The 144,179-nt window shown below is 41.2% G+C and overlaps 2 protein-coding genes across 5 annotated transcripts in view; both read right to left on the bottom strand.

The window, feature by feature from the left end:
- Positions 1-31,863: 31,863 nt before the first annotated feature.
- adamts18 (ADAM metallopeptidase with thrombospondin type 1 motif 18) lies at positions 31,864-102,002 on the bottom strand. The gene is made up of 24 exons (XM_022741977.1): positions 101,892-102,002; positions 93,146-93,227; positions 89,957-90,270; positions 76,129-76,396; positions 74,716-74,930; positions 73,864-73,947; positions 73,597-73,756; positions 72,214-72,319; positions 71,246-71,383; positions 70,994-71,147; positions 69,505-69,600; positions 67,431-67,579; positions 61,055-61,227; positions 59,289-59,419; positions 57,117-57,240; positions 56,592-56,836; positions 47,499-47,619; positions 45,872-45,998; positions 39,430-39,634; positions 37,296-37,490; positions 35,455-35,525; positions 35,104-35,269; positions 33,275-33,437; positions 31,864-31,979 (listed from the first exon to the last, which is right to left on the bottom strand). The coding sequence occupies exons 1-24, from the start codon at positions 102,000-102,002 to the stop codon at positions 31,864-31,866; spliced, it is 3,714 nt and encodes a 1,237-aa protein (XP_022597698.1).
- A 37,327-nt stretch (positions 102,003-139,329) lies between these two features.
- The window catches only part of phkb (phosphorylase kinase regulatory subunit beta), a 106,361-nt gene continuing 101,511 nt past the window's right edge, over positions 139,330-144,179 (bottom strand). For all 4 annotated transcript variants that reach the window (XM_022745578.1, XM_022745562.1, XM_022745570.1 and 1 more), the window contains exons 29-32: positions 144,159-144,179; positions 142,062-142,169; positions 141,657-141,797; positions 139,330-141,244 (exon numbers count right to left, since the gene is read on the bottom strand). The exon at positions 144,159-144,179 is cut by the window's right edge and continues 109 nt beyond it. In XM_022745578.1, the coding sequence (XP_022601299.1) occupies positions 141,107-141,244; positions 141,657-141,797; positions 142,062-142,169; positions 144,159-144,179 (408 nt within the window). In that variant the 3' untranslated portion in view covers positions 139,330-141,106. The remainder of the gene's footprint in view (positions 141,245-141,656; positions 141,798-142,061; positions 142,170-144,158) is intronic.

Genomic DNA, 144,179 nt, shown 5'->3' with positions numbered 1-144,179 from the left:
AAAAACACAGTTACAATAATGACAAAATGATAACAGAAGTCACAGAATAAAATAAGTCTTATAAATAATGTCACAGGTAGATGACATACACAAAGCAAAATAATAGACCTATAACCCGTATACCTGTATGAATGTATACGTGTATAACACCCTGGTTAAAATATTTGGCTGACACTCAGATTCTGCTGTATTCAAAATATGCATGCTTGCAGTAGTTTATTTCAGTATGATTTCATTGCTTTTGCTTTGCACACAGGCTGTTTGGTGGGAGTGTGTCTAAGTGCTATCAGCAGCGGTGAGGAAGTGAATACCATGTGTCCTACCTCTGGGCTCAGGTGTGACAGCTGTAGCCATGTGGATGGCAGGAGAAAGGTCATTCTAAAGTGACAAACAAACTGTAAAAGGTCTCAAAGTGTGATGGAAGTGCAGGTTAGAAAGAGACCAACATTACTTTGTGTGTCATTGCACAGTTTGTGGGTCTGTGTATGTGTGTGTGTGTGTGTGTGTGTGTGGATTGTGTGTTGTGTGTGTGTGTGTGTGTGTGTGTGCATTGGGGTCACAGATTGTCTCATATCAAAAAATGAAAACCACAGAAATAATTCAGTACAATAATTTAGTACCTAGAGAGTTTGCTTTACTTTGTGGATTAGCACAGTCCAACACACTCAAGTGTAGTTATTAGTCTGTGATACATCACAGAGAAAGTCTGATTTCATCTCTCCCACCCTTTGGAGGTTGAGAAAAAACAGCAAAGAGGCCTTTTACTCTTAATCAGAGGCTTGTAGAGATCTGGGATTTAGTTCAGCAAACATCATCTGTTGTAAGGAGGTTAGTGTCTATTATTTATTTATGTGAAAATTACACTACTGTAAGTCAAAGAAAGATAAAGGATGTGTAAGATGCAAAAAAGTCAGGGCAGTAGGGTATTAAGTATCTCCACTGCCTGAAATGAAAAAACAATGTAAAGTAAAAAAAAATGTAATAATGGAATTTTGGTGCAGCCTATATGAGAAAAATGTACAGACACCTAGTCCTTTCAACGAATCTAAACGCAATAGATCATAAAAGTGTGTATGGAAATGAATAATAGCTTCAGCTACATCCTTCTCATATATGCCTTTGGTCTGCACTTATTCTGCTTTCTATCAATAGCATAAATATTCCAAGATAGGATTATATTGGGAGATTATTTTTGTGTTACTGTAACTGTGTTGGATTCACTCATCTACATGGGTTTGAGGTCTGATATAAGTCATATCTTGCAAAACTACTTTTAAATTTTCTCTTCTGAATGAATGAAGCCCACTCTGGTGATCCCCTCACTTTTCCTCTAGCGCCACCATGTGGTTGATAGTTTTGGTCCCCATGTATAATGAAATGTCAAATGTCAAAAACTATTGGATCCAACGCATTGCAGTGACATTTGGTACAGACTGATAAATATATATATATTTTACTTTGGTTTATGACAAATGACATTTGTGGTCTGTGCTAATTAGCAAATCTCTAGCATGCTAACACGCAAATCTAAGATGGCACACGTTGTAACATATGTCAGCATAGTGTGCATTCTAGCATGCTAAATGCGTCTAAACATCCTCACAGAGTCGCCAGCATGGCTGCAGACTCTAGTCGTGTTAAAACTAACAACTTTATGTCCTCTGTTTGCTGTCATGGTCCAATATCTGCTTAAGGAACATGGAATTAAATAGCCAACCAATATGAATGTGTTAGATGATGAGGAAAACGACAGTGAGCACAGATGGTGTTCCGTCCACCTTGTTCTCTATCTTGAAATCCGGTCGGCAAGCTGTTTTCCTCCCGGAGACGGAAAGTCTATGAGTGCAGCTCATGTTAGAGGACAACACGGCTCCAGGCCATGTGGAGTTGTACTCTACATTGTAGCAGCAGATGTTGGCCAACAAAGGAGACACTTTAGTTGTCATGGCCTGTCAAGAATGAACAGCCAGCAGTGATGAATGATGAGAGCTCTGTGCTCATAATGTTATATACTGCAACATGGTTGTGGTTGTTTCAGTTAAAGCCAAATGTGATTTGTTGTCAATCATACATATATTTCTTTTGGTAGTGACTTTCACTTACATTAATATGAAAAAATCTAGATGTGAAGTTACTGAAATTGAAGTTTGACATGTCAACATCTGAAATATTACATAAAAATGCACATTCAAAGTTATAGTAGCCACAGCTCTTTTACACATACAGTATATTGATAAAATCAGTTTCAACACATGATGGCTGAGCTGTTTTACCCTTGTAATGTGGATATGTAAATAGCTGTATATGAGAGAAGCTTTTCTTGACATGATTTAATTAAACCTAATAATAATTTGATCATTGGTGATCATTTGTTTCATGAGAAGAAAAAGCAGACTGAATTCATTTATGGATTAGTCATGCGTATTTGTCTTCCTGACACTGATTTAATACACAAATTGATACAAAGTCAATGTGTGTATGTGTCTGAGATAAATGACAACCAGACAGTGTTGGAATATTATTTGGTTCAGTCGTGTATTGATGTGATACTATTTTTTACAATACAGTAAGACATGGCAATTCAGACCTATAAACAGTGAGTTATTATCTATGTGAAAGGGAATGAAAAATAAATCTTAACATGGTCCAAGATTTGTATTTATCAAATGGGTAAAAGATCATTTTGGATAAAGGTTTTACCTAAGAATAAAAGCTATTCATTATCAAGTACAATATAAAATTGGTCTAAAAATTTATGAAGGCTCCAGAGGTCTGTTAAGTAACACCTCAGGTGCTGTAAAACACAGTCTTCTGTTGTTTTTTGGCAGTTTGCAACCATACCACTTTAATACGAACATCTGTACACCTGTTTATTCATGCAATTATCCAATCAGCCAATCATGCAGCAGCAGTGCTATGCATGAAATCCTGGAGATGCATGTCAGGAGCTTCAGTTAATGTTCACATTAAAACATCAGGATGAGGAAAAAGTGTGATTTCTTTTACTGTAGCGTGATTGATGGTGCCAGATGTGCTGGTTTGAGTATTTCTGAAACTGCTGATCTCCTAGGAAATTACTCAGAATGATGTGAAAAACAAACAACCAAAAAAAAAACGCAGTTAGAGGAGAATGACCACAATGGTTGGAGCTCACAGAAAGGCCACAATAACCACTCATTACTACTGTGGTGAGCAGAAAGTGGGGACTGTTTTCACTTTGGGCCCCTTGATACTAATCAATCATTGTTTCAATGCCACAGCCTGTCTGAGTATTGTTGCTGACCATATGCATCCCTTTATGGTCACAGTTTCCCATCTTCTAATGGCTGCTCTCAGATAAAGAAACATGTCCCAAAGCCAAAACCGCCTCGGACTTATTTAATGAATCTAGTAGAACACCTTTGGGATGTGGTAGAACTGCATGAATGTGCAGCTGACAAATCTGCAGAGATTATGTGATGCAACATGTCAATATGGAGCGGGAGGATTTAGTTTACAACATCTTGTGGAATCCATGACATGAACATCTGAGGCTGTTTTTGGAGCAAAGGGAGGAACTACCCAGTGTTGGTATGAGTATAGTATTCCTAATAAAGACTCAATGAGAGTAGATCTGAGATGACTGCAGTACAGAGACAGAGGTGAGCACAAACCTTCAGAGACATGTTGAGTGATTGTACAAAATATGATTGATCATGACAAATAATGTTAGAAGAAATGTGTACCCTACCACTGTATTTGCATGTGACTGGAGAATTAAATGTATTTTTTCCATATAACACATGCACACAACAAGAATAAAGCTGACATTGATTTGACATACTGATTTGTTTGCAACCTTCCATTGTCCATCTTTATTGTTTGTACATGTAGGTGCGGTTAAATTTCTCTCCTGCTGCAGTTTGTTTCCATTTCAGCCAACTTCCTATTGTTTCATCCCTATTTGTTTTTCTGCTAGCAATGGATCATCATTATTGTCATATTTTTACATTAACATTCTTACATACATGTTTTACTTCGTATGTGAAAGGCAACATATCTGAAATGTATGCTTTTTTATTTCGCACATCTGTCAACCTATGCGTAACTCTTAGGAGTGTGTATAACAATAATCAGTGGGCTGACAACACAGGCAGAAATGACCCACCTGTCATTTTTGTAACAAGCCTGCAAACAGCTGCAATCCTGTCCCAGCTCTAGCCAGATTCAGGCTGTTTGAATCGATGCAGCTGCATAGGAGAAGTTAAGCTCACAATATTGATTTAAATCAGTGAATCATTACACCACTAAAAGGTGCCAACTATGATAAAAAGCTACTTGACTGAAGGTTTAACCTGTGGTTTCTCCTCTAAGTGAATACAATTTGAGCTGTCAAACAAAGAGGTTATGAAACACTATAATAATGATATTGAAAGGTGTTCATAATTTCTTCTCAAATGTAAAGTTTTATTTTAAAGGTCCCATATTTTACACTTTTCCTGTGTTTTATTTTAAGCTTTGATATCCATAAGAAGGTATATCTGTGGTTTTATGAACCAAAAACCATCTCAATGTAGTTTTTCATCTCCTCTCTCAGGTTTCTCTCTGGAGCTCCAGAAACAACAGGTCAGTGAGCGAATCAGAAGAGAGGAGGCTCTGAGCCTCTCTTCTGATTGGCTTTTGTGAGTGATCCAATAAAAATATAGCAGATTTCAGATAATCACTCAGAGAAACCAAATCCTGCAAGGTTGGATGGTGGTTCCAGGTTGGCTGGACTTGGGGCATGGATGAAAGCGGTGACTGCTTTGTTTTGACATCACAAGAGTCCTGACGGCTGGTTTTAAGGCTCAGTTTCTGAATAAAGGCTGTGTGCATTTCTCTGTGGACTGAGCACTTTGATAATTCACAGTATTAATACAGAACCTAGAGCTACTTTATAATAATAATATAATAATAAAAAAAAATCTCACTTTATAAAATATGGGACCTTTAATGTTGTGTAACACTGTCCCACCATTTACTATATTCCTAAAAATTAGAGTTGAGTAAACACCTGACACAGTTGGGGAAAAAATGAACATTGCACTGTTGGTCTTGCTTGCAGGCTGTTTTTTATTTTATTTGTTAATGGATTTAATTTAACTGCTAACTGGAAAAAGTAACCACATACTGTTCAAAACTCAGACATCATCCCATAAGCATGATGATGTTTGCTCCAAATGAAAAGATAAGGGTTCTCTTTCATCTCATTTCACATCCAGTTTGATGTGATACGACACCCATTAAATCCCATTTAGTGAAGAAAGACGACTTTATTTTTTACCACCTGCAAACATCAACCCTCCAACTTCAGCCAAGCTTTATTTGTATATTATGGCAATCTTTCCACTTCAAGCAGCCTGTCTCTAGAAGACTATTTTTCTCCATCTAAAATCATTACACTTGACATTTGTTTACATACGAACCATGCAGCTCTCCGTGCTGTGAGAAAAATGATCCTACACATCTAAAATAGTGACTTAAACTTTGTTGCCCTTCAGCATATAACATGTTTTATGAGCCGAGTCTTTTGAAATAAGCCTTCTTCTGAGCGGCGCTGCATTTATCTGGCATTAAAACTGAGCAATTTACAAGCACAACAATGTTGTTAACACTTGACATTTGGTGGGTTGCTCTTCTGGATAAAAATGCTATGCTGTCAGAAACATTAAGATGTACACATACAACAAGCCCCTCCAACGGCAATCATGAATTACTTTTGGCAAGGATACAGAAAAGCAAGCAGAGTGGGAATGGCAGGGCTCGCTGGTGTATTTTGATGCTTGTGTGTGTGTGTGTGTGTGTGTGTGTGTGAGAGAGAGAGAGACACACACTATAATATCAGACCTCCAAATTAAGAATCCCTTTAAGTCAGTAAGCAGCTGTGCACTTTCTTTTCTGCCCTTCACATGGGGAGATTCTAGTTCAGTTCATGAATAGAAAACAGCTCATTTTTGAGGTGGCTCTTTCTTCTAAATGGCCCTCAAATCCTTGATCAACACTTCACTTTTCTCCCCAGTGAATAAGAAATCTATTTCTCTTCCTCTCTGTCTTTATCTTTCTTTCTGCGTCTTCATCCCCCTCTCCCACACTCTGATCTAACAGTTGAAATGGAGTGTGTGTGTGTGTGTGTGTGTTTTTACGCATGCGTGTGTTACAACCGCTGTCCCGCTGTGACAGAGTGGTGTGACAGGCCGTGTCACATGGTGGACAAGTGGTGGATGGGAGCTCGCCAACACACGATAGAACCTGTCAATCTCCGAGGTTTCCAACGTTTCTAGCCATCTGTCGCCTGATGTGTGGCCTGCTAACACGCACAAACAAGGCAGCGGTCAGAGACACACACACACACACACAAAAACCTGCCTTAACCACTTATCACCCCCACTTGTTTTTCATAGCCTGCAGGCCTCTCTTCATGCAAGACTTGGAGGTTTGAGAAAGTTGTCTCCCCAAACACACACAACTGACACTTTCTCTGGAACATGTCCTTTTCACCCTCTTTCTTTCACTTAAATGATCACTCTAACCCTGCAACAAGCTACAAACAAGCCCTCTGGATAGCAATGTCTACAGGCTGGGAGGCCCACAGTATGAGACTGGGAAACAGAATAAGGCAAAGCAGGAAACATCCAAAATATTCAGTGTTGGTGTTTACTAGTCAGTTGAGTTTGTTTGTGCGCTTGGAGGTTTGTTATGTGAAAACAAATCTGGCCATTTAAATTTTTTTTTTTTTATTAAATTTTATCAGAATAATAACCAGGGTATTTAACAGTGGAATCAGATCTAACCGTCGATTTATTAAAGTGAAATATGTAACTATTCCACATTAAAATGTCTAAATATGACTATGTTATATATGTTTCTGAGTTGTGTACTTACATTATCCAAAATGTCTCCAGCAATTTTCAATCATGCTAACAGTACATTTCAATTTTTCGCCTGTCAATGGCATCATATCCCCTATGCGGATGCACTGGTATTGTGGTTGCCTGCAGGCAGCTCAAAATGGACTTTTATCCAGTTTTGAGCCACATTTTTCAGATACACTTTTTACATCTTGGTCATTTTCAACTATGTATTTTAACTAGATATAGGATTTTAGTCATTGGACGGCAAGCCAGGCAAATTTTAGGCAGCTCAGCTCCCAGCCGCTGGAGACGTCCTGTCCTGTGTCAACCGAGGAGCGCCGGTGAATCACTGATTTTTAACATGAACCTGTTTTATTCTGTGTTTTTACCAGTTTTAATCCCCTGGTCCATTTATTATGGAGATGAGGACACCTCTGTGGATAATTTGGCTCCCGGTAAAAAGCCCCTGCACGACTGACACTGAAGGAATCCAAATTGTTTTGATTGAGAGACCCCTAGCTGCAGAAGTTACATTCAAATCAGCTTGCAACCAGTAAGTGTCATACACTACGGTTACATGCACAAATTATTAGGTTTTTATCTTTATTCCGAAAAAAGACAATATTCCTGATAAACTGTTCACATGGAATATTAAAATTAATATTCCACTGATATTCCTGTTTACATGCAGCCATGCATACTCATACAATGAAAATTACTTGTGATATCTATTCAAAAACATACCAAAAAGTCTTAAATTAGATGAGTTTCTTCTTTCATCCAGAAATGTGGGATTAATTTTGTGCATGAATCTTAACCTCCGCCTGGCAAACTGATGTCTAGCTGGTTTGTGTATAACGCACACAGCTGACCTCAAACAGGCGAGAGGCTGTGTCTCGCAAACTGCCATGAAAACCCCAACTGAGATGTATATTCTGAATGTGTCTCAGTTGTTTAGGGTCTAACCTAACCAAAGAAACAGCTTGAAGTTAACACACTGTAAACACTGAGGCTGCTGAGGAGATAGTGTAGGTTTATTTAAATGAGCCCAACTGCAGTCGTTTAATGAAAAACACAGTGTAACAGAGTGACAGTGGCCTGTGAGCAGTCACTACACACTGTGCAGTTACTTCAATAATTCACTGCTGCACAGACACAGCAAGTATGCTGGCTCTGTGGCAATGCATGACACAGCAAAACATAAACGGAATGGAAATAAAAATGGCTTCATTTTCCTTTCTCTCGACTTGCAGTGTGACGGCCAGACCTGAAAGTTGTCTTGAGTAAGTGATGTTCTGACTCTATGTATGAAATGTCCTTTCCACTGGTCACTGTTTTCTTTCACATCTTTCATGTTTTTACTGCTGCTTGTGTACAGTCTCTTTCCCTAATGTTTTCCATCTGTCTGAAATGTTTGCCACTTCTGAATCCCTCCTGAATCCTATGTAGAAAACTTCAGCTAAGTTTGTTCCCTCTAAGCCACTAGTAGAATTGGCCAACTTGCCATTATACCTAAATATGACAAGTTTATTTCCTACATCATATATATTGAAGTACACAGAGTGCATTATAATGTAATTATCAATGAAAGTGAGTCCACCATACATGGCTGCCATGAAATGTTCAATGTTTTAGCAAGTTTAGCACATTTTCTTACATAATATACAAATATTACACACAATATACAAATATTACACACTTAAAACCTTGTGCCTTCAAAGTGAGAGTTTAACTTTTGATAGTTATAAGCACATTCTTCAACTTACAATGGACAAACATATTTCACAGTAGCACAAAAGCTAACAATGTAATTGCCCAGTCGGGGTTTTCGTGCTTAGCTTTATTTGGTTATGGTGGCTAATGCTAGCATAATATTTCTGATTCAGTTTGCTGATTTTACAGCTTTTCTCCTACTATTTTACCATTGTACTGTAACAGTCACTGACCATTTAGCAAAAGTTACATGGGTCCACTTTAATGTTGTTTGATGTTGCTGAAAGTGAAGTTGAAGGTGAGGCCTGTGTGACCGTTCAGGCTCAGTTTGATAGCTTAAATTTTTAGAATTTTACTTGCAGGCCTGTGACCTGAGAGTGAGTTTCTTCGAATCTCCTGTCATGGTGAGTAATTTTGAATTTGGGGGAAGTGAACAAATGAATGCACTTCTTTCCCTCTACAACTACCACTGAAATGCCTTAAGGCAGTGGGGCTGCCGGCAGAAGTGGACTCGGGGGCAGCTCCCAGGTCTAAATATGTGAGTGGGTGTGAAATCGAAGGTTGCTGAAATCAAGTGGGCTCCCTCAATCCGCCTTCTCTGCATAAATATAGGTTAAAAACCGTGAGCCGTCTCTTTTCTCTTTTCCTCTCTTCGCCCTTTCTCTGCTCTTGCACTTTTATGCCTTCCTCCTTTCTGCGCTTAAAGGCAGCAGTACGCCCATTAACATTTAACTATACATGGTTAATGATGCTGTCCTTCTGTAAGTTTAATCCTCTGCTTGTTTCATGGGCGTATCATCCAGCAACTGATCTGCAACGCAACAGACTGTAAGCAGGGAACACACACACACACACACACAAAGCCACACAGTTTTGACAAGAGACTTATTAAACAGGCTTGTAAAATTATCTCTGAACCCTCCCTGTCCTGCTTTCAAACTGCCTCCATCAGGTACAAACTGCTTCCATTCAGTGAATCTTTACAACTGAGGAAACGAGGAGGGCGGTAAGTGAGAGCACACTTTATGTCTACACTTAGTCTTAATTCATTAAGTCTGTGAATTCACTGTGAATGTCGGTCAGTGCACTATAAGTGTCTATGTAATTGGGACAAATAACGTCTTGAATAGTGAACCGCACACACACAAACACACACACACACACGTGGATGCACAAACAGACATGAGTGTGGGCTCCCTGCTGACAGACACACAAGGCCATTTAGTATTCACAGAAGAAAACAGACAACAAGGACAATATGAGGTACAAGACAGACAGAAAGAAAGTGGGAGACAAAGACAAGAGGGAGGCGGAAACAGAAACAAAAGCTCTGTAGGGAGCAGACGCATATAAGAGTGAGTTTTCGTGTCCTGGCTTCTCACTCTGACAGTTGACTTTAGAAGAATTTGCACAAGACTGAAAGTCTTTCTTGGCTGTGAGGGAACCTAGTGACACCAGGTACTTGCCCCTCCAGGGAGTCTGCCATTATGCAGTAAGACCTTCACCAATTAAGACACCCCTCCTACTTACCAATTTACACACACACACACACACACACACACACACACACACATAAAGCTATCCTGTCCTTTCTCCCTTCCTCAACCTAGCCCCCACCCCCAACTCCCCACAGGCCTTTTCCAGCTCTCATCCAGAGTCAATCACAGAGGACATGTTCTCCCAAACTGTCATATTGCACCCATTGTCAAGTGGGAAATGCTGCATAAGTGGCTGAAAATTATTTAGCAGCTTCATCTGGTTCAAATTGGGATAGGTAATTATGTGTCTTATCAGTGAGAATATTTATCTTTGCAGTGGCAGAGGAAGATCTCTGATCTCTGTAACTGATAATATGCTGAAAACACAGTATTATCAGTGCAATATACCTACATTTACTTCAAGTCTGTTAAAGGTGGACATCATTTTATGTACTTAACATTCTGCTAGATAGTTTCACCTATAATAATGTATCACATTATCTTAGTTAATCATATTTTTTGCACCTAAAATCTGAAATCTACAAAGTAACCGGAATTACATTGATTCACTGTGAAATTGTAGGGACTGAATGCCTCCGTCTGGAAGTGGAGAAGTATACAGCTACATAAACTATAAGTAAAGTACCTCAAACTGCAGTTGAGCAAGTAAATGTACTTAGTAACTCTCCATGACTGGCATTAATTAGATTGCTAATTGTCTTGGATACCATCATTCACCTTATATATCCTCTGCCTCTCTCGCTCCATCATCCAGTGTAAAGTAACTAAATTCATTTATTCATGAGACACACTTTTACTTAACTTGAGTATTTTCATTTTATGCAACTTTATATTTCTACTCCACTACATTTTGTAGATTCAAATTTCAGAAACGTATTACATTAGTGAGAATGCAGATTTAACTATTCAGCAGTACAGAAAACAGTTCAAATTCTTCCTTCCTCAACAAACTACAACATTAAAATGCTGTTATTTTATTTATAAAGGGCCGATTCAAAACAGAAGCTATCACAAGTTATCATATAGAGCAGGTCTAGACAAGTCTTCATAATATTAAATATGGTATCTGTATTGCTACAGTATATAACAATATAATACTCTGAAAGTTGACAACATATATGAGTACCTCTACTTTTAATATCTAAATACATTTTATTAGAGATACTAATGGCACTTTAACTTGAGGCTGTAATCTTTAAATTTTCGGTCCTTTCAGTTCATTGTTTTTGTTGATTTGGTGGCACGCATGGTTATTAATATATTGTATATGTAATATGTATACACATTCTTGATGAATGATCGTGGTCAGTGCTGACTGTGGTAACAGACCGTTTCCAGTTAGATTAGTGGGTCGTGGGAGAAGGCTGGTATCAAGATAAAACCAATACATAATTCACTGTGAATCCCTCATGAATGAAAACTGATTTTCAGGTGTTCAATTGGCGAAACAGGGGGTTGCTCGTATTGTGAAGCACTGACAGGAAAGGCAATGTATTTACCTTGAACGTTCAGCTAAAATGCGTCTTGGCCGCAGACAGGGACTACCTTACCTGATAGTAAAGTCAGCCCCGACCAGAATCTGAGGCTTTTTGCATTCTACTCTGTTTTTCTATCTATTTATTTCCTGGTGTGAACCTTTGCCTGTTTAAATAAGCAGACGTCTTGTGAAACAACTTTCGAAACTTTCTCCTCACCTCCCATCCTGAGTAAATTAGGGGAGGGAGAAGCTATTTCTGTCTGCGCTCCAGGGTCTTTAATAGCAGCTGATATCTGCAGTCTTGTCAGCCTTTTGTCATACTATTGTTTTCTTTGTCGCTCCCAGTAATCCACATCAAAAAAGAAAGCCCTCCAAGCATCGTGTCATTACTCTGCTTGTCACGCACTGCTTCAGAATCCGTTTCATTCTGCAGTGTCGCTCATTTGTACCATCCGTCGCTTTGCAGAATTGGACACTTCAATCCATTAGGCTGTTTACAAGTATGAAGTTTTTTGTTTGCTTTAGTCAAAGTGGTGCCATAAATTGAATATATTTGCCTCCTTCAAACGGAGGAAGGTGTTAACAAAATTGTCAACAAAATCTTTGTGAGAAGAGACTTCATAAACTTACCAACCAATGCTCCTTATTGACTCTTCAAAGAGGAGGGGGCAGTGTTTGATGGGGCTGGAGACAGTGAGTTTTGGCAGCAAAGGAGATTTGATGGGATAACTATGACTTGGGTCATATTCATTTAGTCATAATAAGGCACTGTAGATATATCATTTGTATGGATAAATGTTCTGTAATGTGAGTGTGTGCATATATTCATTTGATATTGCTGTAGCCTGAATATGTGTGTGTGTGTGTGTGTTTGTGTTTCTGCTTGATTCTGAGCGTGCGTGCCTGCTGCCTCGTGTTTTGACAGCGTGTGCTCTTCGCAGTCACAGTCAACAGCGTAGTTCAATCAAACAACAGCGTCCAATTCCCCCGCCTGCAGGTTCAGGATGGCTCTTACACCGTTTCTCCCCGTAATATTCGCCTCCCTTTTATTCTCTGTCTCTCCCCTCATCTCCTAATCTCCTCCACCCCGTGTTTCTCTCCAGAGGGCTTGTGACAGCTGTAAAACCTTGTATCAAGGCGCTGACCTACGGTATGCAGCCTCATCATCCCGCTTCTCCTCCACCTCATCCCTCCCACCCTGATTCTCCCCTTCGACACTTTGCTGAAGTGTAACCCCCCCACCTCCCCTCCCTCTCCTCAGCCCCATTGGCCCGCTCTGCCACTGCAACGTAGCTATCTGCAGCTGATGCTGTGGAGCTGATAACAGTCTCTTTTATCTGTCGCTTAGCAGCACAAAGGGACCTGGGCATTGATCAAATGCCAGCAGACTGATGGCTGCTCAACAGGCTGCTTTTTACGCCCGCGACACTGCCTAGGGGACGGAGGGAGGAAGGGAGGAGGATTCAACTCCAGCTGAAAATACAAGGCCTAAACTGACAGCCCGGTTCTACAGTAATAGAGAGAAAATCTTGCTGGTTTTGTGAGCTCTCTGCAGTATAAGCAGAGCATGACATGAGATTGGCTGGCTTAGGCTGATGGTAACAACTGCTGCCAGTAGCTCCAGCGCCGGTAGCAAGGTGGAAGCTGTTGTTTCACCCTGGGAGTATGGCTTTAAGACAAGCTAAAAACACACGCTACACAGATGTTTTGTAACAACCACAGAGCAACATGTAACCCTGTTTTCATCCCTAACGTATTTTTTATATTCCCTTTTTAGCCCTGTGTGTGGTTCTAAATATGGCGATGTCCATCCATAACGATTCATGGATGTATCCTACTGACCTCTGACATCCCCTAACTTTGCCTCCTTTTGCTTTTCAGTTAAATGAATTGACAACTTCTTGATGGATTGCCATGAAATTTGCTACAGATATTCACAGTGCCCAGAGGATAAATCCTGGTAAGTTTACTTTTTATTTAGCACCACCAACACATCAGAATTGTATTTATTTTCAAAACTTTAGTTTATAACCAAATACCTGCAAAACTAATGACATCACGTCAGTGGCAAGCATAAAACCTGCTAAACCTTAGCATGTTAGCATACCACAACCCTAGCCTGGGTAAGAAAATAAATACTGTCAATTATGAAATTTAATGTAAAAGTTAATTCTTCACCTTGAACTCAATGATCTGAACACATGGTCCAGAGCCTTCAACCGCATCTTATAGTCTTCATCATATGTCAGTTGCCATAGAGATCTCCATGACTGTGATGAAGCTTGTGAGGTACAGTTGAAAGACTTTGTGTTAAGATGATTTGGTTAAAAAGGAAAAGAATGTTTTAGATAGTTCATTTGCATAACTTGTGATATACAAGGACTAAAATCAAAACACATGTGAAACAATTAGTTTCACATGTGAAACTAATTGTAATTTTTACATCATTTTTTTTTTTTTTCAAAAACATAATGTTCCTAAAATTAAAGGGAAAGGCCAATCAAGATTTTTCTGTCATCCAGTGAAGAAACAAACAAAACCTCTCATGGCACAACAGCTGAGTGCTGCACCATCTGCCCCCAACCAACCTTTGAAAGAAATTGTAATTGCATGACATTTAAAAAAATGTTTTCATTAGTGATTGACCTACAAAACCATTACTAATTATGCTAAGTGCCTACTTTGAGAAATACACACATCACTATGAAAACACATATAGGGTTTATATTCAATAGAAGTTTATTCACCTTTACACCCTGCAATAATTTTCCTTTCATTCCCTTTGAATACATTTTGAAGTGTGTGATTTGAACTGACTCACAATGAATAGAAACGATAACCAACAAAGGTGCATTACAGAAATACCAAAATGTTCCTGACTTGAAAGACATGTTGTTTTGTTCAAGCTGCCGATACTTGATTGTTTGCACTGCATGGGGCCAAACATTTTGTTCAATAACTGATTAATGCATGTATGGACCTAAAAACTCATGAGAAAAACATGAACATTTCCATTTCGACGTGACATTTATAAAATCTTTCCATCTCCAGTCACCGGAACATCGCAAGAGTTCAACAAAAATAATCACTTTTACATTATTAAACCCGACTCTGACATCTTGATACCTCAATGTTATCTTGTCTAGATAATTCTTTTCAAAGCTCTAGCTGTTATTAGAGGGAGTTGCCTGTGCGTTTGTGTGTATTATACACTGTGAACACAATATTCAAATCCTGCTGGAAGTGATGTCATGTTACAATGGCACACAAGTCCCTTTTGGGATTTACATGCAATTGTGAACTTTTATGAAACCACACGCCACTTCTCTGAACAAAGCCGGAGATGTGGGAGATCCCTGCAGCAGTCTCAGCTAAGAATAGAGATACATAATGACATTTTAATTTTGTGCTGCTAACAGACCCGCTGCTTTGCTTCCCCTCATTTTTGTGTGAACTGCCAAACCCTCAACATCGCTACTTTCACAGTTAAACGGCGGGTAACAAACAGGCAAAACCGAGAGTGGCATTACTCCCTCTTGACACCACAGTGACAACAGCCACCTTTGGTTTGTTTTGAGGCTGACACTCAAATATGACTCATGTCAGCATTTAATTATGGTTGAACAATAGTACTTCATTTGCCTGTGTATCTTTCTGTCAATGAGGCGGGCATCAGCCTCGATTATTTTCTAACGTTTTTCTGACATTTTTGTCTTTAAAAGTTTACTTTACCCAGACCCCTATAGTGATGAAGATAGTTTTGGGCGATACAAGATGGGTGAAATGGAATCAAATGAGTTTTTTTTTTTTTTTTTTTTTTTTTTTTTTTTGCTTTAAGAAGCACAAAGAAAATCCCCTTCACAAGGGGTCTCAGTGAATATCTATCTATACATAACACCAAAGTTGATGTGTAAGTGTATTTTATTTGATTCAATGTTTAGTAATCTGGGTGACAAGGGTCTTTAAAGTTGCTATTATCAAAATTTTTATGATAATCGTGGATGAAATGATGACATGTAATGTGAAAGGGGTCAAATCTTCAAAGACTATCTTTAGCTCAGTCTTTTGGTTTTACAACCTGCAGCTTTATGGTTTTGCTTGACTCACTATTCTCAGAGTGTCACTTTAAGCCACAGCAGACAGCTGCTTCAGCAAAAACAAAAAAGACCACTGTACACTACCAGCAACACACAGACAAGTTAGTAAGTAGTTAGTGGTAAATGCGGCCTGAGGGTGTTTTTATGTTCCAAATTTATTTTCCTGTTCTTTATGTATGTAAACACAGTGATTGTGTGTTGGACTCAGAGAGTAAACTAAACACGCCTCCTATGTAGACAAACATGGAGCACCGGAGCTACTGCTACAACACGCTGCTCATGCAACACTCTCTGTGTGGAACTGGTCTTGGATTCAACATGCACATGGAGATATGACTCAAAATAAGCAACAGTTTGCTAACAAATTCCTCAAATCTATTTATAGCATTATAAGATCATAAAATGTCGATTTTGTGTTCGTAGCCTGTTGCGCTGCCTCCAAGTGGCCAAAAAATGTAATAATGGAGGTTAAAGAGTTTATTTGTTGCCGGTAACTCTGGGTTTAGATGAGCTCACTCATTCTGACTATCTCAGTTGACTTTAGCCTTCTGTGAAGGTAGGCACATCACCAACACAGAAGGTCAAAAAGAAAAAAACAGGGTCAAAAAAGTGGGACCTTTCACCACGACACAATGTGACATCATCTTGGAAGACTTTTACTTTGTGATGTGAACACCCCTGAGTATTATAAACAGCTGTACACTCACTGTTTTGTTGTCTGATTAACTTTCAGATTTATGGATCTGTTTCTCCAACTGCACTTCCTGTATGTTGCTGTCTCACCGGAACCTGAAGCATCACGCCCTCACCATCACCACAGCCGCCTGCATGGTTTTAACACAGAGCCGTTTTCAGTCTGGAGTGCGAGCTCAGTCTACACTGTCCGTGCTGTTCATGTGTTGATGTTGTCACCTTCTGCCGCTGTGTTACTGTAGTGCTCTACTCTGATATCACTTGTCAGTCAAACAAGGGCCTATGGCCTCTGTATGCCCTCAGACTCTGATATACTGATGAAGTATGAGTTGCTGTTGAACGGTTCTCTGTTCAGCTACTGAGGGGAAAAAAAACAAATAAAGTGTGTCCTTCATTTTATTTGGAGAGTCCAACCACAGGTTACAAAGTATTTGTAACATTTTACCTATCTTTGTTGAACATTTCTATGTTCAATTAATGTTAAACCACATTCATACAAATATTCAACCAATTAGTACACCATGTAATGGTTAGGGTTAGAGTGAGCACAACAGCAACAGCTGAATTGTTGAACCTCAACTAACAAGCTCTTGAAATGTAAACTCTCTGTAGGTGGACTCTCCAAAGAGAAAGATTTCCACATAAAAGAGAAACAAATTGTTAAATTCAATAAATTTAGGAGCTTCCATGAACTGGTCACTGGCTGTATAATTGGAAAAAATACTTACATTTTAGCATCACTGGTTGAAAATATAAGAAAACCTAAAAAATTGTATTGTTTTGATTTTACGCAAGACAGATCAGAGCAGCAAGATCTCTTATTTTCTTGAACTATTATGTTCTGGTAGGTCTGGGCAAAGGGTGGTGTCATTATCTCCTCACATCTCCATTTAATATTCTCATCCTCATTAAATGCCATATTTTATTTTCCATTCAAATTCCCCTTGAATTATTTCCTGACTGAGAATATGCTGCACACATACACACAATTAGTCATTGCCTTTATTTCTACCTTTGATGTATTGCTGTGCTTACAGTCACACAACAGCTGTTGTTTTTCTTGCTTTTTTCCTCTCCATCGCTCATCTGTGATTGTGATGATTATTCACACATGTTATGCAGACATACATGCACTGTCACACACTTTACATGTATACGCACAACAAACCGACATTATTTTCTCTGACATGAATCAAAATGCCAGTATACGTTTAAGCAGGGGTCAGCAGTTTGAAGGAAGCTTAAAAAAAAAAAAAAAGAAAGCTCCAATTGATCTAGTATTGTTTCGACACCTCCCCCTCCTCCTCCTTTTCAACATATATCCATCTATCTTTGGATTTCCCCTTTTTTTCTTCAAAAGTGACAATGGTACTCATTTGTCATGCCGCTGACACCACTGTAAATCTAAGCCCGCAGAAGATTGGGAAAAACTTGTCTCGGCTGATTTATGAAACCTTCCTAACTATTGATACAAGTGCAAAATCCAATGTGAAGGGTGGCCTGGTGACATTTGTCAGAGCCAAGCAGTGGATACAGTCTGCATGTGGTTTCCCAGGGAAAGAGAAATAGGCCATCTTTGTTGCTTGTGAGCTTCTCCTTTGAAATAGTTAAGTTAATTCACCAAAGGCTATTCTATTCAAGGGGGATATGTGCTCAGAATACAAATCTCTAATGCTGAAGTTGCCATGTGCTCCATGAAGACAACACAAACGAGGTTAGTCGATATCTAGTCTTAATGTCTTGCTCAACTTTTCAGACTGGGTGTAAGGTAACAGTAGCCTACCAGCAAAATTCAAATGATCCATTTCCTGGATGCCTCCCACTCACTCTTCTCCCTCTGACTTTTCAAAATGAAATGTAAAAATAACATAAGGATATGTGTACCCACTTGCCTCCCTGAGTATTCAGCTATCATTTCTAATTCCAGAATATTGCAGCCACTTCAGCCCGCTGCTGCTCCCCACTCACAAGTGGCTCTTACGAGGCTTTTTCATAGAAATTCAAGGAGGGTTTTCTGGGGTTTTTGGTATCACACAGGTGCAGAGACAAAGAGCAATTATTCCAACCTTTTCACAAAAAGCCACACTGAGACGTGGGTTGTGGAAACAGGCTGTGTAATTTTGTGCCCTCCCAAATAAAGAATGCATATCAAACCGTCACAAGCTCGAGGCCCCCGAGGACACAAGTGTAGGTTCAGTAGATGTCTTATGTCTGGATGCAACGCTCTCGAGTATCCATTTGTGGCAGCAAAGTCAATGAAATATACAAAATAACAGTGTTATTGGAATGAATGAAATTTTGTTTTTTATATTTATTTCCCATTGTAGATACAAGATGAAAAGCACAAGGTCAAATTTAACCACGTGGTGGAAGTATGAACTTCTCCTGCTTTTCTTTTTCTTTTTGGTTTGACACAGTGTAGGTGAGGCGAGTCTTATTCCTCTTATTAGATAGATTAAATCCTCCCACCACCAGGAAGACATTGTTTGTCTCTTTTACTGTATGTGCCTGTTCTGTTCATCATAAGCAATACAATGGATAAATTATACCAATTTCGACTCCAGGTAGGCCTGTTTTACATCAAGTCAATAACTGTTCTTTGATAAATACTTCTAAATAAGTAAATTATATATTACTGTATAAATAAATCATATTGTAATATTAATGTAAAACAACACACATTTTCTGAATATGTTGCTCATATGTTGCTAATATGTTCCAATCTACCCGATTGCAACTGTCTCTGTTGGAGTCGCAACATCTGAATTCTTCCATTAAAATAAATATTGTGAATGATATGTCATATGTAATCATGTGTAAATAGTATGGGTTTAATTAAAATGTTAATGTTAATTAAATGTATAAAAATATAATATATGAATGTTTGGTCTGCTCCAAATAGTGTCTGAGTAACTGAGAAATGCTTGCGAAAGTGTTGCGAAAGTGTTGCAACCATCCCCAGTCTCCCCTACTGTATACACATACAGTATATACACAAATACCGTAGATACTTATACATACCCACATACGAAAAAAGTCTTGCCTTCAAACAGCCCTTTATGACTCAAACAGCAGTATAATACAGTGCGTGGTTTAAGTGCGCTTATGCGTAGGAATATGGAGGTGTGACAGTTGGTTAGGTGGCTGTTTGACAGCACGATAAAGCAGTGAAAGGTTGAAGCGAAACAATGGAGGAAAATAATCTGAGAGGTAGAGGAGGAAGAGTGTGTCTAAGAGGAGGGGAATGAGGAAGAGCAAGACCAAAGAGTACAACGCTATGTGGCGACGATAATAAAGGAGGGGAAAAGTTCATCACCATTTTTATTGCATGCATACACACGAGGGTGGAAGGCCTCCTATGTTGTCACAGCAGCAGGAGGCTCTCACAGTTGACATGGACCGTCAAAACAATGCCATTACACTGTGTGAAATACAGTGTGATGTTGGTGAAGGGAATGTGAAATTTGACATCAATCAACAGTATCAGCCTTTCCACCTTTCACCGTGTCCTCCAGCACAACATGAAGCAAGTCTACAGAGAACCCTGTGGCAATCCAGACAGGGTCAAAGATCAACGATTTCATTATGCGCAAGTAAGTGCACGTTTAGATACATTCAGTACTGATTGTTTACAGTACAGTTCTATAGTACATGCTTCTGTCAACCTGCATTACAGCAACGCAAAGCACAATACAGCACAGTGGCGTGCCGTCAGGACAAGCAAAGAAAGCAGTGCTTGCCAACTTAGCCAAGAGCTAAAAATAGATATAAAATGATACCAAAGTGGAAGCGATCCTGAGAGCAGCATTCTGTACCATAAAGGATCTGACGCCTGTTTGCATCCATCATGTAATTTACTGCCCACTTGTGGTGGCAGCTGGCTTATTGTCTCTGGAAGCTAGCTTGACTTCCAGCCGTTGCTGTTGTTCAGCTCTGCTTGCTATTGCAAAAGTAGTTTATAACCATTTCTACAAATAAAGAATATATTTTTGTGAACGAAGCTGGGTTCAATCTGACAAAGAGGAGAAGGAGAGGCCAAAACATAATTGCCCAACAGGTCATTGTTGAAGTCCCTGGCTAGTGTGGTGGCAATGTAAGACTTTGTGCAACTATAAGCAATCCTGTGGTTCTCTGCTGCACATGAGCAGCAGGACCCTGAGCAGGCAGAGCATCCTCTCAGTGTAGTAATTTGGGATCATGTCCTCTCTCACCGCGCTGTCCTGGTGCACAAATGGTTCAACATCAAACAAAGATTCATGGATGTTTGCCTTCCACCATACTCCACTTTCCTCACCTTCCTCATGGCGGTGGAAGCTGTACAACCGCCAACCCTACGCCAGGGAAAACCTCCTACTGGCCATGGAGTTGGCCTGTGGTGACATAAGTGTGGAGGCATGCCAAAGCTGGATCTTGCACAGCAGAGGGTTCCCCCCCCCCCCTTTGCCTGGCTGGGGAGAATACAGCCTGTGATGTAGATGAAGTCCTCTGGCCTGACCCAGTACAAAGGCGTGATGCTGAGGCTGAATGAGTCACTTCTGGAGTTTGATCTTGCAGTTACGTGTTACATTTAAAGATTGCTGGACCCAAACGCAGACAAACACAAAAGGGGGTAAGTGAAAAAAAAAAGGTTATTTAATGATGAAAAAGTTAGAAAACAGACAAAACCCAACAAGGAAGTAATCCAAAACCCAGGTAAAAAGACAGGGGCAAAAAGCAGAAGCACCATGAGCCACAAGAGAAACAACAGGAGCCAGACAAACAAACTGAGGGAAAGACACAGACTTAAATACACAGGGGAGGCAGGGATGATGGGACACAGGTGAAACACATCAGGGCGCATCAGACGATCACAGCGGAGAGAAACTGGACGAGGAGAGGAAGTAAAACACTCTCGAGACACACAAGGGAAGTAATTTCAAAGTAAAAGAGGAAATCAACAAAAGTCCAAACATAAAGAGTCAAACCAGATAGTCCTTACAGGGGCAGACCATAACATCACATTTACAGCGGTAATCTGCTCTTCATTTGTCTTTATCCTTTTTGCCTTTTGCTGTACTGAAGTTTGACTGTATGCTGTTCTGAGTCCAGACATTCAATACTGAATTGCCTGCAGTATTTAAAGTAGGCAATGCTGTATTATAAACAATGAACATTTCTGGAGCTACATGTCCTGAAAACTGTTTTCCATGTTTTCATGCAGTGTGTAATGAATGCTCAGTAGTGTTTTTATTGTGACTGGCTTTGTGTATGAGCTGAAAACAATGTTTGATTTTGAGCATAGATGAAACTGTTTTGAGGTGATTGTTTGAATTTGCAGAAAGAGTCAGAGGTTCGGTGAATGTAGTTTGACAACTGGCTTTTGTGTTTGCAGTTTTGAGAAAAAGCATGGAAGGTTTCAAGAAATTAATTTCAGTTGTTACAAAAACCACCAGAAGATTAGTCCAAGTGAAGATGGAAGGACAGTTCAGCCTTGTAAAAGTGTCAAAAAAAAAAAAAAAAAAATTACAAATAAATAGCTGTGCTGTTGACTGTTTCTGCATTAAAAAAAAAACAAACAGAAAGACTCTGCTCTCCCTGGACTTGTTGTAGGCAGCAGGAAAAGAAAATGTAAAAAATTACAGTGACACTTGTAGCTCTGCACCATTGTATCAGCTGAATAACTAATCTGCATCTGCCAACTGATTTGAACAACGCTGTATTCCAGACACCCCCAAACAGGGCGGGGGGGTGCTGGGTTGGGGGATGTCTTGCTTTGCAATCAGTCCCCAGCAGCACATGGAGAGCTACTGTAATTAAGGAGCAGAGTCCCCCATGAATCCCATCCGTGAAGCAGGACTTTAATTCCCCACTAATTGAGGCCAACACAGGGAGGGTGTAGGGAGGGACGAGGTATTTGAGGCTCCTGGCGGGTGGACCGACCACTGAGTTAGATGATTAGCTGAGGTGTAGCAAAGGTAACTAGGAAACTGAACCTCGCCTGCACAGCCAGACACACCTGCCCACCTCTCCCTGCTTCCCCGCTCACACCCCACTGCTCTCCAAAAGAAACCCGACCTGAATGGAGGCAAACTTTCCCATTTTAGCTCCACTTTAAACAGCAGCTGTTTTCTCTGCTGGTGGGAAGTGGGTGGGAGATGGTTAGGGGGGGGGGGCAGCTGGTTTGATTGATTTGCTTCATTTGGATTCGTAACTATTGCAGTTGCAAACGCCGTCGACAGAAGTTGATACAACTCCTGAGAGAAGAAAAGAGAGGTGGGGGTATACTCAGAGAATCCTCCACCAGGCTGCTACGACTTCTCCGTCTAATAAAGGGAATCATTTGGAAGATGGGATTTATGTATTGTGCTGTTATCAGAGTTGCATGGACGTGTGTTTTTTTTTTTGTTTGTTTTTTTTTTTTTTGGGGGGGGGGGGTTACGCTTGTCATATTTTCACCGTTTAAGTTCAGTGTAAACAAACCACAGAGAGTGAGGTGAGGTAAGCCATCAAATCCGCTGACTCCAGCTTCAGGTGACAGTTGTTTTGTATCTGTAATGGTGCCGTTTGCCGATTTGGCTGCATGTGATGCCTCCTTCACTTTCATGTGTGTACTTCACCAGAGGCACTGGGTAAAAAAGCACTGAGGAAGTGGCTGTGAGGCACATTGTCACTGAAATCTGTCAGACTCCTCTCTCTCTCTCTCACTCCGTCTCTGTCTCTCTCTCTCTCTCTCTCTCTCTCTGTCGGTATATATACACAAATCTTTCCGTTCGAGAGCAGTTTCTGACAGCCACAGACGATTCAGTGGGCCGACATCTACTTGCAATTGTCACTATTGTCTTAGGAAAAGTTGTGATTTATTCCTATGCAACTTTGCCGTGTGCACACACATGAGCTCATGCATGTCTGCACATGGGCACACACAGCAATAAAAACACAGCCCATTCACACACACAGTGCAGTAAATAGCTTCTGCTCGTGCTGTTATAGACGTCACAAAGCACATCCATCACTGCTTTTCTTGCTGATTTAAAGATGCTTTATTGTTGGCTTTTATTGTTCACCAGACAGTACGCAGACAGATGTTTTTTGGTGCCTTTTCATACCAATTTTCTGAAGCTTTTCTGTAAATATTGTAGGTTTCGTTGATTTGAAAGGCGCACCAGCCCCCATGCAGCGCTGGGTTATTTAAGCAATGTGAGTCTGAGGTAGGATGAAACACAGCAGCAATTTAACTTTGTCTAAACTTGTCTCGGCTTGTGGTATACCATTTTAGCTCGGCATAAAAATTTTATCAAGGGATTCTGATCCATTAAACTGATCTGATCTGCCAAAAATCAACTTAACGCAGCAGTGATGGAGAATTTGTCCTTTCAGAACGATTCAGTACATCCAGAAATTCTCGCCGTGGAGTTGAAATAGCAGCAGCTAAAGTGAAATCTCCCTCAGAAATAACTGCAGAGATGTTTTTGTTCAGGCGTTAGGTGCCTTTTGCTTTTCAAAATGCAATCTCTTCAGTCTCATAAAAGGCCTCAATGGGATGGAAGTCTTGTTCAAGGCGAGCCTCATGTGGAGGCTCTTCATCTGCCGTGTGTGTGTGTCGCTCAGTGTAACCGAACATACAATGGGAGGTCAAGTAACGGGTGAGCGCTGCTGGCCAGTTGTAGGATGTACAGTCATTATGTACGGCGGACAGCGGCGACTGAAGTGTGTGTCTGAAAATAAAATATCTGCTGTAATGTGACCACTGCTGTGTCCTTGTTTGAAACACTAGCATGGCTTTGATTTATTGAGGTGTGTAACCTTGGCCAATTACCTGCAAACACACTCCCTAGCTGTTTTCCACAATGAAGGAGAACACCTTACTCCCCCCACCCCCCCCCCACCCCTCCTCAACCTCCCCTCTTACACTTTTGTTGCTTGCCTTGCACAAAAAAAAGTAATAGTTAATTGGTAATAGTTCTGACCTTGTTTCTTTCTGCCTTATGATGTTTCCCCCTGATTATTTGTAATTCAGCTTTGCCCTCAACATGCTGGAGAACACTTCATTTACTTAGGAAATCACTGGTGGTCTAAAAAATCAAGCCTGGCTTGTTTTTGCCTATTCATCTTTTTATCCACAAGGGGCAAAAAATGAAGGATCGCCTCAGAGATTCAGCTGGCATTGCGGACCAAAGAGTCTGAAAAATTGATAGGTTTTTTGGAATTTACATATCTGTTGTGCAATTGTATTCCCCTGTTGGCCGCATGAGAACGCAAGTTCATCAATAAAATATGACTGTCTGAGCTACAAATATTGAACTGACGCCTGTCAAAATCAAGTTTGCGAATGTGCAGACAGTGGTGGTTGTGATAATGTTTAACTAGGCAGCAGAGGTCAGAGAAGTCAATGCTTTTGTTTGGGGTAAAAGGAAATCAAGTGAAGTCTATTTGCATGCATCTAACATCTTAGGTGTGAGAGTGTATGATTTATGCTTTTTTCCTTTCTTTTTTTTTCTTTACTGTTGTTCTTTGTTTATGTTGTTGTTTGTAATTTGCATTTAAAATGTGGAAGAAGACACGGAAACCGTGGAATTATTGGGTAAGCATTGCTCTCTGGTGGTCAGACGAGGAACTGATCAGTGCTACATACATTTCAGCAGCAGCTCCCTCAGTGTGTGTGGCAGCTCAGAGCTTAATGCTCCACTGTCAAACACAGCTGAATATCCTCTCAAAGGCAGCCTGGGTGCACATGTGTATATATGTGTTTACATGTACCGTACATGATATGGCTCTATATGAATACATACAAATGATGTCAAGCCAAGAAATGGATCTCCAGGGAGGAGGAGGAGGTGCAGATGCAGTGAAATGCATGAGCTCTCTGCTTTACACTAATTCACATTCTAATTCACATTCTTACAGACCCTGAACACACACAGCATTAAGAGGAAAAGAAAAGACACACACACGATAAAAAAGCAAAAAAAAAAACAACAGGACCCCTTTGCAGCTACTCGGACGCTTTTTCCTCAAGGTCGGTAGGGTTAACAGGCAGGTGGGCACGGCTACAGCTGTTGCCTACAGGGCCCCCGAGGACCCTAATCAATTTGTACATTTCAGAGGGAAAATGATGAGAAACCGGCTGCTCAAAGGAGGATAGATGAGAGAGAGTTGCAGCAAACACGCCGATCAATAATATTCATAGCCTCAAGGAGAAAATACGTTAAGTAAAAGCTTTTACCTGATGGATCTGAGCAGAGATGCTCAGAAAAGCTGCTGTTGTGTCTACCTTTACACTTCAGAGAGAGAGAATGAGCCTGTATGTGGAAAAAAAAAGAAGAAAGAAATAGTCCACATTGTGAAGGTTCTGAACAATAAGCATGTGCTGTGGGAGGATGAGAGAAAAAAGAAAAAGCTCTGTGACGCTGGTTAGTATATTTCTGCATTTGAGTCCTCAACAAAGACTGAAAAAATGAATAGGTTCGACTATATTCTGTAAAGCAGTGCACAAAAACAACCACAGGGTGTAGAGCTGCTTCTGCTGCAGTATGACAAGCTCAGATGGTACAACATTAGAGAGCAAAGTGTTCCAGTAATCAATAAAAACAGATTCTTCATCAAGCAGGATCAGGGTTTTTTTCTTTTTGTGGCTTCACAAAGAGAAAAGCACCCAAAAGAGGGAGGCTCTTCCTTTAAAAACTGAATTGGAAGACTCACATAGAGACCAGCTGTGACTTATTCCCAGATGACACCCAGTGCAGGCAAAACACACAGCAGGTGGGGTTACAAAGTGATTTGGGTCCTTGAAAAGCCAAACATTACAAACTTTACAGAGTTAACAAAAGCATAAACAAGGGTAATGAGATGAGAGGAGTGATGGGGAGGTGATGAAGGTGATGAGAGTTAGAGAAATCAAGGTGGAGGAGGAGGATGACGTGGTGCTCGGAGAAAAGGAGGGGGAGGAGGGGAAGCGCAGAGGTGGAGACGATGTAAAAAAAAAAAAAAACAGGCAGAGATGGATAGAGGAGGTGGCTAATGAGAGGCAGACTGGGAGTGTGTGATGGGTAAGGATCAGGCCGAGGGTTCAGGAGAGCCGGGGAGGTTTAGTTGGGCGCGAGTGAGATATCCACGAGTCTTTACCCAACTCTTAAATCATCCAGCGTGACAGAGACACAAAGGCTTGGCTTGACGCAGAGCTGTCAGTCGTCTTTTGAGCTGTTAATCACAGAGATCTGCAAGGGGCAGATCTCTTAACGTTAGAGGAGACGCCTGGCAGCAACAAATGAGCCCCACACTGCGACTCCCACACAACCGCACAGCTCTAAAGCCCTGCCAATGCTGTGATCCACCTGCAATCACCCTGCAGCAAATACCAGGTGCTCCCCTGTGCAGGCAGCCACATCATCTGTGTGTGTGTGTGTGTGTGTGTGTGTGTGTGTGTGTGTGTGTGTGTGTGTGTGTGTGTGTGTGTGTGTGTGTGTGTTTGCATGTTTTACTATATTCCTGGGGTCCAGAAACCAGGAGCCCACTATACATGTGGGGTAACATCTTTGTATAAAGTATAAATGTCTGTGTGACGGTTTAGACTTAGTTATTGGGTTAGAATTAGGTTGAGGTTATTGTTATGGTAAAGGTTAGGCATTCAGATGTGATGGTTAGGGTTAGAGTAAGGGGCTAAGGAATGCATTAGCTCAATGATGGGTTGCCACAAAGTAAGTAGGGGACACAAAAGGACAAGAATGCGTGTGTGAAAGAGAGAGAGAGAGAGAGAGAGGGGTGAGAGAAAGCCAGGGGAAAAAAGAAAGAAAGGGGCAATGTGTGTCTGTTATCTTTTTGTATGTGTGGGCATGTGCTCAGTGAACTCTGCCTGATACCGAGGTACTGATGGGAGAGGTGGCGTTGAAATATGACAGCTCTCACTTGTTCTGAAGCCTGCCCTCGGCGTAAGCCCTGCAAGAAATAGAGAGATCACTCTCACTTTCTCTCAGTCTACACACACACACACACACACACACACACTAAGATGGAACTCTGTTAAGATGTGATTAGGCTGACTGTCAGTTGTGAGGGGCCTATCAAGGTTCACTGCGCGCCAAGCGCACACAAACGACCGTCTTAGCCGGGCTGCCTGACAGTTGGCTAGTGGAGGAATGTCGAAGCTGGAAATAACAGCCGGCCCTGACTTACAGCTGGACCGACAACGGTGCTTTGCCAACTGGAAAAAAAAGATGAACCTCGAGAGCATGCTGAAAACAGGGAAGAAATACCTGCATCGATCAGCCTGGCTAGAGAAGGCATTAAGAAAGACAGGCCTATTTCGGAGTTGACAAACCAGGGCATCTACTTTGGCTCAGTGTGCACATTGTGTACCCTCTTTGGAAAAAGAGTGAACTGGTGCACTTATTTTGTTTCAGACAAGGTTTCTTGTCCAAAGAAAAAGGTTGTTACATCGCTCACGAAAGCAGATGTGATGAATCAGGAATTTAAACGGGACAAAAAAATCTACAACCATGCCAGCGGCTCTGTGAGGCCAAGGTGCACAGCAGAGCTAACGGCTAAATGCTAACATCAGCATGCTAACGTGCTCACAGGGAGTGTATTCTGGTGGTTAGCAGGTATATTTCATGGCAATCCATCTGATCATTATCAAGACATTTCACTCAAACCCAAAAATGTCAACTTCATGGTTGGTAATCCATCCAACAGTTGACATACACACACACACACACACACACACACACACACACACACACACACACACACACACACACACACACTGCATTGCTAATGTTACCATAAAAAGCCGTCAAGCCATGCAAAGTCTCAACACAGGTAGCGCTGCGTTAAGCCATACATCCCACTTTCATCAGTGAGTGCATCAGCAGCTATAAAAAATAAAATTAATAATGACGATAATAGTAATAATAATAAAATCTAAAATTAACAAAATGATTTTAGAGGAGGGATCATCTTCTCAAAGAATAAGTGAACAAAAATCTGATGCCAAGCGTTTGATGCCAACTTATGGGGCACTTTTCAGAACTCAAAGCTACAGACACAATTCTGTTGGTCATAAAAATGTGTTGAGATTCATGACCCACGTGGGTACAGATCCAAAATTCAAGTGAGGATACCAAATAAAAATATCCCTGATTTTCTGTCTCTTTATTCGGGTCTTGGTCTCTTTATGTCTCTGCTGCAGTAATGCTTAGGGTTGATGTGGCTCCCCATGCTAAAATAATCAAGATATGTTATTATGAACCAATATTGACTGGGGAAATTGAGTCCCATCTGGAACTGAAAGCAGGATGCTGGAGAAATAGAAATTCTCACATCAGCTCAGCAGTCAAATTGCTGTCCCACTGAGAGTTAGACATCATAAGCCGGGTTGTTGGGACATACATATGTAGTGTACAAACACTCTCCCTCTCTCCCTTTAAGACACACACACACACACACACACACACACACACACACACACACACACACAACCAGCGTACTGCATGAAGGCGTGCAAAACATGCATGCACGCACAATTTGCACAAGCATGCGCTCACCCACACAAATTCAAGCACAGTAAATACACACTTTCACACCTAGCCCTGTGCTCCATGGACACATTATACAGTAGGTGTGTATGTTAGCTGAGTCGATATATTTATGTGAGTGTGTGTGTGTGTGTGTGTGTGTGTGTGTGTGTGTGTGTGTGTGTGTGTGTGTGTGTGTGTGTGTGAGTGGGCCCCAGCTTGTGGTGTCTGGCTCACAGCATGCTGGTAAACAGCATGCAGCCGAGATGATGTGGGGACTCCAGGCTTCATGATTCATGCAGACGGGTTGATTAAAGAGCAATCGCAGCCCCCGCAGTGCGAGAAAGGGTGGCATAATCACCGCAAGAAAAACACTGTTTAGTAACATAAGTCTCAGCATGGTTCAAGTTCTGAAAGTTTTGAGGGGGCAAAAAGTTCTAAAATGTCTAAAGTTGCCAAAGAGGCCAATGATAGTGCAGGAAGATTCCCACTGAGTGGCCAGACAGATAGTGGCCACTGAGTATCTAACTGGGCAGAATAATCAGTGTTCATGCAGAGGGTGAAACAGTTTAGCAAACAATAAAACATTAATGCTGCTCTATCAGTATTTCTATGATAAAAATGGACTAAATTAATGTATATTTTTTTGTGGGATATATTGGGATATATTCTTTCTTGGTCTCAGCTCTTCGGTGTTTTAGCGTCTTTAAACTTTTTGTTTTTTTGGTTTTAATGGCAACTTTAATATTTTGATAGACACCCACTGCTCTGATCAGCGTTCTCGGCCACAGCAGGAAAAAAAAGCCTCTAAAAAAACAACCTCACCTACACTGTACTATATGGCAGACTAGTTAACTAGTAGAGCAATAGTAAATTAAAGATCTATTTGTCAGGAGCTGGTGGAGACCAACATAGAGCTAAAAGGAGACAGAGTACAGACAGACAGTCTACAGTGGGTTTATGAGAGCTTAACTTATCAATACACTGAAATGCTAGTAAAAGTGCTCAAACAGGGGAGAAACTGTAGATAAAAAAGATGTTAAAGACGGTATATCATATTACAGTACTTAATAATTGGTTCACAAATGTTTTTTGTATTTTTACATTACCTGGCACATTTTTTGAATTTCTGAAATTAAAAAAAGACAGATTTGGTGTAGTTTTGACGATAATTAGCGAAATAGTAAAAGAAGCCTCCAAACAAATGGTATGCAGTGCAGATAGAGTATGTTTCTCTCTAGAGCTGATTTGTATCTGTGCTGTGACTGTACAGATGGTTGGTAATAAAGGTGCAAAATAATAGGCGGCTCCAGTTGCCAGATGATGTGAAAGAATTATTTTGTATATGACAGACAAAAAGTGAATTTCACTTCAGCCCCAGAGACATTTGTCTTGTCATTTCATATAGAACACATTCATAAATTTTATTTGTGTAAGCTTTGTGTTACTTATTTCAGGTTCTGTGAAACAAATATAACCATTTTTACTCTGATGTGACATTTCATTTGGAATCTTTCAGGGAATCACAGCTCAACTCAACCAAACTACATTTCTTTTTATAGCACTTTTCATCCTGTATAAATAGGTTGAATGAACTGATAGAGCCCAGAGAGCACTGTCTTCATGTGTTTCACAAAAAAATCTATATGTCAAGATTAGAACTGGATTAGATGTGAATGAGAATTTTGTAGACATATATTTTAAAAACTGTTGTTTCTAAGTTTCAACATAGTCATCTAAATGATTTCAATTATGTTATTTTGACCTACAAAAGACATCTAGACTGCCATGGTTCAAAGAGAGCTCATGCTTATGGATGTAGACCAAGTAGCAGAATAAATCTGCCCCATACTTGGGCCACATGCTTGTTTTCTTCTGACCCAGTATGTGCCCGGTTCTGCAGCCCGAATCCGGCCCATATACAGCATGATTGTCAGGGTTAGGGTTAGGGTTCCACATCTGGACCAATTCTGGCATACATACAGAAATTCTTCCAGCTGTCAGTCAATACCGCAGCATAACAGCTATCTGCCCAGATGTGAAGGTGTATGGGCCAGACTTGGGCCAAAGACCCAGGCATATGTTGGGCCAGCACATATACCCTATCTGGGGTGGATTTGTTTTTTATGATCAGTGTGCAAACGATAGTGTCTGAGTCAAGTGAAGCTTTTGAGACATTTTTTGTTTTGTGAGTCGGGTATTAGAAAGAATGGAGAGAAGAAAAGAAAGGCAAACAGATCATCAAGTTGTATTACCGATACGATACAGGAGAGATAAAAATGACCACTTAACAGCGTGACTGAATAAAATGTTTTAGGTACACAGAGGCATGTGTTCATAGTGTTTACATGAATGGAATGCACAGGAAGAATGTGTCGTTGACTGAGCAGCAGCAAACAAGACAAGCGGAGGAGAAGAAGAAGAAACTCTGACCACAGATTACTAATGCCTCATAAAATCTCATAACGTGGATTCAAGGGTGACTGGCGCAGTCCTATGGTATATCCAAACACAGAAATAACATGTCACAGATCCACTGTACACCTGACAAAATGTAAATTATATATTACGAACCATAATAATTTAAACAAAGGCGTGTGAAACCAGACGCCTTTAATATACAACATACAGTATAAGCAAGCTGAAAATGCTATTGTCCTTTCCTGTTCTCTTGATGGCTTGTAGTTTCAGAGGTTTCAAAAAGAAAATGCTCCACAAAATGACAACGTATATATTACATCAACGAGTCTTCAGATGCTCTGTCTTTCCACTTTCAATGATGTCAGTGTCTTGATGACACCGCTTTGGCAGATGAGCGTTAGCAGCCACATTTGCCTTCTTTAAGGAAAAAAAAAAAGAGTCCACGGTTTCTCGTTTTTACTTCTCTTCAAAATTCATTAGTCAAGTACTCCAGGAAGAAAACACAAATTGTTGAGCACAGTTCTGTGAGTAATCCCCCCCCCCCCACCCCCCGTCTCCTTGTCTCCTTCAGAGGCCTGAAGCCACAGACTCTGATGTGTCATAGCTCTACGGCCTCTTGCTGGAGCAGGACTTGCAGCACTGCTGTCCATAGAACTTGTGGTTACAGACGCCGTGCTGGGGGACCAAGTGGCACCAGCTGAAATGATCCACACAGTGTTCATCTGCAGAGAGAGAACAGGAACATTCACTTAGCAGCTATTTTTTTGTTTTGTTTAGTGGACCTTTTATTTATTCATTTTTTGATCGGTCATTTGATTGTTGAGCCAAAACAAGTGTCAGAAAGTAGTTAGAAGTGGTCATCGCAATTTCCCACAACCCACACTGACATCTACATATTGACTGTACATTCTGACAAATGAGTTTAGCCGCCCAGAGAGCTTCATTTTATAGCGAAGAGAGAGCAGAGAAAAGTAGCAACGGCTAACATTTGAGAAGCTGGAACTAAAGGATGTTTAACACTGTCTATGATAACAAGGTTATCATAGTTAACTAAAAGTAATGAAATAACAAAAACTAGAAAAAACATTTTTGTTAACTGAAATAAAAATAAAAACGAGGCTTTATAAAAAGAAACTATTACTAACTAAAACTGTATTGTGTGTTTACAAAGCTAACTAAAATAAACTAAAATTTTAGAGAAAATGTTGTTAGTTTTTGTCTTGGTCAATAATCTTACACAAAAGCAGAGTGTTTTGGGTGGATATGAATCTATCTACCAATTTTCTTGTTGTGCCAGATGGAGAATTATCTGGCTCTCAGACCAGTACATGTGCACTTTAAGTGTCCAAAAGATTCACTGTATTAATGATCTCAAGTAGTGTCCCGTTGAATTTTTGTGGTTAATGACACAAACACACTGACTAACACACATCTTCTATAGTCTATAGTCTATAGTCTATAGTCTTCTATAGTCTTGTTTTGGTAAATGGTCATCTGTCCTAAGTGAACATATTTTTAAGATGGTGTGATGTTTTGTTGAGTTTTTATTACATAATACTTTTGGTGACCTTTGTGAATCCCCCCCCTGACAAACCCCCCTCATTACAAAAAAACTAACACTGAAACCAATAGAAACTAAACTAAAAGTAAGCGTTTTCAAAAAATAAAAATTGCCTTAAAAACTGATTAAAACTACACTGAAATTGAAACCAAAAAGTCAAAACAAAAATAAAAACTAATGAAAAATCATGATATATGATATAATCATGATCATAAAGATAAATCACTAAATCACACAAATTCATTCATTTTCTGTCATTTACTTGGACAACCAATGGGCTTGAGTTGTCTTTGGAAAATGGGAAGAATTCATGAAGAGAAACAAAACACCTCCTAAAGAGAGGGAATGCCAACTCCACCAAGCGCTGTACTTTCAAGTAAATTTGACTTCATGAATTTGTCTTTGTCTGCCTGAGGAATTTACCTTTTGGTGTCAGTCCAGCAGCTGTGACGCGGCCAGGGCGTTGTGCCGGAGCCGGGGGAGCGGCGGGGCAGAAGTGTGTGTTGCACGCCCTAGAAGTGACAGGCCTCTGGTGGGGCAGGCAGCCAGCTGCGGGACGACCTTGCCGCAGACACTGGATGGACCGAGTTTGAACCCCTCCGCCACAGGATACAGAGCACTGAGACAGAGTCGGGAGAGGAACAGCAGAAAGACAAAAACAAAAGGAACGGCAGAATGAGACGAGGAGAAATGAGAAGGAGCGCAGGGATATAAATAGGAGAAGGAGATCAAACACTGCAGCGCATGGAGAGAAAAGAGTTGTCATAAAAAGAGCAGAGGAGGCAAGGGAACGGATGGAGGAAAAGTCCATACAGAGACCAAGAACAGATGAAGAAAACAAACATCCCATCCAGCATGTACTCGCCCTCCAGCGAGCTGTCAGTATATATCTTCTCTGGTGGAAACATACTGGGATCACAAGCTCTAGATCAAGCAGAATAAGACTCTGCGCTGTATGAGGTTGCCCTTAAGACTTTTTGCATAATAGATGATATAACACATAAACTACACAACCTGCCCCGAAAGGCTCTGTAACAGAATGGAGCTTTTGGATAACATCTGAGGCCCCTTCCACATAGCCAGCCACTGATGGTAAGAACTAGGCGAAGTCTGTGAACTAGCACCACCTACACTCTACAGTCTGCATTTGAGGTTTATAGGGAAACAGAGGAGCTACTCGTGGTCATATGTCCTGTATTGATCAGAGATCTGGCCCAGACATTGGGCTGCCTTCTTTATTCCAGGGCCTCCCAGAGAAGAAGGCCTGGTAAACAAAAATCAATGAAGTGAGAGATGGAGGGCTGGGAAATAAATGCTGTGAACCTGAGGAGCCCTTTTTCGGGAGATTTGTTGGGTTAGAAGCAGCTGTTCACAAAGTGGGATGACTAGCAGCTAGTAGCTAATTTTGAAGAACTTTGCACAACTATAAAGGTTCCATATAGTATAAAGGTAGATTTCAATGCGTTGTTTGATTATAAAGCAGGTGTAGGTTCTATATTAATACTGTGAAAGTATCAAAGCGCTCAGTCCACAGAGAAATGCACACAGCCTGTACTCAGAAACTGAGCCTTAAAACAGGTCGTCAGGACTTCTGTTACTTTGTGATGTCACAACAAAGCAGTCACAGCTCTAAGTCATGTCCCAAGCTGAAAGCTGTCAGTCAGCCTGAAAAAAAAAAAACTTTTTGAACGGCTTAAAAAAAACCATTCGATCTCAAACTCTTTGAATGCTGAATATTGTTCTTCCTACAGCCCCATGCACAGTGCTACAGCATGTAGAGAAATCCAAAGCTTGACCAGTCTGCCAGGCCTAGTTATTAAGCTACGATTGGACAGTTGCTGTTAGGGGACAGAGTTTAGCAAAGTTAAATTTGAATTAAAATTTTTTTTGTCAGAGTACCTACATGAACTAAGAAAGAAAATATACACATACATCACATTACATCTACCTTTCTTTGTTTTGAAAGACTTTTGCCATCAAGAATAAAATCAGCTTTTATACTTCCTGTCTCTTGTCCAGGTAACTTAAGTGTCATCATGGCTACAATCACAAACTCTCTCAGCATCCAGTCATCACAAGGCCAAGGGATCCAATTTTCTATCAAATATCCAAGTAAAAAGAAAGACTCTTTGCAGCTTTTGGCTGTGTAATTTGAACACATCACACATGTCATCATAGTGTGTCACACGTGGGAGAAAAGCTCCAAACTGGAAGACTTTCAGCTGGACAACACATGTCAGTCTGTCATGTAGACAGTTTTTGGATCATAGCGTGAGCAAATGTACCTGCTGCCAGGGAGAGGAGTACCAGCCTAAGACCACAGCGTTGGAGGTTGTTCTGCCAGCGACGACCCGAGGGAGCTCTGGGCACGGACCTCGGTTGCAGCCCTGCTGGAGATCCACCAAAGGTTTGGCCATATTCCTGCACCTCCGTGTGGGGAACTCCACATACCTGCGCGGGAGAGGACAGGTTGTCTGCTCAAAATGATTTTTCCTACAGGGCTTCCAATTTTGAAAACAGATCTGAAATTCTGATTCAGAGGACATAGTACACAGATGACACAGTGGGGTTTTAAGTATCTGTGCAGATCTTTTAAAGTGTGAGGGACGTCTTGGTGTGCAGTTGAAGAAACGTACCCTCCCTGCGAGTCTCTCTCCCCGCAGCGAAGCTCTCTCTTTTGGATGCCTGTGCCACAAGACCTGGAGCACTGAAAAAGAGTGCAGGCAGGAGGGACAATTTTGGAAAATGAACTCTGTGAGAGTAAGTGAGTGTATGTGTGTGTGGGTGTGTGTGTGTGTGTGTGTTTGTGTGTGTGTGTGTGTGTGTGTGTGTTTTAATGTGTGTGCAGGGGGATCCCATAACAGCAGACACCACAAAGTTTTAGAAATAGAGCTAAAATACTAAGAGCTCTACTGAGTATTTTTCAGTCATTATATGTGATGAGCATGCAGTGTATATGTACGTGTGTGAGTGTGTCGATGTGTCTGGCTCCGTTTCAAAATCCAAATCCCAGTGTATTCTGGGAGCTAACCTCACTGTGTTTTATCTTTCTAGTCTTTCTTGGCCGCAGTCCTGATCCTTAAACTGACTTTTTTCATTTCATATTCAACAACATGAACTATTTAGGGTGTAACCCAGGCCCCTGCCCCTACCGGTCTCTACTACTGTAGTTTACATGTATGAGAACAAAGAGGAAAACTTAACCAATTCACCATTCTTTCGAATAGATGCTAAAATAATACTCTTTGTGAGTAGATGATTAACGGCATGATCAGGGTGCGAGATACAGTTGCAAACATTCATGACCAGCCAGATACAATCCCCCCTTCTGTTTGTAAGTCTGGAATAATGGGCCAGAAAAGTGTTTTCATCATAAATGCAGAACATTATGATGTCACAGTGAAGCTGACCTTTGACCTTTTGGATATAAAATGTCATCACGTCATCATTTTATCCTATTAGACATTTGTGTTAAATTTTGTCATAATTAGCATTTGAGCTCTTGAGTTGTGGCCAAAAGCATGTTTTGTGAGGTCAAAGTGACCTTTGACCTTTGATCATCAAAATCTAAACAGTAACTCTTTGAGTCCAAGAGAACATTTGTTCAAAATTTAAAAAAAATATATTGCCTCCAGCCAAAGCTGTCACTGACATGGAGGCAGAAATGTAACTTTCCAGGTTTAAAAATGATTACAAAATGTTTTTAGGATGTTGATTAACTTTGGAGTAAATCAGCATATCTTGTCCTTAATGGAGTAAATAATCTGACAGCATCATTTCTTGCCAGACATTTAGTTTCTTTTTGTTCTGTCTACTATATTAAGTATTGTGCTCCGATGGCTGCATACTAACAATTATTTTAATTACTGATGAAGCTGTTCATTCTTTTTCAATGGGTTATTTAGTCATTTAGTCTATAAAATGTCAGCTAATCACAGCAGAGTATTCACCATGACATAAAAAGATTTTCTCAGTTTCTGATAAAATATATTTAACTGCCTATCTACTTTAACAAAAGTAAAAAATGTAAGAGAGGAAAATCCAATTAATTTATTTCAATTAATTAAAAGATTAATCAGTTATTAAAATTGCTGTCAACTGATTTGACTGATTGTGTGTGAACATTAGCTGCTTTGATGTGTGTGAATCTTCCAGTACAGTGAAAAGTACAGTTTCTATTATCTTTATAACACAAGTTATTTAGTGTAATATGTACTGCACTTTATTGAATTCTCCATTTTCAGTTATTCCTTTTTCCTCCACTTCCAGGCCAGTTTATACGTCATGTCTTCTACAGTTCACACGGAGCACCAAGCAACATGGACACACAAATACAAGGTGCATCACCAAAAGCTATTTCTTTTGACACATTTCAAGAGCTTTAGGGTGGATCCTTCCTCAAAATTGTTAAACTGAAAGCAACACGTTTCACTTCTGATGCTGCTGCTCCTTGAGCTTCCTGTCTCTCTGTTCCTACCTCTCCCCAGGGAGTGGGGATCCACTGCAGCCTCTCGTTTTTTGGGCAACGCCGCAGGACGCAGGTCTCTTGGGCTTTGGGTCTGTGGTGCTGTCTGCACATGCTGTCGGGCACCACCACCGCTTTGGCCCCAGGATCAGTGCTACTGCAAAACACACTCCGCTTCCTCAGTCCGCGGCCACAGGTCTTAGAGCACTGTGGGCGGACAAAGAGGAAGTAGAAGGAGTCAGTGTGGCAGAGACACAGATGACTGCATCATCAGTAATCAAAGGTTTAATGACTGTACACATACACTAACTTAGTCTGATACTTTCTTATGATTGTTTTAACCTTCAGCTTTCATCATGTTTCAGCACTGGGCCATATGAACAGAGAGTAAATCCTTGGCGTTGTGAATGCATTTGTAATTCACCACATACTGGACAAGCAAGCAGAAGGTCACTGGTTTGATGACAGCACATTATGGCCTAACATTAAATACAGTAAACCAATAACTCGTATATGAATGTGACCCCAGCCCATCATCGTCTCCACCGACAGCAGACGGTGCTGCTGTAAACTCCACATGAACTGCAGAGAGATGGACAACAGAGTCAAACTGCTCCGCTGGGAATGACGACCGCAGCCGTCAGGGCAGTTTAATGCAACAACATCACATTAATTTATTAGACATAAAACACATACACATCTGTGCATATCCATTTTCATACACAACCACGCACGCACACACGTCCCAGTTGTCCTTTTGTCACTGAAAGGTCCGATTGATCTTTTTCAGGGAGACTGGCCTTGTCTCTGCATGACCGCAGACTGAACCTGGACCAGTGTTTCAAAACAGTCTAAGAGCACAACAACAGTGTCCTAAAGACTGATGGCTGAATGACAGCCGAATGTCCCGACTGTGCAGGTCACAGCAGCCAATCATTCCAGGAAGTTTGACAAACTATCTGATCTGCTGCCAAGCTGTTAGTGCTGGACACAGCAACATGAGCAAACCAAAGCCCTGGAAAGGTCAGAACTTTCAAGTCGTACTTGGTTAACAGCCACCAGCATTAAGTGGCCTAATCAAATGTTACTATCCATGCAGGAAATAGATTCAGTCCTGCCAATGAACATTTGACAAGCACTGATCACCCAAGAGGAGTTCATTGCAAACCAGACAATGATGACTTAGGATCACGTTTGTGTGTCTGTTTTGTGATTCATTTGGTTACTAGATGCAGGTAGAATTCAATCTGAATAACTGAAGAAACTGTATAAATTAAATCTCCACAATTTTAAACAAGAAGGACAAGGGAACAGAGAAAATAATTTCTTTATGATTGCAATCAAAATAGAAGACTAACTGGCAGATGTCACAGATGTCATTATTAAATTCAAGTCGTTTTTTTCCTAGTGTTTTCCACATGTCCAACAGAGGGCAGCAGAGTGTTTGTTTTAGCTTGAGTGAAACATCTGACAGCTTGCATAGGAAACTCACTGCATCCATGGAGAATCAAACTCTTGACTTTTGGTAGTGTGTTTATAACTTAATATATGCATACTCATGACTACAATTCAGAGTCTACACATGTACATATTACACTTCCTGTGGATTTACAGTGTTTCCACAAACTCTGCAACCAGATTAGTCTTTGGTATTAGGAAAATCATAACAAGACTAAGAGCCTACAGCCACACTACATACAGTGATCTTTGAGCTAAATGCTAATGTAATGCACAATAACTGATGTTTACCAGATTCACAGTTTCAGTTTATGTTGTTAGCATGCTAACATCTACTGATTGGCACAAAACAAAATACAGCTGAAGATGTTGTGATATTTTTCCAGGTATTTGGTCAAATAAGTAATGAACAATTTGAAATGAAGTCAGGGGGGTCATTAAGATTCATTCCTCTAGGAGCCATGACAGTCTGTACTAAATCCTGTGCCAATCCAACAGAATATTTGACCTGCTGTTGGCACTAGATGAAAAGTCAGGTGATCACGAATGTCATTAGGGTTCATCCTCTGGGGACCATGAAAATAAGTAGCAAACCATTGAAGAGTTGTTGAGATATTTCAATCTGGACCAAAGAGATGGACCAAGAGCCATGCTGCTAGTGTGGCTAGCAGGTTTTCTATAAACCCACCTGTGACCAAGATCCGGTGCTCCACTCTGGTGGGCAGGCCTGGGTGTGGCAGGGCTGGAGTTGGGCTGGAGAAATGACAGGGCAGAGGGAGTGTGCCACCACCTCTTCCCTCTGGTAGGTAACCTTCCTCAGGCAGCGCAGTGTCCTCGTCTGCTGGCCTCCTCCGCACGAGCGACTGCAAGGCCCCCAGTCGCCTGTTGCCCAGCTGGGGGGAAAGAGAGAGAGAGAGAGAGAGAGAGAGAGAGAGAGAGAGAGAGAGAGAGATGGAAGGTTTGCGTCAGTTATCAGTGAACAATAGCATTAGTACATGTAAGTGATGCAGGGTTTTGCGCACGATATATGGAGCTGCTATAGAGTAACTTCTGTCATCAGGATACCAGCCACGTGACGGAGCTCCTAATCAGGACAGCCAACCACAGGTCCCAGCTCTAATCTGCTGCACTTATTTTGGGCCCAAACACACACACAGAAAAACACAATTTCACCCTAAATTACCAGTGAGTGCTATCACACAAAAGACATCAGAAGACCATATATTATTAAGTGGTTAAAAGCTCCAAATAGTGACCTAGTTGGGCTTTTCTTACTTTTCTTTTATCGATTAAAACATGGACTTGCTGCTTTTAAAATACTCACAATATTTTGATCTTTGTCATGTCCAAATTGGAAGTTAATACAAAAAAAATAAACAAGCCGAGATATAAATCCATATCCATCCATCTCTCTGTTTACCATTCGTATCTGAAACTAAATATGGAAACCATATTGTATATACAACTCTTCATAAGAGCTTTCCCAGGTCTCCAGAGCCAACCGCAATATACAACATACAATGAGGCCACAGGCAGATGTTGGTCCACAATCCCTCAATTCTCTCTTTTTGTCCTCTCCTCTGTCTTTTTCATTCTTCTTTCTATGTGTCCACTCTTCTTTTATCCTGTCCTCTCTCATTTTATTTCTAATGTCCTTCCTCTTAGTCCAGTCTGCTTTTGCCTCTCCATGTCCTCTCCTAAGTGTCTTTGAAATTTGCTTCACCACTGATGAAAGCCTACTGCTGTTTCAAAAATAGCTTCTGTCTTGGCATCGGCGCTAAAGGGGGAGATTACAGCAAATGAGTGGTCTGACAACCGCAGGCTTAGAAGAGGGACACGGAGAGATGGGCAGATGGCTCAGTCCAGTTCTGAGACGACATGCCACCGCAAAGACCATTCCTCCACGACGCCGACCTGCTCCAGGGGAAGAAAAATGCTTTCATTCTCTTTCAAATGCCGCAGACAAATGAAGCAGCAGGACTAAACTGCAATTTGGAAATGGGAAAGATGTGAACCATTGGGACCTGAAAGCGCTGGTTTTGGATTTTTGGCTTGGGGACTGTTTGCTTTTTTTTCCTCTGTTTTCCCTGGCTTATAAATAACAATATATCATTGGGGAAAAGTGGCTGAAGTGCCACTCTGCTTCGCTGCAAACCACCACTGACCTAGCTGTAATTTGTATCTGAAATGTTTCAATAACTGACATATTTTGAGGTAGCAGAGTGCATTACTGCAGTGGAGGTTCTGAAAAGCTCACCCATGCATTTTTAGTACTTGTATGGCTGCAGACCAGCTACTGCCAATGAATGAACAGGTTTTCTTACCCTGATATTGAGCTTGATTGAAAGCCAATGGTTTTCCTAAGTTCATCATGTTGTGACCAAAATGACTACGTCTGCTTAACAGGTTGCTAAACCCATATTAACCAGGACTCTATGAGACTATGAATTTGTAAAACTCAGATTTTTATACTTGTGTGGTTTGGTGTAGGCTACTTCCCGTCTGTACTCATCTTTCTTGTAAAAACACCCCTTCTGTCTCTCTCCGTGTATTTTTTTCCTTTCTCAGCCCTTCAATCTAATTTTGTCATTCAATGGTCCTTACAGCCTCTGATGTCTGTATTCCTTTCTGTTACTTCTTTACAATGTTGGTATTACATGATCTTGGTACTGCTGTTGCATTCGTTCAAAAGCTGTGTCCCAATTCAGGGGCCGCATCGTTCGGAGGCTGCATGTGAAGACCGATTGCGTCACAGTGGCGTGACTAGGCTGTCCCATTTCCAAGGCTCCTTCAAATCCTGCTGACAAATCTGCAGGTGGGGTTGAGACTTGAGCCATTGCGAATGTTATTAGTGACACCTGTGCTTTTGCTACGGTGACAACTCAACATGTCTGCTGTGAAAAAGGCCTGGTAATTTTACAAAATCTAAATGTGGACCAGTGTTTATCAAACGGATAAAAGGGAAATGTTGGACTTCAGTGAAGGATAAAAATCCTTCACATTTAGTCCTACTAGCAAACTAAGAATAAAAAACTACTACTATTACTATTACTATTGTTGACTTTAAAATACAGTATAACAGAGCCCGAGTGGTCTCTTAAGGTTAAGAGCAAATTCCAGAAGATTGCAGTACACAAACAAGGCTGAGAACACAATGTCTACGACATGATACGCAGCAATATGTCATCCAAAGTAACATAGGTAACATGCTGTTGGCTCCAAACACATATTTGCTAAAATGTTGCATGTTTTTTTTTTTTTTAATCATTTTTTTGACTTTGTGCAAACAACAAGAATAAAGCAAACTTTGTTTTGATTTGCAACCAATTTGTGTGCATTTTCATTGCCTGCTATTGTCAATGTGGTTCTTAATGCTTTCTCTAACCTCATCCACCAGCAGCACAATTACTTTCCTCCTCCAGTTTGGTTATCTATTTGTTTCCAATTTAGAAAACATCCCATTATTCTATCCCTATTTGTATATTAATATATTCCAAAGATGTTAACTGTTAATTTCAGATGTTAATTGTTGCTTTGTTTACCACATATTTTTTGTCTCTGACTGGCTCTTCCTGCTCTGAGCACACATGTGATTACTCATTTCAGAGCAGCTCTTAAATGTTACTCTTGCACTGTTCTGTAAGTATGTATCTTATTCTTCTCTTTTTTTACTTGAATGTTGGCTCTGTAGAGCATTCTTCAGTCTAATTCTTACAGGTTTGATAAATCCAGGCTCTCAGCATCTTGTGCGTACATCTTTTGTCTCTTTTTTTCTGCACATATTCTCTGGCACAGGTACAACGCGCCTCACTTTGATTTGTCTACATATGCTGCTGCTGCGTGATACACACGGAGAAATCCCCAACCTGTGGTAAGTGAGTCTGCAGATGGCCTCTGCCAAGAGAAAGAGCAAAATAACTTCAAACAGCAGAGATGGAACTACAGAGGAAGAGAAGATGGAGAGGTAGTACGAGCTGGGGATGGGGGGCTGGGACAAAGCAAGGCAGGACACAAATGTCTATGAGATATGAGTGCATCTCTTCCTGACTGCAAGCTGGGCTGGAAGATTGAACTAATGTCTTCATGCATCCCCCCTTTTATGTTCAGAAATTGCTACAACACCACAGTCTAGAATACTTGTTTTCCTCGACACCCATACGGGGAGTGAAGGTTTAAAATGGGTCTAAAGCAAAAGGGGGTAGATGGGAGTGAAGGGGCGAGGGTGTGGAGAGGGGGAGTTTTGCATGGCTAGACTGGCTCTGCCCCGTGGGAATCCAGCCGTCTCTGCACAATAAAACATGGATAGGCCTGTCAGCACCCGAGATACACACCGCAGAGATAAGCAGGCACTTTTACATTCCTTTTCCTGTCAGGCACACTTACACTCAAACACAGAGCGCACATGCATTCCACCTCATTGTCAATTTTTCTTTTCTCTGCTGGGCCCTTGAATGTGTGCCCATACATCATGGAGGTCTTGATGTAGTCATTAAAGCTTTCATGCTGCTCACTCAAATCAACTGTCTTCCTGTGCAGCACCCATAAATTGGCTCGTACACACAACCAGCTGAGAAATGGTGTCAACTACTGTATAATAAGATCCATGGGTGTCAAACACTGCTTTATTTTCCCTGGATGGACAACATGCACTGATGCTATTTATCTGGGCTATACCACTTTTCTTCACTCAAACAAAGGGGGGAGGTCAGGACACGCAACACGGCTGTTTAATACCTTTCGCCAAGATAAGAGAAATGGTATGCCTGAGATTAGGGGCAGGAAATGCCCTCTCGGGTGGTGGGAAACTTGGTGAGAAACAGAGGCTGTATGTTGGAGGTGTAACCGATAGTTGTCTGGCTTGTTCAAACCCCTGACACAGGAGAAAGTTCAGTCTGGACTAGTTGCACTGCTGATGGTGGACAAAATGACAACATCATTAACATCAAACACAAGCAGCTTGTATTTCTATTTTTACCTCATGGTTTGGATCCATAATACATTATTTCAGCATCATACATTTGGAAAATGTGTATGCATATGAACTGTAATCGTGCATGCTGCCCTGTGTGTGTGTGTGTGTGTGTGTGTGTGTGTGTGTGCGTGCATTTGTGTGTATGTGTGTACACTCTCACTGAACCCAAGACACGGTTCCCTGCCCGTTCTTTGGAGCAGCGCAGTAAATCAAGCTAGCTCCAGTTCCCTCAGCCAAAGGCCTACATAGGAGAGAAGCCATTTATTCAGTGCTGTTGCAACGTGTTACTCCACTGCACTTAAGCCTGGTTTCCTCCTTTGCTTGCTGCACTGGCCCCCGAATGCTCAGATTCCTTTAAAAATGCATGCCATTAAGTACAATGTCTATGCAGCTGAGATAGAACATGGGCAGAAGCTTTGGGCTGAGAATATATGAGAAATATATGCTATGCACAGAAAGGAACAACGCCTTTGATGTCTCCCTTGTTCCCTCCAGTTATGTCTTTGTTTTTTTTCTTTCTCTCATTCTCAAGTGTTCGCTAAAGTAAAAATTCCACTGCAGACTTGGAAATATCATCCTGTATTTACTTCATGACAAAAACAGTCAACCAGTTGGTAGAACTTTCTGTCTGGGGATAAGACTGAAATAAGATGTTTCTGACAGGGCTGCAGCCAGGGATTTTAGAAATACTGAGGTCAAAACTACAAATTCCAAAACAGAACCCCACCCACCTGAGAAATGTTTGACCAGCCACAAACCGAACTCTGGAAACTTGTCGAGGTATTTAGCTAAGAGTCTACAGCCATGCTAGCAGCTCTGTGAAGCTGTACTTAGCCACTGCAGTGTTTTGAACTAAATACTAATGTTAGCATGCTGACGCGCTAACAGTGAAGTTTGTTGTGTTCACATCATAGTTGTACACGTTAGCATGCTAACATTTGCTAATTAGCAATAAGCACAAAGTGCATCAGCAGCTAATGATTCCCACTTAGAGGCACAAATTTCACATTTTATTTATTTACTTAAGGACACTATTTGTAAGTTTTCTCTTCCGCTGAACATGGTTTCTTGTCAGGTGTAGGTGGAGGTGTAACTTGACAAGAGCTTCAGCCATTATCGTCTTTATAATACATGAGCAGCGTTATGTCTTCAGGGCAGATTGGAGGCTACAGTAAGTGGCTATGAGTGACAAAATGGGCTGGCTGGTTAGTATGCTAATTTCAATAGAAGAAAAGTCGTGATCGAGACAAGAGTTAACATTGGTGTTGCTTTCCATGGCGTACAAATAGCTCCTTTAACTGTTCACATTTGTTTTCTGTAAATTTTTGCTTTATACATCAGCCTTAAAATCCCAACACTCTGTGATTACACATCCAACATGTGTATAATCACAGAGTGTAAACTTTTCATGTCATTTAACCACTCAGATTCCCAGAAATACAACAGAGGACATGACACTGTGACTTCACTGGGGGCTACAACCCTGTTTTTTAACATCATCTAAATCCAGAACTGTGTGCTTAAAATAAGTGTCCTTGACTGTAGTGAGAAATAATAAAATATTATAATGTTTTAAACCATTAGGTCTGCGTTCATCTACTAGTTAAAACTGGTTAAGGCTTGTTAAGACTTGCCAGCCTGAGAGAGTTCAGATTAAACTAAAAGGTCTGCTTGCCATCCACCAGGAGCCTCTTCTCACCAGGCAGTAGAACAAAGATGGACATCACAAACATGAAGGCAAGAAATCAAACACTGCACGATTCTGTCACGACTGTGTGATTAAAATCCCTTCAACACTCACTCTACAGATGGACATGCAGAGAAAACACTGCAATGCAATAAGTACAGACTGACTCAACAGCACAGTGGACAGAGAGTGCTTTCTTGTGTTTTCTCAAAAAGGAAAATGGAAAGAAAAAAAGAAAAATTAGAGAGTGAACAGAGAAGAGAGGAGCACGGAGAACAGAGTGGTGGCTGGCCACAGTAAATGGACCACAGGCAACCTCCACACTGCTCAACCACAGCGTCTGTGTGTGTGTGCGCGCGCGTGTGTGTGTGTGTGTGTGCCTGTAATAAAGACAGCACCAAAGGTTCCTGAAAATTTGGCAACAGAAACACACATGCCACCTGACCCACACACACACGCAGCAGCACTTACTATGCAGGGCAGGGCTGTGTGTTGCAGAGATGGGAGCCCAGCGTCGGTCTGGTGAGGGGATTACACATGGTGGAGTTGACCTGAACCTTCTGGTCCTGCAAACAGATAGCCTTGGTCGAGATACGACCTGATGGAAACATGGAAAATAAAAAGAGAGAGAGAAAGAGTGTTGATGTAGTTCCTGCGGGTGATTTGACTACTTCAGTTACATTTTTTAACTGTCGTAGATCAAGATGTCTGGGTTAAGTCAGTATGTCTGCCTGCATGCCTGATGACTGTTGCTGCCTTTGGAGACGAGCTAGAACACACACACACACACACACACACACACACACACACACACACACACACACACACACACACACACACACACACACACACATCCATTCACTGACAAGTGAGCAGGGGGTTACTGAGAGTCTTTTGGGACCAAGAGAATCTGAACTTCTCAAGTGACAAAGGTGCTTTTCATTAGCCTTAACACACTTCCTGGACCACACAGTAGCAAAGGGGAATTGTACAGAATACAAAAACAGATAAACACACACACATACATACACACACACACACACACACACACACATATAGAGACATATACAAAAACACACACAAATATACAGATAAAATCACTCCCTTGGGGACATTTGACCATTTGTTAAGCCCCATCCTCCTTAGCTACCGCTGCTGTGCCTGTCAAACTTTCTGTTCTCACACAGCACATATGCAGTTAACAAATACTGTGGCATATCAGCCACTCTAAATTCTTAATAGTTTTTGAAACAATGGGCTTCAGATGGAGATAAACAAAAGCACTGTCAACTTTCAGTTTTACCTTTTAGAGAAGTTCACTGGCAGATTTGATCAGCTGTAACAAGCTAACTACTTAAGCAATTATGTGCCATGACTTGAAAAGGCTTTCTCTGTCTGACTTTTTAATGTTTCTAACTGACTTGTTTCAAAACAAGAATCTTGTAAAAGGGGATGTTAAATATGCATGATACATGATATCATGCTGAAAGACTGAGGTTAAGAGCCGGTTAATGTTCCATCAGAATTAGACATGCTGTCTAACCACGTCGGCTGTCAAGTGTTTATACCTGGTTGAAATGGCCACACTCGAAGACAGACAGAAATGCACGTCTCCACACAAAATGTTGTTTAAAAATGTGGATAGCAGTGCACATTTTGCACAAGCTAATATTCTAATAAAATATAAAATGTGTTTGGCAATTGTAACTCTATCTGAAGTAACACTGAGGTTGTTTGAGCGTAGATGTCCCCAATAGAAAGAGCAGCTAGCTGGACTTGCTAACGAATGCAGCTTATGTTGGAGGAGATAAACACACTGTTTCTATTCCATTCAAACGCTAGGAAAAAGGACAACCCTCAGAACTCTTTGAAAGCAAAGGATTGCTCTTACTACAGCCTCATGCACACAGTTTCAACATGTGGAGAAACCCAAAGCTTTACAGGCCTGCTGTGCCTAGTTACTTTTGCTAACCTATAAGTGGGGCATAACTGCTCAAAGGACGGGTTAAGCAAAAGTTCAATTAATGTACACAACACATGAACATACACAGAGCACATGTACTGGCCCACATTCAAACACAAACACACACAGCCTCACCTCCAGCACAGGGAGCGGAGCAGTCCGAGCGCACCACACCCCAGCTGTAGTCAGGTTTCCTCTCAGTGCGAGGCAGGGTGTACTCCCACACCACACCCGGGTTCTTTCCCTGCAGGAGGATCTGTCAGGCAAGAACACAGTCAGTCAGAAAGGTATCACTTGTGTGGATGTAGTTTGTCTTTTAACCTTTATTTAGCCACGGAAAGCATCACATTGGTTTTCAGATGTTCACATTACATTGGGAGTCATCCACTGCAACCACTTTTTTCCTGGCTACTCTAGGGAGTTAAACCAGCAATCTTCCTCCCCCAAAAATCTCCAGGCCACTAGTATATACTGTAAAGCACCCGCACAGCCACAGGTGTGCCCAGATGAGCCTCTGCCATCTAAATCTAAAGCTGGCACACCCACCATAATCATATAAAAAACATGAATTAGCTGCGAATAAAAAACATATGGACAGAGAGACTTCCCATCACATGTAATCACATGGTCAAAGTTCAAATGAGCACTGGGTGGCACTGGCACAGCTAGCATTAGGTCAGGAGATTTGATTAAAAAAATGTAAAGATGTCAAAACAAAGCTCTCAGTACAAGTTTTTTAAGAGGCCAGGCATCAAGAAAAAAGATGAAGGTCAGTCAGAAAAGAGACGTCTCGAGAAAACTCGACGCCAAGGCCGGGGAATGCAGCTCCATCGTCCAGCTTCTCTAACCAAAAATCAACCGCTCCAGTCATGGTCCCAGGACTTTCAGGATCTTCTAACCCCACGTTTACCACTCCAGATGCCCCTTGAACTGTCACCAACTTCCATGTCAGCCTAAATTACTCTCATTGAACAGGTGAGAGTAGATGTTCCTCATCTAAATGCTACGAAAAGTATGCTTGACTGGAATATAGCATCAAACACAACGCTGTATTTCTGTCAGCCATGTCAGTTTGTTTGTTTTTGCCATGTAGCGGCATTGTGCAAAATAGCTTTTAGACTTAGCCCAAAAAAACTGTGTGGTTATTGCTATTAGAAAATCTGATGTGATGTAGTTGCATGTTCAGTGCTGCAGACATTCATGGAGAAAACCATTGCAGTCGCCACAAAATCCAGGTCTGACATTGCTTTTATGCTACAGTTGTGCTATAATGTTATCGGGGAAATCATTACAACATTAAATGAATATATTATGTTGCAGCTGTCGATACAATGTATAAAACTGACCGTAGGTAAATCCTCCGAATAATGTTTTCATGAAATATTAAAATATGAGTAAAAATGGTTGATCTACAGATCTTGTTTCCTTCCTTCCTTTCTTCTTGCACACATTATATCCCACAGTCAATCTATTGTTTTATTTTATTCATGAAAATAATAACAGGGCATATTCAAATCCTGGCTGACTGACACTAAACTAAAAGATATTTAAAATTATATTAAACTCAGAAAAACAGCACATTTTCACATTTGAGCAAATGTTTGGCATTAAATAAGTGACCATTTCAGCTCTATAACCACATATTCCCTAAATTCTGGATAATAAAAACTCTTCCCCCACATACAGTATAATGTATACCTTCTATCTGAGCCCATCTGTAATTGGCAGCGCTCCATGAATCTATACAGTATGTCTACACCATATAAACAAAAATGAAGACGTGCAATGAAAGAAGAGCAGAAACTAAATGTCTGTTATGGACTAAAGGTAAGACCACTGACAACGTGGCAGCCTAATTCAGCTGTTCAGCTCCCAGTGAGCCGTCAGATCTACTACCCACTAACCAGAAGGCTGAAGAAACATTAAGGAGTGCTTTGTTCCCTCTCTAGTCCAAACTGGCTGACCACACTATTATAAGGTCATTTTATTTGGACAGTACAATGAACAAACGAGGGACAATTTCCATTTTCTTTTGAGAGTTTGCTTCTTTTCACCACATCCTTTATACTGGCTGGTGATTCTGAGTTACCTTTTCTGTTCAGCAGGTTTATTTGGACTAACGGATGAATGACAGCAGACATACCCATTACAGGAGAAGCATCAGGCTATCATTAAAACAACCCCGTGAGGATTCAACTGCCATGGTGAAGAATTTTGGTTGAGGTGCATTTACATAGTGTGTCATTTTAAACCATTTCAAAACACTGCGCTGGATTATCTTCAGTATAGCTATGTCTCATTCACAGCCCACCTCACTTTAGTTCAGGTTGGGTGGTTATAAATCCTCAATCCATTTGGCAAATCTTATTAAGTCCAACTGTCAACATCCATTCCAATGTCTGACAAACATACCAGTCTATCAGTATCTGCAATAATGAGCTTTGACAAGTGTATTTTCTTTGGGGTATATCCTGAAGTACAAAGGAATCTACCATCAACCATCCAACTTAGAAAGCCAAGCACCTCCTGGGTTCGGTCCACATTCAACAGTCCTGGGGTGCTTCCACTGACTGGACCAATCCCCTCGTGCTGTTTGTTAACTGTTCCATGTGCGCAGTCGGCCCCGTGCCAGGCATGAGGCAAAAAGAGAGATGTTTATCTGGAGAGGAGCGAGGAGCTGTCTAATGTCAGAAACACATCTGCATATGGAGGTACAGCGTGCGCAGACTTATGCACAGCTGGAAGGACAAATCAATGTGACACGGTGTAGACATATGAAGATACTGTGACAGGCGCAGGCACGGCTGTTTACATGTCATATTCCGCTAAAGCAGAGGGTTCGAACCGTGAGGTATGACTCCCCAGAGGGAGATATATGAGGTGAAAGGGACAGGTGCATGCCAGTGCTCTAAAAACAACAGGAAGTTAGTTATTGTAGTTTGGCCCGCTCACCCACAATAGTTGCGTGAAGCCATACACCAAATGTGGCTTTCTCATATCATAATCTCTTAGAAATCATAGAGACAAGATGCTCCTTGTAACTCCATAACTTGCCTGGGAAACGTCATCTTTTTTAATTCAGTGATAGTGGCAAACAAGAGCTGCTAAAAGCTAATTTGGTATAATGGAAACAAAAATATAATGGAAACAAAAACAGGTTTCAGGGCCCACAGTGTCAGACTTTTAAGATCCCTGCACTAAAAGAAGTTTGTCTGCTTGTGTTATGTGTTCCCTGTAGGGGTGCCATTCAAAACTCAGCACAATCTTGAATGTAACTGAATGAGGCTTGCATGCTCAAACTTGCTGTAAACCGATGAGAGAATTTTTATGTAAATCTGAAAGTAAAGGAGTCCAACTGCAGAAACAGGTTTGCTTTTGATTTTGTTCACACTATCAATCACTTGCACCGGCTGATGATGCACTGTCCTTTATTTTATATAGAAAAAGCATGTTCAAGGTCTAAAACATAGTGGAACACATTTCCTTATTCTTAAAGTATTTGTGAAACTGATTTTTAAATATTCTATAATTAAATATTTGCTAACTTCCAGTCTTCTTCTTCAGTGCTTTCGTTGGCATGTTGCTACAATTCTTGCTGCGTTTACTGCCACCAATTGTCCATCAGTGGAACATTATGTTTGTGCATGTGCATGATGCTAACAAAACAGGGACCCACTCATAAAGTTATTTCTCCATAGTATTACTAGAAGAGAAAATCTCCACAGTGAACCTCAAAACTACAAGTGTATGTCTAAAATGCCTCAACACCAAATGCAGACATTCATAGAGTCAATAAAAGGCTGCATTTCTTCACCTCAGCCATGTTACTAACACATTCAAGGCCATAAGCCATAAGTCAAACCATGGTTAAATGTTTGCAAACTCAGTGTTTCAGACAATGTCTCCTTTAAACTTGGGGGTGTCTGGTCTAAAATGATGAAATTGTGGCGTGTACCAACCTGCAACATCCAGCCACACTTTAACACCCACACTTCCTTTGCTGATGCCACCCACCCCAACCAAACCCCAACCCACCGCCATGACACAACTGCCACTGCTAACCACGCCAGGACTTTATGCTTATCCAAGCAAACCAATTCTTACCAACATTCCTGCTCCTTTACCAAACAACCTCCCAAGATGTGAACCAACAGTTATAAAAAAAACACTCAGCAGTCGCTTTAATAGAGGACGTACACATCATTGAATCTTTCTAAATGACTGATCTCTCTTTCCTAAGCCATCCGCAATGTTGAATAAACCCAACCAACCACAGCGTTAACATTGTCTGCCAGTACTGACACTAACTTTCAAACAATAATTTTAGACATGTCCAACCCTGTCTCCTCTCCACTTCCTCAGTCTGGGACAATTGCAGCCAAAGCTCATCCCCAGCTGACTACTGAACACCAAAACCAATAAGAACAAAGAAAAACATCCTACCTATCCATACTGCAAACCAAAAGCCCACAGCGTCCTGCAATAAGTCACAACATCGACAGTGACTTCATGCTTGCTCCCACTTTGCAGACAGAGCTCACATTGGCCTTGTGACGCCTTGGTAGTAAAAGCAGACTAACAGCAGCACCAAAATACTGTCTTGATATTAGTCACAACACATAAAAATCTACCTAAGCTCTAAAGACAGCAAATAAATGAGCCTTAACTCTGTCAGTAGGAAGTGTTGGAAGATAGTACGTTTACATGCAGTTTAATAATTTGAATAAACTTCACCTCTGGTTGTTACCTGATTTCATAAATGTCCATGCAAACACAAAACCTGGTTTCCATTTTTGCAAGTTAAAACGCATTAAAAGTTTATTTTTCCACATGTTCTAACATGGTAGTGAAATAGATGTAAACTATGCTAAATATTCTCCTTTCATTGGCTCTAAGGCTGCGTCCACACCACAACATTTTCATTTTGAACTGTGTTTTAAACTGTGCTTTAAAATGAAAACCACTCCGTACAGTCAACTGTTTTAGCTCCGTGGCACAAATAATCTCTGTCCATACTATCACACCTGACAACGCATATCACATGACCATTCAAGTACACTGAGCATGCACATGCCGGTGTAAACAGGAAGCAGACTGTCTATTCTGCAGTTGGTTAGTTAGAGGGCTAGAAGGCAGTTGTAGTCTTTAAATGCAGAATTTAACTGTGCAGCAGCTGCTAGCAAAGTCAACAAGGTCAGTGATGCTTGTAATTCACCAGTGGTAGTCTTGATTGATAAGACCCAATCAGGGAGTGACCGTGGGTGTCCATGTCATCCTACCCAAAGGTCTCCATTTCTGTCCATCCACTCTACAACCCTGGAGTTTTCAAACTAAAACGGGGTCAGCAGCATTTCCAAACGTCTCTGTTTTAAAAATCTGGAGTAGTGTGAATGTCAGGAGCAAAAGAACTAAACATAGTAGTGTAGCATTAGTTGGGAGAAATGTTCAATGATGGCGAATGTTTGCATCTCCTGAATTACTTTTATTTTGTAGTACGGTTACAAGTATCGACTCTTGTTCTTTAGACTCAAAGAGAAATCCCATTTATTAAAAGAAACAAATATTTCCTGAAGAGAAGTTGAGCATGAGAAGCCTTTCAAGTTTAAGTTGTGTGAGTCTTCCCACACTCCAAGATCTGACCGCAGAGTGTCTCGGTTTTCACACCCAAGCCACCACAGCACTCATCAAGTCAGATGAGATGATGATGAATTACAATGTAGCAGACACAGATGTCAATCTCACTTGCGGATCCACAATGCTTTGCCCTGAACTGGCGTTACCTCGCCTCGCTGTACCACAAGAACATCAATGCAGGCGGAATAATCCTCGTTGGTATCCACTGAGACCTCCAGAGGCAGCCATATGTTATATCTGTTCCCTCCTGCTCTTGTTAACTACTCCCATTCCCCATCCTTCCTCCTCCCTAACAGCAGAGCAGCTGTGCAGATGTGAACACCTTGTCACAGTTTACGCTCACACTCCTCAACATTTGTTTTTCTTTGAGTGTTTCAAGCTGAGTAAGGGTCTGGGAGTGATCGGTGCGTACACCCTCCCCCATTGCACTCTCTCAGTTTTTCTGTGACAGAGCCAGTTAAGTAGAATGTGTGAAACAGATGAAGATCAGCAGTGAAAAAAAAAAAAAAAACCCGACTCGCTTTCCTTCATTTGGCTCTTTTCATTTGCAGTCAAAGTCCTAGTGCCCTGACCTTAACTTCTCACATCCAAAGAGTTCAATTGCAGAATTCTTAATCTTTTAATCTCACCCGCCACCCCCTCTCTTTCTATCCTTCTCTTTCTATCAACCTCTTTCTCCTTTTTGTAATTACAGGACATACTTATAGAGATTATGGTCGTGTCATCTGCAGATCAGCAGCGTGCTACAGCTGAGTTCTCTGCTGGACAGATGTATGACTGAGACACACAGACAAGCAGCAGGGGCACTGTGAGATTTAGTCCATTCTTTGAAGGATAATTTATCCCTATTATAACTTGGGATTTATGTGTGTAGTCTGGGCCATTGTTTCTATCATCATGATAACACTGTACTCGAGGAGAGAACGACAAAGGTTGTCTACAAGCCAGCAATTAAGATTATCAATAGATCATCCAAACCACTTTGTTTAGTGTCGATAATAATCCCCCCATTGCACACGAATACCACAGCAAGCACTGCATGTGTTTTTTTCCCCAGACTTCTTTTTAGCGACACTGCCATGTTCCTCATTCATTACCAAAAGCAGCAAAGGCCAAAAGTACAAGAGTAAGAGTCTAGTCTGTAGCCACGCTAGAAGCTCTGTGAGGCAGAACCAAGGCACAGAGAAGCTTTGAGCTAAATACTCGCTACTATGCTAACACAAGCAAGTATAATGTTCACCATCTTAAAAGGGGCTATTTGTAAGTTTCCTATGTAGCAATAGCAAAACTTACAAATAGCTCCTTTAATTTAGTGTTTTAGCATTTAAAGATTTGATCCCGAAAAACAAAGTACAGCTGAGGCTGATGGGAATCTCACTAGTTTTGCAGATATTTGGTCATAGACAAAAATATTGCGGCTTCGTCTGGGAGCCGAGGATATGCTGAGGTATTTTTTTGATAAGTGACCTGCTGGTGGCACTACAGGAAAAGTCTGGGGATCATCATGTTCACCCCCTGGGCACCATGAATGTTTGTCTGAAATTTAATGGTGGAGAGACAGACAGACATTCCCATCCATGCAGCCATGTCACCAGCATGGCTAAATAAAATGGAGGTTGTAAATAAAACTGTTAACCGGTATTATCGCTATATAATACCAATTTTCAGTGAAAGGAAGATTGTCGCATCGCAGGATGCAGAAATTATTCCAAAAGTTTCTGAGAAAAAAAAATGAAATCTATCCATCTTGCACAAGAAAACAAGAATGGGCCGCTCAAATGCCAACTACTACAGCAGATCCACTAAACTGCCCACAAACAGAGGCTTCTTTTCTAAAATAGCTACAAAAAACACTCAGACATTTCCTGATGGTCAAACGAGTGACCAGACAAGCACTTCGGAAATATCACACTGGTATTCCTGCTGGATTTACAGGCCAATCATTCCTGCTTCAACTGCAGTATTTCAGGGGACTAGGGACTGAGGAGAGACTAGCTTTCACATGACTATCACTTCAAGCATGATGGAGGAGGAAAAAAAAAACAAATGTCTACTCTTCACCTGGTTTTCACTTCTGTTTCCACAGCTAGGGTTCAGAGTTCAGGAGAAAATAAATGCTTTCGCTGACAAAGTTATGTGGGAAGAACGTCCCGCACAACCCCCTCCACCGTTCACTTAAACCTACAGAGTCATGAGGAGAAACGACTCGGCCACTTGTCAAATATTAGTTTTGCTGTGAGGAGGATACGCCTGTCCAGCATCACATTCTGCTGCTGCCTTCAGGACGGGTAAAGACTCGCCCTACCCTCGGAGCTTTGGTTTCTGACACACCACTGATTACGAACGTCGGGCAAAAAAATGTACCATCAGCTCATAAATCACCTCCTGTACTATGCAGTGCATCTCACTCTAGGCAACCATCTGATTTTATACTTTTCATCCCTGCCTCTAAAGGGCAGTTGACTTAGGGATTTTATTCACTCTATTAGCTTCAAATCACATGGCTGGAACAAAGCACTTTTGAGGTCAGTGGCCGGGAGGGGTGGGGGGCACATCCATGGCTTTGAATGTGTGTACATGGACAAACACGTGATTGTGTTTACACTGGAGCCGGCAGTACCAAGAAAACTGTAGCGCTTATAAACAAGGGGCAAGCCTCTGCCATGTGAGACTGATCTGAAAAATGAAAGTGGCCCAAAGGCTGATTTAGACCAATTGTGTCACATCTCTCTCTCTCTCTCTCTCTCTCTCTCGCTCTCTCTCTCTCTCTCTCTGATGTGTGATTATTCTGCCTGTCATTCCAGTGATGTTTAAAGGGTCGGTTAAAGCAAATAAAAAGAAAACACATTTTCTCACTTACCCTTACTGGTATCTGCTCATGCTGATTTATTTGCCCAGGTTTTGAGATAAAGACGGGTGAAAAACTAAAGGAAAACCCTGAATAAATGAGAAATATAACGATCGCAGATGCTTCCACACAGGTGCACTATTAAGCATTTAACATTCAGTCATGCTCCGTGGCATGTATAAAAATGCTGAGCAGGCCCGGCTGATTCTGATTTGGTATCAATCGGCTCGTGTTTCAATAGAAACAGTGACTGCGGTCGACAGCCCACATTTGATGATTGTGATGCTTGTGCAGTATGTAGACAGTAGACCTACTCTCTGCTAAAAAAAAAAACTACTGACATTATGTTCTGGGTGAGCCAGTAATTTAAACTGTTAAACTGTTTACCCTTATATTCTCCTTCTTTCCCTCCATCGCTCACAAAGAGGAGAGCCCTGCACAGAACTCAGACAAACTGTGGTGCTGGTCACCACAGTGAAACTCCAAAAGCCCTAGTTTCTTTCTAATGCCTTCCACACCACCCACTCATCTGCACATCATGCCTGACGTAACCAATCACCCAACACAATTAATTCCCCATAGAAGCACTGCAGACAGCTACAACCACCCCTGTTCTCCCTGCAACCCAAACTTCTTTTTTCATCTAAGCCTTGTCGTGTTCAGACATTTAAAAAAAAAAAAAAGAGGGGGGGACCCTGTCACTGTCAATTGCCACAAACGGACGTCACCCAGCAGCGGCGGCTTACTTCAAACACTAGCGTCTCATTAGTAGGTCCAGCGGCATACAGGCTCTCCGGCTTGTTGAAAGAGCGCTGGTAGTCGAACACGGTTCCACCAAAGTGGAACTTTCCCGGCCAGTCCACTGTCCAGTCCCCGGTCAGGTAGTACTTCCTCTTCAGGGAGCGGACGGCCAGGTAGCTGGTGGAGACCTCCACTTCCTGAACACGAATGCTTCGTGCCCCTGCTGGGACCGTTACCATAGAGTAATACTCTGGGGGAAAAAAGAAGTAAGTGAGTTTCATCACACACTCCTGTTACCCATGCACACACACACACACAGCATCACCCCTGCTTTACATCAACTTTATCTCTGGTATATGTGTGTTACTGCCCATGCATGTAGAGAATCAGACCATTATGAAGTGCCTACATGGTTTTATTTCTTGTCCTTGTTTGACCACTTAACATCTCCCTTTGTCTTGAAGGAAAACCCAGTGCATGCTACTTGAGACATACAGACACGCTACAAACAAAGACAAAGACAAGATTACCATTGGCCCTGTGTTGAAGGCCGTATTGGCCCTTGAAGAACTTGCAAGTGGAGTTGTTTCCTTTACAGACTCCGCAGGCGTCCAGAGAGACTTTGGAACCCAGAATCTTGTCGCAGCCCACTGCCTACACTCACACAAAAAACACACATGCCAACAGTGCTGCAATGTACAGGATGTAAATACGAATAAACTGTATGATCAGTTATTTTCTAAAAATATATATTATGACAATAAGGAGGTAACTTTAACTACATCTGTGTTTACATCTGGTGTTTCACCTTATTACTCCCAACAAGGACCTGGATTATAAGGACAATATAAGTGTGGTGGGTAGGTGCAGTGTTACTTTTGCAATTAAATGGAGTAAACTGTAAAGTAAAGAAGACTCTCATTCTCTCATTACAATTTTAACACCTGCTTGCACATGTTTCACTGTAGCACACTGCAGTAAATTCACACATAAAACTTACTTTTCCTTACTTATGCCGCTATGCCTCCTACAAGCTCTTAGCTGACTAATTGGCAAGAATAACAGCGAGCACCGCCATCAACATGACAACTGCACAGGTTCTAAACTAATTCCCAGTTTAACCTTATTAACTACTTCTCTTTTTTTGGAAGTGATACGGAAGGTTTACACCGCTCGACCGCTGTAAAATAAATACAGTATACAACAACAAGGAATTGGTTCTTGCACTTAAACGTTTGCCTTTGTTTTCCATTTCAAATAAGCTTTAGATTTAAGAGATATAACAGTTGATGTGTTGAAGAGAAAACACCGTCTTGTGTCTTTCTTTCTCTTTGCTCTTTGCACTCTTTATTGCATTGTTGATGTTTGCTCCATCTAAACTCAATGACCCATAAAGACAAGGGGAAACGTCCAAGACTTTTGGACACAGCTGTATTTTTAGAAATTTATGCAAATTTATTAAGATCCAAAAACTCATCTCTCCTTTACGTAAGAATCCAGACCTACAAACTTTGCACATCTAAATTTGGCCACATTATCCCATTCTTCCTGGCAGACCCTCTGAAGCTCCATCAGAGTCTGGGCTTTGGCTGAACCACTCAAGGACAGTCAGAGACTTGTCAGACACTCCAGTGTTGTCTTGGCTGTGTGCTTTGGGTCATTGTTTTAGTGAAAGGTGAACCAGTGCCCCAGTCTGAGGATGTTTGCACTCTGGAGCAGGTCTTCTTAAAGGGCCGCTCTGTATTTGGCTGCATTCATCCTTTCTTCAATTCTGACCAGTCTCCCTGTCCCTGCCACTGAGAACCCCCCCCCCTCCATAGCCTGATGCTTTTTGTTTTTTTAATCAGACCAGAGAACCGGTTTCCCCATATTGTCTGAGTCCTTTAAATACCGTTTGGCAAAGTCCAAGCAGACTGCCATTTGCCTTTTACTCAAAGCGGGTTGTCCGTCTAGCTGCTCGACCATAAAGGTCTGATTGATGGGGTGCTGCTGAGTTGGTCGATCCAGCAGGTTCTCCCTTCTCTACAGAGGACTTCTGAAGCTGTTAGAGTGACTGGTGGGTTCTCGGGCACCTCCATAGGCCCTCCTTGCCTGGTTACTCAATTTGGTCGGACGTCCAAGTCGAGGAAGAGTCCTGGTGGATCCAAACTTCCATCTCACACTCAAAGCTTTAGAAATGGTTTAATGCCCTTGCCCTGATCTGTGCCTCAGCACAAAATTTTATCACTGTCCCTTGGACTTCTAGGCTTGCTGTTTGACCTGACATCCAGTGTGAAATGTGGGCTCTTATATACACAGGTGTGTGTCTTTCTAAACTATGTCCATCACTTCCATGCATAATTTAAGCAAAGAGGATCCACCGGACCACAAAGTTGAGTGCCACAGCAAAGAGTCTGAATACTTTTGTAAATGTTGTACTCAGCGTTTTAGATTTTTAATAAATTTGCCAAAATTTCTAACATGTTTTCACTTTGTTAATATGTGTTAATTGCTGTAAATTGATGGACATAAATGACTAAATTAAATCTACAGCACATAATTTGTGCAGAATGTAAAGAGGCCTGAATAATTTCGAAAGCTTCTGAAACTTTCTGTATCTCACACTGGGGGAAAAAAAAAGTCTGGATGCAAATTTTCTTTACGCAATGAGATATGTTTCAGTGCACACACACACACACACACACACACAACATCCTATGTACCTCACAAACTCCGTCAATGCAGACATCTCCCCTGTGATCAGAGCAGGAGGTGCCGTCTTTGACCTTGCTGGACATGGCGAAGAAGAAGTCAAAGTCCTCTGCAATGCAGTACAGCTTACAGATGTCTTCATCTGCATAGAGAACAAACAGATGTGTACAGTAGTAACGGGGAAGTTAGAATCAACAGAATTTACAAATTGTAGGAGTAAAATCTCACTGATTCAGTAAAGTACGTGTGAAGTTTCACTAGCTACTGTTCTGCAACCTGTTACATTTACAGTATGCACATCTCCTGCTGAGACCGAATTGGAAAAGACAGGAACTGAACTATAAATGTACCCAGGGGTATTCATGTGGGGCAACAGGTTTATTCTGTAGTTCAGATCAGTTATCACAGACAAGTCTCTGCAGCCATCTTTGATTAAAATAAATGACGGTGAAGGTGACTTGGCCCAAGGTCCCAGAAGGCAGTTCAGAATCTGTTCCTCTCTACATCACCTCCCATTCATCAACAGCTTAAACAGGCCTGGGACGACAGCCAAACGCACGGCTCTCCTTCATTTCACTCTCTCTCCCTCTCCCTCACTCGTTGTAACAAAGCTGGCCCGCAGGCTTCCTTTTTAAATCTATCCCCACTGTGTCAGAGGGTGCAGGTGGCTACATGTCTCCCATGTACATTACACAGAATGATAGTTTCCTCCAGCTTTTTGGCCCTAATCACAGCAGCAGTAAATAGTGGTTGGCATTACAGAAACACTTTATAAAAGACTAGCCGAGTACAGCAGAGTGCAGAATACAAAAGCTCTACAGAATTAAGACAAGAAAAAGCTTGCCCTGAACAATCTGCAATTCTGTGTTTATATAGTCTTGCTGTGTTCTTTGAACAATGAGATTTCTTTTCTTGTGCATTATCTGCCAATAATACAGTAAATCATGGGATGTCTTCATAATCCTCGAGCAATACTATAATTTAAAGGGGCTATTTATACATTTTCTCTGCCACCAAACGTGGTTTCTTGCTAGGAGCGGCTGGTAGGGATTGTCGCTTGACAAGAGCTTCAGACATTGTTGTGTTTAGAAGACAAGAGGTTATTATACGTCCTCTGAGCAGCGCTACGTCTTCAGGGCAGATTGGAGGCTACAGTGAGTCACTATCAGAAAGTAACGAGATGGGGCGTCGTGTAGCGTAGTGGTTTAAGCAGGCGCCCCATGTGTAGAGGCTACAGTCCTCGCTGCAGTCGGCCCCGGTTCGAATCCCGCATCGGACGGCCTTTCACTGCATGTCATTCCCCCTCTCTCTGCCTCCCCGTTTCCTGTCACTCTCCACTGTGCTGTCCATTAAAGGCATAAAAAGCCCAAAAAATATACTTTAAAAAAAAAAAAGAAAGTAACGAGATGGGCTGGGGCTAGCTGGTTAGCGTGCTAACTTCAGTAGAAGAAAAGACGTGATAGAGACAAGAGTTAGCATTGCCGTTGCTGCAGACAGCTCTTGGTTAGTAAAGGGATGAAGTTTGATGCTGAACTCATTACATTTCTTCTAAACTGGTAAGAAAACAGCTGTTAATGCTAACGTTAGCTATATAGCAATAGCAAATCTTACAAGTAACTCCTTTAATTCACAAAATAATCTGTAAATATGCAGCTCTCAAAGAAGGATACAAGAAAAATACACACAACATCCTCAGACCAAATCATACATTAAATATAAACGCACCACACGACTGAACAGACTCTGTTCAGTGGGTCTGATCAACTGACCAACTTACCATCCACTTGTGTGTAGGGCTTCCACTTGTAGTACCAGCCCCTGAAGGGCTTGCTGTTGTACTCAGCGCACTGTTGGGCCCTGAAGTCCACGGCGTTGAGAGGGCATGGCCGAGTGTTACACAGCTGGTTGAGCCGACTGGAGCCCGAGCAAAATTTACCATTGTTCTGTGGCCTGAGCGGAAGACAAGACAAGAAGAGTTAAGTTTACAGATCTGAAATATCCTGTTTGTTTGATTACCACAGTTCTGCCATCAATGCATCAATAAGCCAATTGATGATTGATGTTTACTCCACAGAACAGATCAATTCCGCTGATGAGGGAACAACAACCAAAACATGTAATTAAATACGCTTGAGACACAGTTTTGATATCCAGATAATTATACAACAGACTACATCAAATATGCTTATTTGCTTGCCAAGAGTTAGGTATTAACATCACTCATGTCTGTCCATTAAGTATGAAGTTACTGCCAGCAGCTGGTTAACTTAGCTTAGCATTAAGACGAAGTTAAGTTAGCTATTGCTACATAGCTGTCTCCCTCATTTGGTCTGCTTGCTTGTTTTGTCATGCTATTTTGTTGTCTGTTTACGTTTTCATTCATTGGTTGACTGTGTTTTTCTTGATGTTGTACAGCACTTAGGTCAGCTGTTTGCTGTTTTTAAATATGCTCTATATATACATTTGATTTAGATTTTTTGATTTTGAAGACTGGAAACAAGTAGAGGCTAGCCTGGCTCTGACCAAAGGAAGGTCTGGCAACCTCACAAGCCACCAGCATGCCACTGTAGTCCTGCACATCACTCCCTGTGAAGTTTTTGTACAGCACTAGCAAACAAACACAAGCTATTATGTGTTAGATTCTTTGTTACCTTTGGACAGAGCCAGGTTAGCCGTTTCACCCTGGCTTGCTGGCTGCAGCTTCACATTCAACGGACACACATGAGAATGATTTCCATTCTCTCATCTTACTCTCAGCAAGAAAACAAAATAAGCATATATCCCGAAATGTGAAACTTTTTCTTTCGGCTTCACCATCGGTGTAATCAATAACCTAAATTGCATCGTGTTGGAGGACAGTGGGATTCAAGACATCACCATTGAATTGAACAAAATGTTTACATCAAAAGTGCTGCTGTCATACATGGAAATGATACCATCGCGTCTGTTAGTATATGGTTATCCTTGATCAAAGTGTAAATTACAGATTGTGTAGGTGCTGTCAAAGAAAAGCCTGGATGCCATGTCAGGTGTTGCTATACGCCGTGCTACAGCAACACTTCTTCGACCACAGGAAAAGATACAGCACATAAACAGATAATACAGCTTTAACATCCCATCAAAATGATGAAAGCCTCTTGACATTTAGTGAACATTAGGATGCCATGACAGATTTCCCAGGCTTTCATAACTCATACCAGGCATTCCAACACAACCACCAACTGAGAAAATTGAGTTTAGCCATTTACCAAAGTGGCCAGCACAGACACATAGACACACACAGAGACTGTGGAACCATGCTGATCAAACTTGTCTAATAAAAACAATTCACTAAGTTTTACAGTGTAATGAAACGCTTTGGAAAAGGAACTGAAAAAGAGTCTAATAAGAACAGTAAACATAAGGAGGAGAAAGCAACCAGAGGCATAGTTCTTCTGAATTTCCTGTAACAGTGTCTGCATGAAATGAATGTTCAGCAACAATCAGAATCAGAGATGCATGTTGCTTCACTGCATTTTTCTTTAACTCCAACTGTTCATCCCCTCCATTCAGACCTGGACTCAATCACAGAGTGACCTAGCTGCCAAGAATGATGGAGCTTCATTGAAGGTGTGTGTGTGTGTGTGTGTGTATGTGTGTAAATCTGCTCTGTGCTGATCTTGCTTCCCTTGGTGAGGGGGTGCGGGGGGGGTTTGGCCCAGGTTTTCATAGTCCTGATCCTATTAAGACTTAGCGGCAGACAAACGCAACCCATATGGTAATGTGCTTATGGCAGGCCATTGGGGGAACTACACCGTATACTTCGTCAGTCAAGGCCTTCTGATCAGAGGAGGACAGGAGATGGACAGTTTACTTGAGAGGGGAGTTGAATGCAATTCATGGAGCATGGACATCTGGCCCTGAGTTTCACAATACTCCTCATTTCTCTTCTACACCCTTTAGTCTCCTCTCCCTAGATCATCTCATTGCAACTGTAAATCTACTTACAAGAACAAGACAGAAACCAGATATGACAAGTGTTTCGGTTTGTGTTTCAGTCATTCCTCTTCTGTCTCAACACCCAGCCTCGACGCAGCCCTCAGGACCCTTAAGGATGCTTAAATGTCCCGGGAGCTCAGTAAATCTGCCCGGCAGCAGAAGCTGAGACCGAACTCCTGTGGGTCAGAGGTCACCATGTCTAGTCTTGTCTTGTTCTTGAGTAACCTGCTCTCTCCCTGCCCCTCTCGTGATTTCCCACATAGATCCTCATTCTGCTGCCGTGCTTCGGGCCTAACCCCCGTGAAACACCTTCACAAGTCAACCGAGAGACTCCAACGAACAGGGGTCTATCTAAGCACCATCGCCCCCTCATTGCACCCCCCCCCCCCCCCCCCCCATTCCCTTTAAATCAAGTGTGTGACAAAATGTGCTCCCTACAAAACCAGGTCAAGATCGCGAGCCTAATCTCCCAGGCTTGTTGGTGAGGATTAGGTTGACTGTGTTTGATCTGGCAGGTGGTCTACGGCGAACGGAGGAGTTGGGAGGGAGATGGAGGGAGAGAGGGAGGAGGAGAAGATTCATTTTCCGTCTTGGAGAAACTCCTTGAAGGGAAGAGTTTAATTGGCAGATCCCAAAGAAACTCCTTTACAAGACTTGAGCAAAAGATACATGCTTGCCTTGTAAAATGGATGAGTTTGTGCCGAATCAAATGAACCATCTTCAAGGCTGCTCCTGCTGGGAGAAGATTTTGTAGTAGAGGAGAGGTAAAGCTGTCATCTCTACTAGCTAAACTCAAAAATCAGGATTTTATAGGGCTAAACCTACATGTAATTTATGCTGTAGACTGCAAGTTTGGCAGGAATCTAATTGTTTAAAATGTGTCAAGCGTCATTGATCTTTCCAGAGATTTGACAGTGACACCCCAGACTGTCCAGACAGTTCAGTTTGGGGGTGAAGATGACATTAGAGACAAGCTGTCAGATTCAGGCTAATCCTCCTTGTTCTGCTCAGATTAAGAGCAGAGGGGCTCTGCCAAAATAATCGCAGAGATTACTGGGGACAAACGCACTCTGAATGTCATGAGTCAGGGACTAAAACGTGACTCAGGGGTACATGGTGCAGCTGGGAAAAAGTGTGTTTGTGTGGCTGAATTCTTGTGGTGGAGGTGTGCGTTGGGGTGGTGGGGTTGACAATGGCAATGGAAGTGAAGAGATGTTATATTAAGACATATCCCAGTCTAATTGTATTGTTTTCACATTGGATCTGACAACTGTTTGGCCCATTGTATGTAATATGATAATGATATCATGACTTGGCGTTAGTGGATTTAATATTTCAACCTCACCATCTTCACATCCTCTGTCTGGCTCGCTGACCCCATAACTCACCGTTTAGCAGCATCAACCCATTTTTCAGCAGCAGCTGCTACAAAGCGCTCTTTAGTGCCACAGGAATGATAAATGAACTTGACAGCTAACCTGGTTTAAAGGGCTCTGTGGCCCTTTTTGGTCTGCCAGTCATGGTGTATAATGTGTATCATATGAGGGCCGGTCTGCCTCTGAAAACGTCTTTGATCCCTCACAGGGATTAGGAGACAAGTCGGCTGTGACGGACAGAACGGCCACATCAGTATCTGCCCGGCTGTTAAGTACGCGCTGATGAAGCCAGTGGAGTAAAGAGGACAGTGTAGTAGAAGTCTGTGGAAATCTGAATAGACTCATTAATGGTTTAAGAAGAAAATGTCAAACTAGAAAAGGCTGAATTTTCTGGAAAAAAATTAAACGTGGTGGCAGCAGAAATGCGGCACACCCACTTCCTCTGGCAGTCAAAACACAATAACTGGAAGAAGTGGAATTGTCAGAGTAAATGTAAGCAATGATCCAAATTGAAGTATGAATTTAAATGTAAGCCCTGAGAAAAGTTGGAGGCATAATCAGTTGGAGTGAAAGGGCTGGAACAAGGTGAAAGGAGCTGAAATCATCAAAGTGCAGGTGATACACTGACCTTGGAGTGAAACAAATTAGTGCACATTCAAGTGTATAAACTGAAAGACAAAGGCCATCGAGTGTCAGCTGAAGGGTCAACACTGAAAGCAGTTCAAGTATCTTGCGTACAAACAGTAGAAATTGGAAGTTAGAGGAACTGAGGAATTTGCAGGACCTGACACTTGAAAGAGTCTGAAGTATCAGTTGAAGCATATTGACAGGAGACGAGATGTAGAGTAGATGAAGTGTAATCACTGAAAGCAGAGGAACTCGGATGGAGAATAAAGAGGTGAGAGCAGTGAAACTATCAGTTTATGTATAGGCACTGAAAGTAGTTGAATTGTACGAGATGAAAGCCGTTGAAATGTCAGCTGAAGCACGGTAAGCAGTTGAGATATCAGTTAGTTCATTAGCACTTATTGTTTCGATTCAACTCTAATTTCTTGAGGCTGTCTATTAAATTGCATTACGTTGTTCTCTGTGTAAGCTCCTATGTATCTGACCCAACCATTGAGGTTGTGTGAACGAGTATGTGGCATGGCAGATGATGGTATGAAGTCATATTGTTCATTCTCTTGGCTGAAAGACACAGGGGCAGAAGTAATGAAGAGAGCAACTGTGTCCCTAGTATCATCTCACCTGCACTTAAACACAGAGAGACACACGAGTCTGTGTGTACATATAGGATTGGATGTGATGTGCCACTATGATCTAACCTGCTATGACTAATTCCTAAATGATGGTAATCATTAACAGTGCAAACCAATCAGCAGTTTGAGAGCTGTCCACCAATCAGTGTGGTGCAGTGGCCTTGGATGTTAGCCATTAGCCATGATCCTACTGGAAACTTACCGTGGTATGAGAGTCTAGTTGTACAGTATGTTTGGGTTGTGTGTGTGAATAGAAATTCTATGTGGCAATGCTGTTTCCTTTAATTGTTGTAGATCCACATGTCAATTCCTCCTCTGTTTTTTTTTTTTTTTACTGAATATCAAGAGAAATTAAAATCCACTTGACAGTTGGCTAGAAACACAACAAGGAAAAACATCGGAGTTGCTGTCGAGGAATTTCTGTTAAGTTTTCTTGTTGGTTGCTCCCTCGAGCGAAAATATAAAAACAGTTAATTGGTTCCACCATCCCCATCACGAGTGTCCCTGTGTTACAGTATGGAGGAAACTGCTTGTATAAACACTCTTCAAGGAGACGATTTTAAACCCTTCACTTGTTCTCGTTCAAACACTGCGTTTAATTGCAACATAACGTCAGTGTTTGTCAAGGTCTCTGTAAGTGTAGCTTTGGTTGATGGATTACACATACTGTACTGCACAGTAAAGGCAGAAAAATGGCATGAATGATCAGGAAATTAATCCTTCTCTAAATATCCCATTGCGGACATCCCGCTTGTCCTGTATGAAATTTAAAGAGCAGTGTTGTGGGGGGTAGCTAAATAACTGCAGACTCAGACTATCAATTATTTTATCAATCCCCGTAGTGATAGACCAAAAGCAATAAATCTATTAAATATTGTATAAAAGTAAAATAAAGTCTTAAAAACATCAAATAAATCTCTTATGTGATGTGGGGAACATCAACAAGGGATTGTACTGTATGTCTGTTATGAAACACAACATTAAAACTGAAAAAAAAAAATCTTTCACGTGAGTGTAATGACATGCACAGAGCCCTTTTACTAACAAAGAGATATGCACTGTGGGATCTGGGTCTGCAGAATTATGTAGAATTATGTTTGTGTGAGTGAGCAGCAATAGGGGACGTTTGCCGACCGTCTTGGCAGCTTTCAGAGAAAAGAGCATGCTATTAGGAGGTTTTCCTCGTCTGGAGCACAGGGAGAGATAGTCTGTCTGTCTGGACTGTCAGCCTGACTGATGAGAGCCGTTATCAGGCGCATGTGTGTGTGTGTGTGTGGACAGTATGTGTGTGCATGTCTTTGCTGACAGCTACCTGGCAGACAGCGCATTCAGGTGTTCAGAAAGGAAGAATTTTTGGGACGCGAGACCTTCAAGAATTACTTTCTGGCCCAAACCGTGGCTCAGATTTTCACTGTATTAGCAGCCACATGACAACATGAATCACTTTGTCATCTGCGTGGCTACTTAAACTATCTATAAACATTAAAAAGGAGGTGATGAATCAGATTAGAGGACTATGCAAGACTGCAAGAGTGTATACCTTGGGCTGGAGCAGGAGCGCTCCCTGTACATGACCCCTCCTCCACAGGTCCTGGAGCAGTCGGACCACTGGGACCAGGCTGACCACTGGCCATGGACCGCCCTGGGACCATGCTCCCCATATTTAACACACTGGCCTCGCCGACACCACTGCAGACAAGAGAAAGAAGTAAATAAAAGAGGAGAAGAGAATAAGACACACAGAAATGGCTTTCTTATCAGAACTCAAGTGTTGGCCCAGGCGTCTTGCCTGAGTTTCCTGGTTTGGACAAATGCCCAGCATCACACCTGGACACTAAGACTCTCTAGCTGCAGCCAAAAGACACACGTACAGATACACTGTGCACCACACCCGAGCCAATCCAAGCCAAACCCTGCGCTCACACACATCATCGCCTCTCTCTCTTTCTAAATATCAGCTTTCGATGTGTGAAGGGGCGCAGCCGCTGTGTCCAGCTGAGAGAAGTGACGATACAAAAATACTTCTGCAGGTACAAACAAGTATGAGCAGCGGGGATGGATACTTATCCATCCGAGTATTTATTGATATTAGTAATTTTCTTTTAATCGAATAAGTGACCAAATAAATAGACGTAAATAAATATATAAATATTTATAGGTACATATATACTATGTAAAGTACTATTGCAGTTTATTACAAATTGTTTCTTATACTGCTAGCCATTATTTCTATTTGTTATCAGAACATTAACTCAGTGAATGTAATCTAGAAACACGATGACATCACCATAACAAAGGCAGCTGTGGCAAGAAATGAGCAGTCAGATGTTCAGACAGGCTGTAAACATGCCAACAGTTTGGACAGATTACCTAAACCATCCCTCATTACACACTTTACAGTAGATCAAAGCTGAACCAGGAAGTGGGTCTGTAAATTGTGATGGATGTTTACGATGGACTGTTTGGGTAATAATTTTGAGGTTTGCCCTAACTAAAGTAGGCTGACTAATTTGTGGGGATTTGCTGAAAGGACGATTATTGGCTCTCTGACAGTGAGTTAGACCAATAAAACTGTCGTGTTTGTGCAGTAAATATGAAGCTGCCACCAGCAGCCAGTTATCTTAGCTTAACACAAAAACTGGAAACATAGGGAAAATGCAATGCACTAATTTGTTTGTTTAATATGTACAAAAACCAAAGTATATAAATGTGAAATTGTAGTTTTACGAGGGGTCATTTGCTAGACTATGTCTTGACTTAAATCAGTGACCCTCTGAAATTGTGTTGTCACCATGAGGATGCCAGGTAACCAGCAATGATTCCAGCAAAGTAACTACACTAAGCTAGGCTTAGCTGGCAAGAATGTGAAGTGTATTTTCCCTAAATGTCAAACTAGTCTTTTAAAATCACCTGACTGCTGATGTTCCTTCCGTTCGGACCAAATCTCATCAATGAATTTGGTAAGTATGTGTTTTTATTAGCAATAGGAATGTTGGCCCAAGACCAAGAGTTGTAATCAATCATAATTATAATCAAAGTATCATTTTTCACTCATCTTTCACTCTTTTCACCCAAATATCAGAATCTGTTTCTTATCCTCTTGACTGTGTTGTCCATGCTTGTTCATACACAAAAGGAGACACTGTTTGGTTGATACTTGTCCATTTATCACTACTTCTATCTGCCAAGGATGTTATGTTGTCACCTGTGTCTGTTTGTTTGTGTGTTTGTTTGTCAGCAGTGTTTGTCCAGTAATGGAAAAGATGAAGAACCGATTTGGACTGAATTTGGCGGAGGAATGGAGGATGAGCCAGGGAAGCCATTAAATTTTGGGGCAGATCCAGATCATTTACTATGAATTGGAATTTTGTTTCTCAGAAGTCTAGTGTAAGTTGTTTGAGACTGGCCTTGGCGGAGGACTGCACCTTGTGAGTGCCCTTCTAGTTATCTCATGATTTTAGTTTTATTTTGCACTTTGTAACTCTATAAATAAAGATTATTCTTATTATTGTCATTATTATTAGAAATGTTTGCTTGGTGTCTAATTGCATCAGTAAGTAAAACTGTCAGTCTTCAGAATGAGTAATTGGCTATTGTGATTCACATTTCCTCACCATGTCTGGACCACAGCTGGTTCCTTCTGCAGCGGGCATGAACTTGGTCTCACATCGGTGTCCTGTGCGATGACACCACAGCGACTTACAGATGTCCTGTCAAAGGAGACACACACAGACATACAGGAAGTTTTCAGTTTTGGCACCTTTGCATCATGTCCCTCCCCTCTTTCCTCTTCCCTGACCTGACAGCACCTGCTTCTTGCCAGGACCACCATCATGCTGGTGGATAAGCCCCCACCGCCGCGATAACTGGGAATAAGCTTCTCCACAAAGCGTCTGTGTCAAATCTAATCACTGTACTTCTTTAATGAAACGGGCTATAATTGTATGTGTCATCTGACCCAACAATACAGAGACAGAGCGAGCGAGTGAGCACAGAGGGAGAGCCAAGGTCGAGAGACAGGCGGCAGAGTCTGGCAACCCGCCCAACTGCAACTGGCAACGGGAGAGAAACTAGAAAGGAGGGAGGGTAAGAGCAGGAGAGACAGCTCTGGTGTGTGTTGAGTCTTTGTCCTCACTTCTATGACACGGAGCAGGTGGCTGACAGCCACACCGCCATACTGAAAATCATTCTACATGAGCCCATCAGGGCCAAAAAAAAACAGTGGGGAGAAAAAGTGTGAAAGGTAGCCCCAAATCCTCAGTCAATCAGTGTGTAGATTAATTTACCACCCACTGACTGGCACACAGGTCTAAGAAATGCAGATGTAGTATTTGGTCTTCTTTTAGGGGAACATAGCAGGGATTTGGAGTCGTGAATAAGTCGTGAATAGCCAAGGCCATGTCATGTGTGCTAATGTGTCATATACACGATTTCCCAGCAATTACAGCCCTGCAAGAGGAAAGCCTGGAGTATTTTAAACAGCATTTACATGTGAATCAACATCACTGAATGGATCGAACATAAAGGCTTATACCAAGACCACAGGGATTCAGGGGGGTACATGGGGGGGGGGGGGGATTCCCATTCAAAAGATATAATGTATTTTAATGGAGGGTCACATGTGGGGGGTTTAAAGTTGTTGTGCAAATATCATGCTAATTAATAAAGTGCCAATTTAGTGGCACTGTAAAGCAAACAAGTGCAGCCCCTATATGATCCGAGTGCCACATCTCATTAGTGGAGACTCATCTAGTGCATCTCGGTTTAGGCAGAGACGCATGAATGAACTGATTTACAATTGTTGAGGTCCATGTAAAACCAGGACTATTCAACTTTGGTTCTGTGCAACTGCACAAGACACGGTTAGTTTGAGGATCTATTGTAGGAATGACTTCAACTCTGGAGACAGCTCTTGGCAAGTAAAGGAATGACGGTTGGTGCCGAACTGACAACGTTCCTACTTGTCTGGTAAGTAAACATCTGTTAATGCTAACGCTGGCTATGTAGCAATAGCAAGACTTATAAATTGAAGCTTTAAATGGTTTCAAAGTAAATAAAATGACAACAAATGAAAACCATGTTTAAAATTCATACGTATCTCACCTTGACAAAATCAAGGCTGCATAGTTTTGCCTTTGAGCCAAACTGCCACTTGCACTGCGTGTCAGCATCGTACAACTGGCCCGGGAGCTGTTCAGGATACTTGTACTGACCGATCTGCCTGGGCTCGTCCACCAGACAGGATGCCTGGGCTGTTCTGGTGAACACAGCACACCACCCGTGTCAGTCAGAAAGAAAGCAACAAAAACTGACAAGCAAATTTAACGCCGTATGTGTGTGTGTGTCAGGCCTAACCCAAGGAAGCGGCTGAGGTACTGTCGGCTGCAGGTGGACCAGGAGAAGACCCCGTTGTTTCCAGCCAGAGTGGGAGACATAATGTTGCCTTCGGTCTTGCGACAAGGGTTGCCCTCCCCATCGTGGATCATCCCAAAACTGGAGAAAAATGAAGAGAAATAGGTGACATTAGGTTCACACCTCGTCATAGTATCATAGTGAAACAAGTTATTCAAAGATAAGAGCTTCAAATGAGAAACAGCAACAGGTGAATTTCAGCTATTTGATTTTTATTGATCTTGACAGTTTCCCCTGTGATGATAAAACTGATGTCATCGTTTGCCCACTTTTTTATGTTATACTATGTCATACAATGAAAATATATTTGGTTGAACTGAGTCATTACTACAGTGTGTCATATGTTTAACAATTACTTCTTTGCTAATTTATCAGTTTTAGGTCTAGACCCATGTTCTATTCAGCTGACCAAATTCATTAGAATACTTCATCATTCTGACGTTCTGATGTTATCACCTGAGTGTATTAATAAAAAACAATTTGTTCCCAGACAAACAGAAATCTGCAAATATCAAAATAAACTTCTATCTCAATAAAAAACGTATAAACACAAACACAGAGTTGTGCTGCCTCGGGCAGTTTCCATTATTCTCTCATAAAGTGTCATGGAGTGGATGAAGTAGTGCTCTAACGTAATGCTTTTATTCCACAGTGTATTTGTTTCTTTAAATCAGACCATGTTCATTTCATTTAATATAGATTCATTACATCCACGTGCAGCACAGAGACAGTACAAAGACTGGTACAGTGCACTGCTCTAAACATCTGACACTGTTTTGAGTCACTGGCACAATTTCTGCCAGTGTTGTTGTCAACTTAGAGAAAGCAGCTTTACAACTATGACACTCAGAAAGTTTGTGCTCACAAGTGAATTTATGTGATGCCCTCAATGCAGTTTTTGCTAAACATACTTGTGTCCAGACTCGTGAGCGATGGTGAAAGCCAAGCCCAGTCCCGTGTCTTCATTGATGGTACAACTCCTGTACTTACTGCACATGCCACTGATGGGGGCAAAACCTGCACAGACGAAGACAGATAAGGTGTCAGGAGGAGTAGGAGATATTTGGTTATTCACTGTAACATACTGACTGCATATAAAGCCGAAGGTTAACAAAATCCAACCTCACATCTGTAAGATAAAATCCTCTTGTTTCTGAGCACATTCTTTCTGCTGAAACCTCGAACAGATTTGGCAGCCAACAAATATCTGTAACAAATGCATTCACGTACTTGCACGTCTGGAGGGGAATTTCACACCAGCTGCAAAGTGCTACTTCACAAGCCTGGCTCACTGATCAGACTTTGATAACTGATCAGTTTATAGGACTACTGCTCATAATGGACCTGACAATATTAAGGGGAAGATAAGTGATCCTAACTTTGGGATTTACTGTGACCGTCAAGCTGACAAAATATTCAGTTGCAATGGACCCAAGAATAACAGCTTGTACAGTAGGAAAATCAATATGTGGTTGCTGAATGTACCTGTGACTTCAAGAAATGATGTCAAGCTTTAACAACGCTGGCAGAGAGTCACTTTTGAGTCACTTTTCATCTTTTATACCCCAGTAGATAATGAGATAACAAGATAAACTGCTGCCCTGACATTACGAGCATTTATTCGTGTGAATTCAATATGATGATATTAGCCAGGATGAGTTGGCTGCATTGTTGTTGTTCCAGCTGCATCTTGTTCCTACAAGCTGTAAGATTAATTATCCTTGTCATCCTAAAGCACACTGGTCACTTCTGACATGGTGGACCTTGGTTCTTGCTCAAAATTTGTCACTTTGTTGCAGATTTTTCATCTTGCCTATCGAGACCCAGGTCTTTTTCAAATGCATTTGACAGACAACCATGGCAGGATACTTTTTAATGAGATCTTTTCCTCCAGAGTGTCAGCTGATCAAGGTGATGTTTGCATTTCTGCCCGGGGAATTCCATTGCAGGTCATAACCTCCTCTCTCTCCATGTTCCCTTCCTGCATCTACACCATTACCATGCAAGAGAGGCAAAATGCCAAAAAAAGAATTGCGAAAACATTTGGGTTACTGCCAAGTATGTGTGATTGGGATACTCATCTCTCCTGCTTGCACCTGTCAAATTTTCGTCACTACTCACTGTAAAGTCTACACCAACAGTATCACCTCAACACCTGTCTACATGCCTAAAAATTACAACATCTAAAGTGCAGTCAAAAAATCTGAAACCACATTCCCATTCACGTAACCTTAATACTAGGGGTTTCTTAGTTGTTGCCAATGCAGACAGCTCCCTCAACAGCACGGTCTTACCCAGGGTGTCACAGGGCTCGTTCTTCCAGGAACAGATGTCCAGTCCGGTGAGGAGAACAGCATGATCATGACGTTTGCCGCCTTTCCCCACCAAGCCTGACTGCCACTGACAGAAACTGTTGAGGGACTGGTCAGCATGGTGATTTATGGTCAAGCCCAGCTGGAAGTGAAGCGAGAGAAACAGTGATACAGAGAATGAGTGTCAGTCACCAGTGTTTGAGTGCAAAACAACATATTTTTGCAGAATCGTTATGTGAATCTACTCACCGGGTCTTGTTCTAGTAGTAACAAGCTAACCACCACAATGTTGATGTCGGTCCCAATGGTGCCATCTTTGAAAAGACTGGAAACCTGCAACAGAGTAGGAAATAGAATTTGTTAATATCCCAGATGTGCCCAGTCCAATATTCATGATTTTCTGATCTGCTTATGCTCTCCTTTTCTCTTACAGAGAAACACTAAGTAATGTTTAGCCTTAGGGAGGATGTGTGTAAGGCTAATACTCATATCCACATCCTGGATTGTGACAATTTCTTGAACCCAAATTTAAGGTGGGTGCAGGTCCAAATCTTGGTGGCTTTAAAACCTTTGCTGACCACAGAATCAGGGCGACTCTCAACGGATCGTTATGACCTGCAAGGCAAGGGTCACATGAGCAACGGAAACAGCAACAAGTTTAAACAATTATGGAATAATGTCACACAAGAGAGACAAAGGAAGCACATTGACTCAGTAATGTCTGTTCGGCAGCAATATCTATCTAAAGTTTGCTTATATTAGCCAACGTTAGCCACCACAAGCTACTGGTCATACTAGACCAAGTAACGCCGTAGCAGCAAAAGTGTAAAGGTACATTTCAATGCTTATGAATTTTCCTTTACATTTTTAAAAACAAAATGAATGTGGTATTTCTTCTTTTACAAGCTACATAAGGATTCAAACACTTGACCCTCGCCATGCAGTTTGTCAAGAGTCTCCCACGTTAGATGCCAGGAGAAGAATTCAAACAACAGCTGGGTTAAACAGAGCAATACAACAGATTTACAGTGCATCTTTTATTCTTTACTGTCAAGTATTTTACATGCCAGGTCCTCCTTTCCTTCTCCTCCCTCTTCTCACCATGTTCATGACGGTGAGGACGTAGGTCGTGACGTTGTCCCTGCCGTGTTTTTCCAGCATCTTCCTGTCTGCCACCACCAGGGTCTCCACATTCAGACCACCCACCCTGTTGGAGTTGATGGGCGATCTCTTTGCCCTTCCTGGTCCTTCCACCCCGGGCATCGCAAACTCATCGGGCATGATGAAACGGTCCTCAGCGGGAGGCTTGGGAGCGTCTACGAGGGTGAAAAGGGAAGAACGGAAGGGAGGAGGGACAGAGGGAGTTATGAAGTACAAAGACACAGAGATAGAGAGAGAGAGAGAGAGAGAGAGAGAGAGAGAACTTGGCAGTGAGGGTCAAATGAATGAACTGTCTTTTTCCTGGCTCGTGCCAGGTGATAAGAGCAGAGTAGGGTGTTGAAAGGACAGGAAATTCACTCCCCATGCTGCTTCCTACCTCTCACCACTAGAAAGATATAACTGCAACCTAGGCAGAGGGTTGAGTAACTGGTGTATCCCTCTCACAATGGCCTCAAAAACATTTGTCATAATTATGCACTCAAATAAAATGGCAACTAAAAGACAGTAAAAGACATGACTGTTCTGTAAAATATTAAACACCATTGTGTTGTGAAGTGGTGATGACACTACAATAATAGCACCACAATATTTTTTTGTTACTTACTTTTTCAAGTCTTTGTTTACCCTGACAGAATAGCATCTGTATAGAACAATCCTTTTTGGTATGGAGATGATAATGTGAGCTTTAATTATAGATGATAATACTGAGACAAAAAATCAATTACTACAGTCTAAAATTGCATTTTTTGTTTCCTCATCCAAGAAATTTGCATCCAATAATCCTGTATAGTGTATGTCAAATAGAAGCTGAAAGCCAATTACACTGGCATAATGACATAAAGACTAAACCAAATAAACCAAAACAACAAACAGAATGATAAAATGTGAATTATACAGAATTATTTTAGAAGCAAAGATCTTCATGAGCCCAGTTTAGATGTTGTATTTCACCACTTAGTGTTGAAAATTGACATTTTGTCAGTCTGGGGGAGGAAAAGTGAATTTATTTATTTACTTAGTGTGATAAAAACAGAAATTGATTTTTTAAACATGGATGATGCACACAGACTAAGTTGCCTGTTCACATACAAATATAGTTAGACAGTTACTTGAAGAAAGCCGTACATGTAAATATCTAATGAATGTAAAGGCTCTAAATGCCAGATTTTTCAGATTTACATCACACACCATAGTCAAATCAGTGACATATGACATGTTGTATGAAGGGTGAATGTAATAAACTGACAATTCATTATAACAGTAACTTCACTTCCTCAACATTAATACACAATTATCAGATAGTGACGGAGGAATAAAAGGGTAATATAAGGAATATAAGGTTCCCTTACATACATTGCTTGCGGTGTCCGCAGAAGTGTTGCCTCTGTAGCTTTCCATGCTGGTAGTCATGGTGATGATGATGCTGATGATGATGATGACGGTACGGATCGTCAGGTCTGGAAGAACTGGTAGATCTTCTGTGGACAACGTGTTCTGCTGAGCGTTTGTAGACAACATGTGGGTGGTGACCACTGGGGACGCTGTAGTTGTGCTGTTTAGCCAGATGTTGGGGTAGCGGGGCAATCAAATACTCCTCCTGAGACACACGGATCAAACCTGACTGGAAAACACACACACAAACACCATGGACAATAAGTGAAAACCACAGGTTACTCACAAAACCCCACAAAAATCCCTCCAGATACATTTTTCAATGGTAGTTACCGCTAAATATTTAGTATTTGAAAGCATACTCTCCACTTCCTGGCCTTGACAGTGCTATACAGTGTAGCTGTAGACACTCACATTTCACCTCCAAATCTGCCCAGATCAGCCCCACCTAAACTGAGAACCTCCACTCTATCCTAATATTAGGCAGATGTGCACAGTGCATCCAGCTGCTTTAGAGGAGGAGATGTCAAATTTAGCTGGAAGACAGTAAAGCATAAAATTACTATTTTCATGGAGAGCTGACTTTTGTTTTTAATTGATTATAACAAAATATAAATTGTGTGCACAACTAGTTCAGTCCAGTTTAGGGCTTTTCTTCAAAACATCATTTACTCCAAGCGGAAAATACTGCAGTGCCTGTTATTGACATATTCATATAATGACAACATTGTGTTCCTGGTTTTGTTTCCAAAATAAAATCCGTCCAGTGTACACTGCACTTTTAAAAATGTTAAAATTTAATTCACTACTTGATTCTATTCCCCGACCCTGACTAATCTTATTCACAGGTTTGAAACAGTCAACTTCATCTAATGTGTCATCTTTATTGGAAAACAGCATAAAGATGTGGACATGCACATATGGCTGCACTATACTCAGCATATTAATAACATCTATTTTGATTTCCCCTTCTGCAGAAGAGGCTATACTGGAGGAGATTCAGCTTATATTTGTAGTTTTTGTTGCAAGACACATCACGAAGCAAATCAACTTGTCTAGCTCACCACTTTAATGTCAGAGTAACTTCAGTGCTTTGGCTTCCTGTTTTCATTAAGTGGCCGTAACTGCTCTTTGAACTGAGTGACTGAGCCACTGAACCTTAAACACGACCACAGGATTCTATCTAATTCACTCCACAACCCACATCATGTATACAAAATAGCTGTGCAATCACACACACACACACACACACATAAACACATACCTCACTGAAAACACACACATACACCCACTGACCCAGTGACCTCTGACCTTTGTGTGTGTGTGTGTGTGTGTGTGTGTGAGACAGGACCCTGCTCCTGTTGAACTGACCCCATTCCCCCCAGACTAGCAGGTGGCAAAATAAACAGAGACAGGACAAAGGGGAGGCCATGGCAAAGCTCTTGTCAAAACAGTGCCTGGATACATGGCAGGCTGCCATCATCAGCCCCATCCATCCCTCTAACCATCCATCCATCCCTTCATCCATCCAACTCTTTAACTCTCCGGCTGCCAAGCACATCTTCCATCTGTCCATAAATCATCTCCTGCTTCCATCAATCCTCCATGGTGCAATGGGAAGTTCTCGAGGAAGTTCTTTATTTTGACTACATGAAAGCTCCACGTGGTCCAGTGGTTTGGAGTTTTCGTTCTGCGGTGTCAGTGGCTTTAACCCCAGCACATCGTTACCTGCCAAAACAACCTTGAGCAAGCTTCACAGCTACCTGCTCCAGCGGCATCGCTCTGAAAGGCTCAACCTGTGAGCACAAGGTGGAAAGAAAATTTTCCCCCAGGCTATGAATAAAATATATCAAATCAAAGACTTGAATTAAGAGAGAGAGGGAGAGAAGGTCCTTGGCAAAATAGAGTGCAGTTTCCCAAAATAGACTGGAATTCAAAACAGAGCTAGAGGAGGTCAAAGGAGGTGTCACCCATCAGCACACACTGCTGTCGTCTCTCGTTTGCCCATCTTTTCATCCGTCTTTCAGTCTGGCATTTACAACATACGTGGTCTGTGATAACATACACCTCATCAAATATTCCCCTTTTAAAATGAAACAGTTTCCTTTTTCTTGACAGCTCCTTCTGTCAAGCGATATCAGTGTAATCACCTCACAACGCCAGGAGATTATTTCATAAGTTTTCTTCCCTTCAACCAACACCCTTGGAACATCACACTGACTTTATTACAACAACATGAACATCTGATTTTTAAATATGAGATTATACTGATTCTGTTTGAGATTTTGCAGAACATATCATATGATTTGCCATCAGACAAAGATGTAATTAATGACTATTAATGACCCAACCTGGCAACCACCACAATCCAACAATAAATCTAAAGGCCCAACTGTCTGAAGTTACATCATTAACTTACAATTCATGCTTTACATCTCTCTCTCTGTCCCTCTCTCTCCCTCTCCCTTTCTCTCTCTCTCTCTCTCTCTCTCTCTGCGTCACCACATCTGCCAGCTCTCCACTTTCTTTTCCAGGAGTTAGCAGATGATAATGACAGGAAATTAATTCCATCTGCAGGGATGGTAATAATGGTGGTGTGTGTGTGTGTGTGTGTGTGTGTGTGTGTGTTTGCGTGTGTGAAGAGATTTAACTTTCTTCTGTCAGTACGTACTGCATGTTTTAATGAATACCACAGACAGAGCAACTAAGACAACGTACGAGTTACCTGCCTTCCAAAATAAAACATCACCTGCTTTAAGTAGAACAGCGTCAATGGATCAACACCACATTTCAACCCTGTATCGTCCTGCATGAAGGGATAATGGTGCAGCTACGAAACTATAAACATACGTAGCCGCCGTAGCTGCACTGTAGAACATGCTGTTGCTGCTGTTGCCTGCTCAGAAATGTAACAACACATGCAACCAGTGAATGGTCAGCAAGTTTCTGATGCATATAGAGATTGTTCCTAATGAAGACAACACAAGAAGTTAAAGTAAATCTAGTATAACCATCTCCACTGCAGACTATCGGCCTGTCGCAATCATCGCACTTTATCACAGTGAATGAAAGAGCATAAATAAAGAGATAAAGAAGAGCTGCAAGTATATGAGAACAATAATTGCCCAATCAGGTACAATAATAATAAATGCTGCAGTGGTGCTACGAACAGATGAAATCTGATGGCGAACTATGAATCCAAACCTACACTGTAGGTATTTATGGTGGTACACCCATTGACTCCTTGTGTTAAGTATAAGTCCAGCTTAATTCTTTAAATTTTCTCACATCATTCACTTCCTAGCCATCCGTCAGCACCGTCATGTGACTAGTTGTGTGTTTTGCGTGTCATTTGGATCTCATGTTTCCTTCTGCCATCTTCCCCCGAAAACACATCTTCCATGTTCCAGTGACAGTGGCCTTTTCTAGCAATGCTGTACCTCAACTTTCGTTGTCACAGTTCATTCTCATTTATAAATAAGACCTGGTCTCTGCTTGTACTTCAAGTATTTGTCTGACTTGGGGGCATCATAATCCTTTATTTATGCTGGATGTTATGGTAATGCATCATTTATAGGGTCGCTCCAACTATTTTACACATCAAGGTCAATTTATTCATCATGGGACGTACTACTCAGCCTCTGGAAACAGCTGTATAATGACTCCTGTAGTTCTGCAGGGAGTTTTCCAAGGACCGAAAAAAAATAACCTCGATGATGTCATCAGATTTGGGCTCATTGTTAACAGAAAGTCTGTGCTGTGAAATGATGTGTGCATTTAACCCAGCAATGTGTGTCTAACCAATCACACGACAGAACTGCATTATGAGGAATTCAGTGATTTTACTAGTAGGGACTTGAATTCAGGATAAATTGGCATCAGCTGCTTTGACCACCTTTGTGGAGGTGCTATACTAATTTGTTGGAGGGCACCTTTAATGCGCATCTAAGTCTATGATCAAATACCTACACAGTGGTGATAAATTAATACTTGTTTCTACTTGCCGTTCATCAGTAGAGACAGGTACAGTAAAAGATGTGAGATTACTGAATCCACTGCTGAGCTCCGGCAGGTGCAGTGAACACATAACAGCAATTAAAGTTTTGCCTCAAACGTTTAGATTTTTTGCATTTTCTTTAAAAAAAAATTGAGTATCTTGCAGATTATAGATATACAACATTATTCCCTGTTTCTAACTCTCCTTTTAACTTCTTTTTTTCTCATCTGGTGAAAACACAATGCTCAGGTGCGTGGCCTATACATTTAATGATGTGTAAAGAAAAAGGTAGATGTGTAGAGTTTCACAGGACTCTACGGGGCGACAGGGCGTCTGTAGACACCAGAGAGGCCAGTGAGCAATGATACAGCAGACCTCTAGTTATCTCTGCACATTAACACTTGTAAGACTTTGCTAGATTAAAGGGACGAGCACTCTCTGCTAAACACCACTTTACTTTCCACACATGTTTACATGCAGACTCGCACCTTTCTCTTGACTCTCACACACTCAGATCAGACACACACAGATTACAGGCTGAATCAGGTCATATCCAGTCAGCAGTGGTACTATTTTCAACATGAGGAAAACTTGGGTTAAAAAAAAAAAAACTACCTCAGGACTTCTTCCTTTCCTTGGATAAAGTCAATACAAGCCACTCCAACAAGCAGCTCTGTCTCTTTGGCAAACATAACGGTTTATGTCAGGGGAGACAGCATCTTTAGCTTGTCTCTGTATAAACTACAGCCTCTTTTAAGGTTTCCCACCATGATATTATAAGGCAAATGAGTAAGTGCTTACATGCTGTTAAAGACTAGGGCCGAGCGGCGAGAAGCCCCAAGCCGGTGATTACTGAGCTCTAAAGAACATCTGCACTCCAGCTCAGCAGAGAATCATGTGAACACAGTGTGTGGTGAGGGGGGAAAAAAATCATTCAGGAGCAGAGGAGGCCCCTCAGGCATCTAACTTATTCAATGGAATCATAATCTGAGTAATTACAGTTTGCTCAAGAGAAATTATGTGTCTTTAAAATGGGATAAGAAATGGGTAGGGAAGAGATGGTAATTTTGGATCTTGGATTAGAAGAAGACAAGAGCTGAACAGCCATGACAGGGAACTGGTTGGGTTTTTCCTCCTTTAGCTTCAAATGACTGTGTTTCATAGCCGTTCAAGCCATTTACAGCCGCTCCAGTGGTCATAGCATGTCTAGATGACCCTCTTCATGTATGACTGATTAGGATCACAATGTGTCAATAGCCCAGGGTTTTTTCAGCCCTTGTTTGGCCTCACTAATTGTCTTTGAACAACCTACTGACACCCTCTGAGCATGTCTGGGGAAGACAGCAGAAACTGATGGTGTTGGATGAGTCTTTTGTCATTTGCAGCCTTTGGGCAGGGTCCTACTCGTTATCCCATGTAGACACAGCAGGAAACAGTAGGGCCACTCCCACACCAGTTCATACAAATGGAAATGCCCTCCTTCAAAGTGATGTTAATTGCTCTCTAACTGGGTTACAGCGCAGCTCTAACACTTTTACTGACTTAAAAATACAGTGCCGCTGTGATGCAAATGACATGAGAGTTTAATGTTGAATGGACTTAAAACTTCCTAATTCTACAAAATAGTGCACATAAATGTACTGGAGATGTGTGTGATTAACTTTTTAATTTTCCAGCAAAGGTCAACCAGCCCTCAGTGATAACACCTGGGGCTGGAAAGGTGGAGGTGACATGGATGGGAAGTTACACCCCTAACACCCAGAGGAGCTGAATCAACTGTATGTTGTAAAGGAAGCAAAAAGATTCACTTTTGGAAAAATGGAAATGAAAAATGTTTCTATTGTAGGTCGTCACAGCCAGTGACTATGAATTTTTACTAAACTCATTTTACTTTGCACAACTTTCCCAAAATTCCAGGTCTCAAAAATTTAATAATAATAACAACACAATACTGAAAAAGAAACTATCAGCTACAAGAAAAAAATGTTTCTACCTGCATCTGACCAAAGCAGAAATCCATGTTCGCTTTTGGTGTGAATGGGTTAACATGTGTTATCCCACCTGGCTCCCACCTGGCTCCCAGTAAATCAAAGGTCTGACAGTGCTCAGGTATAAACAGCTGATAACTACGAATCTCTTGAACATCAGCCCCCCTGCATTTTTCACTGGAACTTCCTGTGATGAAGACAGCAGAGAGTTAGTGGAAATTTTAGTATTTTACAACCTGCGTTATATTACAAGGGGCTAACTTGTGTGTTTCAGCTGGACTCAGAGATAAGCCATTGAAAAAACGCGTAGAAAAATACCAGAATTTCCCTTCAAATTGGTTGCCTTCTTCTTCAAAAGAGGTGAAAAGCCAAATATAGACAGAGGGGGTCTCATCACCCAGTTTTTCTGTAACCAAAAACCTGACAATCACACCTGCTTCCTCAAACAATTAGCCAGGTGTGTCCAGGTGTAAAAACAGGCACGGCTCCAATTCCACCATATACTTTTATTTCTCCACTTCCACCTGGTTCCTAATTTGGCAACTGTTTATAGTCACTGCTGAACTGCACCGTTCACCTCGGTGTTGGCACACGAACAAGATCCCTTTCTGCTTCAGAGCAGCAGTGGATAGATAGACTACTCCTTCCTTATAAATCAAACTCTCACAGTTAGTATTCATCATACACCAGGAGATAATTTAATGTTCTCCAGTCTACTGATGATTTATCATCACCCAGTTTACTTTGATGATGCTCTCACACCTCCAAAGACAGCTGCTCTAAAAGTAGTAAACACAGCAGACAGTAGTAGTAGTAAGATATTTTGCAGCTTTGTTCTGAAACACTGTATACCCAGTTTTACTTTGAACAATCTTCACAATCTGAACTATACCCTTTTTACTTTCATTGACAGCATCATCGGCCCCACTGCAACAATCATTAGAGATACCATGAGCAGGTAATACATGTGGTGACCTGTTGCAATCACAGCACAACTCGACTCAAGGCAGAACATCCAGGCCCAAACCAACTCCTAATCAAATTCTACATACATCACCTTGACACACTTTTGTAAAAAAAAAAAAAATCAAAATTTAAATAAGACCATTCTTACCATTAATCCCAGATTTTGCTCTCCCAGAAACTGGAATGAGGACCATGTGTCCTTTACTGTGAGGTGACACTTTGGGCTGAAAGGTTGCTTTATGCCAAACATGAAACAGCACTACACTGTATTTAACACATAAACTCTGTCATTAGTGTCTGTCCTTATCAGCAAAGACTGAAAAATGACAGCTATAACACTTTAAGGAGTCACCACTCTTTATCACCACTCCCTACTCCTTATCAACCAGGCCTGGACCAAGTTTACTGTGAGTCTGGACTGTTTTACCACAGCAGCAGTCAGTGTAATGCAGTGGGGACAATAGTGGGCCAGATGTGATGTATGGGCTCTGTTTGTAGAAGTTGTAGCATCTACTTGAAGACTTCAACACCAGCCATTAGTCTTATGTGAGAAAGACCTTGCACAGACTAGAAAGGACGTACAAGCGCGCACACACACACACACACACACACACACACACACACACACACAGACTTTCTGTTCTTTTTCTCTTCATTTCACTCACACATACACACACACCATCCCACACCCATGCTGAGAGCCCGACCGCCGCCACCCCCATCCCCACCCCTCCCACTGGCATCTAACAGTGGGCACTACATCACTGTCAGCATCCAGACCACCAGGGAACGGCTTCAGGCCACTCTCCTCTTGTAGCGCCAAGCTCTGAGCTCCTCTGTGACCCAGCCTAGTCGCTGAATTATGGCCAAGCCAGAGAGGCACATTGTAGCGGGGAGACGTTCCAATTTGTTGGCCTTTACAGAAAACGGACAGGTACAAATGGCCCGAGTGCCGTCTGGAAATCGGTCATTCAAGTGTCATTTTAACTCTGCAAAAGCCTAAGGGATTTGAAAGCACACTGACAAACACACACATCATATGTTGTCTCTGTTCCCAGCCCCGCGGATGAGTAATCTTATACTGTCTCAGCTGCAGGAGGAGTCTAATGGGATTTAAACATCTACATATGTTAAATATTCAAACAGTGCAAGCGAGTGTTTAAATGTATGCCTTTTGGCCAAATAGTTTTATTTCCCAGATGTAGTTTACAGGCAGTTTTTCAGATATTTGAATGTCATTGCAAAATCCCATATAGCAGTCTTGGAGTAGGACTGACTTTTAAATCATCCATTATTCCTGAAATACATATTCAGCTTTACAAAACAACCAAAGAACTTACAGTCTTTGCAAAAGAGGATGTCACATTTTCCAAACAAATAACACAGCTCAGCCTCTCATACAGTATACTGACATCACATTGTGACGTGTTCTACAACCACAAAGCAACTCCAGAGGCTACAGTGCATCCAGCATCAGTAAAAAGGTCAGGGAAAAGAGCAAAGGCCCTTTTCACACCACAGGGAGCCCTGTGCCGGGTGGAGACAGACGTAGGTCGTAGGTTGAGCTGCGGTCGTACAACAGTCACCAGTGGGTGCCACAACATGCGGCACCGTGTCAACGACGGCCATCAGAAAGCCAGTTTGATCTGAGCTGCCTGAGAAGATGAAGGGAGCTGAAGGAGAGAATAAAGGAGGTGTGTATTGACACTTTCTTTAGTGTTTTTACTTTCACACGTAGCTGTGCAAACACATTTAAGCTATAAATTGTGACACCTGGGGGTTGCTGGGTTTTTAGGGCCAACTCCCACCACAGATCCAGGACGTCCCCTGGGCTTGTTCAGAACCAAACCATAGTAAAAAAAAAAATACACATACATTTAATTTATCTGCAACACTTAATCTGTTATGCTTTTACTTACAACTAGGCACTGACAAGTCATTGAATGACACTGTGCTTGGTTCAGCAACTTCAGGACTCAAAGTGCAACAGAAGAGGAAAACTGATCCTTTGAATTGCACCTATTGGTTACTCTGAGCCTCAGAGCTCAGTTTCCAGAGAGCCCAACCTGTCCTGGCCCTGGCCTCCAGGGGCTTGGGAAAGGTCACAATAAAGGTCATGGTCAGCTCTGCCACAACCTGACAGCCAGGCTGACGCGGGGAGTATCCCACTCTCAAATGCCAAGTCATGAGCAATGGCTTCAAACAGCCACAATAGACAAAAATGTTGCAGCAAGTGCATTTCTTAAACACTTGTTGCACATTTATACAAATTATAAACATGACAAAATAATGATAAAATTATACACCATCATAAAATAATTGCAGTAAACACAACTCCAACACTGACATCATCTATGACTCTTAGATGCGGTTACATAGGTAACTGACAACAAAATAAAAATCACAAATTTATATGCTGACTTCTACAGGGAGAGGTATTTCAGAAAACATATAAGCCAGAAAATTTAGTGCTCTACAGATTTCCCACAAGGCTTTGCATCTTAAGCCACTCTCCATAAGTTTAAAGGGAGTAAAATGATGCAGTATAACTATATATCCTGGGCTGGAACTATTAGCAATTTGATTTATTAGTTGATTGATAGTTAATTAATCCCTAAATGTTTTGATAAACGCTTAAAAATAATTTGGCCAAATAAAAATGCAAAACACTCGCTGGTTTCAGATTCTTCCTTCTGACAATCTGCTTCTTCGTCTTCAGCTCTCAGAAACTGTGATGGGTTATTTTGTAGTCCAAAATATAATTAATTGATAGTAAAAAAATAATCACAAGTTGCAACCCAAAATATATCAATTAAAAAAGTAATTTTCCTCAGAATTGTATATTTTCACTATCATATATACTACCACTATATATCTGCATGTTCATTCACCAGCTGCAAAGTAAAGTGTAAAATTTCTGAGCACATTCTGAGGATATAGTATGACTATTTTTCTCACAGGGACCAGCACAGTGGCAGTGAAGGACTCAGATCTGCCCTCATCACCCCAGAGAAGAATCCTATCCTGGGAAGGGGCTGGGAGGACAGAGGGGAGCAGTAAATCACCTCTCCACTTCACATTCACACGAGTGCTGAGCAGTTCTGAACTTGCACTATATAGTAAGAACCTGTGAGAGTCCAGGTTGAAACCACTCCACCCTTCACCCCTACGCCCGCCCGCCCGCCCCCCACCCATCCCCATACGCCCCAGCAGAGAGGATTGGGGTCAACCAGCAAAGCAACCTCAGATGAGAAACCCTCAAAAGAAGAAAGAAAGAGGACCCCCTCCCCTCCCCTTTCCACTCCTCTTACAAATCAGAGAGCATTACATCTGAAACGACATCCTTTCATCTCTCGAAGCGAAACAGACAACTTCATTTCACTCAGAAGCGTGAGCGTGATGCATCGTGAGGACACAGAGAGAGTAATTAAAAGACAGCAAATAACACCATGTTCAATTAATGGGGATTTACAGTAGAAAATCCCTCTCTGCCAGTCATCTATCCTGCCCTGCTCTTAATACCATCTCGCCCTGCTCTTCATTTAAACAGCTGAATCCCACTTCCATCTGCTTGGCCTGGGCCGGGGTGGATGTTTAAAAAAAGGGCTTGGTCTTGGTTTGGCCCAGTAGCTGGTGCTGACACCTCTGCTCTATTACAAGCCGGGTCAAGTCCAAAAACCCTTATTTCAGACACTTTCTTTTCCCTTTCTCTTATTTCCTCGTCTCTGGTGAAAGGAGACAATGAAATGAAGAACGAGAGAGCAATTTTTCTTTCTTGCTCTCACCCCATTTCTTCTCCAAAGCTCTTTGACATAAACTGAGTCCATCTCTCCAACTCTATAAAGAGACCATCCAGCCTCCCTGGGAGCTTCCACCCTAGACAATGAACTCACATTATTCTTGCACAGCACTCTCTCGCTAGCGCTGCGCTCCCAGCCCAGCTCACTTCTCATTCATTATTTCATTCATTCATTCATCCTCTTTGCTTTTCTCTCTCTCGTTTTCCCAGATTTCCTTGTCCTCTTCTCTTTTTTTTTACTGACTTCTTCCTCTTCTGGCGTTGTTTTTAATCCCACCTTAATCTCTTTCTTGAGCTTGTCACTACATCAAGGCTTGAATAGATCATTCCTCATTTATACTTAATCCAAATATTCTGGGCAGAAGGCTGGATAAAAAGCAAGGGTTAACTGCTTTTGTTGTTCTAAGCCTTGCAGCAGTCTAACAAGACACACACACAATCACACACTCACACACACAGACTGATGCAATAAAAGAAAGAGACAGAGAGAGGAGGGAAAGGGCCAGAATTCACTTTCGATGCACTTGCTATTTTGTCTTACTTTATTCATTCACCTTTCATTTTTATCTGCCAGAGATAGAAAGACATGAGTCCATTTAACTGGCTGAGTGAACATCCAACCAGCGATGGCCCACTTGGGAGAGGAAGAGGGGGAAAAAAAAACTAAGCAAAAGCTCAGGGGGAGTGAAAAATAGATCAAAGCGTTCATCGAGGCCAATTCAAATGCAATCATGACCCAATCACATTGTGTCCCTGCAGCACTTTTAAGAGAACGGGTCAGTGGTGTTTTATTGTGGGTGGGAGCTAGCCTAATGAAAGGGACAATGTGAAGATTAGCAGTGCCAGCCAGGGAACTCAAACTTCACCCTGGCTTTAATTGCTGAGAACAAGAGGAGATGTAGAAGCAGGGCAAACAGAGGACAAAAGAGCAGGGCAAGCAGGGAAGGAGGAAGTAAGAGGAGGTATGAAGACTGGATGATAAATGGATGGTATTGCTTTTATGCAGTGCAGTGTGTCCGTCTGGTCAAGGCTGGTGTGGGATGTGTGAAGGAATGTGTGTCCTGGTAGACAGGGTCCAGGCACCTAATAAACCATAAATGAAGGCAGATAATGTTGTAATTACAGAGTGCGAATCAATCAAAGCCCACAGAAACACAGCATCACTTGTGCGAGCAGGGCTTATGTGAACGTCACAAATTCTGTGATTTGGTTTTGCTCAGAGATAAAGTCAAGTGAGCGCTACGAAGCAAACCAAGCTAACCAAGCTAACCGAGTAGCTGAGCATGAAAACTGAAGGCTGTGTGAAACAGCTAGCTAACCTTGCTCTGCACAAACTGTTATAATTAAGACGAGTAACATGTTGGTGCTGCTCTTCACAAACACCAGTTTATGCGTCTGCTCAGTACATCCAGCTTTGGTTAGTATGGTTAGCTAGTTACACCACGAACCTCCCCCTAACACAAAAATTTTACATTTTTGTTATCATGTTACAAGAAACAGCATGTAAATCAGTTAGAGGTTCTGGTAAGCTTTTTTATTGTTGGTGTTATTGTTGTTTGTTTGTTTTTGGTTTGTTAGTTTGTTTGTTTTCTGACTTTGGAAGGCTAACTGTTTAAGCTAGGTTAGCTGTTTTCTGACCTCAGCAATCAGTACGTTAACATTTCCAATATGCACACCTTAGGGGAGAAGTCTAGATATTTTTTGTTACCTGTTGTACAGCTGCAGGTTTTATCTTGAGAGGTACCCTCTTGACCCCACAATTGTCCTCTGAAAGATAAAATGTTTTCTTGAGGCAAATATTTGCAGACTGCACCGGTCACGGTCATAGCCTGCGGAGCAGCCTCAATGCATATTCCACAGAAGAAGAAGAACAGAGTGAAGCAGCACAGTCTGTGGGAATATTGGTTTGGTTGGGCCACTTATTGGTATTGATATTGGTTTAAAAAACGTTTTGACTTTTCCTCTTAGGTTTTTTTTGTAGGGAACGCTATGTGAGGTAATCATGCAGTAACGTACAGTACTGAAGTAGCTACCCAGGCTAAAGCTAGGCTAAAGTCAGGCTAAAGCCGTGGTAACTCCTGCTCTGTGCTGAACGCACATACATGAGGTTGAGATTAATCCTCTCTACTCACTCTCTCACAAAAAGCAACAGGCATATTTCCCAAATGTTGAGCTACTACTTCTAATATTCATTCGCACCAGTGGGTGTGGTGACTGGGGAAAAATGGAAATAGCAGTGACCAAAACTTAGCATAGATGTGTAAACAAAGGCATTGACATGGAAAATGTGATGAAGACACATTTCCACAAGGCAACACAACCAGTCCTGCACTTGTAGACAGTTGTTTCACTGGTGCTGGTGAGAACAGCTGGACTTGTGGGGCAGCTACACTGTTCAACATTATGCTTCCAAAACCAATGTGAAACTTATTTCTTTGTTGCCCACAACAATTAACTGCGATTGCTCTTTCTGATCAGTAAGTTGGGTGTGTTTGTCAGTGAGCAGTTACACTCAATTACGACCTTTCTTCTTGCACTGTCATGTCAGCAGTGTAACATATCTCTCCTCTCCTGCTCTCTTCCTTTTATCCTTTCATTCTCTCTCCACTCCTCCCAATGTTCAAATAAGAGCAGGACAAAGCTTTAGAAACCAGAACTTACACTCATGGGTAATGATGTCATGTCACAGTTCACCCATATTATTACCAAGGTCTGAATTGTGCACACAATGATGCATCAAAACAATTGGGTCATTAGAGGAGAGAAGGATTTTCAGACATGGAGCGTGAGGTAGGAGTGGAGCACAAAATCTGTTGGGTGAAAGGATTTTATTTCTAATATATCCTCTAAACTTTTCAGAAACTGAAAACAAAGCATTCCTGTTAGGGTTTTTGAGGTTTCGTCAACCCAAGGGATGATACATTTTCTCAAACTATGTTGAAACCATGTAATCAGTTTAAGTAAATTATAAAACGACTGCTGAGTTTTTCACATAACAAAAACTTGCAATTTCTCAAGAAGTTACAGGCAGACACTTACCAGTCCAGAGCACGTTGATATGGCTGCAGAGGATGCTGACAGGTTACGGACAAATCCCTGATACAGGCAGTTGTGGAACCCCGCATCATCCATCACCGTGGCGATGCCATCTGAGCTGAGCGTCTGCACGGTGAACCCTGGGCCAATCACAGAGGACGAATGCAGGTCCAGGTGCATGTCCTGTCCAAAGGCAGAGAGCCGGTAGTGCAGAGAAGAGGACAGGGACCTCCTGCTGCGGTGGCTTCGCTTGGTCACATCATGGGTCAGGTATCCTCCCTCAGAGTTCACCTTCACCGGGGTTACAAACACGTAGTCTGACAAAAGAGAGGGATGGAAAGGAAGTCTCATCAAAAGGTGCTAACATCAAATACTCAGATACTCCAGGAGTTATTTTGTGACTGATTTGTTTTCTTTGGCGTACCGACCTTCTAACCATCCTCCTACTGGTTCAGTTAGTTATTTATTTTCCAGAAACTATTTGGCCAAGGAGGAGTGAGAACATTTGCATTTAGCTCTTGCTTATGTCAGTGGAGAAAGTGACAGTTACACTATAATAAAAGTATGAAAGTACAGTATCTCACAAAAGTGAGTACACCCCTCACATTTTTGCAAATATTTTATTATAACTTTTCATGGGACAACACTATGGAAATTAAACTTTGATATAACTTAAAGTAGTGAGTGTACAGCTTGTATAGCAGTATAGATTTACTGTCCTCTGAAAATAACTCAACACACAGCCATTAATGTCTGAACAGCTGGCAACACAAGTGAGTATACCTCACAGTGAACATGTCCAAATTGTGCCTAATTGTGTCGTTGTTCGTCCCTGGTGTCATGTGACTCGTTAGTGTTAAAGGTTTCAAATTTTGCGTGTTTTCTCATACTCTCATCCTGGTCACTGGACATTCAACATGGCGCCTCATGGCAAAGAACTCTCTGAGGATCTGAAAAATGGAATTGTTGCTCTTCATAAAGATGGCCTAGGCTATAAGAAGATTTCTAACACGCTGAAACAGAGCTACAGCATGGTGGCCAAGATCATACAGCGGTTTTCCAGGACAGGTTCCACTCGGAACAGGCCTCACCGGGGTCGACCAAAGAAGTTGAGTCCATGTGTTCAGTGTCATATCCAGAGGTTGGCTTAAAAAAATAGACAAATGAGTGCTGCCTGCATTGCTGCAGAGGTTGAGGAAGTGGGGGGTCAGTCTGTCAGTGGTCAGACCATACGCCGCACACTACATCAAATCGGTCTGCATGGCCGTCGTCCCAGAAGGAAGCCTTTTCTGAAGCTGATGCACAAGAGAGCCCGCAAACAGTTTGCTGAAGACAAGCAGTCCAAGAACAGAACCAGAACCAGGTCCTGTGGTCTGACGAGACCAAGACAAACTTGTTTGGCTCAGATGGTGTCAAGCGTGTGTGGCAGCACCCTGGTGAGGAGTACCAAGACAACTGTGTATTGCCTATAGTCAAGCATATTGATGGTAGCGTCATGGTCTGGGGCTCCATGAGTGCTGCCGGCACTGGGGAGCTGCAGTTCATTGAGGGAAACATGAATTCCAACATGTACTGTGACATTCTGAAGCAGAGCATGATCCCCTTCCTTCGGAAACTGGGCCACAGGGCAGTTTTCCAACATGATAACGACCCCAAACACCCCTCCAAGATGACAACTGCCTTGCTGAGGAAGCTGAAAGTAGAGGTGATGGACTGGCCAAGAATGTCTCCAGACCTAAACCCAATTCAGCACCTGTTGGGCATTCTCAAGCGGAAGGTGGAGGAGCGCAAGGTGTCATCATGGAGGGGTGGAAGAGGATTCCAGTACCAACCTGTGCAGCTCTGGTGAATTCCATGCCCAAGAGGGTTAAGGCAGTGCTAGATAATAATGGTGGTCACACAAAATATTGACAGTTTGGGCACAATTTGGACATGTTCACTGTGAGGTGTACTCACTTGTGTTGCCAGCTGTTTAGACATTAATGGCTGTGTGTTGAGTTATTTTCAGAGGACAGTAAATCTTATACTACTATACAAGCTGTACACTCACTACTTTAAGTTATATGAAAGTTTAATTTCTATACTGTTGTCCCATTAAAAGATATAATGAAATATTTGCAAAAATGTGAGGGGTGTACTCACTTTTGTGAGATACTGTAAATAAGTAAGTTGCAGCCTCTATTCAAAACATAACCATTTCTGGTGATTGCTTTACATTCTGGTTTTCTTACTGTGGAGCTAATGTTGGTGGAGACAAGTCCATTGTTTTACCTCTTTTAAAAGAAAGCTATGTCATGTCAATCTTAGATGCAATTAAATTAGCTCAACATGGTCCAGGTCCAGTCCAGTAAATCACCAACATCTAAACAGGTTACTTTCAAAAACTATCATTCGCAAACAAAACCTGTTACTGAAATGACAAGCTTGTGTTCAAGTGAGAGGTTCAGTGCGCAGCAAGTCATATGGATCACAGATGGATTTTAACAGAGGCCGTGACGCCAACATCATACTTCCATGCATGTCAGATATGGGTCAATACTTCAAAACCAGAGGTTGTAAATATAAAATGTTCTGATTTCATGCAGTAGTCATGGTGTTCCAGTCAGATAAAAATGTTAAAATGACTGTATTGCTTCAATACAGGAGAACAGTGAGAAACACCATAGTAAAAGCAGGAACTTTAACATTTGCATTAAGTTTTTTCCCCTGTCTTTCAGCTTTGTTAATGTGACAAAGGACATAACTTTCTGTAGCTTCAGAAAATAACCTTTCAGTGGAGTACTAGGAGAATCAGGATGCTTTCTTCACAACCTGAGAAAAAAGTCCATCTCCCTTCTTCCCTCAGTAAATCAAAGTATGTAAATCACCTCAGCTTGTTTCCTTGGTTTCTGCAGGACAAAGCCATGAAGAGGGAATCCCTGTGTGTGCACTGCCCTCATTGGTCCTGTCTCAATAGCCACTGCAGCGGTGTCAGCTTATTATAAACCCTTATTATAACCCTAACCCTAATTTAAGGGTCCCTAACATTTTTTTACCACGTGAAATGTAGACATGTCACCCCATTTCACACTGAAATTGTAATGTCACTAACTGTTTAATTCAAGACTATGGTCTACCTTGTTTTATTCACATTCTCATGGGATTCTGCCAGCTGGAAGAAACATCCACTGATGCCAAAAGACAAGCACTCACCATGATTTAATCCGTGGCTGTCACTGGAAGAATAGCTGGCCGAAACGCTGTGGGAGGTGTGTGAGCAGTAAATGTGCGGCGTCTGCAAAAAAAAAAAAAAAATCATAAATGGACAGGTAGCAACAGGTTGCAAGCAGTGGAATAAGTGGAAGCCAAAAAAAGTGATAAATGGAGTTCCCCTGTGGAAACATGAGTTTAATTTAGGATGACAATCATTTGTCTTACTTTTCACCACAAGCAGTGGCTTGTTGTTGACATAAATCTTGCTGAAAAGAGACAAATACTAGCAAATGGTTGCATGTCTTGAGTTTAAGTGTGTGCATTTATACTTAGATGCCACATGCCTTGATAATATTCCAGGACAAGAAGGTGGAGAGTAGCTTGACTGAGGTGCAGCTGCCCAGCGGGATGGGTAAAGTCCATATTAGAAGAAAAAGGCAATCCATGATGATGGCATGCAAAGCTCACACCTCCTCCGTTACCTCCTAAAACAGCGCAAAAGTAGTAATAACCTGCGGTAGCGCATAATGCAGTGTGCACGCATTGTTTAGTGGTTCGGTTCCCCGCGTTGCTGGTTCAGGTGAAGTCGGCAGGTTGCAGCAGTCGGTGGTGCGCACAGACAGGGAGCGCACTCATGAGTGTGTGTGTGTGTGTGAGTGTGTGTGCGTGTATATGTGTGTGTCTGTGAGTGTGTGTGAGCGCAGGTAGCGGTGTCGTGGATCACCGGGAGGAGCGCTGACTGAGCACTGAGCCCGGCTCTGTGCGAGCCGGCCCGCAGGATAGAGAAAAGTCAGGGGGCAGCAGCCAATCAGCGCGCAGCATCATTTACCACGCGGAGATTAAAGAGAAGAAAAAGATTCTCCTTTTAGCAGCAGCGGGACTACTGCTGCCTTCAGGTGCCTCTCGTAAATTTCTACTTTAAAAGTTCAGTGAGTTTTGGGCTGCTATTTAAAAAACGAGTTTTTGTCTTTGCAGTGGCAGGATGATGAAGAGCAGAAAATATACACACCATACGCGACTTTTTCATTTCTTTCATTAAAAAAAAAAAGAGTGCAATGAGAGAGTCCTGAATATTATACAGAAAATAGCCTACAGACAATAATTATATAATAATAATTATAATTATTAATTGTTTCACTTTCTTCTGTCACTTCTGCTACTGTGCTATGTGGTATAAACTAACTGTGGTGCAAAGTACCCCAGCACATGAATTATACTTAAAAGTAAAATTTTCTTTCTTTTACTTATATTTCCATTTTAAGTTTCTTCATACGTATTGCTATGGCAAACAGTAGCCTATATTTTTTAAGTGAGGGAAATTGGAAATCTATTTATTCAGGCTAAAAATTTATCTGATCAAACTGAACATCAGTAGTGAAGGAATTATTAAGATTATTTTCTGAAGTAACACTACTCACATTAAAATGTACATAACTACATTTACAAAGGAAATTTTCACTCCAGTCTGGCAGCTTGGCTAGTTATTAAGGAAGGTGAGAAGAAGATTTTAAATTTAAATCAGCTATTTGTAAGTTTTGCTATTGCTACATAGCCATCTACTGAAATTAGCATCTCACTTTCTGGTAGTGACTCAGTGTAGAACTAGTCTAGAAGAACTGTTGCAAGTTCATCATCAAGATTCATCCCTTTACTCAACAAGAGTAGAGGTGAAAATCAATGCAACTGTTAACTCTTGTCTCTATCATGTCTTTTTATCAACCTTTTTATCTACTGAAGTTAGCATGCTAACCAGCTAGCCCGTCTCATTACTTTGCCCTGCCCTGAAGATGTAGTGCTGCTCAGTAGGCGTATTATAACCTTTTGTCTTGTGAACGCAATGATGGCCAAAGCTTTTGTCAAGCATCAATTACCACCATCTGCTCCCAAAAAGAAACCATGTTCGGTGGCAGAGAAAACTTACAAATAGCCCCACCATGTGTTAAGTCTATAAAATAAAATACACTGTTGAAGATGAACTGATTTCCATCCTTTTTGGCTTGTAACCCTTTAAAAAGTCATTTCAGTCAGTTCAGTCAGTTCAGTCACATACACCACCTTTATTTATAGTGGAATATTTTTTACATTTTAATGTGATTACTGTTACTTCAGGAAAATAATCTTAATAATTCCTTCACCACTGATGTTCAGTTTGATCAGGTACATTTTTAGCCTGAATAAATAGTTTTCCAATTTCCCCCACTTTTCAGTCAGCTAAAAAATATAGGCTACTGTTTGCCATAGCAAGAAATGGTGTGTTTTCTGAGTGGCCCAGAAGTCCAAAATATGAGCTCTTGAATCGAATATTGCAATGCTTACATTCTTTAACTCAACACAAACACAATGCACAGAATGATTTCAGCGCACACTGTTTTCTCACCTTCAAATTCTGGATGAAGTCACCTTATGGTGTTTTATTTGCAATTTAACAAACCCTGAGAAGAAGATATTGAGACACTGCAAAGCCATAAATAAGTACAAATGCCTTTTACTGAATCTTGGCTTGAAACCAACATGTTTGCTCTACAAAACAAGTTGTCATCAGAGTGTCACGCGCACACATTCGCTCAGTCTATGTGCAATGACAACTTTTTATACACAGGATGTTTCATTTCCTACATCTTCTTTGTGTTGTAGAAGTTTTACTCATTGTGGTTGGGCCGCATTAAAACAACTGGCAGCTAAGATGCACAAACAAGAGAGGATGCAGATTTCCTGAATGCTGCTCAAAGCTCAATATTTAACTGTTCTGCTAGGAGATGATCACTTGCAGGAGTCACTGAAGTGTGTCAGATCCTTTTAGGCTGTGTTTCATCTGCAGCTGTGGAACTGTCAGTGAAACGTTTTATCACAGGGGTACAAATACTGTTATGCACTCATCAAATTGTACCGACATACCAACAAAAACAATACAACAATGCATGTAAATAAACCAAGAACACATGAGCACAAATGCACAGAATATAAAATATTACAGACTTTAGCTTTGTAGAAACAAGCTTTAAGATATTTGCATGTAGGGCTTGTAGCAAATGTGTCTGCATGTGTTTTCTAAAATGTTTACTGTAATATAATATATTCTGTGCATGAATGTAACCCCTCTCCTGGGTCACTCACCTTAAAAAGCTAACATTACTGACAGCAGCTTTACCCAATTCTTCCCACTGGCAGCAGCGTAAATTACCAGTCAATTGAACTAGCCAAAATGGCACACCGTGTGTTTAAGAGTCATATAATTAAATCTGTTGTGTTAAAGTGACAAGTTGTGCACACTTCACTGGCTCGTATTGTTAAAGCATGTGTGTAATCCTAATTGTTGTGAACAGGTGGTCCTGCAGTAGCCGTTTCCATCCCGGTGGCTGGCAAAACACCTGGATAGGTTTCTGGAATGCACTGACAGACACACAGCTGAAGTGTACAGCCAGCTCACTACACAGATATTCACACTCCGCCGAGCATAATAAGGCTTCTCACAGCTCATGCCAGCTTTTCTGGCAGAGCACAAAGCACGGCCTGAATAAAACATCACCTTAATAACCCTGCAATATTCTCATGGGGCTTATGAATGTCTGTGCTACTTAATCACGCATTTAGAGTATACTGACCAAATCACCCGTCATGGCACTTTTTTATCATCTATCTAATAACATGAAGAGATGGAGCTACAGGGACACTGCTGTGACAGATTTGCTAATAGTATCATATATAGGGAAAAGTCTGCATTATCCAGATTGTGATTTTTATAATGCAAGTCCCATTAAACATAGATTAGATGATCACTCACCATAGGGCTCTGTGAGGTGTGAAATGTAGACCCGTGCATCTACCCAATCTACCTGTAATGTTGAACTTGAATGATTCCATTAAACACTTCAGTGTCCTTGCATAATTATCTTACATACTCTAACATAGTGGTTGCCAACCTTTTCCATCTCATGGTCCACTTGAAAATCTCAAAAATGTTGGTTGCCCGCATCCGACCCTATAACAATAAAGAGGCCAGATACTATGTTTTCAGAGCACTTTTTATTTTAATGATGACAATTGAATATTCATGACTGAACTGAAAGCAGGGAAAGCTACATTTTAAATTTTTGGTTGACAGGTGAGAGATCACTTTTTGTTTGACTGTCTGTTTCTTGACTCTTGTTCCTTTTAATTCTTCCTGTTGCTAACCAGCTATCCATTTTGATACTCCAGTTTTTGCCATGTAATCGTCTACAGCACAATCAGACTGAGATAGCAAATAAGTATGCAATTCAGTCCAGTGGCATTAACATAAAATGTCCTATCATTGGCTTAACACAGTGCTAGGCCTTAATATGAGAAGAAAAAATAATGACTGGAGGTTTTAAACATTTTCGATGCTTTCAAGTATAATTTCGTCTTAAAACATTAAAAAAAACATTATTTATATTTCAGTTTTATTTATTTTTTATTTAGTTTTGCAAATGATTTCTTGGCCCACTTGCAATACCTTCACGGCTCAGGTTGGGAACCACTAATTATATCCTGTTATATTTTTTTGATATCAATGCTAATGTCCTCACTTTCTTCTTACTTTGATATTTTATTTGCATTCATTTCATTCAATGCCTCCTGTATCTGCTTTCCTTACCTCTTGGTAAGCGGTTAATAGTCTTATTTTGTCTTATCTTACAAAACAGATGTACTAAACTCCCACCCAATACTTGATATCCACTCCCTAGCTACATAAAGAGCACATTACTTTGTGCATTGGCACTGACATTTTCCATAAATCACGAGGTGTAGATTTTGTCCAATATGGCCAGAATTCCAAGGAATACTGGGCTCATACAAACACAGCTGGGGACACTGACACCCCCACAAAGCGCAGCCTCCAATCTTCCCAGCACACTGGAAAGCCAGCTGTGCCAGGAAGGAGACTGATCAAACCAGACAACCGACCCAGGAAACCAGTCGCACCCATATCAGCGGGAGGTATCCAGAAATGTCTTGAAGGTAGAATCAAATGGAAAAACCAAGATGAGGACCAAAGACAACAACCTTTAAAGCAAACAGGCTGTTAAGGCAGTCAGACATCAGCTGGAGCACATGCCTACAGCACCTAGAGAAGCCAGCTCTGCCAGCTCGTAAGCATATGAAATGCCTTAACGTAGCAAATGAGCCACTGTCTGTGATGAAGGTATTTGTTGAGCATCCAGTCACAGGAAAAGACAAACAATTGCTGTCAGCGTCCCAAACAGGTTGTGCATTCCTCATAGCATGCCAAACCACGCAGGAGACGTAATGATAGCATCCTGAACGTTTTGGCAGCAGTGTCCGGGAAGCTGCAAAACAATTCTTCATCACTTATTACCGTCTTATAAATGAGATATGCTGCTTTACTTAACAATGGGTGTGACCTGATTTTAATACAAATTCGGTGTCCACTAACCATTACTTTTTGTTGCTCAGACCCGCTCCATCAAAGCTCCAAAGTCTCCATATTCACATGTTGCATCTTTTGTATTTATCTTGATCCAGAGGCAAAACTTTGGCATTGTGTTCTTGAAAAGGTAACAACAGTGCACCGTACTCCCAGGTGGATGTTGAACATGCTGTAATTGCTTCAATGAACCTACAACCTGCACCGCATAGGGATGGTGTTTGTGTCTGTCCTGAAAAACTATAGTGAAAATGGCACTTTCTCTTCAGTTCACAAGCATGTACAATAGAAGAAAAGCATGCTGGGAGGATGGAAATGCAACATGTACTTGAGTCTGCTGCTTTGAAGGCATGGTGAGAAAGGACTTATTATCATTTACAATAAGTTTTTTAATACTGTGCTTTCAATAACAATGTCACATTATGGAACAAAACTCTTCAGGGGAATAGAGACCCTTATGATGATATTATTCCTCATTGGCTCATTACAGTGTCTGCTCGTCATTAAGATGTAAGAGGCAATTTTGGTGGCCCTGTACTTGGCCTAAGCATTAGTGTAAGTGTCAGTGATTTGAGGTTGCTGGGAAACTTCCTGCGCTGTACTTTGGAGGGTAATTGCACTGTCATCTGCACAGTTTGATGTACAGTTACTGAAGAAACACAACCACAGTGTTTCCGCAGATCGCAGTGAAGGTCCCTGAGTTGTTGTATAAGCGTGCTCATGTTTGACACTGCGGCCGACTACCTGATTACTCCGCTTCAGACCACCTTTTTGTTTTCAAGTCCAGAGCCACAACCAAACATACAACATTAAGATTGGAAAGTGGAAAGATTTGCGGGCTGAGATGCATTTTTCTACTGTGGGAGATGTGGTTATCGTTCTTTGTTCCCATCTTCTTCTCCTGCCCTGTTGATCAGGTTCTCGCAGCATGTCTCGCTCTCTCTTCCTCTGAAAATGCAGTTTGTGTTTGTCGGTGGCGGCTACAGATGTTTTTAAATATGAGCAGCGTTACACCCCAGCACACCACAGCTCAGTGCACGGTGCCACTGTGTTGACAGATGATGTGCTTATTTATGGCATGCTAAATCAACTGTCTAGTGCCTTTAGCAGTCTCTCCCTCTCTCCCTTTCCTTTTCTCACAATGTCCCCCCCCCCCCCAGTTGGGCTGCTGAGTTACCATGGGCTGTCAGGCCGGTCTGTTGTTTGTTTCCCAAAAGCAATACAACATATCTAGTTGCAGCTGGAAATATAAGCAGTTGGGTTTTCTGGCCAGGGATGGAAATAGATTGTAAGATTTAGAGACGACACTGAGATGGGATGTATCCCTCCGCCTTCTGTCCTGGGAACACCACATGAGATGAACCAGAGGAAAGAGACCCTGTGACCAGCTGATGGTATCTCAGAACTAGTAGACTGCATTAATACACCTACTCAGACAGAGTAACATAACATATACAAGTCTTGATGCAAGGTGGTTCTCAAAGCTCTTTATCATGATCGTAAATATGCATTCCTCCCAACTATAACACTATATTACTGTAAAAAAAAATGTAATTATTTAAAACATATTCAGTAATGTCAGCTTCCGTCTTTTTAAGTACGATTTGATGATACAGTATTTTGATTTTTTTGTTTTTTACTGACTGTTGAAATTTGGTGCAGACGTCCTTAGTGCCCAGAGGACGACTCCCAACGACTTTGATGTTCCCCTTATTTGCATTTTGCCACATGCCACCTTCATGTTTTCACTTAGCCTGTGAAAAATCTCAACATCCACCACATGGATTATAAGAAATTCTATACAGATGTTCATGGTCCCCAGATGATTAATCCTAATGACCCTTACTTTTCTCCTGGAGGCAAAATGAGCTTTAAATATCAATATCATCTTTCTTAGTGTCATGTTTGAATGTCAACAGACTGATGTTCAAAGTAAAGTGACTTTTTTTCCCTTGACATTCTTCTCTCTTCTAGTTTTATGCAAGAGCACAATTTACTTTATGCCAAAAATAAGTCCACCACTGGATCCCAACCTAGTAGAGCCCAGGTAGACCCAGAACATGCTGGGGAGACTATGGCTACGTCCACACTAATAAGTTATTGTTTTAAAACAGCATTTTAAAATGAAAACAATCTCCGTTCAGACTAATGTTTTGGCTCTGTATCAAAAATAATCTCCATCCATACCATAGACTGTAAATAAAGAAGCTCTGAAGCAAAGAGTGAACTGCTCCACCATCGCAATCTTGGCAGTGCCTGACTCCGCCTAAATCTAATCACTAATCCAAAAATGGGCAAATAGGTGGGGCTCCTGGAGCCAGCCTCAAGTGGCCATTCGAAGAACTGCAGTTTTTAGCTCTTCAGTGTTGGCTTCATTTTTCAGCTCCAAAGGTTGCTGTTTAGTCCATACCGCCACTTCTGAAAATACATACCACCATGGCCATTCACGTGCACTGGGCATGCACCTGTAAACAGGAAGCAGACTGTCTACTTTGCAATTGGTTAGTTGCAGAAAATACTATGAACAAGGAACGGCAAAATGCGGAATTTAACTGCACAACAGCTGCTAGCAAAGACAACAAGTGACGCTTGTAATTTATTATCCATGTTGCCTTCACCACTGGTAGTCGAGACTGATAAGACCCAATCAGGGAGTGACTGTGGGTGTCTGCATCAACGTTTTCAAGGGTCTCAGTTTCTGCCCATCCAGACTACAACACAACCCCGAGGTTTTCAAACTAAAACAGGTCGAGCAGTGTTGCCGAAAGTCTCAAAAACTCTGGACTATTGTGGACGCCTGGCGTAAAAGTAGCAAAAGTGATGCGTTTTAAAACTAAAATGTATTAGTGTGGATGTAGCCTATATATATATATATATATATATATATATATATAAATCTCTTCTGGCATGGGAACTCCTCGGGGTCCCCGAGGAGGAGCTGGAAAACGTTGCTGGGGAGAGGGACGTCTGGACTACCTAGCTCAACCTGCTGACTGTCTCAAGTGCTCCAGGGTTTCCCCCAGACTCCACCTTTTGAGTGAGTTCTTGGTTTGGGCCCCACTGGCGTCACTCATCACCACTTATATTTTTCTCAAAACATGGTGCCACAAAGTTACCCATGGGAGACCCCTCTACTTCAAGGTTGGGACATAGCGCTGGCTGAGAAAGTGGCTGCATTCTGTTCCTAATCACATGCAAGGCCTATTTATCGAACAGTCAAACACTTCAGTGAAGCCTTAAGAGGAGCAAGCTGTTACCTCAGGAATATGTCAGCCTTTCCTCTGATTTCTCCCCCTTTAACTTTGCCTTTGTTTGTTTGTTTTGCCTGTCATGTGGCACTGCTTTTTCCAGCGTGAGCTCCAGCATGTACAGCTCCAGAGCCAGACGCTGCTCTTCTCCTCTCTCCTGTCCCGTCCTCTCTGCCTGTATCTGGTCCTCATTTCGGACCATATAATTTCCCGGCTGCTTGTATCTGTGGGACTTTTTGGGGTGAATTTCTGTCTCTTCTTTCAGGATTATTTTTGGCTGTGTCAGCGGTTGCCACAGTGGCAAGCATCTGTTTGCCTGTCACTCATGTCTCGTCCTTTGCCTGTGTGATTATTTCTTCCATGTGGACAGATATAGACTAAGTGCGAGTCAACCGCATACAGGACATGTGTGTTTGTATGAACGTGATAACCTTGAAATTACGATACACAATCACATCAAAATAGACCAAAGGACTGTTTTGAAAATGTGTACACAAAAAGAATTAGAAAGAAAGTTTATTTTACTTTTTAAGTTTATCGTTGTAGATAATCAGTGCTGTAAAAGCAACATGTTGGCAGAAGAAGACTTAGCTACAAATTCATGTTGACTGTGTATGCATGCAGTAACTGGTATGTCTCTGTGAGTGTGTGTTTCCAGTATTAGTCAGTGTCATTCCTGGCCTCATCTTTTTCTGAGCAGCTCCTCTGCAGTCAGGCCTGCTGGCATCTCTCTCCACCCCCCACCAGCATCAAAGACGTGAAATGCTATAGTTTAGCTCACAGATGGTCCATCTAGAATTCTGAAGCAGCATCTGCAATATCAGTCAGCTACCGAGTTGGAGTGAACAGTACAGTTTAGATTATATGGCTCAACAGTGACTATCGGACCTTAGATTACATGCTTATGAAAAGCATCTTGGACTCAGTTGCCTCACGTCAAGAGGAAGATGACAATTCCTCTTACACCGTGTCTTTCATGAGTAACCTGTGAATCATGCTAAGTGTTGGTTTGGTTATGTCTGACCATGTCTGTAACTTTCAGAAATCAGTGACCTGACATACATAACCAAATCATGCTGTGATTGGCCAGCAGCGTGGAGGTCAGAGAGGAGCCAAGAACTGCTCTGCTCTTTCTAGCTCTTTTTTTTTTTTTGATTTGTTATAAACAATATCATACCTCCCCTGCCTGTAGGTGCGTTTTCATTAACCTGCTTAATGCGCAGTTTGAGTAGTGAAAACGCGTGAATTCCGAAAAAAGTCTCAAATGTCGCAAAAAAAAATGTATATGGTCAAATGATCTGGTTTTTCGACAAAGCAATATTTCACAAAACGGAAGTGGAAACACTGCAATGGAAACCCAGCTTGTTACAGCAGGTTTTTCACGCTGGCACTTTGGAACAGGTTTTAACACTTGATTTCTGACACGGTTGGACTACAGGCTGTACAAACCACTTCATTTCTAGTATTACCCCAGCCTTTACTAGTCTTTTAAGCGCGACTCTTGTTTCAGAATGACTCAGCGAGGGCACGTTTTCAACAAACGCATGGTTAACTTAATTAACTAGGTTAACAGCTACAGCTGATATTACCACAGCTGATGTTGTTATTTCAGATGGGAAAATTAGTGGTTGCGGGCAAGAAATGTTTACTACTGTTTACTTCTGTCTGAAATCAAGGAGCCATTGTGTCAAAAATTACTAAGAAAGTGAGTAAAGGTAAATCTTCCAGCATCATCAGTAAAGTGCATATGTGCAAGAATGGAAAGGCGTAGAAACAGTGTTTAAGGGGGATGGAGCTTAGTCTAGAACCTGCTCAATTCTGTCAACAATGCACAATGTATTCAGTCAGAGTTGTGTTATATCAGTGCGTTCATTCATCCGTCTGTACTCTACTGTGTTGTTAAAAATCTAAGGTTTCAAATAATGTGAATATAATGACATAAAACACGGATTTCCTGAAACCCTGTATTTGAGATTTGAACATCTAAAGAATATTTACAAAAAGGAAATTACAGCTATAATCATCTCACACCTTGCCAACGTGTGTGTGTGTGTGTGTGTGTGTGTGTGTGTGTGTGTGTGTGTGTGTGTGTGTGTGGGATTCCCCTACTTTCACTTTGAAGTCAAGGGGGATCATTACATGAAAAGGGAGATGTCATCAGTTGTCAGCCTGGTGCCAAGAGTCAGAGGAGAGCCAGAGAGACCATTTCCTATCCCATCAGCACCTGGGATTTCTGTCTTTGATGACGTCAAGTGAGCCTGTACAAGTGGAGGTGCTAACTGCCCGGCATGTGTATTTCATGTGTCTCAGTCTTTGTCGGAAGGCAGAATAAAAGCCTGCTGCCTCTGTGGCAGCAGGCCAGACTATTTTCAGATTCACTTCTGTGCTTTAAAGTCACTGTGAAATGTGTGTGAAGTATCTGTCATACACACTCCAACTCAGACACACACAGATCCACACATCCACTTTTCCTTGTCCAGTCTGAATCTGAAATAACTACTTTTTGTGAAGCAGTAGACCTGAATGAAAATGACTGCAGGTGCAGTATTAATTCATAATACTTTTACATGAATGACTCTCCTGTTAGCAGATATGACTTGATTTATAATTTAAACTACATCCAGTTGCTCTTCGCATCTTGGAGGTCTTTCCTGGGAGACAAGAGCTTGCACACAGGAAGAGATGCATTTTATGTTTGTGGTTTGTTTGGAATAAACATTAGAGGAACAGAGTAGTATGAGTGAGCCACCAACGCTGTGAGAAAAGAAAGTAATGAAGCAGAAAAAAAGAAAAACAAACTCATGCTCCCAGAAACTCAAAGTTCATCCACAGAAAATCCAGGGAATAAATCTGTTTGATTGACAGCTGGTTTCTGGGAGTGTGAAAACACTCCTTAGTTCTCAAGATCATGGGAAAAAAGAAAGATCCCAGGACATTAAAATGTAAAAAAGTTTTTTTGTTTTTTTTTAATGGCTCTGTCCAGTATTGATCCAGCAGTTTTCAAAAATCTTCTTGGTGGAGCACATATTTTATTTCTGACATTCCCACCTGGCTGTGTTTGTCTCATAAAACACTTTGTAACACTGTGCTCAATAAGTAAAGGTTGATGTCATAAAAGTAAGAAGAGTAAATCGAGTAAAAAAGGGTTTGCTGTCCAACTTTACTGTTAACTGTTAACCCAGTTCAGAATTAACAAATTTTATTGCCAGGAGTTAATCTTAATTAAACATGAAAAAACACAGGACAAGGGCCATTATTTGTTCATTTTGTTTGAATGAAACAAGTATGTTCACTTTAGATATTAAAGACATGTTTAAAGCTGCACTGCTCTACGGGTCAAATGGTTGTGTGTAATGTGAATGGAGCTGCTTGTTATCCAAACCAAGAATCGTCATAGGACTCTAGAGTTTCCCTCAGATCTGTGGAGTATTTTAGCATCTTTTAGCCGATTGTTTTGTTTTAAAGGCCTGCAGATGTACTGTTTTGGTTCTCTCTCACCACTTTCAGCTAAATGCTAACATCAGTATGCAAATATTCTCACAAATACAAAGCTAGCGTGTAGATGTTTAGGAGGTATAATGTTTCCCATGCTCACCAGTTCAGTGTATTAGCATGCAAAAATTTGCTAATTATAAACTAATAATAACAACTTGTACAGCATTTTTCATAACACAGTTACTTAGTGCATGAGATAAAATAATACAATTGTGAAAAAATGTATATAGTAAAAAAGTAAAACCAGATAGACAATATGAAAAAAATATAATCATATAATATTGTGCAGATCATTTAAAATAAGTAAAAGCCTGTTTTTGGGTAATGTTAGCTAATTAGCACCAAACTAGTGCTTCGATGCTTCATAATTTCTAAGCACAAAATACAGCTGAGGCAGATGATAATGTTTTCCAGGTATTATAAACCAAAGCACTGGACAAACAGGCCTCTGGGATCATTGAATATTTGTACCAAATTTCATTGCAATCCCTCCAATAGTTATCGACATATTTCATTAACAAACAAAAATATCAAGCTGCAGGCGGCACAAAGAAAAAGGCAAAATCATTAGGATCCATCATCTTGGCACCATTGATGTCTGCTTCCAATTTTGCGCCGATCCATCAAGGACACGTTTCAATAATTGAAAACTTTGATCTTCTGACGGCACAAGACGAAACATCAGGGAATTAAGTGACTTCTATTTCTAAATATCTGTAGCAAATGTCAACACAACTCATCCAACACTGTATAGAGTCAGTGCACAGTGAAACACTTTTAAATGCTATTTTTTGTATTTTCCATTTTTGTCTGAATTCACTGCTTGCTGATTACACAGGCTCATCTCAAAAACTATGCTGTAGCTGAATGTCACATTCACTGAGCCTTGAAAGGCAGTGCAGGGAGACAGAGAGTTTATTCAGTCAAAAGGATTTTCATTACTCTCCTGTACTTAGCTGTAGTGCAGTTAATGTGGATCATTCACTAAGTTTGAGTTCATTCTGATACCTTTGACTGCAGACTACAAGAATGAACACTGCCAGACTCTGTCTCAAAACATAGTCAAAACTTTTCTTTTTTTGTATTGAACTTTGAAATTTCTCATGTTTTCTTCTTCTAAGTATTTCTCCACACCACCAGTGTTCTTGTATCACTGAATTTGCTCAGCATGAACTGCTTGACGTTTACATTCCTCCATCCATGGATGAGATCTACAGCTTGAGTTTGTCCAGTTGCCAAGTATAGGAAGTTTCCAACTGTTGTAACGGGGCCGGGCAGAGAGATGATTGGGCGACGTTTTAATACGCTGTTTAATTCCCATTAGATACGGTCTGCTGCTGCCCTGGGGTCTCACTGTATGTGGCAGGCTTCCCACACACACACACACACACACACACACACACACACACACACACACACACACACATTACAATGTCCATTACCTCTTTTTAAAGAGCTGATGCTATGTTATTGTGAAAATTCTCCCTGATCTGTATCAAAGATGTTCCTTCTTGCAGAGTTGTTGTGATGAGGCAGTAATCCAATAAACCAGCCTGCAGCAAACACACCACAACAAAGATGAGAGAGTGGTTTCATTTAAAGACAAAGCTCTAATGCCATCACACTACCCTAAAGTTGACTATGCTGACTGAGGAGTTTGTGAGTGCGAAATTGTGTGTTGATTGAAGCTATTGTCCCACACTGCAACCGAGAAGTTACTCACAGTTGGAAAAAATAAAGGCACACTTTGAACAGTGCTGAAAGGAACATGTTAAAAAATTTTTTTTTTTTTAAAGCATTGAATCATGTTCAGTTAATCATCAAAAATGTCTTGTATGATTACATGTTAACAGCCATCTGTTAAGTCCATTCATTTCCTGAGCAATTATTATGAAAATTAGTAGATAATGCTTAATGTATGGTATTAAAATCTAATATGGAATTGGGACACACCATGATATTCTAGTCTTAAGGGGTCAGGATGCTTGTCAGATTGTTGAGCAGTACCTAAAATCCCCTCCCCCTACACCTGTCCTATGTTGTAACTTTCTTCAACCAACAATCCAACAAGTATGGCTACTCTACACATGCAGCAAACGGCCAGGTGTGGAGGTGTGAATACTGAGCAAGATTTGACCTTCTCTCGCAAACTCTTTTTTTTTCTTCCATTCTTCACACAGCTACTCTGTGTGTAATGACACAAATCCATTTCGAAGAGAGACTGTCTAAAAGTTTGTGCCATTATCCCCATTCGTGGCCTTGAAACCTGGCCATTCCGAACATGTACAAGCACTTTTGCCTCCAAATGTGGTCGGGTGACGTGCCATGTGAAGTCATTTGTTTCAAGGCTACATCCACACTGATACGTTTTAGTTTTAAAGCCCCTGACGTTCACACTACCCCTGAGACCTTTGGAAACGATTGCTTAGACACCCACAGTCGCTCCCTGGTTTGGTCTCATCAGCCTCAACTACCAGCGGGGAAATGCAACATGGATAACAAATTACAAGTGTGACTACCTTGTTGTCTTTGCTAGCTGCTCTTGTGCATCTTAATTCTGCATTTTAATGCTACAACTACCTTGGTTGTTCCTCGTTCATAGTATTTTCTGCAAATCCAAGTGCAGAATAGACAATCTGCTTCCTGTTTACACTGCCGTGTGCATGCCCAGTGTACGCCAATGGATCATGTGATGTGCGTTTTCAGGTGTGATGGCACGGACGTTGAATATTTCTGATACAGAGCTAAAATGGTTCTCTGGACGGGGATCATATTAGTGTGGATGTATCCTGAGCCCCTAAAAGATTACTGTTTTTCTCATTGTCAAAAATGCTTCAATGTCAATTTAACAGAGTGACACAGCAGTGCAGAAGAATGGAAGTGGCATCATTACAGCCCTGAAGTAATGTCGGCTTCTTTTAAAATGAGACTTTGAAAAGCAGCTTGAGTTTTCATGCTAAACACTTTCAGGCCCACCCACACTGGATTAAAACTGCTGTTGTAGAAATATCATGTTTTTAATCCATCTCCAGTTACACCCTGATGTTATTAATATATCATGCAGCACATCAACTATAGATCAAATTTAAAAGGTTTGTGAGATTCTGCTCAGCCACAAAACCGCTGACTGACTCATTGTTTTCCTTCAGACAGAAAAGCGTCTCAGAAAACATGTTTATAAAATAATCTGACGTGGATTGTATTTGATATTTAACGTTTGGCTGTACTTGATCTACAGCACCAACTCAGACACAGTTTACTGTTTTTAGTTGACAGAAAGAGGAAACTTTAAAAAAAAGAATCCGCATTTGTAAACAGAGTATTCTCAAAAGTCCTGCAATAAATCCATGCGCTGCTTTTCAGATACCAACTCATGTTTACTTTTGCCTCCACTAGATCACACAGAGGCACAAACACACACACACACACACACACACACACACATACACACACACACACACAGATACTGTATCTACACAAACAGCAATTTGGCAGAGGCAGAAACTCTGACAAGAAATGACTCAGTGGTGTATTTGGCCAAGTATTGTGTCAGTGATGAAAAGGATGATGGTCAGGCTGAAAGGTATAAACTACGCCAATGAAAGAAAATCCAAGCAGCTGTCAACCCCTCCCCTCATTCGCTCTCCGGTGAAAATAGGAAGCCTTTAATAAACCCTTATTGGACCAAAATATTTACAAAGCTGACTATAGAGGTAATCCTTTGATACCTTAATGCTTCTCAAGAGGAGGGCAAGCCTGAGCTGGAAATAAGAGGTGGAAGAACCAGCAGCTGCAGACTCACTGAGGAGCATTTGTTCCAGAGAGGAAAAGTTGATCTGTTTATCTATCAGACAATCCATGTACGTGTATGTATAAAGAGAAACTTCCAAACTTGTATGTCTGTGTCTACACATATGAAAGAGAAACTGAGCATTTATCTGTGTGCGCACATATCATGTAAGCAGAGCAGCATTACCTCATTCCATTTCCCCCAGGAAATGCAGGTAGAGAATAACAGAGGGCGTTTTGTTTTGTGTCACACGGCGCCCTGGCGTCCTCAGATACCTGCGTAATGGCTGTGCATGGACAATAGTTGCAGGCTTCAGGTGACAGGTGATAAAAAGCTAATCTTTGGCAAAACGTCCTCATCAGCACTATTCCATTCAGGACCTCTGGAGTGGACTGCTTTCCTCCTGTTAATGGGTGAGGCACAGAGGACAGCTGACAGTGGAAGCCTTCAGGTTACAGCTCAACAAAGTTGGTGTGAGCATCACTTACACCAGCATCTGCTTATGGGAGGTAAACATTACACACATAGAAACTGACATCCACCAAAGAGGAAATGAAAAAAAGCTTATTGAGCTGAGTTAGTTCAGTGTGTTATTAGTCTGTCAGTCGTGAAAACCTTTGCTCCAACACTCACCATGATGAGGTGTCCTTCGAAAAGCCTAGCTTCATCTAACACTGATATGACCTCTTGGAACATAGATGAACAGCTGAGAGGAGGAGTATAGTATGCAGCAGGAGTGGTTTAAATAATTTCTATAGACTTCAAGCTGCACAAAGTTGCTGTTCTCAGTAAACGCAGAAACGACAAGATTCTAACAGCCACTTTTCAAGCCTACAGGAATTCTAAAAAAACAAATTATCACCAGGGCACTTGAGTGTAGAATGAGAAACACTAAAATGGGTGCTTCACTAGGCATCAACTGCATCACAGACATTATTTATGACAGATCATAAAGAGTTAGTGAAATTGTAGCAAGTCCTGTACCGAAGCTGCTTAAACAACATGACAACATGTTCACTTCCTGTTGGGCAGGGGCCCAGAAGGTCCCACCAGGCCACCGTCAAGCCACCAGCCAAGTGCAAAATGCTCGAGGGCGAAGCAAGCGATTGGCTGGTGAAGAGAATCTAACACCCACCAGGCTGAAGAGACTCCAGATGTTCTTTTCATGAGTTGGGCAAATCCAAGGTTACAATGTCAGCAAATATTGGACTGACATTGGACAGTTGTGTAGAGAGCTCCAAAAGGACAGCCATGTTGCTCTCTTTCTATTAGGTAATTGTATATCAACTCTTTCTGCTCCTTATGTGTTAAAAAAGGCACCAACTCACAGGGTTAGAGGCAGTATATAAAACAGGTCACTAATATGTAGAAGCTCTTGTCTAGCAACAACTGCCACTGCCACTGTTTACTGGATACAATTAAAACAGATTCTACCATTTATTCAAAGATGTAATGTGGACATTATCACCATTAGTGGTGCTGTACAGCAATGTTTTAATGAAGAGATTGACGTATTCTGTGTTTGTTCGAGGATACACATTACAAAAATTAGGCATTACAAGAATTTTTGCAGGCTGAAGTGGGTCCTACCTCTAAAACCATGGCTACCTGCAAGACATGACTAATTTCCATTGTTTGGTATTGAGGTGTTCAGTTGACTTTGTACTGCACAGGTGTAATGGCTGTGGCCATATCCCAGCAGCTTCCCCAGTGTTTCCTTGTGTTTTCCCCCTCCCTGTGTTCCTAGTGCTCGCCCGTCTGTCTGGATCTGTGTCAGTGTGTTGGCATGGTTTCTCTTCCTCACTCTTCTGGCTCCTGGCTCCCTAATCACTTGCACACCTGCATCCCATTAGCTCATCTACCTGCAGTATATCAACCCAACCAACCAAACTTTTCATCCACCTCGACCTCAGTGGTAGTAGACGTTTCCAGACTGATTAGTTGTTAGTTGTGCATTGTGTATGCTAACCTGTCTCTCTCGTCTCTCAGGATCATCTCCGACCTGCCTGCCAGCTGCCTCCTAGCTTCCAAGCTAACCCCTGCCAGCCATACTTCTCCATTACCCTTTCTCACCCCAGTTGCCGCCAGATCGCATTCCCTGTCATCAGACCCCAAGACCAGTAAACTCTTCTACAATAAACCTTTTCTCTTACCAACACCACTCTGTCCTGCATTTGGATTTCCTCCTGAGTTCTCAACAACAGGAGTTTGGAGTGGCAGAGCAGCTCAAGGATGTGGTGCTGGAAGAAAGTGAGGCCACAAATGTATAAATATTGATGAGGCTCGTCCCCAGAGAACTAAAGCTAAAGAGAGACTTTGTCCCAGCAGTCTGTACTGGACTTGTCAGTCAAACTTATTTTCTTGAAGCAGACGGACTCATAGCAAGCTATTTAAATATACTTATAAAATATTGTAATTAGTTACAATGTACCCTAAATTGATAAGGGCCATAGGTAAACACAGACTGTTGACAAAGCATGTTTCAAAAAATCCCCGAACAAGCAAATGTTTTATTAGGGGGAAAATGTAAATAACATCAGACATCGAATATGGGCCTACACAGATAGATGGGTATTTACACCAACACAACATTATATTAGCTTATGTAAACCTATTAAAAGACCTCTGAGCAAATTATTTTATATCTGGTTTACTAAAAGGTGCTTCTTGACTATTACAACCTGCTCCAATACCAAATATGTGGTATAGTGCAAGAGGTGGAAAGTTTACTTCCTGTAGTTTTGTTTTTCCAAATTACATGTCAACACACTTTATCTTAGCGAACAATTAGTCCTAATTCTTTGGGACTCTTTGGTCATATCTGTTGTTATTGTCAGTGTGTTAGTTTTTGGTTTCTCAAAATCATTGTTTCTTCACGTTTCACATCTTTATGAAACTCAACTAAGTTTGTTTCATAAGCTGAAGCTGAAAATTTGCTTAAATAGAAAAAAATGAGTTGAAGATTAGCCAACTGACTAACGGCTAACTTTAGGGTGTTAAGCTAACTTTGTTTTCTTTTTGTCAGTTGTTTGTCAGTTTACAGAATGAGTGTTTCCTTTCATCTTTTCAAGAAACACTGATCTTACCCTCTTGCCGATAGCAGACAAAAATACTAATCAGTAATCGGATGGATGTGGGAGATTGAGAGTAAGCTAAACCAGATAGCATTTTATTAACCTTTGCCAAAGCAGACAGTACTAAAAAGGTGAGGATTATTAAAATGAATGTCATTTAGCTATATCTGTCAAGACAGACAAATAAAAAGATCTAATTATTAAGCTCCAAATTGTAGGTGCACCAATAAAGCTTGAAATGTATTTATTTATTTGGATATGACTCATACTGTACACAGTAAAGTGGTTCAAAAAGCTTTATTTAACATACAACCTAGAATGACTGTTTAAGTGTTTGCAACACTGATTTGTTTTACAGTTTTTCAATGTTTTATTTGAATAATACTTTTAAGTGGTATTTTGTCCATCTGAACATGTAGGGGATTAAACTGAAAAAGTAGAATAATGCAAGTACACAGAGTCTGAAAATACAATGAAAGAAAGAGTTGGATGAAGATACAGCAGCTAAAACAGAAAGTCTGCCTTGGTGAGTCACTTCTGAGCCCGATGGGATAATGAGGTCCGGCCAGGAGCCTCAGACTTGTGGTTCTCTGTTTTCCACCGTGGTACAAATACAACGTGACAACTGGCAGCACTCAACTCTCTCCATCTGGGATGCCCCGCCTGCCAATGTCCCTCCTGTCTGCCCTCCCACTCCCCAACACATCCACCCCAAGCCCATCTCAGGCAACACATGGCCCACTGTCTATTTGCTTGCCATCAATACAGGACCATTGGCTTGGTCCTGCATACTGGGATTTCCCATAGTTAGCCCTGGTGTCCCCCTTACCCCCATACCCCCCCCCCCTCCTTCAGGCCAAGTTAGGCCCACTCACTTCCTGGGGGGACGTGACAGAGTGCAGGTCTGTAGCTGTGCTGTCATGGCATGGTAAAATGGGCTAATTGCTGGTCACCATGCAGTGTTTTTTTTACACCATACACACTAATTGATATGATTTCTGCAGAGACCTTGGCCCAGAAAAGACCTGATTTGAACTCTGGGGTTTGATAAGTACTGACAAGATATTTCATGATCCATTAAATGATGGGGCTGTGAGCTCTGGTGCTAACTCTTTGCACATAGTTTTTACATAACAAACAAAGACAACATCTGTCACTGGCTCTCCATACAGTATCTGGAGAACATTCTGAAATCTCTTTGTGTAAATGTGCACTGTAATCTCTTGCAGTGTCTCTAATTAATAGCTGACTTGGTTCAACAATGTGATGTGAAAGTTCTGTGAAGTTAAATGTTTCTAATCATTCCCAATGCTGACAAGTCTTTGGACTGCATGCAGACACGGGGAAACATGTCAACTTCATGTCAACTCCAATCCGAATGCCAACCAATGGGACACTCTCAGTGTATGTTAGCCCTATGATAGATACTATCCAGGGTGTTTTCTACCTCCTGCCCAGTCCATACTCTGATATTCTCCAGCCCCTCACAAAAGGATAAGTGGTTTAGAAAATGAATTGATGGATGAACTGATGGTTTACTACCAATTAACTCAAATTGTTGTTCTCTTTTGAGAAATCTGGGTCACTTTTCAGCTCATTCTGGATGAGAACAATTCAGTATGTTTTTTTTTTTTCCTTTCTTTTTTAAATCAGAAAACAAATAGCCTATTTCCATGCACAACAACAAAATGGTGGCACCACAAAGCTCGCTGGCTCAAAAAAGGAAAGTGGGAATCAAAATGGACTGATTGGGGACATAGACTGAAAAATAGAAGCATCTTTTGTGAAAACTCTTCAGGTTTACAGCAGTGGGAAATAAACAGATTTACTCATGGTTAGTTTGAGTCTCTGTGCACTTCTGTCAGTGCTGCAAATATATTTCAAAATTAATTACGTTGCCCCAAAAAGGATCAATACATCCTGAAATTAAGAATAAAATGTGCTGATTTCTGTTATATGTCTCAATAGAGCATATTGTGCAGGACTTTTTAAAAGTTGTGTGAAGGCAGTGATACAGGGACACTGCAGATGACTCATGTTCCACGTGTCATAGGGCAGTACACAGCTGTATGTTATTGGACTGAAAATTATATTTTCAGAGTTGCAGCCTTCACAAATTCATCAGGAACATCCAGCACTTCTTCTCTATTCAATAGCCAGTGATCAGAAGCTGTATCCCAACCACACCAGAGGTGAATGCATGTTGCACCAGTGTTACTGTATCAAACCAGAGGAGAAGCTGTGTGGGCAGCTCAGCCTTGGTCTGTGCTAGTGGTCAGCAGCCACAACCTCTTTCCTCCCCCAGAGAGCAACAGACAGACACAGAGACGGATGGATGACCCAAAATTACAGCCCAACCAGTGTTTTGAGGGTAAACATCTCTTGTAAAAATACACCAAGTGTCCAGGAGCAGAAAAACCCAGCAGGTTCACCAGGGCGCAACGGGGGGAAGGCATGTCGGCCTGCCGTATTTAGAACCTGTCTTTCCAGGGATAATCTCATCCACTGACTTCTGCACATGGATCTCAATTTGTGGTTTCTCTGACGGACTGAGGGTGGAAGGGCCAGGCTTTGATGTATTTATAAGTATGTATTGCTTGTTTGTAAAATGCACCACAAAGTAGAAGGGAAGCAGAGAGCATAAGAGAACTTTGAACCACAGGGAGGTCATTTATTTTATGTTAAATAGTGTCTTGTTGGCAAGACGATCATAGCTTGAGAATTGAAACCTAAAGTTCTTTATTGGGGAAAAAAAAAAACCTTTGTAAAAAAGTCTTTGGGAAGAAGTGGTTCAACAAGAAGATATCGTGGCGTGGTGATCTTTGATCCTGACATGTTTGACAGAACCGTTTTTAATCGCTCAAGCCTCTGTGCTTCACCTGGGACAACTTTAGATTGAAATTCATTAAAAGTTTTCTGACAGCCAAAACCAAAAGTCAGACAAGTTGAGGTGTGAAGTCCAATGACCTCTCTGACCCCTTCTATCTGAACTAAGGCCCTTGTTATACTTTGTCAGTCCTGGCCCCCTCCAAGAGGCCCATTGTCTGGGGGCAGAAGCTGGAAACCCTCCCCTGTCTCTGGCCTCCACGGCTGGACAATGGGCAAAGACAAACCCCTGACACCCCGTCCTCCAAGGGGACAGCACTGGATTATTGCTGGCGATGTTGACTTTTCTATCTCCTCTCTTCTCACTAGTGTGTGTGTGTGTGTGTTGGTGTACGTGTGTGTGGGTAAGCCAATTTGCTTTTTCAATGAAAAGAAAAACACAGAAGGAAATACAGCGAGAGAGAAGAGAGGACAAAAGATGGAGGGCCTCAATAATGAAGTGACCTGAAGAGAGGTGAGATCATTTCAAATGGGATTACAGTCACACACACACACACACACACACACACACACATCAGCTTCATTGTCTCCGACCGTACTCAACCTACACAATACAGGGCAGGATATTGCTGCACCATGCAGTCTTTTCACTATGTGGTCTCAAGCCTGCTGAGTTAACAAAAGCTAAAGCTCAAGGATTTTTAGGGTTGGCAAGTGCAGAACGTCCTGAAGTCAGTTATGAAGCAAAGTGAACCAATAGCAGAAAATACAGACTATTTTCTTTACATTTCCCATACGAATTACACATGAGGTTGTTGGTATTGTTATGTGCAGACAAATTTCTTGAAAGACAAAAAAGGAATTCACACAGCTTTCTTCATCCTCTGTATGTAGCCCCCCAGGCTGGCATAATGAATCAAGCAACAGATCGAAATAGACAGAGCAGCGCCAGGCAACAAGTGTTCCCGATCTTCACCTCCCTGGTGCATAGAAACCCCCCCCCCCCCTCCTCCACCCCCCTCTTGCTTTTATTTTTTGGGCAGAGTCAATCCTGCAGGCATTAAATCTGAGGAGATGCTGTGTTGATGTATATGAATGAAACAATATCAAAACATCAAACATGAGACTGCCACATCCTGTTGTTTTTCAGCCCAGGGAAGCTTGTCACGAGATTTCTTTCAAATGACATACTTTCCAACTGTGGGTCATGCATTTTCTAAGCAAACACATTATTAATACAGATGCATAATTTACAGTGTGTAGCATCTTGTGACATTAATGGGCAGATGCAGTGACACTTGAAGCCTCTGTGGTAGGACAGTATGCTGATCAAGCTTGGCAGTGGCAGTGAGACAGACTTCAAAACACCAACCGTACAGTGCTGACTTGTGCAGGATGGAAGCGCTGTTCACAAATTACCAGCCTCAATCGGAGGCTTGTGCGGCAAGAAAACAAAGCGCCAACTGTTAGCCTGCTAACAGAATGGTAAACAATGTAGACGGGTATATTTTCCATTTGACACTGCATGGTTGAATCCAAATGGAAAGATCACTGTGCTGGCTGGAGGTTGTGAAGACATGAATTTATTTTTTTCCCCCTCCATGTTAGTTGCATATAAAGTTGAGTACACCTTACTTCAGTCCATCCTCTTTGATCATCAGCTGATAGAGATTCAACATACAGCATGTTCACCTGATACACAACATGCAGCCAGCAAGACCAAGCTGAGTGCAGCCAGAGGAAACTCCTACCACCATAATACTGTCAGAACAAGCCTGTGCAAAGTTGCCAAAGATAAAGTCTTTGTTTGGGATGGCAGTGAATTATGAGGGGGCACAACCTCCTGAGGATATTAATGATGACAGAATTTTAAAAACGGTTCAAAATAAATAGCAGGCTGCATTAGCCAAAAGTACAATATTCAAGAGACAACAAAGGAATCTAATTCTAAGGTGAGTGTGTTGGACTCCAGTTCCACATGGATGGTTAGGTTTATTTTCATTCTTGCTTAGTGCCAATGGAGTGGCAAGCAGGACTAAATGCACTTGTTTGGGATGGGTCCTGACATCCACTCCTTTGTACATCTGTTCAAATCCCAGTGACAGTGAAATAAGCATGAAGTCCCACACTGGAAACCTGCTCAATGCATGAACCATGTGTGAGTTGTGTACTATCTGAAAGGAGGGATTATTTAAACACTGAACTAGTATACCGTCTGCAAAAGGTCTTGGAGATGGACAAGTGTTGACATTTAGGCTCAGTCTCCAACAACCCAGGTTCATATCCACACTAATGTGAACAAATCTAAAAACATGTTTTGACCTTCTACCTCAACTAAGGCCATGTTCAAACTGTGCTCAAACTGTGACTTGTGACCTTCATTCATTTCCACAAATACGGCAAGCCACAAGGGCCAGCAGGCGTGCATTTAACATGTAGTTGCATTAAGGTGCATTCAAACACATATGCACTTAAGACACGATAGCAAATGAAATAACTGCTAGTTGTATTTACTTGTCCCCATTTATTTTTTTAAGTTATTTTTTTGCCTTTATCATTCTGATAGGACAGTGAGAGACAGACAGGAAAGTGAGAAGGAATGACATCAGCAAAGGGCTGTGAGTCAGATTCGAACCCATGGCCGCTGCAACTATAGAACTGGGCCTACGTGCACGTACACGCTCTACCAGGTGAGCCACGAGGCGCCCGACATGTCTCCATTTTTAACGTTTTTTTTTTTTTTATTATTGTATCCCTATACAACTCAGCCACACTAAATGGATGGTATCAAATATGTTGGAAATCATATGATACATAAGTACCTGTCCGTAACTATGGAAGCACATCCACACTACCAGGTAAGAACCCATGTGACAATCATCAGACCCCCATTAAAACACAGTAGACATAGTGACTGTATATGTAGGACAATACTCCAAAAGGGATTTCCAGATTTACTGTATGTGTTTATGGCCCCAGTGGCTTTCCATTCAGAAGGACAGAGGCCTCCACTAAAAAAATAAAACAAACAAATAACGTAGGGTTGGTATTGCCACACACAATGCAAAGTCAAGGATTTGGTGAACAAATGCATATAAGCGAACACTCCTGGTAGGACATTTTGTAACATCAAGATCACCCTACTAATGTGCTATTTAATAAATGACTTGTCACCCTGATAACTTTCCATAGTTATGGTGCACCCTACTGGCCTAGGGGTTTAAGATGCTGACCATGCAATCACAAACATTTCCAAATCCAAATCCACGGTCTAGCATTGAGGCATCTGATAAACCTTCAAACCAATGGATCTGTTACTTGAACCACAACTTCTGGGGTTGATTTTCATTATCTAACCCACAACCCAGAGGAGTTTTCAGTCTCAATAAGGCTGCATTCATGGTGACATTACCATTCCTGTTTCATTTCAGCAAGGCCACTCCCCCACAGAGGGGTCTGGCACAAAAAAAAAAAAAAGAAAAACACAGACTTGTGCAATAAAACAATTGAGTCTGGCAAAAATTTTGCCACAAAATAACAGCATTAAGCAATGCACTGTGTTGGCCAATTAAATGCACTTACCCACAGTGATAGAGTTTCCGAATCTTACTCATCCTATTCATATAAACTGTTGAGAACAAGCAGAGAACCCAGGCCACGTCTGTCAAAAAGAAGCAAAGTTTTGGGCCTGCTCCTTACTAGATGTTGGTTGTTCGCAATCAAAAGAGGAAGACCATCAGATGTAGTATAGACATCTACCTGCTAATTGTCTGAAACATCTATTGTGGACAAAAATTCATGTATTCATTACACAGAATTAAGATATTCTGTCCTGTTTGTGTCTCTGCATGTTTTAGGACAAGAGAAAAGTGTCTTTCTCACCTGTAAATCACTGTAATGCTTTGAGCCAGGACAGCTGTAAAAGACTTCACAGATGAGTTCTCAATTAAGATTCCACTGCCAATTCACTCAGTTTAACACCAGCACGGAGGCACCAAGACACTCATGAACATTGAAATACTATGTTGAAAAAAAAATCATGTTGACCATTTTTCATCTAGTCATTACTTCAGTCAGTTTAAAGTATGTGAACATAAAATCTGACCGATTCTAAGATGTGAGGGGAATTCAGAGGATGTTCAGTGAGTTATTGTTTAGGAGAAACATTGAGGATTTAAGGGTTTAATACATCGTGGGAGGTTTCATCTCTGCAGTGGTCTGGGCTGAAAGTGATTTAATATCAGTATGAGGCTCATTCATACACACTACAGCCAAGTCAGCTGAAGAAAGCAGAAGTCTTCTCTTAACAATCTTTCATAGGGCTGTTAATGAAGGCCATTTAGCCATTAATGTGACAATGCTACATTATTCCTGTTGCTATAATAGTCCTGTGACCAGAGACAGAGAAAGGAAGTTAAACTCTAGGCGTGAGCAGATTTAAAGGTTGCATATTTTACACTTTCCCGGTGTTTCAAGTGTTGATCCATAAGATGATATATTTGTGGTTTTAAGAACCAAAAACTCTCATCTCAATATAGTTTTACGTCTTCTCTCAAGAAAGGGGCTGCTGGATGTTCTGTTGCTAAATGTGTTGCAACTACAGCAACAAAAAGAAGGTTGGATGGTTGGTCTGAGTGGTCCGTACTCGGAGCATCAATGAGAGCGGTGACTCTATAGTTGTGACATCCCAAAGTCATGGAGTCTCCTTTAAAAAAAGATTACTGTAATTTTATATTCTTTGTGATCATACGAAGAGTGTAAATCCAATTACAATGTAGCCAGAAGCTCAAACCTCCCAGAAGTTATAGTCTCCCATTGTTTCAAAAAATACTGCACACAAACACATTATTTTAAATATTGCATATAGCTCTATCATATTTTTTGTCCTGACATGACTGACCTAACATGAATAATTCCTCAATCGCTGCAGGTGCAACTCTATCAAAAGCAGTTCCTTCTGCTATTGTAAGGAGAACATATAATGATTGAATTTTTGGCCACCGGGGGGCAGTGCAACATATTGTGATTATAACATTTACATTATCACCTTCTGAAGTTGTACATGGTTTACATGATTGCGAAAGGTATAAGTCACCTTTTGCTATCATGTTCGCCATGTACAAATTGAGAAAGAAAGTAGTTTATTTGCTGTGATGGAGGTAAGGGTTAGTGAGTTGGAAGTGCTACTCTGCTTCCCTGCAGTTCCTGAGCAGCCAGGAAACCAGGGCGGCTGGGTAACTGCCCATAGCAAGAGGTGTAGCCCTAAGCCCATGGTTGGCACCCATACACAGTCCAGCCATATATCAGGTTTATACCCAGTCTTGTTTGAAAAGTCTCTAAATCTCGTGACAAGTTTACCAACTGCAGGCTGTAACTGCCCCCCCTAATAGAAACTGTTTGCACCAAATCGTTTTGAAAGAGCAACAGCCAAAGGGATAAACTCCAACTCAGTCACATGGCATTCGGCTGACCAATGGTGAAAATACAGTATAATCAATCAGTCAGTCAGTCAGTGACATTCACCATTATTGGGCTGGCCCCGCTATTGCAATCCAGCCAAAAATACTGATGATAGCACTTAAAGGTATTGTTTACTGGTGGTTATGTGAATCATCTGGATTAGATATAAACTGTATATCTGTTCAGTTCATGTAGAGTAAAGTAAATTTTTCATTTTATGGCACTCAAAGACAGACGGACCTGCACTAGCAGCAATATGTTGGACATGACGATATTAGTCAAGGCAGCAGTATGAAGCTGTAAACAATAGGAGCCTCTGACTTCTAAAGGATGCGGAGAACTTGACAGTAATAGTCTCTGACTGTGACACACACAGCAGTGGCTTTATAGACTTTTCGTGGTTTCTGATCTATTCTCCTGTCCACAAAGAAGGCTGCATGACCGCAGCAACCAAACACCAGCAACAGTAAATAACGACAACAAAAGCAACAGCCAGGCACATGAGCTCATCCTTTGACAAGCCCCACCCATCCCACCGCGGAGTGGCAGGGAGCTTCAGAGTGGTGACACGGCTCTTCTAGTCATCTGTTACAATAGAGGCCTAACTCGTTTCGTCTGATCTCACCGACCACTTTCAACTGCTGCCAGGGCCACAGGAAGCCAGTCATCATCAGTGTGCAAGTGTGCTTGTGTGGGAGGGGGTGTTGTGTGTGTGTGTGTATGTGTGTGTGTGTGTGTGTGTGTGTGTTTGTGTGTGTTGGGGTGGAAGTCCAGCAGGGAAGGGGTCTCTTGTCTCTCGATTTTCCGCCCTGATTGGACTGAATGAGTGGTCATTCTGTTGCTCAGCTGAATCTCTACATCTCTCTTCTTCTTTGAGTTCACAGTGTGGAAGTAAAATAACACAATCTTACAGCTTGAGACATGACATCATCTAAGGCCTGATGCTTGTTTACATGCCAATGATGGACACGACTGCAAACTATTAGCCTTTAAAAAAGTTTGATATTTTTGTATATTCAAATATATAATGCTGTGTAGTAGTAAAAAACAGAGAGCAAACACTATTGTCTGTTTTTCTGCTTGATCAGTTTTAATGGATTTTTGATACCAGCAGGCCTTTTCCAGTCAATATGTTGGCGTGAAAAAGGTGAAAACAGAAGAGAAGGACATGGAGAGTTTGACGACTTGGTGCAGGGATTAAAGCTCTACCATGGCTTCTGCTAGATCTATGTCTGTGGGACACTTTAATGTGATGTTGGCAGTTTCATTGGCAGCACAAATGAACAAACTAGAACAGATGTGCAGATGCTGATAAACTGATAAGCATCAGTTCAGTTTTTATGTGCATTTTCAATTAGCACATAAAAAATGTGACTAAGTGCATGGAAACAGACTTAACTAATTCTTTATAACATCCGTGAAGCTTGTGACTTAAACATCCACTGAAGTTTTCGTGCCATCATAGACACAGTCACAGATCCGTGTGATAAAATGAACATCAAAATCGTATCTCTATCGCGTTTTCCACATTGTTTTTGCTCATTTGAGGTTTGACTTGGATTGATTTTAATTTCAATATCTCATTGCACACTCATCTTCTGCGATGGTTTAATGGCACCCAACTGTTTCTGTATGTGCTCATTTCCTAATATCCACCCAACAGGAGTGGATTGAAACACACATTAATTCAAATTGTGCTTTGCTTATTTTATGGAAATCCATTTAAAATTTGCATTTAAATTAAATTTGGATGGAAAGCTGGCTTAATACCCTCTTCAATATACATTTTAAACTAATAAATAGCATTATAGCATTAGCAGTAAGGGAGTATCCAGCGTCACTGTTCTCTGCAAACAACTGAGCTGGATATAAACCCATTATTATCATAATGAAGCTCTTAGTCTGTCCTCCTCCACACACTTGCTTATGTATTCACTGTATTGATAGTTTTTGTTAGTTTGATCAGAAAGTGCAACAATGTGCAAAAAGAATCAGACGTTCCACTATATTGAATGTTTTTCTGTCATTCCAGGAAACACATGATGATTGGTCAGAAACATTATGGCCACAGGGGAAAACAGAGTTCATATATATATATATATGTGAAGACATTTATGCTCGATACATGAAGGTTTTTCAGTCACAGAAACATGGAAGCTGAAGGGTCACTGTGATGTGAGCAGCCTGATCTGTTCACTTCCCAGTCTTAAATGTAAGGAAGTGAAGAAGCTGAGCTCAGCCTGAGACTCCCTCATAAAGTGGCCTGTGTTTGTGTAACTTATAAGCTCAAGTTTCAAGTTGAACATGTATCTCACAAACGCTCATTAATACATTACATCTAACACAACAAGATATTTTCCTCCAAATCAGCGCTCTTCCTTTCAACTAAGCTGCCGCCTGCAGCAACCCTTATTAAATTACTGTATACATGAAGGCATGCTGGGTCTTGATGGTGAACACTTTGTAGTGTGTGTGTGTGTGTGTGTGTGTGTGTGTGTGTGTTCACAGCAGAGTTTACAGATTTTTACAGATTTGTTTTCACTGTAACCAGGGATTGAGTTTAAATATGCCAGACTTCCACCTAATATCTCTTCAAATCCCTGTGAAAATTATGACTCAATCATCGCTCGGGGTAATGACTGTTTACACTCTGTTTTACAGCAGGTTTTTTTTTTTTTTTTAACGATCAATCTGTTCGGTGGGAGTGTTAACGCCCAGACTCGTATCCCTCGCTCCGGGTCTTCTACTAATTTTCTTTAGCAAAGAACGGATACAATAATGAGCCTTTGCAAAGTCCCTGGCCTTTGGAAATGTGGAATAGATATTCTATGTAAAAGTTCTGCTGAAGGTGGAAAGTCAGCAGTGAGAGGTTACATGGATTGAGGGTGCTCTGGCAAGCGTGACCGCTCACATCCTCCCACACACCGAGCATCAAACCATGCAATTTTCATCATCTAGCTCTCTCTCTCTCTCACTCACTCACTCACACACACACACACACTGTCCATCATTCACCCCACCATGCAGGTTGTTATGTGCTGCACATTTTTAGCACGCATATACAAGCAAACATTTCCAGTGCACATACATAACTACAGCATACATTTTTACAGACATCAGAGCAAAAACAGGAGCAGCATTTATTCACTTAGACATAAAGAGACATATGGAATAGGTTGACATTGCTCATTTTTAATTATGTTGTGTTTGAAATTATACGTTAATATGTTTTTTCTCTCATGTGATGGACGCTGTATTTTCAGTTTCTTTCTCAGGCAGCACGTATAAAATAAAATATCTGCCATGGTACAATCTTAAGGTTTTACTGTGTCATGAATGAGAAACATGATCTGAGAAACCATCAAATTTGAGTGTGAAGTTCTGTGGCTGTCCACATCCCCTTTGGATATGAGAAATCCCCTCGTCTGCCCCAAGTGTCTGGATAAACAGGTTTCCCACACGCGTGTACACGCACGAGCACACCACAAGCCTACACACAGGCAGTGTTGTGCAAGTTCACAATTCAGGAGAGCTAGCACAAAGTTCAGTTCACACAGATTGAAATGAACTTGTTCACATTCATTTCTTCTGTTTTGTTTTTTATCATTTTTCAGTAAAACTTCCGCCCTGCACATCCATCCTCAGCCCCCAGTCATTGCCACTTCACAAGCTAATGAATTGCTGTAGACTACTATAGAAGCACAGACAGAGATTACGTTTGAAAGCCAAGAAAAACCAATGTTAGTATATGTTTCATGTGTAAATACTGCGAGTCTGACTCAGGTGGAGAAACTTTGCAGCTGTTGGCTCATGGTCTCAACTTTTCTTAATGATTTCTTGTGATCATCGTTCACTTGCAGACACTTCAAAAGACTGGTCGGATGCTTCATCTACATGTGTCATTTCAAACTTGTTTACTGATGTGGCTGATGTTTGATCTAATTTTTTTCAGACCTGGCGGGAACAATTTGCATAAAAATGTGAGATTTCTTCTTTTGGTATCTGAACTGAGTCCTACAATCGTTCGTACAAACTGGCTTCAGCAGTAACAGTAGCAGTGCTGTTTGAATTGCCAGCACTAGGCACCAGACGCATGCCGAGCGCCATGAAGCCTCGGGTGCCACCGTAAAAAAAAAAAAAAAAAACAGTCTCAGGGTGCATTATCGTCACTTCCTGCTGCCTGAGCGCCACGTTCACGTTCACCAGTTTAATGTTCAGTACACACGTTCACGGACAACATAGCACACAGGAACCATTAGCTGTTGTTAAACTTGTGAACAGTCAGTCATCTTGGATTACAAATGAGAGATAGTGCCAGAACTTCAGCATGACAAGACACAAGCTGACTGACAAGGAAACACGAAAAACATGAGTGGAAAGAGGGACATTAATGTCAGTGTTGCACATCTCTGATGATGTTCCACATTGTTCCAACTATAGTCTAATTCTCTGAGTTGGTCTTCATCAGCCATATTTATAAGTATAGACTGGAGCTCATTTGAGGATGTGATTAGATTCCTGTCCAGTAGATTATGTGATTCTCATGTAGCTCTCCTCATGTTGGCCAACATTAGCCTGTGACAATATGTGTCACTATTTTCCAACTCCCCCAGGAAGAGTGCTGGATTGTGTGGGGATGATGACACAGTGCCTACAGGCAATACTGCAGCTCATGTCAGGTACTCTGGCCCAGAAAGGGGAATATTTACACATTTGTATTCACACACAAATTATTCTTCAAATAATCACAATCTACACCGTTAGGTCAGTATTTACAGTCTCAAACACAGTGTGTTACTCCCATCTCTGGCTGAAATTTTAACATCTGTCATCTGCACATCTGTCAAGGCTCAGCATCACTGTTCATGTGTGCAGCAGTCAGCTGGCTCGGCCTGCAAAAGAAACTCATGTCTGTCTGTTACAACAATTACAACTGCCATTATTACCCTACTACAACATTTCATCAATGTATGTATGAGCCTGTAGAAACACACAAACATTAGTCTCCCACTCTGATCATGTTCAGCACTGCTGCAGCTCTTTTTTGTGGGTTGTAATCTCGCAGCAAAACTGCAGTTCACAGTGAAGAGAAAACAATATCCTCATTTAAAAATATCAAGCTTTTAAAAAAAGGAACAGTTCATTATATCAAATTAGTTCTAATTAGCAGAACTGGAAGGTAAAAAAAAAAGAAAAAAAGTGGAATTTCACTGGCCAGTACTGTAAGGTTTTTTGCGTTAGTTTCATTAAAAAGCTGCACAGTATTGGCAGTGTACAAGCAGCTGTACAACCCAAGTGTAAACATGGCCCTTTAATCAGTTATTCATAGCAATCCCGCTGCCTCAAGGCCACCCTTGTTGGCAAACAGTGCTTTGTAAGCCAACAAAAGTGCACTGCAAAGAACCAGTGTATAATGAAGCCGTTATTAGAGCACACATACAGCAGCTACGCTTTTGATACACACTAAAGAACCAATTAGCAGCAGACAATTCTCAGGGTGCACAGGACCAGGAAATTAAAGTACCTAAAATGTTCAGGCAGCAAGAGATGCAAATGTGGCTTGTTTTCTCAGCCCCTGGTATTCACTGCAGAGGGAAGCAAATATTAGTCTTTTCTCATTCATTTCACCAAAGAAAAAAAATCAGTCCAGGTCCACCTCAGGCACCTATCTCAACTCAGCACATACTACATCTACATCAGCTGCCAGGGAATACAATAATATGTAATAAAAATTAGTTAACAAAATGATAGCTGAAGTCTACCAAGTAATGACCAAGTATTGAATTTGACCATGTGTTGCAAAACGTGTACTGAAAGCTTAAAAGATTTTATATAATAATATTCATATATTCATAATATTTTGACAGTCACAAATTAAACTTAGCCACTGTTTAACTTTGCCTTTTGTACTTAAGCACACGCATGAAAACTTGCTGTACACAAGCTACATGCATGCAAGCACATATGCACATTACAATGATAGCAAACAGGTTTACCTCTAGAAATTATCAGTATATTTGTGAACATTGTTTTCATGTAGATATAGACAAAAGCAGGTGTATCATTGTCAATTGCGATAATCATTGTTGATAAAAGATACGATATTGTGCTAAAAGACTCAATCTTTATGTACCAGACAAAAAGTCAGCATCTTCACCACTTGATGATCCATCTAGAAGACACTGAGATGAAGACAGAGCATTGTAACAGTGTAACAATATGGAGGTAGACAGTCCTAGTATACCAAGTTCACACTCACAGTTTAATGCATTAAACTTTTGCTCCTGTGTTTTGATTCTTTAAAGGCTAAAAAAAAATGTAATAGAAAGAAAAAACCCTTCTCTAAAGTTTAGTATTGCTAAAGTAACTTAGGGGGCAGTTAAAAACAAAGCAAGGAGTGAATCTTTTTATATAGTAAATACATCTTGCTATGCATATATCTAAATTTTTTTAGTACATACTATAGTCACATTTTGACTAGATGTGAATGATGGCCTAGCTTGGGGGCTGTGGCTCCACTCTTTCTTTGCTTACTGCTGAGGAAGCATCATCTGCAGCTGGTGGAGCCAGCAGATTAAGTCAAGGGCTAAGAGTTATCATTGCTGCTGTTGGGGCTACTGGTCTCAGCTGGGGTCTCTACAATGTTTTGTTTTTTCATATAAAACCAAATTCTGATATCCATCCTTATTCCTAAACTGTTTTAACTAAGCAAACAAGTTATATAACTCAATGATGAAAGCTGAACTAACTATTTAGCAAGCAAACTAGCTTCAGTGTTTTTTTATCACATCATGTGCAGTGTGCCATGAGGCTGAAATTTAATAAATAAATCTTTTGACAATGCACAACAAACAGCACTTCCCATGGTTCAATATCAGCACTATGTTTCAGTTTATTTTTGCAGTGGGAAAAGAGACTGATCAGATGACACCTCAAATATTTTATAGGTGAAACCGTCAAAGAGGGTGTTTCATGACTGTGTTGTGTAGTTTTTGTTGTTTTCTAACTTGAACTGGGGGGTAGAAGACCCCTCTTGCCCCCTCATGGCGCTGGGTGTGCTGACCCAGGTATCATCTGCATAAGAAAAATAAATACTTCCATACTTGTGCATGACAGGCTTTAGTTGGAGCATTTACAAATTAAATAGTAGAGGAACAATGTCTCAGCCCTGGGGTACACTGCTGATTTTCCAAGAGGTCCTTCAGTGAGAAAAAATAATCTTGAACAAGCATCCATCCATTCTTCCATTTACTGCCACTCATCTGGAGTTGGATTGTGGTGGCAGTAGTAGGTTAAACAAGGTAGTCGAGACGTCCCTCCCCCCAGCAATGTTTTCTAGCTCCTTCTGGGGGATCCTGGGATTCCAAGGCCAGATGAGAAATATAGTGTCTCCAGAGTACTCTGGGTCGACCCCCGGGTCTCCTGCCAGTTGGATGTGCCTGGAAAACCTCCAATGGAAGTCACCCAGGAGGCATCCTGATCAGATGCTCAAACCATCTCAACAGGCGCAAAGGAGCAGCAGCTCTACTCCGAGCTCCCTCAAGATGTGTGAGCTCCTTATCCTACCTATCTCTAAAGCTGAGCCCTGCCACCTCACTGAGGAAACTCATTTCAGCCACTCATGTTCGTGATTTCATTCTTCCAGTCACTACCCAAAGCTAATGACTGTAGGTGAGGGATGGAACATAGATTTGCCCTACGGTTCAGCTCCCCCTTCAGCTCAACGGTCCAGTACAATGCCCACATTACTGCTGATGCTGCACCGATCTGCCTGTTGATCTAACACTCCATTTTACCATCACCCAAGACCCCAAGATACTTACTCCTTCACTTGAAGCAGTAAGTCACTCCCAACCCAAAGGGAGCAATCCAACATTTTTCAGTGGAGAACCGTGGCCTTAAGCTGGTGTAAAGTTTTCATGTCCACAAGTACATGAGGGTTTGCTATGGTCTGCATGATGTAAATCAAGTAAAGAGGGTGTACAAGGATGTCCATGTACCCTCCAAATTGTTGCATCCACAGACTTGTTCGGGCTAGTCCGTACAGCCCCTTCTACTACAAGGGCACCAATAGCACGTGTGCCCCTCCAAGTGGACTAGAAAGAAGTATAACAACAACTATGCATCTACTTTGCATTGTGCGTCTGCTTGGGAGAATGATTGAGGCCTCAGACTTGGATGTGTTGACCGTCATCCTAGCCGCTTCACATTCAGCTGCAAACTGTCTCTGTGCATTCTCTAGGTTCCAGTATGATAAAACCAGAAGAACCACATCATCTGTAAAAAGCAGTGGCAATTCTGATGTTCCCAAACTGGACACTGTCCTCCCCACCTTCTGCCTCATAACACCAGGCAGATCTTGTGTCAGAGAGATCATCTGTTTCTAGTATACAGTATATTCCAAGATATACAAACAATATCAAGAGAAAAATCTAACCGGGATCTGGGGTATAGAGTAGAGGGCAAAAATTAAGGACATGCCTTTACAAACGGGTTCATAAAAAAATAATTTATCATTCATCATTTATTGATGTGATTGTGTTCAGATACGCTCTGCTGGCTTTCAATCAGGTCATGTTTGCACTTGGAGTGTGCCTGTCCTAATGTTAGTTGTCATTTCTGCAATAATATGCTAAAACCATTTGGCATACCAACACTTGAGCTTAGTCATTAGCTGATCCTAAAAATCAAAACTGAGAAATATCCTGCTGGGAAGTACCTGACATTTTTGATTTGTGTTTAAAAAAAAAACAAAAAACAAAAGAAGGTTGTCAAGCTGTCTCAACAATAGGTTCATTATTTGTTGGTTTGATTTTCTTGATTTTGAGATGGGTTCACAGCTTTTGTAGAAAATTTAACAACTGGATCGACAAGAGTTGTTGATTTTGAGAGGAGCTGTTGAGTTGAGAACAGACGGAGGGCAAGCTGAGAAAAATAATCTTTCCTGACAGAAATGTTGCAAAAGCGAGATAAGCAGTGATATTTTGTGTGTTGTACAACAATAAACAGTCTTAGTTTTACAGTACACAAGCACACAAATACACAAGCGAGGGCTTGCGGATGGATGTGATGTTCAGTTTGTATTCACAGGTGAGGTCATTACTGAGTACAGCTTTGATTGTTATCTTACATGTTTATACACTGGCATCGAACAGGAATACAGCCATATTTGCATGTATAAACGCAGCTTTGTTCCCATCACTGATCATATTTCACAGATCATGATTTTTTTAAAATCTATATATTTTCTGTCTTTATCTACTTTTTGTCTATAAATGTAATTTGATGTTATTAAACTTGTCAACATTTGTCTTATTACATGATTGTGTGAGACAGCATGCAGTACTCCACACCATGAAACCGTTATGGGCAATTTGCCTTTGTCAATTTGTTGCTGTCTATCCCCATCTTGTGGCTGTTTCGGTACTGTTATGAGGTAAGGCATAAATACATACATAAGCAGGGCATATTTATGCAATGCTTTAATGATCTCTTACATGTTTATTGGCCCCCATGGGCAGTGTCAAAGAGGGCAGGTCAGCTGCAGAATAGACACAACATATGAGAGATTTCCTAGACCTTAGGCCTCAGGTATTTGGATGGCGGTCTCACCCAGAGGGATTTATAGTGAGGACACCAGGAAAAAGAAGATCCGAGCCTTACCAATGCCATGTGACCAATGAATGTGATGGATACCTAAATAACCTTACATGCATAAGAAAAAAAAATAAAAAAATAAAAAATTCAAATTCAAAACATAAAAATAATATTTATGAGGGGTATTGTATCGGATGGCATTTTATTGTATTTGATGTATTCTATTTTTGCTCTTTCTAGCCCTCTTTTCTTTTTCCCCCCACTGTTACTTTTGTCACCACTTGATTCAGTTCACCCACAGAGATCAATAAATGTTATCATATGTCATCTCAAACAGAGACACATACGGCAGGTACAATAGCCAGACAGTGAAGCAGAGAGAGAGAGACGGACAGCCAGTCAGATCCAGACAAATGGATGTACTGACAGGCAGAGATAAAGGTGATGTGAAGAAGAGGGGAAGTGAAGGTAAAAGAGTTATAATCAGTTGTGTTGGTCAAGCATCAACATGACACCAGCAGATGTGACGCTGTTTGAAGCAGCTTGTCACCCTCCTGGTGGGCATTGTGGAAGACAGATAGCTTGGCAGACAGCCCATCCTGCCCCCAGGGCGAGACTGATTTATAGGGCAGAGTTACTCCACAGTCAGGGTGAAGGGGGGGTCCCTCGTTTCAGAACCACTCCCACTGTGAGCACATTGAAGTGGACTCTGCCTGCAGGGCGCACCAGACTGTTGCAAAAAATACCAGTTTTACAACTCATTTAATCTTGTACAGAAATTTAATTATTAGCTTCTTTGTTGTTTAGTTGCTATGGCTACTTTTAAGATTTAACATAGTGAGTTTGTCCTTATTTAAAGTTTTTCTAGCAAGGATTCTCAAAACTAGTCCGCAGTATAAACAAGTGGAATTATTTCCATTTCTTTTTTTTCTCATTTCTCAGGTTTATAAATAAAAAACATAACACTGAATAAAAGATTTGCTCTTGCTTTTGCGGTGTACAAATCTTGGACTTTGACCTGATGTTGCCACACTTTTTTTTTTTTGCCTTCTCTTCCTCTAAAGGCATACTGTATTTGTAACGCTGTGTTTGACCACATGTGTCAGAGGGCAAGCTCAGCTATTTTACCTCTGGAAAAAGATGACAGTTCAGCTGCCCTTTTTCCAATGTTTGCCACAGTTAAGCAGCTGTTCTGTGTGCTTTGCAGCAGTTATTTAACGTAGCATAGCCTGCATGCACATAGGAGGTGAAGGTTAAAGAGGAAATAAGAGGAGAACGGAAAAGGTCTCCTCTGTATACAACTCGTATATTGCATTATGTGCGCTTTAGAACAGACAGTATATGCAGCATATGTTAGAGACATGCAGCCAGATTAACATTCATTTGAAGATGTGTTTGAGGCCCCCTGGCAGATGTTTATTCCAGCATTCACACTGAAACTGACAGCATGGTCAGACCCAGCAAAGAGAAATGTAAGAAATGATCAGACAACAATTAAAAAAAAACAACAAAAGAAAATAGAACTTAATACACCTTCAGGATTCTTTTAGATAAATTCAATTCTATTGAAATTCATCTATTTAGTGAACAAAAACTCCTGTACAGTAGCACTTTGGTACGGAGGCATAGACTTATGAGCTGATATTTACTGTTGTGAGTTTAACTAGTCTTGCTTTAACGGTGCCAACCATCACTGCCAAAAAACTCCTCCTGGGGCACAGGTCTTTCAGAAGACCTGAACTGAGCATATAACTGGCTTGGTGTCTGTTTAGAAGAATATAGAGAAAGTTGGTGAATGAAGTAACCCTCAGCACTCAGCACAAAGCACTGCACAGAACAGGGCGGTAGCTTTTGTTGCAGCCTGTTACAACTGTAATTCAGCATTGAAGAAAGACGCTATAGAATTAGATTCCTCCTCCATATCTCAGGGCGCCTTGTTCTCCTCTTTATCGTAAAATTTACTGTAGTGTTCCCTTGTGTTAACCACATCCTCCCTGACTCAGAGAGGAGCAGGCCGGGTTTCTTTCCAGGCTTCTGTCTGGCTTGAATTCACTCTTGTTCTACTCTCCCTTTTCCTCTCTGTCAATCTCCTGCTGTGAGGGGTTTCCATCTGACAGGGTCAGGGGCTGTGGTACTTCCCCCAGTCTCCTTGCAGATTTCCCATCACCTTCAGTCTGGACCTACTGCTGCTCCTGAGATACAGATACTGCGGGACATTGGACATAAATGTCCTTAACATCCTCCTCCTCTTTCTTTTCTCATTTCCTTCTCCTACTCTTTCAAAAGTTCTGTCACCCTGCATCATCCTTCTGTCATACTGAGTGTCTGCCACCTCTTACATTTCCTCCTTCTACAGCTCTTCTTCCATGTCCTCCTTCTCGATCTCTCTCCACCTTCCTTCCTCACCTCCTCCTATCCTCCTCGGTCAATGTGCAGAAAGCATTAACTTGTGTGGGTCAAATTTCCCCAGGAAGGGTAACACTTGTCTGGGAAGTGTCCAGACTGAGAGGTGGTGCTGGTATGTTCATATTAATCTCACCTACAGTTGCCTCCTTGAAGACACAGACAGACAAGGGAGGCAGGGAGTGCGTGAATGGAAGGATCTGTTCACCCTGTCATTAATCTCGCACTCACTCCCTTTTACATTCAGCAGCCATTAATGTGAACACACACTGCAAACAAGATTAAATCTGACATATAAAGTTTGTTTAAGGTCGCTTTTGGTCAAACTGTATGTCTAAAAGTGAAACATGGTTCCAGATCCCAAGTCGTAAAGTCCTGAATCGTCAACAATCCAAACTGAATGTCTAAAAGTAAGTTCTCTTTCACAACAAACACAAAGCAGAGGTGCACTGTGGTGAGGGCCCACTGATAAAATTGGTGACCAGTTTAAAACTCATGCAAACCAGTGTAGCAACAGGCATAAAAATATTATGTTTAAACTTTTGTAAATGTTGACATGCTTCACATCATTAGCTCAGACAGATTCTCCACAATTCAGCTGTTCAGATCATTGTACAAAAACCATGAGTACAAAAGTATAATTAATTCAGATTCATCAGCATCATCATAAACCAGCAAGACAGCAAAGCAGTGGTGACTCTCTACCTTAGAAGTGTTGGTGAAATCCAATCGTCTGTCTATTCCTCAATCTTTTTTTTTTTTTATATTCCTTTAGTCTGTAAGGGTCCACAGATCGAAAGCTTTAAAAGGGTTTTTCATAAATTCTTCATCTCCTCCTCCTCCTTCCACTGTCCCCGTAAAACAGGGACAATCTGGTCACCCCACCTTACAATATTTCTTCTAGTACTCAAACAAACTGTTGCAAAGATTTGCAACTGTGTTTACATAGTTACCAGCACAGTTTGACTTGTACTTACACATTAAAGGAGCTATTTCTAAGATTTGCTATTGCTACATAGTCAGTGTTAGCAGTAGGTTAAGATCAGTCTTTACTTAGAAAATAGGTTGTAACTTACACGAATGGAAAAGGATGCAGCGCTTACGCAACCGAACAAAATGAACTGGCACAGAGTGAATGGAACACTGACTCTAAATACACTGGGGAAGGGGAGACAATGAGACACAGGTGCAACACATTAGGGCGGGGTCAGGTAATCACACAGGAGGACAGGAAGTGAAGGGACCTGGAAGGAGACAAGATGTGAGTATCAAAATAAAACAGGAAACACAAATAGAAACACGAGAGAAGAAGACTAAAAGGGACCTAACTGATGAGACTTGACAGTTAACACACTAAACTAAGATGGTGAACATGGTAAGTATTATACCATGTTAGCATTTAGCTCAAAATTGCACAAAATCCCTAGCATATGTTGTTTCCACATACTTTACTGCACATTATAACTATATGTTTATGTTTGCTCACCTACATTCAGCTCTGTTGTCCCTGTTTTAGCTATGTCTTCCCACATTCCCACGTTTGCAGCTCATTTATCTGTCTCCATCGTACCTCTTATTTCACTGGATAGCTGACTGAGCAGACTTTGTTTTCAGGGAGGTAATTCATGTCATCTTCACTTTACTTACACTTCTCTACATGTGTGTAACCCCTGGTGCATTCAGTATGAGCACAATGAGAATATCCAGCAGGGTCCAAAAGTCTGAGACCACTTTCCCATTCACTTGAATGTGTGTAACCATCTTTTACATAGTGTGCGTTCTCAGACCAGTTGCTCATTCTTCTGTCAACAATGTTTATATATCAATCAATAGACTTGTTCAGTATTAAGCCGTGCAAGAGGTGAGTGTTCATCATCATTATAATCACAACCATGCTTGTGTTACTGTGCACTGTGTTTTTAAATGAGCTGCTTATAGCAGCAGTCATGGCTTCAAATAACTGTGGTGAGAATCAACGGGAGCTGATTGTGCTTCTTTATGGGAGAAAATAAAATGCATTAGGCTGAGCTGTTATCTGTGTGATGTCGCTGTAGCTCAACCTGCATGTCGGGAATTATTAACAATTGTGAAAGAGCAATAGAGGTATTTCCCTTTGATACTTTATTTTGGTCAGCCTTCTCACAGAAAATGGGCGAGAAGCTTGAAAGTGGCACTGAGCTTGTTTTCCTTTTAATTAAGCAATGGCTTTGTAGCTAAATATGCAGCTAAGCATGTTTGTTATGGAGTCCCAAAACACAAGAGTGCTTGTATTGAATTTGGTGCCTCCACAGAGCAAATTTGCTCACATTTGGTCACATGTTACACTCTCGCAAGGCAACAACATGTGTAAATTCAAACTTAGCCAAACTGTAACTGCTCCACTTACAGTACTTTATGTAAGGTTGGTTACATTTCTATTCTATTGAGGACAAAAGGTTTGATTCCAACACCTGGGAGAAAGCACAGATACCTGGTTAGGGTTAGGTTAAGGTTGGTGTCAGGTTAAGATAAGAGGAAACATATCAACAAGGGAACAGGCTTCGGTTCTGCCACAATGGGAGCCCTGGGATCACACAGACATCATTATTCTACTCTAGTTTTCATCACATCACACGCCTTGCTATTTATCCTATCATGTTCCCACAACATCTTTTCTCTTAATGCGTTTGTAATGATTAAAATTACAGGGCTCAGTACAATCATCAGCTCTGCACTGTCATAAATGTTTTGAGATAATTTCATGGGCTGATGTTGAAATCAGTATTCTTCACTACGTGTTGCTGCTTTTATTGTCTCATGTTGTACATTAGTTTAACTATGATTAAAGAGAGAAAATGTGGCTCACCATTCAAGGTCTGTGTGTGTGTGTGTGTGTGTGTGTGTGTCTGGGCTCGATGCCATTTCTAATATGAGATGTTGATAGATGTGTGTCACCTTGGCTCTCTTCATGACAGACACTGAGTTATGGGGCCACAACAGCACCAGTGTGTCAGAACACAAGCAAACTGTTTTTGGGAGACCACAATTCACTGCTGTCCCTCCGCTCTTCATAAGACAATCTGCTCTCTGAATTACACACATTAATACAATGTCATCTTGAGCTGCTGTAGTGACTGTGTTTGTATCAACAATCAAGAATCATTTTGAATTACTTCAACAACTGTGTTTCATATTACTAGCAACTAATATTAAGGAGGTCAAAGGTCAAAACAAGATGAAAGAGGTCAGTATACTTCATTAGAATTGCTTGTTGGATGATTGCATATCTTCAGAAACCTCCCCCCCCCCCAGACTTTTCTGAGGGTCAGAGTTGGTCCACGTCCACGTCCAGCAATTTCTGTAACTTTCACAGCAACGTTATTCGGCCTCTGGCCACGGTTCTGGAGGAGAGACAGTATATAGGGTCTGAATATCACTCCCAAGTTCAATTGTATCATTCTTTACACAACTATTTATGTCACTTTCTGTGTTTACAGTGCATTCAGGGTAGACTGTATGAAAATGTGCACCACTATTCCCATATAAAAAATGCTCTCCCGTTCTGTATGACAGCTGGTTTTTCCTGGGCTTCCTGTGTGGTCGTTGAGAACAATTATAAACACTTTAGCTTCCAACATGGTCAGAAAACATGTCGTAAGAACAGGCAAAACCTGGCCCTGGCAGTCCACAACAATGTTAGCAGCTGTGAGACCGTCCTTAGGCACGGTGATGCTTTAGGTTAAATGCAAAAGTCAACATGTGAATATGTCAGCACGAGTAACATGTCAGTGCTAATGATGTCAAGAAGGTATAATTGTTGTCATCTTCACTGTCTTAGGTGCATCATATGGCACGTTGTAATTGTAATAATATGACTCACGATTTCAATAGGAATGATTATTTCTGCATTTCTTCTTCACTGAAAAAAAAACTAAAATGATGATGTGATGTTTGTTGGTTTGGAGAATATGATTTGTCGGCAAGGGGCGTCTCTGCAGCACCGCAGTGTTTCATTTATGGTCTATTGTGACACATTTTACCTTCATCAGAAAAAAAGGCAGCTCCTGTGATTTGGATATTGCACTTGGCCATTTTGCAATTTCGATAATAATTCGATTAAGTGTTCAGCCCTTGCTGAAGCTAATGGGAATGTGATTAGTTTTGCTAAAGTATTGGATAAATTGGAATTTTGACCTGATGCTGGCGCTAGATGAAATGTTAACGGGTCACCAGAGTGATTACAAACCTGAATGAGTCGGGGCATCACAGAAGTCATGAGGATTCATCTTCTGGGACTGTGAATGCCTGTGGAAAGTTGCATGGCCGTCCAGCCCACAGTTATTGACACCACCGAAGGTATCCAAGGAAACCAAACGTTTTTTATGTTGACTGATGATATATATATATAGATGAAGGCCTTGGCTGTGTAAATTCCCCAGTGGCTGGCTGCCTGTAGACTAAACACATTGTTATGTTGTTTTATCTACAGTCACTCACATCTTAAACCCAGGTAACACCAAGGAGCCGGTGGATGTCCTGCTGTATCATGAGCGCTGCCAGAGAGATATATGGTTGCGGTTGCACTGCTGTGGCTCGTGTGTATATATATGACAACATGTGTGTGTCAGAAAAAAAAAAAAAGAAGAAAAAAACATAAGAAGAGGAGAGATGAGGACATATGAGAACTGCTTTCCCACATTTGTGGTTAATTTATCAATAGCAATTATACCTCAGTCCTACCTCTTATTCCACTGGTTAGCTGTCTGAACACGCTTTGTTCTCGTCAGCCTGTCTTCTCTAATCTAATCAAACAGTTTTGTGACTCTATTTAGATTTTATTTTCCACAGTCCTGTCATAAAATATTGTAAGGCCACCAAGGTCTGTGATCTTTGTGCTGGTTGCTAATGTCCCTCTTTGTTCCTCTCCATTCAGCCAAACAGCAACCCTCACATGTTTGTTTGACCTTGTGCCCTTTGGTCAGAGAATAACAAAGCAATGAGAAGCCGAGGTGAAAGATGACCTCTGTTCTGAGGTGCTGTGTGTGGACTGTGAGCAGCACAGAGAAATTATGGTTGTTTTTATCCATAGATCAGTATCTGTCTGAGATAACTCCTGTTTTTCTCTGCACCATGCTCGTCATCTTTTTTTTATCCATTTACAAACCACATATCTGATTCCATAACGGATTTTAGAGGTGTAATAGCAAATTGTGAGGAGATAAGGAAAAAAAAACAATACTCTATTCACACAATAGTGCACAATGGAGCCTCAGTATTCTGATTATATAGTAACAGATCATGGATTTGAATCAATATCCTTTGTGATTTATCTTCACAAATTATAGTGATTTATTCATTGAAAATGAAATATCTCAGAAGCCTGAGACCATATCAGTTCCATTTCTTGAACTCTGCTGCATCCTAGTGGACTGATAAAGTATAAACTCAGGGTGCATGTCTTCACTGGAAAAATATTACATCATGGAGAGTATCATTTATAAATATTTGCTGCATCTGAATGCTTTTTACAATATAATGAAGTAATCAGGGTTTTAGTGTAAAGAGGGAGGTAATGCTAAGCAATGTGACATTTCTAAATACAGATTCTTACACATTTTCTAAAAATTCTCTAACTCACACCTCATTGAGTCCCATCACAGGCTTTTTTTTTTTACTTCCCTTTAATGAAAGGGACCAGATGATATATTTTTTTTTAAAAAAAGGAACGGTCACAATCTAAGCAGCAGAGGCCAAGACGTCCAGACTTTGCTGCTTCAGTTTGGCTGTGGATTCAGGGCCTCAAGGGCCAACCGGAACATATACAAGAAGTCTTTTATTCCCTACACCATACAGGCATTGAACACAACATGACTGCATCAGGGAACACCTGTTATTTTACAAGTTTTGCTGTCTTGTATTTATATAACCTTTCTGCTGCTCTCTGCTCAGTTGCACTAATGCTGAATGTTTTTAATGGTGTGTTGTGTTATGTGGAGTGTATGTACTTCTTACTGTACTTTGGGAGAAGCCAAAGACAAATTTCCAATGAGGTGGACAATAAAGTCAATCAATCAATCAATCAATCAATCAATCAATCAATCAATCAATCAATCAATGGCTCACGCTCCAAAAACACTGGAAGTTTTTTTCATTGAACATCAGTGAGGGTTATTTACCCAGAGTTCCCTCTTTCAGAGCAACAGCAGACATTATACTGTTTTCACAGTATAAACAGTACTGCCCATGACTAGTAACTGACTTCTATGTGTAAAATTAGTGGAATTTCCCTTTAAGGATCTTTACTGTTTGAGAGGAAATCTCTAAAATAACAAGAAAACATGATACAAAAGTAAAAGAAAACATAGATATAAAAACAACTTAAAGTATTTTTCAGATCCCCTGCTTAATGTTGAGAGAAAGAAAATTTCTTTAGGATTCGTCTCGGTAAAGAAGAGATTTATTCAACAAGACAGGCAAGAGCTCCTTTCACCAGCGTGCAGGTTGATTTGAATATATTGAGTGCGAGGCAGAGCTCATTTATCATCTCCTCTGGCTCTCGCCCACCTCTCTCTGCCAGTCAGTTAGTCAGAGTTGCAGACAGCACACGTGGCCTCGGTGGTGAGATGCAGATTGATAAGGGGTTCAGGCAACATAAGTGGGTGTAACTGGTAGGATCCGATACAAATGCCAAACACACCCCACAGGGCTGTGGCAGTCACGCTCCATTTCTGCTGCAGTTTTAGGCGAGGAACAAGAGATTTTTTCCTTTATGTGAAGTAATTATATGTCTGTATTTAATAGTCACATAACTGTGGAATAAAAGGTGGAGGGGAAGGTGTTCCTGAAGTAGCTGCATGATGGAAACTGCGCTTATTTACATACACATTCACAAATACAGTTTCTGAAGCTGATAGTAAAGTAAAGTGACACATTTCTGTAGTTTCCATGATAACTTTATTCTTTGAACCTACAGTTCTGAGTTTAAAATACTCCTTGTCACACACACACACACACACAGCGGCAAGGTGGGGAAGATTGATCACAGTGATGATATTCAGAGAGGCACGCTTTAAAATAAGTCAGAGTCAATCTTTCATCATCTCTATCTAAGAATACAGCAGTCTTTTCTGTTGCCCACATTCAACAAAACAGGGTCCTCGCTCCCAAGCAGCAGGCGCTGTCACGCAGAGCCCTATTGCACAAAACAGACCTCTCATAAACCTAAAACATTCAGAGAAACCCTCAAGATGGTTATGGCAAAACAGTACCTATTGTCATGCAGCAGACTGTGCATGCAAAGAGGACACAGCGTTTCTATCAGAGAAACTCAACACAGTACAACAAACACCTACCTCTGACACGTATGTACTTTGAGCAGAATAATAACTCTAAATAATAAAATAAAAATGCAGTGGTTCTCAAACCCTCTAATGCCTGCAGATACTTTGACTGAGGTTTACAAGGCCAAGCTGTGTTTTGATGAAGATCCATACAGGTATTTTTTAGAAATCATATGAAATAATGCAAGAATCAACCACTGTCTGTTTCAGGTAATAAGCTGCACATGCTTCAGGCCCCTCTGGGAGCCAAGTGCACCAACATCTCTCATGAAACAATATGACCTGGTTCTGACTGATTCACTCTCGCACATTAAATTGCTATGTAGGTTATTGCTAGTGAGGTATGAGCAGTTACGTCTGAGCCTGGTTCATAGCGGCATTATTTCTAAAGACCTGACAGCCAGAACACAGAACATTTCAAATGGATTTCTAAGCAACACCAACACCTAAAAATGAAAGAAAGAGTTTGACATTTTGGGAAGCATGCTGATCCACTTTCTTACAGAAAATTTGATCAGAAGATTGATACCACTCTCATCTGTATGCTTTTGCAGCTCGTTTAACTTAACATCCCTTTTTATCTTTGCAGAACCAGACTAGCTGTTTCCCCATTTCAGTTTTTATGCTAACTTAAAACTATTATCGCCTGCGTGGTTTCTCCTTCAATTCGTTTTTATTGTGATGGTTTTTAGGAAAAAAACTTATCATTGGAGAAAGATAAAGTAACAGTGATTAACTAGCTAACTGGCAAATGGTTATTAATGACATTATTAAAACCTCAATTTGAACACACAACACAGTCAGGAGACTGAACTCAACAACAAAAAGGTGTGTAGAGGTATAGTGAGGTTCTGCCACTGAGATATTACAGTATAATAACCCTAGGAACACAGTGCACACAGGCTAATCTATGGCATCCAGATAAAGGGTAGGAGAACAGTGTATCAATATTAGCTAGTTATGTCAAAGGTATTCAAAATAATGCTATTAAAATCTTTACTTAAATAAGAAATACTGCTGGGATTCAGAAGATATGTATAAATAAAACAAATTAGACTCTTGGTTATACGATGAGTTTTTTCCCCAATGATTAACATTTTGTTTTTAAGCATGACTGGTGGATGAATTTTAATGCCTGGAGCAAACCACAGATGTACTAATGTACGACAGCTGAAGCCTCTGCTGCTGTTGAGGCAAAAGTGGTGGAGTGGGTAATGTGCCGAGGGAGGATTGGAGAGGTTAGAGTTTATCTTCTGAATACATTTGATGGATACTCAGTGGTCCTTGCCATTTGATGACTACACTGCAGTGGGCTGGGATTAGGGGTCACAGCATTGTAAATCTAACTAACAGAGCACGGGTCGTCCTTGCAGGGCTTGACATCCCCTTGCAGCAACTGGATCATGACAGCCTTGGTGAGATAGCTGGAGGTGCCTCTCTTTCCCACTGCTGGTGTGTTGTAGAAAGCCTCCATATTATCCTGGGACAAACAAAACAGAGGCACCCACGAGGAAACATCATCTTAGATAAATTGTATGTCTTTAAGAATTTTAAAAAGTGCCGTTTAGTAGTAAATGATTGATGATGAGTCTGCAGGTATGAATCTGCTCTTTGAGAATTTGATGCTATACATCCTGGAAGGATTAAATCTCACAAATCTAATAAGGCTCTACTGAATTGGAAAATAGCAGTGCTAGCCTTTTAAACACCATTTAATTAAACTAACCTTTAGCTAAATTATCGGTGTATAGCCGGAACGGAAGCTCGGTTCAGTTTGGTAGCACATCAATTTAGAAAGGTGATGAGATAATTTTGTGGTAGACAGGTCGCGTTCAAAGGAGAAAATGTTATAATATCAGTTAACCTGACAGCTTCGAGGAAAAACCTCCTACCTGTTTCTCTTTGCCTTCAAAGCAGATGCGATCCCTCTGGAAATCATGGAAGGCTTCCTTCACCAGACTGTCCAGATCCACTTTGTCGCCAAACTCAAGCTCTGGGTTTCTCTCCAGCACAATGGACACTACCATCAGCAACTGCTCAAACAGTGGAGACATAGCACAGCTGTCAGAAACTACAAACAAAACAACAACAATATCAGCAATAGAATTTTCAAAGGTCTAAACCAGTTTTTTTTTAATTACAAGGAATCTTAAATTTAACTTTAAACCAAACAGACATTGCTAGACTTTGCTAGAATCCATACAAAAATCCATACACTTCTACAGTATTCTGATTTAAGCTATCTTCCTGTTGATTCTGTTCCTTCTGTGCACTCTGGTGCCATTGGGTCTGTTTACCTCGACTATGATTTGTCTGTACTCAGGCAGGACAATGTTCTTCAGCGTCTCCTCCACCAGCAGAGAGAAGTTCATCTCGTACATGGTCATGTCAGACAGTGTGGGTTGCTACAGAGAGACAATAAAAAAAAAGCCATGTCAGCTGCTGGTTGTTGTAATTGATGGTCACTGTGGACATCCTATGTGACTCAGTGACTTTAACCGTGGGATGATAGTTGGTTTTAGACGGGCGGTTTGAGTGTGTCTGAAACTGTTGATCTCCAAGGAGTCTGTTTTTACTCAGAATGGTGTGAAAAACAAAAAACATCCAGTGAGCAGCAGTTCTGCAGACCGAAACACAGTGCTGATGAGAGAGGTCAGGGGAGAATGACCAGACTGGTTGGAGCTGACAGAAAGAATACTATAACCCAGATAAGCGCTCTTTACAACTGTGTTGAACAGGAAAAACATCTCAGAATGAATTACACGTTGAACCTTGAGGTAGATGGACTAGCAGAAGAAAACGTCAGGTTCCTCTCCTGTCAGCCAAGAACAGAAATCTGAGGCTGCAGTGGGCACAGGCTCTTCAAAACTGAGCAGTTGAAGTCTGGAAAAACGTAGGATACGGATTTCTGCCGAGGCGGCAGATGGTCAGGTCAGAATTTGGCATCAATCGCATGAATCTATGGACCTGCCTTGTGTCACCGATCCAGGCTGGTGGTGGTGTAATGGTGTGGGAAGTATTTTGTTGATACGCTTTGCACCCCTTAATACCAATCAATCATCATTTGAACGTCAGAGCTTGCTACTTTCAGCGGGATAATGCTCCATGTCACAAAGCAAAAGTCGTCTCAAACTGGTTTCATAAACATGACAGTGAGTTCTGTGAACTCCAGTGGCCTCCCTGTCACTTTTGTGATGCGGTAGAACAGGGGATTGGCAGCATCAATGTGCAGCTGACAAATCTGCAGAAATGATGTGATGCAGTCATGTCAACATGGAGCAGGATCTCAAAGGTTTCCAACATTTTCTGGAATCTATGCTGCGAAGAACCGAGGTCTTACCCAGTATTAGTACTGTGGTCCTAATAAAGTGCTCAGTGAGTGTAATCTGAACTGGTTTTCTGGGAAGTAGCTAATTAAATCATAATATGTACATGAACCAAATCTAAACTGTCTTTAACAAATTCTGCTCACATCATCTATCTTTCTTCACCTTAATGTTTCTGAGGATGCAGGATCAGTTAAGTTCTACACTATTCTATTAATAAATATCATTCCATCTAAACTTATGGACAAATAGATGTAGCAATGAACAACCAGCCAATTGTAGGAAAAGCACAGGTGTTACTAATAACATTAACAAAGTGGGATTTATACGTGTCTGGAACTGAGTGTCTGTTAAATAGTGAGTAGTGAATGAGTGATTCAAGACACAGATCCAGTAAGCCATGACAGTGTGACCATCAGCCAACATGCACATTACAAGAACCTTCAAAGTGCAACACAATGGAATTCAGCCATCATTCATTTTAGTATTTACACCTGGGATTTTCCTACAATGATATGTAAAATGTCTCCGGTGAACAAGATTGATATCATCAGAAAGAAAGAACATCAATGACATCACTGAGCATTGAATCCAATCATAAATAATTATGATGATAAAAAATAATCAAATGAAAAACTTTGCCAATTTTTTTGATAGCCCCCCCCCCACTCAAAGAACCAACGTATCCTACTCAAAGACAAACATATATTTTCATGTTCAATGGAGACACATTTAAATTGATGAGGTAAAATCAAAATTCATCAGTGCAAGTTCATTCTGCAAGAATGAGAAGAAACCAGATTTTGTGCATTTGTTCCACATTTGCTGGAAAAAGTATTTGGGAAGACACTGTCACAAGTACTTGAAACCAACTCATAAATGGGAGCAACACTCAGTCTTAGTCTTTAAAAGACACAATAAAACATGGAGATCTGTGTCTGCAAGACCCATGTCACTGTCATACAGGTTTATATAGCTGTAACTGTTTGTAGAGTACCACACGGTATCACCTTTAACCAGTGTTGGTCAAAGAATTTATCCTGCTGCAGTGTCAGGGGAGGCAGGTACCTGTGGGAGGTGCGTCCCAGC

Source organism: Seriola dumerili, unplaced genomic scaffold, assembly GCF_002260705.1.
Source record: "Seriola dumerili isolate Sdu_G_001 unplaced genomic scaffold, Sdu_1.0 BDQW01000003.1, whole genome shotgun sequence".
In the NCBI taxonomy this organism is placed as follows: Eukaryota; Metazoa; Chordata; class Actinopteri; order Carangiformes; family Carangidae; genus Seriola; species Seriola dumerili.
The sequence above is the reverse complement of the archived record's forward strand: the minus strand, read 5'-3'. Positions and strand labels throughout refer to the sequence as shown.

Coding starts and splice junctions, on each gene's coding strand:
- adamts18 (XM_022741977.1), bottom strand. CDS start 102,002: ATGGTCCGAAATGAGGACCAGATACAGGCAGAGAGGACGGGACAGGAG. Junction 93,228..101,891: donor AGCTCACGCTGGAAAAAGCA/GTGCCACATGAC, acceptor TTTTTTTTGCAG/ACGCCGCACATTTACTGCTC. Junction 57,241..59,288: donor GCATTGACGGAGTTTGTGAG/GTACATAGGATG, acceptor GTGTGAGTGTAG/GCAGTGGGCTGCGACAAGAT.